Raw genomic sequence first — 124,510 nt, 5'->3', positions numbered from 1 at the left:
CTCCCCTCATACGGCACGGAAAGGGGAAAAACACCTCATTTTTTACATTTGAGTCTTTTTTGTAAAAAAAAAAATCAATAAAAAAATCAATAACTCAAAAATAAAATAAAAGAATCATCAAAATTGGCAGGCGTATAAAAATGCGGACAGTCCAAGGGTAGTGATAAGGACAAAGAAAACTGATAATGCTCAAGCTGTAGGTGAGGCGCAATACAAGTTTTTTCCCACATCGCACCCCTTGGGCCACTTGCCTTGGGCAGTCCGCTTATCTGGTATTGACCTGGCATCAAAACAGATAATCGGACCGGTTACTTTCAATAATTTGGATTTCTTAACATTGTCTTCTGATCAATGTTGAAGCAATGGAATGTTAGTATTACTGATTTGCAATTACATCAAATACTCACGCATCCTTAATATTTTAAAAAGGGGGTTTCGTATGTCTTCTTATTTCCGTCTCTCCTTGAGGAGAATCGGGTCGTTAGGGTTTCGATGTACAAATTCATAAATTGGGTCCAGGTTATCATTAATTTTGCTGTCGGAGAGTTCTTTGTGATGTCATCACTTACATGTGATTTGGTTTCGGTTGGCAAAAAATCTATTGAGTGGCATGGGGCATCAACTTTAAATCATCATAACGTTTTCATTTTTAAAGATAATTGAAAAATTCTTTTGGTTCCTAACATTGCGAATGAAATTCTTTTTATCCATGGAATTTTGAAATAAATATTCAGTAATTAGACTATATGTACACAAGATTTTACTTATAATTTTATACAAATATAGAGGTTTACATATAAATATCACTTCAAATTTATTTTTGAAGTAAAAGAGTTACAAATTCACGTACATAATATGAATTATTTTATCTAAATGAAACATTTTACGGAACCAAAATTGGATATAAAATAAAAAAAGTTGTAAAGTTTTGAAAATTGGGATTCTAATCATGAAATTGTCAATTGTTTATATAGTTGTTTATTTGCCAACCAAATTGACACTTAATGATATGCAAATTAGTGAATATAACATCACTAATGAGTTTGGCGAACTCGCCTATATGTCTAAGACAGAGTGGGAGAATGTTCTCTATGCTATAGCGTTATCGCCAAGTCTCTAGACTGACATGTACTCTAACAGAGTTCTTCGGTCAGATATTACGAATGCTGGACTCCGCCACCAACAAATGTTTCAGGTAAAGTAAAATTTAAGAAATTCAACATTAATCTACTGTACAGTAACGATTATGTGAAAGCAGAATACGAACTATTGTTGTGAACACAATTTTTGCTATTAACTGTTTTTATAGTTCTTTTCATTCTTTTGTATTCTGAAGTCAATTTTAGAGATCGTTTCCTTGTATTGGTCCATGATAAGTGCTTTGAATTTGTCCGGAAACAAATTCGTACCTTGATTAATATAGAAACAAGCCGAACGTAGATATGCATTTTCTTCTGGATAAGGATACAACAAAAAGAAACTTGGGAAAACGATGCAGAACATAACAAGAAAATAAAATCAAATAAAGGGTCTAAATAAGGTTAACATGAAAAAAAAATACAATAGAAATTTCTCATAACAGATACCATCATCGGAAATAAAATGAATTATAGGGTATTTTTTATCCGAAGTAACTACATGTATTGTGTATGCTGTAGTGAAAACTGACATAGAGAATAGAACGGTACCTCGAAAAGCAGAACGACACTGTCATTAGCCGAAAGACACGTGAAAAAAGCAGAAATACACCTAATATTGGACTGTTTTTGCATTTTTTGCCAATATTTAGGAAATGTATTACATTTTACAATGTTTTACTAATTGTACAAGCTACTGAACACAAAATAAATTGTGTATAGTCAACAAAGAGATTGGTTATGCTAATACCCTGATTGATGCTCTAGATTTGTTTTCAAAAGAAAATTATTTTAATTACTAAATCAAAGAAATTCTTTAAAAAATATTAAAAATGATTAATAATAGGCTATTATTCATTACAAATTTTTAGGCAAATCAAATAAAATTTTAATAATGCAATAATAGGTTCTTCAAAGCAATGTAATTAATCAAACCACTATTTGTTTTCTTAAGAATGCTAATTAAAATGTTTTAATGTAATTATATTATATCTTAATATTGGCCATTTATAATTATTTTCTTGGTCTAAATACCACAATTAAAAAAAATTGAGTGTCTTTCGGCTGATGACTTTCTGCTTTTCGAGGTACCCAGAATAGAACAAAATGTTATGTAGATTATTTGAGCCATTTACTGATTACACTACATCTACTGCCCATTATGAAGCAGTCAGGAGAGGACAAAAGGATCATTCTTGTCAGTAGTGTTGCACATAACTATCTTATATCTCCATTCAATCTGGAACAAATTACAACACAGTTGACAAACGATGCCTTTCAAAGGTTTCATTGCTATGGTAACTCAGAAATTTATCAGACATTTAAAAGCATTGTTTTCCATCCCTCTAGTTATTGCTATAACTTGGTGTCCTCTTTTCAGGTGTTTGAAATTCCAGTAATTCTACAAAATTGAAAAACAAAACAAAAAATCTTTGCCAAGTATAGCATGATACGACCACAGCCAGTTAAATTGATACAAGTGTGGACACAATATTAGTTTTTGACTCACTAAACAAAGGAACTTAAGAATTCATTATGAACACAACCCATTTGAACACAATATTGCACAAAATTTTGAAATACAATTTAAGTATTTATAGACCACTTTATACCTCATTATCTCAAAAACAGTAAATGACAGGGTTAATTTGGTAAGCATACTTCTTAAAGCACTTGTATTTAGGCTGGGAATTTCATATGGAATCCAATAAAAATAAATGTCAAAATTTAAAAAAAGCCATTTTTGGGGGGAGGGCATGGTTCCCTTTGGCCTTTTATAACACAAAAACTGTTGGAGATATCTGAAATCTGAAAATCACTTGAATAACTCAGGAGTAGCAAGTATTAGATTTTAATGTGTAAAACCATAGTTAGGTTATCTCTCCTTAGAGTCCTCTGACAAAAATTGAATTCCATCATCCACATCTACATATGATATGCAATTTTATCAAAATTCCTTCAGCAGTTAAGGAGAATTTATGCATTTAAGAAATGTGAACAGACAATCAAACCATTGAACAGAGGCAGATTGATTCCTGTATACCCTTAAACTTTGTTGGAGTTTCTTTCTACTACAAAAAAAAAGTTTAAAAAACTAATCAAAACCTTAATTTTTTTTCTTGAGTTATTGTAAGACATATGGACAGTTAATATTTTGACATGGAGATGGTATTCAGATAATGGTAAGCTTTTAGTTTGCATTATTCTTTTACATTTCACACCCTTTTAATAAGTAATCATTAATAAAAGTAATGAAATTTTCTAATGAACATGAAACATTTAGTTTGTTAAATGCACAAGTAAGACTGCAATTGCAATCTGTGACCATGTAGATGATTATGAAATAGATACAAGTATCATCCCCTCAACTTCTTTGATTGGTTTCAATGAATGAAAAGGAAACATTCATCTAAAAATATGTCACCATATGTGTAATTTTCATTATGTATTATCATTTCATACAACATACCAATCATGACGTATCACCGACTTATTGATGTATGCATATCACTGACATTACACACTTGGAGCGAAATTAATTATGGGCACCTAGACATAGCTTGACTGGGCATTTCATATTTCATTAACTGCCAGATAGCCTAGCTTAGTGGACGCTCTAATGCCGAAGAAATATATTTACAGGTATAGTGAATTCACATTTTTTTTATGAAGTTTACTGAAAGTTTCATTTATAATTTGGCTTTTTGGTTTAGGATTAGATAGTCGTTTATTTTGTGATACATTTTACTGTTTGTCTATAATTTAGCTATTATTCTGATATTTGCTGAAATTTGTGATAGAAATCTTTTTTTTTTAAGTTTTTTTTTTTTTTATAAATTGTGAAAGTACTTAGCAAGTTTGTCAGTTGTAGGGTCATTTTATTGTGTTTTCAGGTTGTGTATAATTGTGTTATTGAATGTTTTTCGAAAGATGTAGTTTCTTAATAAATATATTTACAGTTTATTAAGATTTTGGCTCTTAATGGTTAGTGAAACTTGTCCTGGCAATGTTCTGATGGAAATATAGTGTAAGTCCATATGCCCTGTGACATATATGTAATACATTGTATCAACACAATTTTCTAAAAATGTACACAAGGTTAGTCCAGATATAGAATTTTTCCCACTGTAGATTATGCAGATGTATTATATCAATAGACATTTAAAGGACAGTTGTGTCACAGTTCTCTCCCTTCAACCTGGTGTTGTAGACACCGACATTTACAAAGGCTATCAGGATCTAGCATGGGGGCAATGGATATGGAAAATTGTGAAACATAAGAATCAAAATATGAAGGTGGCATTTTTCAGAAACATAATCTAAAATAGTTCTTATTCATTATCAATAATTAACACTAGATTTTTATTATAAATCCACAACTTTATAAGAACAAATTTCAGTTATCACTTACAAATACATGTATTGCCTAGGATGAATATTAAGTGCAAGGCAACCACACATTGTCTTCATTACAGAATAAAATAAATTATCAAAGTAGAAGGGTTGTATCTTATTCTTTATAAGAATACACCAGTATACAAATTAAAGTTGAAAGGAAATGTCAAAAAGTTTTTCAAAATTGTCTTTAAACAAATTCAGATTCTGCATAAAAAAATCAAATATTTCACTGTGGAAATTTATTAAATGATGAAATTTTTTTGGAAGGAGACATTTCAGCGGATCATATTTTACGATTACATGTATAAAGTAATCATATAAATTAAACTTCTTTAGTGTTTATCAACTATGTATACACAATAAAATCACATTTCCTTTCATTGTTTTTGAAGTATAACTTTAGCATCAGAAATATATTGTAGATAATGCATGTATTTGGACATATATTCATCATAAATATTTGTTATAAATATTCTTTCAGCTTTTATCACAAAGCTGATTTCATTATTCAAATATCATCTCTAACCTAGAATCATAGAACACCAAGAAAAAAATGTTGGAATATTCTTTGACATGCTTCCAAGATTATCTAACAGAGGACATTTTATATGAATGGAAATATTCTGATCGATTAAAGTAATATAAAAACAAATTTTGGGTAACAAAAATATTTGTATTTTTGAACTCTATTCTTTATATTCCAGTATACATTAAAACTAAGCCTCCAAGCTATCTGAAGTAGAGAATGTTGAACAGTAGCTTAATAACAGCACTTTGAACATTTGCAGATTTACCTAAAAATAGCCAATTTGCATTTTTTTATTGAAAACTAGAAAAATTATGAGCAAAGCTCACGAAAAAAAAACCACTCCATACGGTCAAAATATAAACAAAGTTGTGTAACAGAAGTTTGAGGATGTTCCAGTCTGAAACCAGATTCCATAATTTGGCATACAAAGAACTCTTGCTAAAACCGCAAGAGGCTGTATTAAGAAGTTGCAGAGAAAACTGTAAGGAAAAAGTTTTGGATTGAATGAACAGACAGACACCATGATCACTACCAGTATATACCTCCCCTTAAGCAGGGGGTATAACAAAAGTGGGAAGTCAGGATAAAGTTGATCAATAACAAATCATGTTAACATATATACCTCATACTGACTAAAATTTGTATTATTGACAAGGCATAATAAATTAACATGAAATCTAATTACACATATATTTCATGCATTAACAAGAATCAGTAAATCTAAGGTTTACAGGAGATATAGTACTAATAGGTGTATGATCTGCCCCATGAAATCTCTCTGTTGTTATTGAACCACAACTATCATCCATTCTCACATCAGCACCCATCTCTTTCTTAGAACGTAATTCCTGAATGTTCCGTAGTATTACTTTAGCCTCTTCTCTTGTCTACAAAAATCAATCAAATGTAAAACAAAATATTGAACTAACACTCAAAGGAATTACTAGGAGTATTAATGGTGAACTAACAGTCAGAGGAATTACTAGGAGTATTAATATTGAACTAACACTCAAAGGAATTACTAGGAGTATTAATGGTGAACTAACAGTCAGAGGAATTACTAGGAGTATTAATGGTGAACTAACACTCGGAGGAATTACTAGGAGTATTAATAGTGAACTAACACTCAAAGGAATTACTAGGAGTATTAATGGTGAACTAACAGTCAGAGGAATTACTAGGAGTATTAATGGTGAACTAACACTCAGAGGAATTACTAGGAGTATTAATATTGAACTAACACTCAAAGGAATTACTAGGAGTATTAACGGTGAACTAACACTCGGAGGAATTACTAGGAGTATTAATGGTGAACTAACAGTCAGAGGAATTACTAGGAGTATTAACGGTGAACTAACACTCAGAGTATTAATGGTGAACTAACACTCGGAGGAATTACTAGGAGTATTAACGGTGAACTAACACTCGGAGGAATTACTAGGAGTATTAACGGTGAACTAACAGTCAGAGGAATTACTAGGAGTATTAATGGTGAACTAACAGTCAGAGGAATTACTAGGAGTATTAATGGTGATATTTTTTTCAAGTAATATTGAAGGATAAATGCATATTTTTATACATAAAAAAACTGATATCAAACAACTTTGACCTGATTAAGATTCTATAATGCCTTTGTGTTTGCTCTTCTTGGATTATGGAATATTTTTAATAAGAATATCAGAAGAAATTCTTTTAAAAATAAACCTGACAATTTGTTTTTTTTTTTTACAAGAAATGAACCTAATATCCAGGGTCATAACAATATTGTATAAAACAAACCTCTTGAAACTCTGTACACTTCTGAGCAGCAGCATAAGCATCATCTAACTGTCCTTGATTAAAATGGTAATTTGCTAGATATTTATATGCTTGGCTTAAATCTTCTGGGTTAGACATCTGAAAGAGTAATCAAGGGAACCAAGGTTATAGTGGTCATCAAAAGAATGTAATCCAGGGACAAAGACCCGACATGGAAAACAGACATACACAACAAAGAACATACAGTAACTAAAATCATACATACAAAGTAACAAAAGCAAATGAGCAACTCGGACTCCACTAAAAACTGGGAGCATGGACGAGGTGCAAGGGTAAGCGTCCTCTGCTTTTCTAGAAAATAATGAAGTTTTAACTCTTACTAATATCACATAGACAGTGTTCTTTCATTCTCCAGAGCTTTTTTCAAAGTTCCTGTTGAAATAATATCTGAAAAATGATGTACCAAGTAGCTAAAAATTGCATCAATATTTCAAAAAATAGATGATGACTGGTTCTATTTTTATATATTTTTTTAACAGCATAAATATGCTTAATTCAACAATTTTACCTCAAGTCTGCTAAAAAGAACAGACTATCAGTACCACATAATTAGAACTAGTAAGCACTGTTTAAGTACACTAAAACATTTTCTCTCTTTTCCACAAAGTCATAAGCATTATGTGCTAGTCAATAGCAGGAAAAATTAATTACTTTAAATCGAAAAAAAAAAAAAAAAAAAAAACTATAAACTTATATCACAGAGATGTTTCCCCTGTCACATATGGATGTTGTTATTCGAGACTTGATTGGTGGTAACAGTGTTACTAATTTCATATGTAATGGACAAAATATGATATCAATTCAACCTTTTGACACCACCTAAAAGGACAGATTCCTTGGGTATAGTTTGTTTGCATATTGACCTGTGTTAAAGTGATAATCTCAAACCATGACTGCAGAAGCATATGCACAAAACTGATACAGATATGTGATAGAATGATGCTAATGCAATTGCATTTCAAATAGGATTGACCTAACATAAGTGGTTCATGTCAAACTGACCTAATCAGAAATCTTAACATGAAAAACTTAATGTGAAATTCAAATTTTAAAGTCAAGAGACTGTGACTGCATGGGCATATGCATGAAATGGATACAGATTTGTAGTAGAGTGATGCTGATGCATTTGCATACCAAATATTATTGACCTAGCGTTAGTGGTTCATATCAAAGTGACCTCATCAGAAAACATAACATGAAAATCTTAATGTGGATGCGGGAAACACAATTCCTTAGTCTCACCTTTTGATGTCACAGGTGAGACAAAAAAAGGTCAAAGGTCAAGATCAACGTCTTTAAGTTAAATGATGGTTTCACCTGTACGTCAGAAAATGTCGTTTGTGCTGTTTGCAAACACTGTAAAATGGTTAAGACCTATCAGAGGTTGTGTGATCATTTTGTAGAACACAAACTAAGTGCCACCAATTGAAAGGATTGTCCAGGTGATTATTTTTGAGAGGCAAACCACAGTGTTGACAAAATGAAAGTAACTGTCCATTTGGAAACATTCTCAGGCAAAAAAACAACAAAAGTTCATAGATGATTGTCACAACCCACATTATTTAGTCACAATAACCAATTTTTTAATTGCTTTTCATCAGCTCACTTACAATTTTATAATTTTTCATCTTAAACCTGATGTATCTTCACAATGAACAAGATTAATTTTGAAGGGCACCTTGTCTCTGTGGTGTTGGTCGTCAGATGTTTTCATTTCAATACTTTTTGCCCATGAAGGCCTTAAGCTGAAAATTTGGACCCATATTTCTTACCTTTTTTATTTTTTACATTTTATATATATTTTATTTGTATGTAGTTCCTTTTTTCTTTTTAAATGTGGCTACCATTCACTTATTCATTATTCCAATAAAAGTTATGGCCTGGACAAACTTTTGTACGAAATCAACAAGAATATCGAGAGAAAATGAAAAGAAAAATGTACACTTAAACAGCTGGTGTTTCTCCTTTGAATGAGACCTGAATATTTACCCCTTGCCTGTTGGCTTCATTAACATATTCTGTGTATGCTGCAGCTGCATGTGGCTCCTCTCCCAGTCTCTCATGTAGTCTACAAGAGATATAGTGATAGATGCAAGACATAAAACAAGAAGTGTAACATGACACAATGGAGTAGAAATGTGAATATAACTAAGCTTAACCAAAATAAAATGATTGCAATCTTTCAATAGACCACCTTTATAATTTCATTGATGTTGAATTCTTCGAAGTTGCTTAGCCAAATAAAAATGGAAAAGTTGACTTGAACCTTTATACATGTACTTAGCTAATTTTATAGAAGGCATTCCTTTTAGAGGTAGTATGCAGAACTTTCATTTTTTGGCCAATATTATAATAGACATTCCCTTTACAGGAAGTATACAAAACTTACTTGGCTAACTTTATGATCGCCATTCCTTCTACATCACCAATACTGTGTGCTTTCCTAAAACATTTTTTGGCCTCCTGTAATCTCTCCAACTTTTCATATGACTCTCCTAAGGCTACTACCATTCTGGAATCATTAGGCCTGGAAATATACACATGTTTACAATATAATACTTGATGCTAGATGTAGTAGTGACATGTTAACTTATTTTATAAAATGATATTTTATGTGCTTTGAAATGTTCTGACACTTGAACATAGGTATGTATGGAAGAAATAATATTTTATAACAAAACACTGATGCAACATCAAAATAATGTGGCTTTAGTTATGAATTATGCATTCTTGTTAAAAAAAATTCAGAACAACAATAAACGTTTTTGACTTAGGTAGAAACATTCAGGGCTTTGATAGAAATGACAAATGTTAGTCTACCTTAGTTGTTGTGCTTGTCTGTAGTAATATAAACAGTAGTGATACATCTTCAATATTTCATAAGTTTGTCCTAACCCATACCATGCTCTATAGTCTCTCCTGTTAACCTCTGAAATTATCATATTTTTATGGGTTATCAAAGGAATGACTGATTTTTTTTTCTGTCTACAAAGAACAAACCTTAATTCAATCAATGGTACACAATAAATAACCAACCATGAATGTTACTTCTGAAAATAAATTATCAGTTAATTAAGACATGAATTTATTTATAAGGATTTTGTCATTTTAAGTGTTATGAGTATGTGAAACATATCCTGAAATCTTTACACGATTCTATGCAAGAGGGAAACAACATAACTTACGACTGAACAATACTTTGCTCTGTCTAATGACTAGTTTCCAAACAACTTGTGATGAATAGAACAAACCTATAGCCTGTCTATAAGCCTGTAATGCAGCAGATGTATTCTTCAGTTCCATAAACTCATGACCCATCAGCGTCCAAGCAGATAAATAATGAGGATTAAGTTTTAATGCACGCTGAAAATACATCACAGCCTTCTCATGTTGTTGTCGTAGTGAGTAGTAGTTGCCTGAAACATAAACATAACAGTGATCACAAATACTACAAAATAGTGTTTTACAAATAATCAGCTGTACAAATACAGTAGAAAATGATTGTTTGATTGATTGATTGTTGGGGTTTAATGTCTGAGCATTTATACAGTAGAAAAAAAGACTACCAGTAATAGGAAATTCTAATTTAAAAAAAGCAAAATTCTGCTTAAACAGAACAAAATCAGGTCTGTAACAAGCAAAATACTGATGTGTAAAATGCTTACAAGTTCAATATTTTTCCTTGCAAGCATGAGCCAATATATTTATTCATCTTGTTAGGTACATATGCATCCAACACATAGCATCTGTGTGCAAGTTCAAGTGAATTCTATCAAAACAAAAAGTTTATAGTGCTGAAACCTACTGCATATACTCCAGTATAAGTCTATCCGCCTACAAGTCAGACCCTACCATTTTAGTAAAAAATTTCTGGAATCTAGCCTTAACCCGCTCATAAGTCAGTCTAATTTTTGACAGCTGCATTGCTATCATTTCTTAATGAGTAAACCGGTTTGTTTTGATAACTTCAATAAATGATCAAATAAATAATTACATGCCAGAGTGTTATAATAGTGAATAATAAAATGTCATTTTTTTTCAATATAGCCATTTTTAATTTCAGTCTAATTTGGTACAACCAATAACCTGAACTGAAATCTTTACAAGCTAGAACAAACAATATCTGGACTGCAGCTGCAGCTTTATAGTTACTGAGGAAAATGGGACGAAAAGGTGCTTCAAAGGATATGATTTCCATAAACAAGAGGCTCCCAGCAGCCTAAATCGCTCACCTGGCTGAATTTCGCCTTTCAAGGGCAATAAATTTAACAAGAAGTTGTCCATCAATTTTGACTAAAGAAAAATGGTAGGATTTATCATATGGATCATTTCAGCAATTGAAAGTTTCTTTCTATCATAGTTTTCAAGATAATGGCTGAAACCTCCCAAAAAATGTCATTTTCCGCTTTCGAGGGCAATAACTCTTACAAGGAGTCGTCTGACAACTTTTATCCATGAAGCTTTTTTTTTGTCCTAATAATACAAATCATTTCAGCAATTGAAAGAATTTAGCTGAATCTAACAGTTTGAGATATATTCGAAAAACTACTCTCTAACTCCTATGTTCTATTTTTAGTAACGGCAGCCATGTTACTTCAACAGATCAAAAATCCTCACATCAGTTCTATGCAGGATACCACTAGGAACATTCATACCAAGTTTGGTTTCAGTTGGTCAAGTAGTGTCAGAGGAGAAGATTTTTGAAAGAAATAACTTTAAAAATAGCAAAAAACGTCAAAAAAGGGCAATAACTCCAACATGGCTTAACGGATTAAAACCAATATTTGACCACAGATAAATCTCATCATGTTTAATGGTTTTACCTTGTAAGAATTTAGCTAAACCTAACAGTTTTGGAGATATATGCAAAAAACTACTGCATTCTATTTTTAGTATGGTGGCCATGTTTTTCGACAGATCAAAAATCCCCACATCATTTCTTTGCAAGATACCCCAAGGAACATTCATACCAAGTTTGGTTCAAATTGGTCAAGTAGTGTCAGAGGAGAAGAGTTTTTAAAAATTATTAACAACGACGACGGATAACAAATGATGCCAAGTGATGGCAATAGCTCACACAGCCTTCGGCCAGGTAAGCTAAAAAGAGACAATCAAAATTTCTTTACCATGTAAACAACAAAATATAGTGTTCTTGCTACATACCAAGTTTTATGAAATTCTGTTTGGAAGTTTTTAGAGGAGTTGTTATGACAAACTGATACATGATGATTTATGGTAAATTAAGTTCAAAAGGGCATTACTCTCATAAAATTTAAAGAATCAATATCTCAAGATTATGCACAACTACATATGGTGTTCTTGCTACATATTAAGTTTAAATTTATGTTGAGTAGTTTCAGAGGAGTTGCAATGAAAAGCCGAAGTTTTACAAACTTACAGATGGAGTGACCCAACTCCTAAACCTGCTTCCGCCTTTGGCGATGCACATAAAAATAGGGAACAACAAAGAATAAAACAGAAAGTTAATGATACTCTAACAACTCATTTTTGAAGATATTCAGTAGGCTAAGAGGTTTTATCTTAAGAAAAAGAAATTCCTAAAAAGAATTGTCGTAAACAGCTAAAATATTGATTACTTTTGTCATGAATTATGGCATGTTATTGGGTCTTTTTTCTATTACACCTTTTGAGTTTTTGGCTATATAAATGTACACAGGTAAAAATCAATACACAAAATGGATGAGTGGAAAATACAAATAAAATAATAAAAGGTCAGTATTGTGGCAAAATAAAGACTAAACAGCAGATATTCTTTTACTGCATCATATTTTAGCATTAAACAGTACAAGAACACAGACTTTCTAAAACTGACGATTTTAGAAAACTACAATTAAACATTAGGGTAAGCAGCAACGGTCTGGCTGTTCAATGTAGAAGACAGTCTTTATTAAACTGACCTTTACAATTAAACATTAGGGTATGCAGCGATGGTCTGGCTGTTCACTGTAGGTGCCACATTCATGTCAATTATCAAGCTTTTGACTTTTTTAAGCTGAAAATTTTAGTTCACAAGATAGATCTTGTCTAAAATTTGAAACCCTTCCCAGTAGTAAAGAATGTAGTCCCTAAAATCTGACTTACAGGCGAGTATATATGGTATAAACTTTTTTTTACTCTGAATATCACTACTTGTAATATATGTGCAGTTGACAATTCTTATCCCTAAAATAGGCCAGTCTTTATAGTGTAGAGCTTTACAAAGAAAACGATGATGATATTCATTTTAACCACTACTGTGTGTCTTGGTGTAACAATGCTTGAAAACCATATCAGACTAAAATCAATCTGGAAATTGCATATTTGTTCCAAGTTGGAAGAGAACCTGAAAATTAACTTCTCCTTATATGAATTAGTAGATTTTGAGAATGCAACAAAATATTCTATAAACTGAGTATACTACAACCTTAAACTGATCTCAATTACCATATCTCTTGATCAATCAAATGAGTGCATTAAACATCGATGTTGCCTAAGAGCTACCATAATCTTTACACCACACTAAAAACTTACCTATAACACAACATGTTTCTACTCTATATTTATCAATATCACAACAGCGATGGGCTAAATGAGCAAGATCAGCTCTCATCTCCTGAAAAAATAAAACACCATAAAATAAACTTAATTAAGAAATCATTGCTCGCATTTATTATTGTTATACAGTAAATTAGTCCAAAATGAGATTTTAAATATTAAGGAAAATTTTACTTCACTACTTTTCTCTTAGTTTCCTAATATAGCTTGAATTATTGTTTTGTGTATTTAATGAAATAATTTACAAATTCACAGTATTGTCAGTATACCATTACAATTTCAACACATGTGTATAAAGACCGACAATATTTAACATATCATATCAGCCTGATTTTATCAGGATATGTAAATGTGTTTAGAGTCACAACTTGTGTCTATTTGAATGTTGATAATGATTATTGTATACTGTAATGAACTTCATTACAAAACTTTTAATTTCATTGTTTTTATGAAGCTATAAAATAAAAATATATATTTCCACATTTTTTTGGTAAACAGTTCATTTCATATAACAAAATGGCAAAGAATACAGCATATTAGGATATTTTATTTTAAAATAAGTCTACTCTTTACCTTGATATAAAGTAAATTTGAGTATGTATCCATGTTTTCTAATCTGTAAGGATCTAGTTCTTGAAGCTCAGCAAATGCAGGTACAGCCATGTCTATCTCTATGAACAAGTAACTGATTACTTTCTCTATGAACAAGTAACTGATTACTATCTCTCTGAACAAGTAACTGATTACTATCTCTATGAACAAGTAACTGATTACTTTCTCTATGAACAAGTTACTGATTACTTGAGTTTTAAAATTAATTAAAAGCTTCCACTTACTTTGATTGTAGAATTTCATGAAAATTTATTACCCTACCATCTCTCTGAACTAAAAGCAAAGTCTATATCATACAAGTGGAAACTCTAAACTCACTGAGATAAAAAGGTAAAAAACAATAATAATGAAAACAGGACAATAAAGGCATTACCTAAGGCAGAAACAAAAAAAAACTGTGTTTCCAGTAACATGTTCTCAAAAACTAGGGTTAGTAGATAGGTAAAACTTTTAAAATTTTTTTTTAAAAAAGTTTTTGACTGGTTATTTCTGTAGACACATTCAGACTTTTCACTTGTCGAAAAAGGGGTGAAATTTTAGGGTAAGCACAAAAAATTAGGATCGGTAGGGGAAACACTCTTTCAGATAAAAAAAAAACCAAAACAGGTGAACAATAGTATTACCTTCATAGGAAAAAATGTGACATGTGTTTTTCATATGTATTGAAAAAACACCAGAAAAACATATGTTTATCATATGTTTTTTTATATGTTTAGGACCTCCATGAAAAACATATTTCTGACTAACAATTCATTCATAAAAAATAATTAACTGAAAATCATATGGTATTTATATGTTTTCAATAGGATTTCATATAGGGAAATGGTATTGTATCAGATACTGCCATGGACGATGAAAAGGTCAATAGTTCATACAAGAACAAATTTCCTTCTCACCTCTCATGTTGTGATACACCACAGCCATCTGTGACACTATGTAGGTACTTTTAGAAAACCCACAATCCACCAGGGTTTGATAAATCTTCAATGCCTCTTCATTCAGTTGTAGTTCAAGATACATATGACCAAGGAACAGATTTTTTATCCAATGGTTTGGCAAGGAAAGTGACTGTAACTACAACAATATATTTGGTACTGAATATTGTTGAAAATCAAATATTTCATTTGAATGTGACTGTAATGTATTTGTCCAATCAAAGGTCAATTAATTCATCTTTAGATTAACATGGTACATGTATATGGTTTGTTGTAAGTGAGATTAAGAACAAAGTATTGAAAAAAATTCAACATTTTACACATTGAGTTACTTAAAATATGCAGTTGTAAAATTATAAACCTACAGTTTCTTTGTCAGGTATAAGAACTGCAAGCTCCAACCAGGCTCCCCAGTGTAACGGTTCATAATTAACTGCTTCCACCAACATCTCTAAAGCTTCTTTCAACAAGTCTAACTTCTTCAAAACAACACCATACCTTAAACAATGGAGATAAAATATTATTTTATCATTTATGAATATGTCACACATCAGTTATCAGTAATTGCTGTATGTGACACATAATTTCAGTTGCATACCAAATATCAAGTGGCTGTGTCGTAGCAATACAAAATAGGATAAAAAGATTTATTTTGAGTAGTTGGATGGACATAAAGAGGTAAATCAAAGTCTTCAAAATCGCTAATCGTCAAATATTCTATGCTACTGATTTTGTTTTGCTTTCAACATCCCAGCAAATCCAACAATCTACTAAACTTAACTCCCAATCAGTCTGTTTTTTTTTATATTTTCACCATAAATCCTGGCATAGATATATGTATAGACTTGGTTCAGAATTTAAAAAATCATAGATTTAAGGAAGACTATGCTGGGATGATGATTGATAAGATACGGTCATGTTATTTTCCATTTCACATCATTTGACATCATACATTTGTACATTACTAGCAAAATAAGTGTATTCCTTTTTTGAAAATATACCACACATTTTAGAACTATATTGTGTCAGCTTTTTTGAAGTTCATTAGAGGTTGTGTGGTAATGTTTTATATCATATATGTACTGAATATGAACTTTGTTGTATAACACAACAGTTTGTAAATCGGCTAAGAATGGCAAATTTCAAGTGGGCCAAAATGGGTATAAACTCAAGCAAAGTTGGGATATGCTCTTAAATTAACTTTGTAACCATGACGACCCAAATGTTTCTCAATCAAAACAACTCGAAAACTAGGCATTTCTCAGCTATATTACAGAAAATTCAACGCTAACTGATCATTTCATCTTTTATTGTAAACTTCCCGCTCTCATACAAATAAAATACACATGCAGAACATATGTGTATGGTACTTATGAGGTACATTTTGACTTCGTATGAAACTAGAAAAGACATTTGTATGGCACCCATCTGCAGCATAAGGTGGTCTAGTATTACCAGTATATAATTATGCAAATCAAATACAAATGTACAGTACTGAAATTTCAAGTGCAGGAAGTCACTATCAAATATTAGCAACTTAAAGAGTATACCCGATCTCCTTTGGAACTGGGTAATAGTTACGTAGTGTAACAATAAATGAACTAAGTACAGGATCAAAGGTGTTATAAGGATGTGTTGAAAACTGTAACATGTCCCTTTCAATGTACTGTGAAGGATCTAATAATTGTGGAGTACCAATTTTTGTGGATTTCATGGTTGACCTAAATTCCTTATGAAATACATATTTTCATTTTATTTGTATTGTGAGGAATGTCAAACCTGGAATTTAAGAATCCACGAAACCATTGCTTTGTCTGCAATCCATGAAAATTGATTTCCACCAATAAAATTACATGTACTTTCACAGTACTCAGTTGCTATTATTCAGTAAAATGAAATATTAATGTATATTAGTCTTTTCATTGATAATTTATATCACATTAAAATTTATATGTGAATTGAGCACAAAATGGAAGAATACTGCAAACATTTTTACCGTATTCTTCCGTGTATACTGCACACTTTTTTTCAAATTTTTCCTTGCTCCAGAAGAGGGATGCGCGGTATACACCAAAACAATGAATTACTAGATTTTTTTTCTAGAGACATAATTTTCAGGTCCATAATTTTCGGGAATCAGAACCACAGTCCTCAACTAAAAACAACATCGAGCCATTGTATTTTTGAGAAGAGTTTTATGTGAAATAAACAATTAAAGGTTTACTGCTATTTGATAGTTGTTTTATCCATCAATGCCGTTTCCTTGCATTTCACAGTTTGTACAAAAAACCATAACTAGCTTCTTATTTTTCTCTCAAATCAAGTCGTCTAATTATAACTTCTTCACCTGTGTGCGGTGGAGCGTTAAATACACAATACCGGGAGTGCCAACCTGTCCTCGGGCCCATTTTCATTTAATTATCAAATAACAAAAGATCAATTTAAAAGGTGAAACAATTATTACTAATCCTTCAATCCGCTTGATAAACTGTTTCCAGATGTCAGATATCAATACACAACTTGGAAAATTAAAACATCTTTTTATAAACGGTTGGACTTGACACCATTGTTTTAGTGAATTACCTGATTTGTATTCGAACAGGAAATGTTAACATTTCAGCCGACTCAGATCCAATACATCACTATTTATTCCCTACTTGCGGAGCTCGGGATGCAGCCATATTTTATTCTGGTCTCACTAACCACTTCTAACGTTTCCATTACTTTACATGTTAAAAATGTAATTTTCAAAGTCTCACAGTGAATTCCCAGGACAAATGATATCTTAAAGTTGCATACCGTTGTGAAGCTTGGAAAGTAAGGCTTCCAAAATCATTGTGCTAATGGTACGATGATTGTAGAAATTTTTCACAAAATTTACTTGAATAAATAATACTGAAAATCCACATTTTTACCTGTTCTGCTAACTGACAGCATGGAGGCAAATTACTCACACATGTAAACAATATTCATACACTTTTGTAGTTAATTACATATATGATTTTAAAGTACACATTCTCAGCTTTATTTTGACCACTTTTAATCATAATACACACAAATAATGCACTTACAATGCATATGTCTAGGTTCAGTTTTTGGTACTACATAGGGGGGTAGGCCATTTGACCCGGAAGTGGTTAGTGAGACCTCTGTTTTTGCAGAATTACCTCCCGTAAGAGCAGGTATAATTTCGAAGTCTCTCTAATTGATGTTTGGATTCAGGTGCAGAAAAAAAAAGGTAACTCGAATGAAAATGGAATCCCCAGCAGACAAACACAACAGTGTTTCTAAAATTTACAGGGTGTTTCATTTTGTTAAAGAAAATTTATGGCAGGGTCAGTAGAATGAGGAATTCCCTTTGGACTTTCGAGATTTTCTAAAGTATCATCGATATCGCATGGAAAACCTTACGTGTTTCGAATAGACACCTGCTCCAAAGGGAGATAAATGTTGACAAAATGTTGGTCCACAGTCGGGAATAAACTATTTTAATTAATAAATGGCTTGCAAATGCTGGGTAACATAGAAAATACTTTTATTTAAAAGATAATGACGGAAAGATATGCATTTCAGGGAATTTACCGGAATCCTTTCATCTCGATGTGGTCTTCTGCTAGTGATTTTTCCTCGCTTCCCAGTGCGTGTTTTACAAGGAAACTAACTTTTTTTGCCGATCTCCCTTGCCAAGAAGGGGGTGCGCGAAATACACAGATGTGTGTAATACACAGAAGAATATGGTATATAATAATCCATCACTGACAACCACATACCACACATTTAACAGTTGTTCTCAATTATTGTTTCAAATAGCATTATCAATTTACAAAGTGATCACATATAAGTTAAGTTGTCTGTTTTAACACCTATCCTGGATAAAACAGGAATTCTTTACACTGCTAAAACCAGGAGGTTTATCCATCTCTAAAGTAAGAAATGTATCATTTTCATACTTACAGATATAAACAAAATCCATCTAATTCCTTCATAATATATCTCTTGCTTAGCTCAATCTTCAGTGATTTAAGATGTTCGTTTTCCAAGTGGTCAGGAGGTCCTTTGAATCAGAAAAAAAACACACATTGTATTTATCTATCATCTGTAACTAACATAAACTTAAAACTTAAATCTCAAAGCAAGTTCTTATGTGCAACGGTTTACAAATCAACTCCTATTTGATCTTAAAATGCTTAACAGGGTGCAATTTTATAAGACCATGTTACATGCAATGATTTTGTATGTACATGCATGTAAACAGCAGACTGTAAAATTATTGTGGTTTTGGTTATGTAAAAATCTGTCTTTAACACACTGTCAGCTCATTGTTATGATCAGATCAGATCTATGCAAAATACCTTGAGGAACATTCAGAAAAAATTTGATTCCAATTGGTCAAGTAATGTCAAAGGAGTAGATTTTTTAAAGAAAAGACATCAGAAAGATAAAAAAAAATATCAAAAATGGGCAATAACTCCTAAATGGATTAACAGATTATTATTAGTATCAGCGGCCATGTTTTTTCGGGGGATAAAAAAATCCCCACATCAGTTCTATGCAGAATACTTTAAGGAACATTCATACCAAATTTGGTACTTGGTCAAGTAGTTTCAGAGAAGAAGAGTTTTGAAAAATTGTAAATGAAGACAGACGACAACAAGGACAAACGGCGAACACAAAATGATGGCAATATCTCACATGGCCTTTGGCCAGATGAGCTTAAAAGGGACAAAATGATGATTCACATCTAGCTCATATAGACACTTTAAATAAATACAGGAACACAGTATTAGTTAAATTTGAACAGGAAGAAATGACAAATGCATCATTGTTTGTGGTTTTCCATTGGAAAATAAGATAAAACATTCAACCTGGATATTGCAACCATTTATGAAAAATAAAATTCTTTTTAACAAAATAATCATTCTTTGAAATTTCAATTAAGAATGTTTACAACATGTGGTGCTACTCAATACAACTTTTATTAGTATGTATATTATTGTTCAGACCAAATCTATATTCAACAAGCATTCTGAGAGTATTGCAAAACAATACATAGTCCCTTACCAGCTGTTCATATCACTGACCCAAATACTACCTTGGATCATCAAGTATAAATGACAAACTGAGGAAATAACCTTGATTTTTAACGGAAGAAGGGATATGGACGAAGACAAGAAAGATATTCAAATCCATTTAGCAGATGCAGACAATTGGACAGATTAGGTTTCAAATTCCATAACAATCTAAATGAATAGAATAACCTGATCTTCTGTTATATTAACATATTGTCACATTGAGATAATGTAAGCAGATTTTCTGTAGAAAAAAGTGTGTAAAACTGAAAGTTGGTAACTTTGGAAAAAGTCAGCAAAGAGGAACGAAATGTAAACTTGATCTGAAACTCATCAAGGTCGACTCACATACCAAAAATCAGCTCCATATCTGCAAGTGTTTCAAAAAAAGTGCGGAAAACTTAAATTTTGGTAAATTCAAGGGCCATAACTCAGACAAAAATCAGTTAAGTGGAATGAAACCTTAACTTGATCTGTTACTCATAAGGGTAAAATCACATACCAAAAATCAGATCAAAATCACTTACCAAAAATCAGATCAAAATCTGCAAGCGTTTAGAAAAAAAGTGGGTGAAGTCCCCTTTGGCTAAAGCCAGTAGGAAACTAATAAGTGACAACTACCAGTACTTACCTATAGAGTCAGATGCATTATCAACTTTTCTCTTTTCATCTGCTAAATATCTCCCATAAATTTGGAGGAAATAGTTTTTGGGACTTGTACAGTCTTGTAGAAAGTGAACTGCTCTGTCATATTCCTTCAGATCAAAATAACTTGTTGCCAATGCAAATTTATCATACTCCTCGAAGAAGTTCTTTAAAACAGACAACATCAATTATATGTTTCATGTATAAAAAATAAATGAGTGACACAAAATTGACCAATTATAAATAAAACAAGCCAGCATATTACATATTTCAAGGTCCTCTGTACAAATATGCTACAAAATAAGCAAAATGGTATAGTCCAAAAACAAGTCAAATGAAGTTATCTACAGGTACCAAGATGGTATAGTCCAAAAACAGGTCAAATAAAGTTATCTACAGGTACCAAAAATTTTGGAAAATGCAAGAAAAGGTGCCTCTGACATGTTATTTATCTAATTCACATGCACCCTTTGAGCTGGGTTCTACTCCAAATTGATATGTATGAAAATCTGAAAATGAGGGTACACAATGGTAATATGACAACATGTAAATTACGATATGTAAATTCAATGAAAGTTTCATTAAATTCCATTTTGTGGTATAGAAGGAGTAACAGGTAAGAGATGGGTCCTTTCTGTGTAATGGAATGAAGGAAGTAGGGACAGACACCCTTATTACTGTACTACAAAGTGGGAGGTAAAAAAATGATGTGTTACACCACTAGTAACCACATACTGCTAAAAACCACTAATTCCACTTCCCATAGGCTTCTATGCTAATTTCACAATTTTCAATGGCTTCTCTGGACTTTACCTTAACTTTAACCTGCAGAGGACTATATATCAGCATGATTCTACATAGGTCAACTCACAATCCTCAGAATGGCATGTGGGGTTAGCAGACTTGCAGTGCACTACTGGTCACCGGAAGTGAAGGGTCTATAAATAGCATGGGAAATCCCAGTGTTTTCACAAGATAGGGATATATTTAGAAATCATTATGGAGATAAGGCTTCACATCACAAGAAGCAAAATGCACCTATAAAATGTACAGAAATGTTTTTCCTTTCAGAAACTGTGTATATTTTTAAAATAAAATGAGACCTTTTTTCACAGCACTATGAGGAACAGGGGTAATTTCTGTGTAGGACTATTTTTGCGTACGTTCCAAATGCTCATTGGTTGAATTGGTGGTCTGTAACCTACAACATACTTGTAAATACAGCATCAACATAAATATTCAAAATACTAAGGATATAAATAAAAATAGAATATGAGTCAATACAACACTTATATACATGTATGTAAACCTTATAAAATTTGAATCCTCAGAATATGTATTTAGAATAGTACCTTGGTTTCTTGAACTATCTGTTGATAATCTATTTGAGCATCTACTGCTGAGGACAATTCTGCTGCCCTGTGAAAAAAAAAGAAAATATGGTGATTGATGATTCAATGCTGAGTACTATTGGGTGTACCATCTTGATCTACATTTCTGCAAAAAATTGAGTCCTCTAAAATTCAAAGTTTACAGTCCTGTTTTTTTGTTGTTTATTTTGAAATTTATTTTTCTATACACATGTAGTAACTGTCACTTTCTTTACTGGTTTTAAGTCCTATTGCAGACACAATATATGGGTTTCTTCTTCTAGAATTGACAAAATGTTCTGGAGTTTGTCATACCAAAAGTTACTTAAAACATTTTGAAAATTTCAGCAGGACCAAAAGTATTTATGTTTGACTTATCATATAATCCTGCAAGTTTGTCGTAACCATTCCTCTTAGCATCATAGACAAGGACTAAATGCATTTCTCGAATATTCCTGTACCATAGAGAATGTGGCAGAAAAATCCTGTCAGTGCACTTCATCAATAGTCATATTACCATGTAGAATAGTACACATACAATGTATAAATATAATTTGCTTACATAATTATTCAAATTGTTAAGAAAATTATGAGAACATGCATCAATTTAAGCATGTTACTTACATCATGTTTTTATATCCATCTTTTTTTGTTAATTTTAGGTTTCTACCTTTTTTGTACCAACATGTTGGTTATTTTATTACAGTTTTTATAAAGTATTGGCTAATAAGAGCATAAAAAGTTGACATTCCCATGGAAATTCTCTGAGAAAAAGCTCAGACCACCTTCAATCATAAGACTATGTTGTATAAATTACAGCCTAATTGTGTACCACTCTCCTTCCAGTGTAAATAAAACAATGAACATGTCCTGCACTGTAACCATATAAATAAAAATGATTAAAAATAATGTGTTTTACTTTGCCATAAGCTCTAGGATCTACAACTGCAGCCCTCAGCTCTCACCAAAAATTTAAAGAACAGTGTCCTACATCCCCTGTTCCAACTCGTCCAAGAGATCAATCATTAAAACATTTTGTAATATGATTTTGGGCCTTGCCTATTATGGATGGTGCTATTTGTATTTTTACTCAAATAACATTTGACTAGGTAATGCTTTTTTTCTCTCTGATATATTTATATATATAGGCCAGATTTCCTATAACACACACTGTGTGACTGCACAAAAAGGTTAAAACAATCACTCAGAGCTCCAGATAAGGGAAGTAAATACAAAAAGTACCAATCATAAATATTCTAAATTTTGATATACAAGAGTAGGTGAGGAGGTTATAAAACTTAATTACTATGATAGATAATTTAAAAAGAAAAAAAAATGGTATTAATGTTATAATTACTGCAATAGAAGAAAAAAGGGCAAATATTTATCTACAAATAATTCATGTAAACATAAACAGCAATGTACAAATGTACATTTTTAATACACTGATCAATTTTTATATAATACATTAAATACAAAGTGGCACGTTTCGAAACGAGACATATAAACGTCGTGTCACATGCACTGAATACAGCACTATCTGAAAATCCTGGGGAGAACAATGCTATCAAACAGGGATTGGGTAATCATAATGGATTACACTTTCATAAGTAATCATTGTAATTTATGATTACAAGTAATCATATGTAATCTATTACTGGGTAAAAAATTGGTGTAATCATGTTTACTTTTTGATTATATTACACAAAAAATTGTTCTGTAAAAAATAGATTGTTAAGGATCAGTATTTTCCCTTTTTACATTATTTATCAAATTTCACATTTTAGTTGATTTTAACGAATGAAATCCTGCTGTCAGCATTTTAAAATTGAATTTATTTTTTTCTTGCAATGGAGTAAAATTCACTACAGTTGTCACCCTTTGCCTACGATTAACAAAAACCTCTACCATGATTCTGATCTTGATCCCAAAAAAAGGCATTTGGCATCATGTTGTATGGACTGAAAAGGGCATAGCATCAGCAAGGAGGGGGCTACTAGTGGCCAAAATAAGGGCAGGGTGTCTCACCCTGCTAAATTTATTAAGATAATGCACTAGGAACCTTAGCGTGAATTCAATTCTTGTTGAGCTGAATTGGAGTGAATACCTCTTAAAGGTAAAATTCTAATTTCTTGCATTAAAAATTTAGAACACATATTAAGTCTAGATGGTCAAAGACATACATACAAATAAAAATATTTCAAATCCATGGGTTACAAAACCTTACGTTTCTTATATTCAGTCAAAATGCTAATGGCATAAAACATTATATAATGCAACTAACTTTAAGGATTGTTGACCAATGCATTCAAAATCAAAATGCCAAAATAAATGAGTCACCTAAATAGGATTTTTTTTAGAAGCATCTACATTGCTGGTTATAGACCAGCTTACGTTGATGCCATTAAAAAAATTTTTAATTAGAGCAGCAATAAGTAAAAGTCCACATAATTTGATGATTAAAAATGGCAGACATCTGAATATTGATAAGTCAGAAAAAAATGTTAAATTTGTAAAGAAGCAGAATTTGAAAATGAAGAGCATTTTTTATTAAGGCATATTAAACCAAATGTTTAACACTGTTTCAAAATATAAATTACCTTAATATGTTTCAGAACTTTCAAACAAATTTAAAATATAATGTTTCACAATAATACAATAAAACTGGTTATATAACTGATTGCCTTGATATAACAAATAATATGTTATAATGTAAAAATGTGTTATTATCATAATATATATGCTACATGCTTCAACATGTTAGTATAACAAATATGTTTTTATTATCATTGCCATTGGACCATAACCATGTATTGTATTATAAGTTTGTGTCAATAAAGAATTTGTAATTTTTTTGAAACAACTTTGGTCAGTTTACGCTACAATAAATAATAGTGAGCACAGCTCAAGATGTGCAAGTATTGCCGCAGCGAGAGTGAAGAGCTCTACAGCAACTAGCAAGTACAAGTTAGTGGGGTACAGAATAAAAAAAAAAACAAAAAAATCATCATCCAGGAGTGTCATCAAATGTCACGGTGTTGATGCAAAAATTACAAAAAGTGTCCCCAATAAAAATTTTAAAAACTTTTAAAAACAAAGTGTTGAACATCTAAAAATATAACTTAAATAGTAAAATGTACAATGTTTACTTTATGAGAGCAATCAATGTTATCCGTTTCACTTTTGCCCCAAACTCAGTTCCAAATACAAAAAATATGAAAATGCCAGAATTTTAGGTAAGAGAACAAATGCATTTATGGTTCAAAACACATAAATATTTTACTATTTTTAAAATAATTTATTTATCTTACTTTATTTCAATTATATATGACAGTCTTCCCAAAATGTGCTGGACCACTGGAGTAGTCAGGTTAATTTTTTTTGGACAGGACAGTATTATTGTTGTGCCAAACTGATGGACTGGCAGTGAAAAGTTGTTGAATTACTCCTTTTATGCATGTTCTGCATAAATGTGCAATATATAGAGAAACCTAAAACTTGTAAATAAGAAATGATGTGTTCACATTTAGGCAATGCCTATTCCATACTTGTTGAAACCTGTAGTGAATTATACATTATTGTAAAGGTATCATTATTTATACCTTTATGCCACTGTCTTTGGATCGGAAAATAAGCACTAAATCTTCTGTAGACCCCTCATCATCTTTTGTGCTAGATTTTCTCTCGCAAAATAAAAACTTAAAGCGAGCACTACAAAGCGGTGTGAGCTTTACGGCTATTACATGTACATCTAAATTTCACCAATATACTATCAAAAAGAAAGTCATGTCCAAGAAGTAACAAAGAGTGACTGTCCTTATAGAGAAAATTCATCGCTTCCTTAAAATAAATCAAATAAATAAAAATATGTACAGTAGGTTAAGATTAGGTTTCAGTAAAAATAAATTCAGCCCTTCTGATAGTTTTCAAGTATTTTTCGAATTTTTTACTTATCAAATGAAGACCAGTGAATATGAAGTTTTTAAAAAGTTTGTAAAATGTGGATGTACATATGTGTATCTCCGCTGTTCCACAGTTCTGTTGCCAAGAACCTAACCTGCCTTGGAAAAAATATAACTCTGATTGTATTATTCAAGTTGAAGCATAGCTTTTCTAAGATAGGAAAGGTAATGATTTTCTTGTTTGGAATTTGCAGCTGTCAGTTGAATTTTGTTTACATACAATGGTATGTGTAAAATATTCCCACCATCTGTGGAGAACTGTAATATTTTCGGTGTCTGTACAAATTGATCTGACCAGCTAAAACTGAAAAGGATGTTGCTAGAGATGCCTGTAAGGGTTAAAAATTATAAATATGGCAAAGCGCTATAAAGTAATCGACCATTTTGAAAGCGAGGGGAAAGGGGGATGGGGTTGGGATTTTGGAAAAACATTATTTTTTCATCCATTGAAAAAAAAAATTCCCATTATTTAACAAGGCAGATTTTCAAATGAAAATATTGATGTTGCTTGCAGCTGATATATAATAAAAATATTGCACTTGCAAAACAAAATTTTCATCCATCCCCTTTTTTGTAATGACCTTTAATACTTTTACGAGTCTCGCACAGACAGTACATGTATGTAAGAGTAATCAAAGGAACCAAGGTTAAAGCAGTAATCAAAAGAATGTAATCCGGGACAAAAACCAGACATGGAAAACAGACAATATACAACAAAGAACATAAAGTAACTAAAATCATACATACAAAGTAACAAAAGTAAATGAGCAACTCTTGACTCCACTAAAAACTGGGAGCATGGACCAGGTACACTGGTAGAGTAAGCGTCCTCTGCTTTACTAGAAACACCCACCGACTTGCATATAAAAAGTCAAGTCTGGGGTAGACAAAAGAGGAAAGGAAAACTATGACAAGTTGAACAAATCAGTTTTCATGGCGCAGATGGATACACCGTAACAACCCACGAGTTCATAATGACAACCATAAAACTTTTGTAGTGATGACTTCAATGTTGTAGCAACATAACCCTGCTACAGAAGCCTATTTGCTAGAATTCTACCTCGCGAATTTAGGCAATGCTTATTCCATATTGAACTAGATGCATAGACTTATGTGTGGGTTTGTGTAAAAATACATATGCAATATAAGTTATACATGCAGCAAAATTAACATGAACAGGTAAATTTATATATCTATATAATATGGTGTAGGCGAGCACCGTGAGCTTTACCATACATGTACCGTCTGTACGAGACTAAAATAATAAAGGACATTACAAAGAGGGGGGTCAACCCGAATGACAAGTGCAATATTTTTATTTATATTTAAGCAGCAAGAAAAATCAATATTTCTATTAGAAAATCTGTCTTGTTAACTAATGGGGGAGTTTTGTTTTCAATAAATGAACATTCTCCCTCCCCCCCAAAAAAGAAATTTCCATCCCCATACCCCTCGCTCTCAAAATGGTCAATAACTTTACAGCACTTCAGTTCACAATACTTTACATTTTTTATCCCTTAAGGGCATCTCTAGCAACATCCACTTCAGTTTCAATCTGTGCAGATACCGGAACTATTACATTTCTCCACGGATGGTGGGAATATTTTACATGTGACGTAAACAAAATTCGGACGACAGCTGCAAATTCCAAACAAGACAATGATTGCCTTTCCTATCTTAGAAAAGCTATGCTGCAATTTTGATAATATAATCAGAGTTATACTTTTTCCGAGGCGGGTTAGGTTCTTGACAACAGCAACAGTGGAACAGCGGAGATACACGTACATACATCCACATGTTTCCCAAAGTTTTTAAAAACATTGTATTCACTTCTTTAAGTAAGTAAAACAAATTAGAAAAAGACTTGAAAACTATCAGAAAAGATGAATATATTTTTACTGAAATGTAATCTTAACCTATATTTTTTTTATTTGTTTGATTGAAGGAAATGATGAAATTTCTCCGTAAGGACAGTTACTTTTTGTTACTTCCATGACATGAATTTTTTTCGTTAGTATACTGGGAAACCTTAAGGGAAATTTAGAAAGTACACATAATAACCAGCTTGTTACTATAGTGAGCTATATGTCTTTGGCTCAGCATATTCAGATATTGGCCCTCGGCATTAACCAAATTGAAAAGCCTTGGACCTGTAACTCAACCAATATGAAAATCACAACGTAAATTCAAGTATCATAGATCTAGTATGATTAGCTGTTGACAGCCCCGTGCAGGTTCGAGTGTCAAAAGAATAGGCCTGCAGCAGTGCTAAGCTTGTCGTAAAAGTAGTGCTCAGAACTCTAGCTGGGGGCTAGATTGCTCTGCCCACGGAGCAACTGGGTTGTGTGCCCCTGGTGGTGGAATGGGGGTACCCCTGGCGCGTTATATGCTGGGGTTATCAGGCTATAATACAGAAAACCTTACCGCAATACATAGTAGTGCACCGTGTTGGGAAAGATGCTATGTTCCTCATATGTTAAAGAACCCTTCTGTAGTATTCTCCCAGAGTATGAACCATAGGGCTCATCCACAGGAGGCTTAATTGCCTAACCCTACCCACCTCTCCCTATTTCCAGTGGCAATCAAAATTTATCGACCCCATCATCCTTATGTCCCATCCCATTTTTCATTTCATCATTTCATGTTCATTTTATCATCCACTTCATGTTCATCGCCTGAATAATGCTGAAATATTGCCGCTCGGGTGTTAAACCCCAACAACCAATCAATTAATCATTAGCTGTTGACGTATTGTCGCATTCGATTCATTTTGTTTTGAGCAAATAAAATACAGAAATATGGTTCACACTAGAAATGATGAGAGAGAGAAAGAAGAGACCACTAACCACTTTGCACTGTTAAGAAGTTTACGTTGCGAGCATTCTCTATGCGCCTTTATTAGGTCTGTTTTTATTTGAACTAAATTAGGAAGGTCTGAAATTTGCACAGTCGAAAAATCCGCCATGTCGATATGTGCATTTGTAAATCAAGTAACGGAAGCCAGAAAATTGGAACGAAACGAAACTAATGTAAATCACATGACATGACAACATGAATTCACGAGAATTCATTTCTTTGATTAAAAGCAGTAAAAAATTGGTATAAATGTATTTTGGCTTCCTCAGATCAATACCACAAGCCTACCACCCCCGAAAAGTGACAGTGTCAAGTGAAGTAAGGGTTTTCTAATATATACATTCCCTGGGCGAAGATACTTTTTTTCAATGTCATATAGCAGGCGCGTAGCTGAGGCCAAATTGAAGTGTAGGCAAAATTACGGCAGGGGGTCTGGGTCCTCCCCCCCGAAGCTCCGCGGAGATAGCGTTTTAGAGCATCATTTATGCCTCTCCTGGATGTATTTAAAAAAAAAATGGCAAAATTAAGTGCAGGCAAAAGCTTTTTTGCCTAACGGCAGCTACGCGCCTGTATTGAATGACAGATTTGAAACCTTAGTGTAAATTAAGTTTGTTGAGTTATTCTGTTCAGTCCATTCCATTCACTTCTAAGGCTAGTTTGCCTGTTTCACTTATTTATATTCCTTTCTTATAATGTTTTTCCTTTGATTTCCATTGTAATTTCGTTACTTTCGGAGCACCCGATGTAATTCCCGGTTTTTGGTGGTTAGCTCATATTGTTAGTGCTTTAGTTTTTTTGTTGTGTCTTGTTTTCTTTATCCCCAGCTTTATACCATTCTGTGTAAGATGCAGACAATAGATGACACATCATTTTTCTCCATTTGGTCTTTACATTCTATACATCTAGAAAACAACTGGAAAGCTATTAAAATTTATCCTGCAGCATCTATGACACAGATATTTTGACTTCTTATGAAGGGAAAAAAACTGGAGGTTTCTTGATGTTTTGAGGATAGAGACTTGGATAATACTATAAAATCTCAGTGATTTTTTTTCTTCATGTGCCACACTTATACATATTTTGCCCGAAGTTTAAACAATTTTATTCGCTACATTTATTATTAAAAAAATCATTTCCTTATATTGAAAAAATGATTTTCTAATATTAAAAAAAAAATTTTTTTTAATATTAGAAATTGAATATTGAATTTTTGATATTAAAAATAGTTTTTTTAATATTAAAAACGATTGTAGAATTTTTTTTTATTTTCTAATATTAGAAATTGATTTTTAAATATTATAAATTGATTTCTTAATGTTTGAAAATGGTTTTTTTTTAATATTTAAAAATCATTTTCTTACATTAAAAATCAATTCCTAATATTTAAAAATCGTTCTTTTATTTTTTTATATTAAAAATTAAATTTCTAATATTAGAAATTATTTATATTATTAGAAATTTATTTTTTTTATATTAGAAAACCATTTTTATTATAAAAAAATAGGGCCACTTTGGCTTGCCATATTTGAATTTTCCCGTTGTTCACGGTTCGGTATTTTTTGCCGATATTCAGTTTTTTTCTTTTCGTTTCACATTGCTCTTTCGTTTCTTGTTTAACAGGTACTCTTTTCGATACATTTCGGGTCTTTGTAAAAAAATTCGAGACTTTCCTAACTTTATAACGACAAAACTGTTTACGGTGTAAATTATATTCCGGTTATTTTCCTGTACAAGATAATTGGATGAACTAAATAAACTTTTAAAATATCAGATAATTGTTTTGACTTAATGTACTTTTTGTTGAAAAGTATATAATACTTTTTGATACCTTTTAAAAACCTTTTAGCTCGAAAGAGAAAATTAAAATTAATAACATATAAACTCCTTGGTCACATTTCAAATGATGATTAATAAGGCACCGATCCTTCAAACTCAGTTTCGGCTATATAGATGACGTATTATCTTTAAACAATCCTAATTTCGGGGATTTGATACATCGCATCTACCCAAAAGAACTTGAGATAAAGGATACTACAAACACTGTGAAGTCAGCCTCATATCTTGACCTACACTTAGAAATCGATGGTAAAGGAAAACTATTGACCAAACTTTACGACAAACGTGATGACTTTTCATTCAGAATTGTCAACTTCCCATTCATCTGTGGCAACATCCCTTCGGCTCCTGCGTATGGAGTGTTCATATCACAACTCAAACGTTATGCCAGAGCTTGCCAAAACTATGCAGACTTTTTGAATCGCGCTAGAACTCTAACAAATAGGCTTCTGGAACAGGGTTATGTTGCTACAAGATTGAAGTCATCACTACAGAAGTTTTATGGTCGTTATCATGAACTCGTGGATCGTTATGGTGTATCCATCAGCACCATGAAAACTGATTTATTCAACGGGTCATAGTTTTCCTTCCCTCGTTCGTCTACCCCGGACTTGACTTTTTATGAGCAACTCGGCGGGTGTTTCTAGAAAATCAGAGGACGCTTACCCTACCGGTGCACCTGGTCCATGCTCCCAGTTTTTAGTGGAGTCCGGGTTGCTCATTTACTTTTGTTACTTTGTATGTATGATTTTAGTTACTTTATGTTCTTTGTTGTATATGTCTGTTTTCCATGTCTGGTCTTTGTCCCTGGATTACATTCTTTTGATTACCGCTATAAACTTGGTTCCCTTGATTACTCTTTCAAATTAACAAATATATTCAAAAATATTTGCCTTGTGATGCTGAATATTTTTCATATATGTAATTGACCATACTGTCAAACCTATATACATGTATCTATATGAATCAGAGATATTTACATGGTGTGTTTAAAGAGGTACGTAGACCTAGGGTAAGGGACACAACTCTTGAAATCAGTTATATGTTTGTATCATATTCAATTTCACCAGGGCCTATCAAGCTATCATTTGAAACACAATGAAATTAATCCAAGTTACTTTGATGCCTACACGAGTTTGATGTCAAATTGTGAATCCAAACGTTCCAATGATTTTTAAGAGTTGTGTCCCTTACCCTTGGTCTACCTCCTTACACCCACATCCAATGATAAACTATTTGATAAAGGCTTATAAACAATTTTTATAAAAATTTTGTAATTTTGTAAAAATTCGACTTTGACATAAAAATAATAAAACTTGCGTTAATCTTTTATCCCATGCAAAATATTGACTTTGGTTGGAAATAGTCAAAACTGCTGGTCAAGTTCAATTCAAAACATTCTTAAGAAATTAATCTACATGCTTTTAAATTCTAATAATCAAGAATCAAATAAATATAATATAAAAAAATGTGACAGTCAAAAGACGACAAAATCATGAAAAGTGATTTTGAAACAAATTTACAACAACTTCAAACAGTGAGAAATTGAGAACATGTAGAACATACAAAATACTTTCAAATTTGAAAATTATCTCAGTGTAATTTATGATGAAACTGATAAATGCAATATGAGTAGTTATTACCCAACTACACAAAATACGTTAAAATATGTCAAAAAATAACCAATTTGTATGAATTCAAACTGGGCATCTATACGGGGCCAATATGGATCTAATCAGGGCCAATACGGCATCATAACTTCCGGTCGTTTGACACCGCCATTTTGAGTTAGAGTTGGATTTCATGAACTTTGATCACCAAGACTAATAGCTGCAGAAACACACAAAAAAATCTTTCATTTTATACAAAAAGGATTTTCAAGACTGATTAATGCAAATAAACCTACATGTAAAACACAAAAACAACTGTTCTACAAATCATCTAGTTGAGTTGGTTAATAAAATTTTCAATAAACATGTAATTTCATATTGGCCCTGTTATAGGTTTCGGTCAATCATATTGGCCTCGACAGTCGTATTGGCCCTCGGCGATGCCTCGGGATCAATACGACCGCCTCGACCAATATGACAGACCTCAAACCTACAACAGAAGAAATATGAAACTACATATTTATTAACATATAATACAGAAACAGAGAACATGGGCTGCAAATTGGATTGGGTAGATATATACAATGCCAAAAACACTTGTTAATGACAGAACATGCAAGAATATGCACCTCTGGTGAAATTGGGGATGAGAAACACATTTGAATGACTTGTGAAAAATATGTAGCTACAAGAGATATCTATATTGATAGCTGCTATGATAAGAATATTTTAATTACTACTTAATATTGATAGTAACTTATTCTGAGCATAGTATAAACAGCAATAAAAAGCAAGCAGACATTTCTGAGAACACACATAATAACTTAAATATGGAAACAAAATGATTTAATAATATTTTTGTGATAAAAAAATCTTGGGCCTGTTACCAAGTATATTTAACAAAAGCGATAACTTGCATTGGGTTGTATCCCATTTTTGTCAACCCTTTATACCACTACTATGCCCAGTTGAAGCATTATACATCGTTGTTACTTTAATGAAAGATGAAACACCTTAATCTTAAAAAAGAAAATGTATTACTCAGTAGAGAATCCCGATATATTGTAAAAAACCTTCCAAATCGTCTCCCAAATATACCGGAGATGTCAAAATGCTGGATTTTTTTCTTAACAATAACATAATTGATGGTGGACGTATTTTTCAACAGACTATTACGTATACAATGTTAATTATGTTGTCTACTTAGAATGTATCACTGTAGTTCAGAATTATTAAAAGAAGCATTCATATATTATAAGAATATACATGAAAGTAATGTCCAAACTTGGTACTCCTCTGTAATTTTTAATTAGAGAAAATAGTGCTATCAGAATCTTATTTCAAAGACTTTTCAATTTATAAACTAAAAGGACTGATAATGCAAAAGCTGAAGTCACTCTTCAATGTAACATGGTGTAATAAAAAGAACAATAGAACTTGGAAATTAGATACTTATTCCTCATTCAAAAGTAATTTCCAAAGAGAAAAAAACTTAAATTTAGAAAATTTTCAGCTGAGAAAGATGATCTGTAAATTTCGTATCAGCTCACACAATCTAAGAGTGGAAACAAAAAGGCATAAAAAGAAACCTTATACAGGAATTTGAGAATATAAAATTTTCTGTACACAAAATGACATTGAAAAAGAAGTTCATTTATTAACCAAATGTACTTTTAACAAGAATATACGTGCTGATTTATATTCATTGATTGATTGTCATTGTCAAAATTTTAAGAATATTCTAATAACTTATCAGAATTGTTTTTTTTTATGCATGAATAGTCATTTCAAGGCTTGTTGGGAAAGAGTCAAACAAACGCATATTTAGATAAAACAAAAACTAATTGACAAATTATATACATTCTTACAAACAGTTTATTATATTAAGCAGCGACGATCACTCGGAATATATAAAAGATATCAACTACTTTTTTTATACTACATTCCCACTTGTTTTGAGGATTATTCATGAATATATTGTATATTTGCACATTTTTCTAAAATCATTGTAATCATTGTATAAAATTTTTCTACCCGTGTTTAAACATTTATTCACAAAGAAGACATTTAGTATATACATATATCAAAAACTGTCTTATCCTATCTTATACAGTCAAATTTTGAGCTGTCTGTGCGCCACTTATTGTCGATTCTATTCTTTGGTGCTATGAATCAGTATATTTAAGTGTAAAATTAGCAAAAATCCATTGAAATAAAATTTGACAAAAAAATTAATAATCTTTCTTTCAATAACGATGACTTCGCTACACTAAAGAAATGAGTAAAACGTTTATATCTGTCAAAATTCTCAAATTGAAAAACCCTAATACTACATATTGACAATCACTACTGTTCCTGATATTGAGATCTCATCTCCTTCACAAGAAACTAAATACTAAATACATTTGATGATAGTGATTATTTTACATTTCATAGTTATTTATCCGGGTGGTTTTTTTTTTTTGGTTTTTTTTTGTTTTGTTTTTTGTTTTTGTTTTTTGTTTGTTTTTTTGGGGTGTGGTTGGGTTTTTTTTTTTCACGGTAAAGTACCAACACAGCTTCTTTGATTCTGTATAAATTGCTAAACGAAGAGCTTCGCCGTGCGCAGCATGAAACCCGGAACGGTCCGGGCAAGTGCGACTACAACATTAGTTTTTAACAAACTTAAGCATATACAGACTTAAAATTCATTATGGACATTACAACTGGTTTGGACACATTATAACACAACATTTGAAATTCAATAAAAAGTTTCGAAATTAGACCAAATATTAAAATGTCGATTTTTTTTCGGATGTGGCCCCTTTGACCCATAATAATAAAAAACCATAAGAGAAATCTGAAATCTGATTGACAATTGCAGGCAAGGATTTTCATGAGGAATCCAATAAAAAAAAAAATCGAAATCGGACCAAAATAAAAAAAAAGATGATTTTTGGGACTGTGGACCCTTTGACCCCTTATAACTCGAAAACCTTAAGATATATATAAATCTGTAAAGTGCAGGCAGAGGTTTTCATAAGGAATATAATAAAAAAATTCTCAAAATTGGACAAAAAAAAACAACAATTTTTTGTCTTGACATCAGGGGAATGCATATTTCTGTCCCCCCCTTTTTGGCCACTAATTTCTGAAGTCGTTACCCCCAAAATCAAAGTCTGACTATTGTGGAATAAAATATTGTGAACCAATATTATTGACAATCCTATGCTTTTACTGGAGTTTTATTGTAGAATTCTATGATATGCTTGTTTTAGTCCCCTTTTTGGCCCCTTATTATAAAGCAGTTGTGGCTATGACCCCCAAAATCAATAACAACCATCCTTTTGTGTTTGATACCTTGCTACAAAATTATATAAATATTAATTAACTAATACTCAAGTGATTTAAAGAAAACCAAGTGCCTACGGAAACGACGACGCCGACATCACGAACGACGACGACAATACCATAACCAAAATACGACTGCATTTTTTGCAGTCAAATAAAAACTATTACATCATGGTTTTCGATATCATAAACCTGCCGAAAGTTTTACAAAATTCACCGGCATGAAAACATCATTTATAAATATAATCTACTAAAGCTAGTATTTGCAGACATTTAATACATTCAAAAAATTTATGGTAATAGTCTTTACAAAGCACAAACATGGAAATACTCAACGCGTAAGCTAATTAAACCTATCCGTATGCCGAAATTTTCATAAAGACCTGTTAAGTATAAGTAAGTAATTTTCATTTTGAGTCACCATAAAACATATACAATATTTAACATATGGTAACATGAGCTCTGTAGAACGAGCTTTTTAGCCGACATTTTTCATCCCGGTGGGGTTGTTGTCTCTTTGACGTATTCACCATATCCATTCTCGTTATATGTATTTTTAGACAAAAATATGCAGGGCATACACAATACAAGCATAAAAGCGCATCAAGCACAAACAATTATATAAAAGCAGCACATAAATTAAAGCGATAATAGATAAAAGCAACAGGTCTATGTTAAAAGGCAGTGAAACATAGTGGATTGAGAGAAAAGCCACATGACAGCAAGCACAAAGAATATCCGCATGCACTTGCAAGAGCACCTTTCCGTTGGGCCAACGTTGGCTTTTCCTTGGCAAGACAACATTGGCCAACTGTAGCAGTGAGTGGTTATGGAAATATTTCTTCTTGATTTAGTTTTACCAAAATTGTTTCTACTAGACAAGTTCATGGTTAAACATGTTCGGACGTATGAAAGCAAATTTTGTGTTGCTTCTAAACTTCGATACTAAGTTGGTCCAACGTTGAAACACACACACAAAAAAAAAAAAAAAAAAAAAAATACATGTATTAATATAATTTTACTTCTGTTAACTGCATGCTTAATATTTATGTAACAAGTATTTGCGTTTAATATTTAGAACTTAATAACACAAAAAACTTATTATGATTGATCAAATTTAAACTGTGATAACAAAAATGTACGTGATTATATCCCCCTTACGCTGTTTTGTGATTTAGAGCATAATACACTTTTTTTTTTTCAAAACAAAAGTTGTCTTTCACTTTGAACAAATGTACACACTTTCAATATAAATTCTTCCTAAACACAAAACAGTGACAGGCATTATTTTTCTATTAAATGCAAAAAATTTACACATTTTCAATATTTAATATACCAATGCTTGTAATATTTTTATGATGGAGTTTCTTGTTTTAATCTTGTAAATTGAATTCAGCTTATGTTCAAACTGGAAAGAATTCATATGACAAACTGAGAGGAAATTTGGGTGCTTACTCTGAAAGAGTGCATAGCATCAACATTCTGCGACATAACTAGGAAACAAGCATAAAATTCTGTTCTAATGTCCTAAGAAATAGCATCGTCGAACCACATAGCTCGGTTAGTGTTGGGCTTATATTGGATCAACATTGGGCATTCGTTGGGTCAATGTTGACATTACGTTGAGCCAACGTTGGCTGTCATTGCACTTACAATGTTGGGCCAACTTTGGGTACACTACGTTGGTCCAACAAAGGATGCTGTTTGGTAGACATAAAATTTTTAATTTGTCCGGACCTTGCCTCGTTTGGCAAGGAGTTCCAGATTCTTTATTACAATAATTCTTACTTCAGCACCCTTTGTACCTAAAATCATGGACTTTAATATAGAAATCTGTTTAATTTTATGTCTCTGCTAAAATTATAGGAATTACTTTTAAAATTAACCAAATCATGTTGAAATTTTGGACCATTTCAAAAGTCCTTTTGCCATGGTTCCCATTCTACGTATTCTTAGCGATGGTAGTTGTAGACATGTGTATGAGCTGTTATACAGTCATCATATATTTAAAACTCTGATCTGAGTGCACGTTAAATCCCGTATTTATTTCAATTTAGTTGGTATCGTGATGCCGTCCTATTATAGGGGACAGTATAGCTGAGAACGAGTGACAAATTACAAGGAGTTGAATATATTAAATGCATTCATATTGATTTATATAAGTTATTATTAAATTATAAAGCAAGCTTTGTCAGCTCTATATTGCTTCAGTTTTTTTGTAAAGAATCTATGTATGGGCTGTGTCCGAGGATAACCTCCCCTTGTCCTTATACGGAAAAGACGAAATGCATTGTGGGATAGTTGCCCGATATTCGCCATGTTGAATTTGATAGACGGACACCCGTCAAAATACTTTCACATGTTTTGCTAGTCTGATTACAGAAAACACATTTTAAGGCTACTTCACTGTAGTTAGATACCCGAAAGTACTATAAAAATGAGTGCTGCCGATGATAAGAAAGCGAAGCGGCGAAAAATCAAGAAAAGTCCTGTTGCCAAGAATCCCCTACGGTCGTCGACTTGTCAAAATGGAACGGAAGCGAAGCTGTCAAATTCTCCTACAGATATTCTCTCACCAGCTATAGACAGTGAGGTAGTTATACTCAAGTCGTTTGATGCATTTAGCGAATACTCAGTGTCGATCATATATAACTTTGAAAAGTACTGTCTGGTGTCAAAATATTTGTGGAATGTCTCTGGTGGTTGCCAATGAAAATGCAGAATCTGGACATACACTATTTTACATTTTTGTTTTTGGCCTTGTGTACAACAAGAATGGTTGTTTCTACCCATATGAAATATACAATTGAATTTTCAAGGAGCTTTGATATCAGACCATGTACCAGTGACCTAAGTTATTTCCAATATTTTACCTCTCTAAATTTGTTGTTCACAGGCACTTAATTATTACACTATATGTATATATTTATTTATGTTAAAAATGTATACCATGCCTTGAAACTTTTGATAAATCAAGTTGAAATGAAGCAAGTTCAGGATTACAAAAAGTTCTGTTTTTTTACTTGATTATTCACATATAAAGTGTACATTGTACAGTTGTCTAATACCCCTACTTTTACTGCAGGCCATGCTTATCGACCAATGTCCTGCTTCAAATTTTCCCCATTAAGTACCAAAACCACATATCGACATCTGTCAACAAAAGTCTGGGATTAATCCATTTAACCCCAGGTAACATTGCTTAGTTGCATGTGATCTACATATACATGTGCAGGGTTTGAAATTAGCAAGGGCCCATTAGCCAATGGCCTCTGGAACTTGGTGTGTGCTATTGACTTTTCTACAGTGATTGTTAAGAACTGTACTTAGTGGCTACCAAAATTGTAGGTTAAAACCCTGATGTTTACATGCTTAACCTTTTGATCAATAGCATCATGGTAACTGATTTCACACTAATGAGCTAAATAGGATGACTTGTTTTTACAATTTTAGTTGTATTTTCAACAAAACTGGTCAGTCATTAAAATATCACTGAATATAAATTGCACATTTGAGATGATCACAATTTTATTTTTATGTAGTTACACAACTTCGTATCATTACTAATATCGACAGGAGCCTCATAAATGATGAATAATTTTTACAATGAATTGATACAACTATTTCATAGTTAGTTGACAAAGATCTTTCAAGTTCAAATCTGTGGCAGATATACATTTCCTCTCTTACCTCTCTTACCTATAAACACACCACAAAATCACTGAACAATGTAGAATCTCCCACATTAAAATGTCAATATTTTAAGTGAAAATTACTATACTTTCTGTGAAAAAATACTAAATAATAGAATTTTGACATAAAAAGTTTACTTTTACCTCCCATATGAGACAGTATCTTTGGTGGAGAATCTCCCACATCAGATGTTCTTTTAGGACATTTTTAAACAAATTTGACAGATTTGGAATGTTTCACTAGGAAAGACAGCATTAATTTTGAGAACTGAGAGGTAAACTAAGGCATACAATTTTTAATTAACAAAATATAAAACACTGATTCTTCGGTGAATCCACTTGTCTCACAGGAAACACTGAGTTGAGTCCTGTAAACTTCAATATTTATAGTTCAGTAATCTCCTCAGGGTCATATAGCATCACATTGCCCTGATGCTTTATTTTGTGCAAGGATGCTATACAAAAAGAACTTTCCATAGGGTCCGATACAAATGTGATGCTATATTGAAATTCAGGGGTTACCAGGATGCTTTCTGTAATTCTTAGGGAGAACACTGTTGTTCAGGTAACTTTCAGCAATCATTGAAGTAACATTACTGAAAGTAATGTACAACATGTGAAGAGAAAAGAGTTTAAGAACATAACCCATGTTACCTAAATCCTGTTTTGTATTATTATTGCCACCTTATGAAACCCCTGCTTTAATGAAATTGAACATACATAATGTAGATGTACATTGTACTTCAGAAAATGTTAGATGTTATGTACGAAGGTACAACAAGATGTTCACAAACGTGGTTGTGAAACTCCATTTTTGTAAAGTTACCCTATAATTGATATATTTACTACATGTGCCTATAAAAAAGAAACAAAAAGGCATCTGAAAGCTGAACATTCATCTCATAACCTATGTTACATATAATTTGTGTCTATGGATATACTCCGATTACTAGTCATAGGAGAAGTCTTGCGGATACTTGGACATGTTTCTTACATGTACAGTTGTGTGTTTAAAACAAATTATAGACTTAGTAATCAAAAAGTAATTTTGGTTCTTTTTTTTTTTCAAAATTTAGACCTTGAAAAGACTTGAAAAGTTGATGGATGCAAGTGATGATGCTGAATCTCTTGAACTGCTTTCCTTGTCAAGGGGACCTAATCCATATCTGGACAAAGAGAGATGCCTTCTTTGTGGCTGTGAAAGACAGGATCCACCAGAAGCTGCAGCATTGAAAATAGGTAAGTGTAACATACTGTTAATGCTTTTAATATTCAAGTCTACATAAAGGACAATTTAATTTTTTGAATTGACAAAAGCACCCGGCTAGTGCATTTTTAAATGCATTGACCTTTCCCTGAAATCTCATCTCTGATATTTACTAATTTCTTGATGTATTAGTTGTATATCCTACATAAATTGAATTAATGAAAAAACTATTAGAATAAGTTGATTTTTGATATTCCAGCTGACATGTTTAAAATCTGTTAGAAGTCAATTATACCATCTTGATTCTTAATTTTGTTGTTATTAGAAGCATGTGATTGTTTATGGCTATTTCTTTATATGAAATATCTTGATAGGCACCTACATGTACTCCCATCTACTTGCAATCCTTGCCAAAGTTGATGTTTTTATTACAATTTTTTACAGACAATGATAATGAAAAGAAGTCTACAGAAACTAATATTTTAACTCAGGTATCTATCTTGTATAAATTTTTCTATAGCATCTGTGGGTCACTAGGTCTTAAAATTAAGCAGGATTCTCCATGAGCTGTTTTAGCATGGCTGACTGCCATGGTTAAATGTTGTCCACCATGATTAACTCTTACCATCATCGATCAGCCTGAAATTATTTTATGTCTGAAACCTATCAATTACAGACTCAGATCATATAAATCAATTAATCATGACAAGCCTCGTGCAGGTCCGGGTGTCAAAAGAATAGGCCTGTAGCAGCGCTAAGTTTGTTGTAAAAGGCAACTGAATAGTGCTCAGAACCCTAGCTGGGGTCTAGGACGCTCTGCCCACAGAGCAAATGGGGTGTGTGCCCCAGGTGGTGGAATGGGGTACCCCTGGCGTGTTACATGCTGGGGTTGTCAGGCTATAATACGGAAAACCTGGCCGCAAACCATAGTGGTGCACCACGTTGGGAAAGATGTTACGTTCCTTGCATGTTAAAGAACCCTACTGTGGTTATCCCGGAGTAGGAACCATAGGAGTTCGCCACAGGAGGCTAAATTGCCCAACCCTACCCACCTCTCCCTATTTTCCAGTGGTAATCAAAATTTGTCCACCCCATTATCCTTGTGTCCCATCCCATTTTGCATTTCATCATCATTTCATGTTCATTTTATCATCCACTTCATGTTCATCGCCTGAATATAGCTGACATATTGCTGCTCGGGCGTTAAACCCCAACAATCAATCAGAATCATTAATCATGACAAATTAAGGGCTGAAGCCAATTTGAAGATAATTATGACATTGCCAATAAGATTCTTAATTAGTTAACCCAACAAATTAATTTTAAGGGAAGTGTCAATAAGATGAATATATTTAAAGTGAGCCAATCAAAACTGACTATTGTCAAAGGTAACTCAACCTTCGCCAAATGTGTGTGACTATTTTTAAATGGAAAGTTGAATGAAGGTTGAATATTAAAGCAGTTTTTAAATAAAGAAACTGATTTACCTATCAAGGAACATATAAAACCCACAAAACAATGTTTATTCCATATGATACTTGCTAAAACACTTTGAATTGTTTACACTGCCATGCTCTTCCCTTGATGGGTATCTTCCTCCAATTTCAGTGTTCATTCCAGAAAATTGCAACAGGGGGCCAGAGGCGGCCCCCTTGATAGCAAAACAGGGGGTCAATGTGGCAGTATTTTAAGGGGTCATTTTTGAACAGGAAAGATTCAACCAACAAATAAGTTAACCTCAAGTTTGTATACACTTTATAGTTTCATTTTAGGTGAAATCAATGAAAAGAAATACTATGCACACCACCTGCAGTTTCATTAAATCGTTTTTGAACTTTTGTTTTTCATATTTTCTTTGAAACAGTCAAGGCCATTGGCGCTTTTAAATGACGGACACGGAACTGAAAAAAAATCTGGAAATTCAGAGATCAATCTACGGAATATTGTGTGCCCGCTGGCCCCACATGCCTCGCTTGTTGTGCGCCATGCATAAAATATCTGTGCCAATGGGGTAAGGGTGCTGTCTGGAATGAACACTGAAAATTCCCAAAGTCGAATACAGTAAAGAAAAGTAGGATAAAGAAAAATGAGTCCTGATTTCATGACTAGATGAGGTTTCTGTCATGAATGAACTTCTTATTAATAACCCTTCCCATGTCAACTTCTTTGCGTAATGCAAATGTATGTTTGTTTAACACTTACATGTATATGTTGGTTTCATTGTAATTTGCAATTGACACTATTTGTGGGAACATATTTTTTTTTAGCCTGAGTTATTTATGTACATGATATTTTTTAATGCTGAAAATTGAAAGTTACAATGACTTGAAAAAAGAATTCATTTATGAAATAAATATCATATTCTAACAAAATTCAAAAATAATAAAATGGAAATTGTTTTATCTTGAATGCATCCGCATCAGCTATTATTGTGCCATAAAATTTTCATCCATGAAGAACTCCAGGTATCAGAATGAACACATGGCTCACTCTCTGGTTGGAGAAATTTTCATAGAGGTGCGTGTCCTTTCACTTAGAAAATAAGTTGCTGAAGAATGTATGATAAGGTTGAATGAGACAATGGTAAATCTTTCTGTCTGTACTATCTAACTTAATTATACCAAGGTAAAGTTTTTTCTTCCTTAGGCCTGATCATAGGTCCACAGCTCTAGAGAAATTAAAATCACTGGTACATGTAGGTGTGGTCATTGTGTTGATATCATTAAAAAGTTATTTATAATTTATTCACAAGAACTTACACAGTCCGATGTCGTTTTTTTGTGTCATTAAACAATATTTTAGAGCTTTTGTTAGTTGATCCATCACCCTTTCAAAAAAGTTAAGCAAATTGGATTTCTCTTCTGTGTCAGATAAATGCAGAGATTGTGAAGACATTGTTGTATAAATTCAAGATTGTCTTCCCCCCTCTCCAATCTTTCTCAAATTTCATTCATTAAAAAACCAGTAGAAATCATTCAGCTTATTTGATTCCTATTGATTTTGCTGAGGGTGATAATCACAAATTTGACCAATCAGAAATTTGTTTACCCACGCGTTTCACTCCCTGACACATTAACCCCCTGGAAATTACCAGTCAAAACATTGTTTTACCATTAGAAAAAACACAAGCGCCAATCATATTGATTTATGACAGGTATAGGTGATTAATAAGCAAGAGTAATTGGGAAATACATCGCTGATTTGCAATGTGTGATGCAAGTGTATACACATGGCGCTCATATTGAATTTATAGAGCAAGGAAAGTAACATGGAGAACCCTGGATGTTCAAACAAAACTTTGCTATTAGTGACTGGATTGCTTTGAAATTGTGTAACAAGGTATCATACCATTAAAGGAAGAATGGGAAGATTTTGGGGGTAAATACTTTGAACTGTTTCGGAATAAGGGGCCTAAAAGGGGCATGAAACAAGCATTTTTCTTATGTTTGGACAGTAACCTAAATAAAAATGGATGGATCTCATATAAATTTTACTACAAGGTGCCATACCACCAAAGGAAGACTGGGATTGATATTTTTTTTTTTTATTTTATTTCTGGATAATTTTTTTTAGTAAAAGGGAGTGCATTGCTTTGAAATTGTACCAAAATTGCCATTCTCCAAAAGAGAGGATTTGACTTTTTAGGAGTAAGCCAAGGGGCCAAAAAAATGACTGTTTCAATTCTAATCAAAATTCAAAGCTGTACCAAGTAAGAAAGGTTTGTCCATACTTGCCCCAACTGTTCAGGGTTTGACCACTGCTGTCATATTAATCAGCACCCTTCAAAGTATTTTAAAATATTTCATAGTAAATTTATATTATGTAGTAATACTGTAGCAGGTAAAAAATTCTGCCTAGAGCCAATGCTGTTGGGTATTCATGTGATCTTTGAATTTATTGTGATATAACTGCCTTTAGTAAGATTCTGTATTGGTACCTGTATCTTCTTGCAGCTTCCATTATGGGTTTGTCCTGAGTGTAGAAAGTCAACGGATCAAGAGATGGATTTGAAGAAGATGAATCCAAATGTTTCAGGATTTATGGTATGCAGGGTGCAGCAGGAAATTTATTAACTTTTCTGCATATTTTTCAAACTCTTGTGCACTGTAGATTAAGATTTTGTAACATCTTTCACTGAAGTTAGTCATTTGTTTTGACAAATCAGTGGACTGCAGATTGGATTGGAGTTATAAATGAATTTGACATTACGAGACAAAAACTTTTGATCAGAGGAATAAACCATGCTTTTATTCTAAATAGGATTTTTTTCCTTGTTTCATTACATTAGAATCAACTGTCAACCAGCAAACATGTCCCTTTTATTGAGTAGGTACAATAACCCGACACCTTTTCCATCAGACAATACCAATTTAAAAGGCACTTATTTGAATTTATTTTGTGTAATGGGTTTGGAAAAAATATGTGAGACTACAAAAAATTGCAGTCAGATTATGTTATGATGTTGTTGTGGTCATTTTTGTTAATTTTTTTGCTTCCTTTTGATCACTTAAGACATAGTGAACCAAAGGTCATAAAGTGGCAAGATATTATCTCATACCTTCCGAAACTGTATTTAAAAAAATCCATCTGATTTTAATGATTTTTATCATTAATTTCCTCTTTACATGGGCTTTTAGAAGTATGATAGCAAATTTAGTCTTTCATTAGCTGTTTTTGAGATATTAGGGTACAATGTTAATCATGAAAGCACATAAAGAGCAGAACTTTTTACTTCATTTCATTTACAAATTATTATACAATATTGTATTCAAACCAGTTGTTGTACCTCTAATGAACTGTAAGCCCCATGTTAAAGTTTGTCAAAAACTAATATTGTGTCCACACTTGCCTCAAGTGAACTGAGTTGGACTGGCTGTGGTCAAATCATGCTGGGCTCAGCGAAAGCGTTTTATATACAGGTATTTTTTAACTGAAATGACATTTCAAATTTCCTTTGAAGTTATAGGAAGTGAATAACAAGAGTCATTCATCACTTTTTGAAACTTTTATGATGAAATACTTATTTTAGGACCCAGATTTACCACCAGAGCCTTCATCTCCACCATTCTTACCTGATGCTGCTTTACGTTTAGGGACACCTCCAAATACCACAAATGGTGGAATGTGTTCCTGTGACGCCTGTGTTGAAATGAGGTACTAGTTCAAGGAACTTTTGTTTTCATTTATTGCTGATACCTTCATATATCTTGAATAGTGGTGTAAATATTAGTTTTGAATTGATATAAATTAATCATATTTGTCTAATGTTAATTGCTGATTAATTGTAAGGTATTGGGATATGACCTTCCAAAATGAATACAATAAATGTACCAAGAAAAAAATGTTCCTTAAATCCTAACGATAATCTGTTAAGTCAGATGAATTGACTTCAATGAGTCAACCTGGAATCATATGATGTGTTATGGTGGCAGAAATCATATCCAGAAATTTCCAGCCTTTCATTCTCTTAATTTAATTGTAAAAAGTTAATGAGTGTTAGATAGCCATGGAGTTACCTGATTTATGTAATGGCAATTTCTACCAGAAATAGATTTTAAGAATGAAGTTAGTCATTTTGGATTTTTTAATTACAATTTTTTATTGTTCAAGTTTTTTTGTAAACACATACATGTGTATCAGTAAAGAAAACTAATATAATTTATTAACTGAAATGTCCTCTGAAAATTGGCTTCAACTTGGCAATGATGATACCAGAAATAGGAACAAGTCCCTCAGTTACTTTACAAATGACCACAAAATTAAACACCAACGAAAACGTATTTTGCTTTAAACTAAAAAATAAATAACACCCCAGTGAATTGATGTTTTAGTTGTTAATTACTGTTCACAGAGAAATAGAGGCACAGCATGATTTGGAAACACAGGAGTTACAGAACTGTTGGACAGAATTAAGGAAATTAGTTCGAGTGATGTATGGTCGTCGAGAGGAAGATATTACTCCTGAAAATGATGTCCCAACAGAAGAAGAAGCAAGAGATTTAGTTGACAGGTAGTGATTGCATCCAGGGTGATTTTCAACTTTCTAATTATGCACAGACAATTGCATGAACAAGATATGTAATGGCAAGGAAAAGTGAAATAGATCAGTGTTTATTTTAGCCCTGGAACATATTTTCCTGATGTTGCATACTGAAGAAATGTCTGGAAACCTAGATTTCAAGATCTTGATATGAAAATCAAGTTTTTTCTTTAGTTTTCTGAAAGAACTGGCTATGTAAATAAAAAATGTTGGTGGTTGCAAAACAAGAAAGATTTCAAATGTAATGGATAGATGTTTATCTGTAGTAAATGTATAATGATGATAAAATATTTAAAAAGTAGGTCTAAAAGCTAGAAAGTGCAATTCTCTGTATATAGAACAAGTGAAACAACATATCATTGGAAATACAAGTTTAAATGATGAAATATAATCATCAAATTACCTCCTTATTCATTTTTCATTTCGATGTATATCTGTACATGATGTGGTATAGGGCATGCTATGTTAGTATTGGTAAATTTTGATAATCCTTGTTTTCAGTAAATGACCCCTTGATACATGTATGTATCCAAAGGGACCTTTAGGGTTCTAATGCAAATTTCTGGAATTAACACTTAAGGCTTGAAATAGTATAGTTAACTTTATGAATAACTTTATTAATACTTCTATGAAAAGTGTCAGCTGTACACTAAAATGGAAAAGAAAATCTTTAAGATAAAAAGTGCAAATAATTTATATTTTACATCTGTAGGTGATGTATTTAATTCATTAAAACCTGGCATAATAGTTGTATCTCCTTTGTGGTTAAAAATATTGTTGAGCTAGTAAAGTACGCCTGTTTAAAAAAAGTGTATTTTATTGCAGGCTATGCACAAGGGATCCACATCAGTTGTTTTTGAGATTAGAGTCCCAAGTTAGAGAGTTTGTTATTGAGATGAAGGTGAAACTATTGAAGCAATTAAATTCTGGTTACAAAACTCCTCCAGAAGCTAAAGCTTTTATATCTCTGTTGTTAGATGAGTATTTCCATCTGTGTAATGTTTCCAGAAAGATGTCAGAAATATTGACCAAACTGGTAAGTTAAATACTGAATAAGTGAAGCAAAACTGATATTTTTTTGCCTCAGGAATTGGGAGTATATAGGATTCTCATGTCTATTTATCCATCACACTTCCAGGTGATAATTAAATGGTCCACTCACTTAAATCTATGATATATTGACTGTAAGTTATATGTAGCACTCATTACAAGTTTGAATAGTAGTATTATTACTGTCTGAGAGTTATTCCCTGTTATGACTGAAGGGATACTGATTATTTTTCTGAATGTTTCTAGTTAAGGAGATGATTTATAGTATGCTAGTGTGTGATGAGTTACAGATCAAGTTAGGTTGAATTTAGCATCAGTGATTGTAAATGAGGTGATATTCCTTTTATTCAGTAAACTTCATGTGATTAACATGTAATAGTCAATTTTTTCTGAATGCTTGTAGTTATTGAGATGGTTTTTGGTATATGATTATATCATTTAAACTAAAAAGAGTTTTGGTCCACTTCAAATAATTTTTGGTGATCTTAGAAATTTGGGAAGTTCAGCTGCTACTTTGCATGTCTTATTTTTAAATTATAAGCCTTTAACTTTTAAAATTATTTTAAAATAATTTTTTTTCTATCTTTTTACTGATTTTTTTTTTATCAGGTTATTTTTTCCACAGTCAAATTAATTCTGGTTTGATGGTTTTGAAAACAGTTTTGGTTGTTTTAGTTCCAATTTAGTGCTGGTGAGGCACTGTTGATTGCTGTTTGCAATACATTTATAATCTTGTTCATTAAACTAATAAGTTCCTGCTTGGTCTTCTACACATTTAAATATGAATTACAAACATGTTTAAGTTTTGCAATTTTCAGAAAACAGAACACCTTGCTAAGTTTAATGTGACATGGGAGTTACACAACAAACATTTATTCCAGTCCATAGCTTATACTGAACCTTCCATACAAAGCAGTCTTCATCTTATTATCACACAACTAAGGTAAACATATTTCAATTTTTCTATTTTAGCATTAGTGAATTAACTGTCTCTAACCAGATGCTGTTAATTATTATATTAGTGATCAGTGAATGAGCAGGTTCCCTGTTCAGTAATATGTAAAAAAATTCTCACTATTTTTAATAAAAATACATAAATTGTATGTATGAATTATCCTATGCTACATGGACCTTTGCAAATGACAAAAATGTATTGAAGCAAATTGAACTGCAATTTTGCTTCATATTTTAAACACAGATGCTTCTTTGTTAATAGATCAGTAAAATCTTTAATATCTTTCATATATCTGTTAGCTTTTTATGAATACCAAATATTTATGTAGTCGACACAAAACATTAGCTTTTGTTATACAACTGCAAAAAATTTTGGCAATATACTGGTATGGCGCTGTTGTCGTTCTTAGATACTTTCTGACCACTAAAAGAAAAGTTGGTATTGATACTGACAAATGGTTTTGGATTAAGTGACCTTAAATACAACCAGTAACAAGCATTTCATAGTAGAATTCGTCAAAAGCATATGTTTGTCCATGTCTCAACAAGAACTTTTTAGTATATGGATCTCTTTTAAATTATATCACAGGGTGCCATACGTATGGATTGGTTTTGGAGGTTACAGTTAGAACCAATTATAAATTAAGGGTCAAAAGGGTGCCACTTCGATTCTGATCAAGTTCTTATCCTTTGTGAAAAGTCAAATTGCAATCAACATTCAAAGCTTGTATCAAGCTTAAACGGTACATCCTTACTAGACCCAAATGTTCAGGGTTTGACCTCTGCAGTCCTATCAAGCTGTGTCTTGTGAAGCATTTTATTGCCAATTGAGTATTTGTATTTTGATAACTATAATCTCTTTCAGAATGGGTGCTGCATCTAAAGAATCATACAATGAAGACACATACCCAAATCTGTTACATCGATATTTGAAGTTTGATGATGAAATGTCTGTTGTTTCTGTTGTTTGGAGAGATAGTCAACAGTTAATTGAACAGTATAATGAGGAACAGGTAAAATGATCACAGCTTATTTCTTCTCATTTTTTTAAGTTGTTGATGATCTGTCTACTTAACAGTTGAAGGTACATCAGTAATTAACTCCCTTAATATTGTAAAAGTTGAAAAAATGTTACTTGCTGAACAAAAGTGTTCTGTCTATATTTTCAGATAATGTGCACTGTACAATTGGGTCATAATCATGGATAAAAAAGCTGTATTTCTTCAATTTTACATAAACCTGGAAGTAAATTACCAATTTGAAATGAAATAAAAGAGTCTGCAAATACATGTGTATGTAGACCCAAGTAATATAATGATATTCCATTTCCTTAGCAGTTGTGTTTATTTTTGCATAATTTAAGATAATTTATGGGTCTGCGTTAGTGCAGGCATGGCAAAATAAAAACAATGATCTAATTTCTTGTTTAACATTTGAGTTTTCTAACTACAGTCATTACTCAACAAGAACTTACTAAAATACGTAATATGGTAGTGTCGATATACTACTTTAAATCCTTGACAGATATGCAGATTTATAACCTCTATTGCCATGTTCAGAAATTCTGATTAAATGAGCAAAAAATACTTGTGAGTGTACATTTTCCTTGACATAATAGTGAATACAAAATTAATGTACATTGTACCAGTATTATTTCTGTCTTAATTGAGATGTAAGTTGTCAATGTTGATTTAATAAACAAACTTGTTGTCTTGGCAGCATTTTAAACAGGGAAACTTTTTTTAGGCTGCCTTAAAATTAAAACAAAAAATGTTGAAAGAAGATTGGGAGTTCTTCAAAGCTCAGAGAACAATTTTAGAACAGCAAGTGGCCAAGAATAATGAACCTTTACCTACACATAAGTAAGTATAACATTTCAGTATGATACTTTGTAGTCCAACTTCTGTCCTCCAACTTGATAGACCATTAACATTTTGCTCATTTGACTGATTTTAATCTTGACAGGAATGATATGCAAAATATCCCCTGAAACCACAATCACCATTTGTTTGTAACATTTATAGGGAACAATAACAGTTACTGATTGAGTCTTAATTTTTGTTTAATTAGATAATTGTGTCTCCCCTACTTTGGTGGAGACACATTTTTTTTGTCCTGTCCATTTGTCTGTCAGTCACACTTTTGTAAGCATTAAATTTTCATGAAACTTTGTAGGTAGTAAGGACATAATATGTGCATATTACCAGGAATTAATGATTCACTTAATTTTGTGTGAGTTTGAACTTTGGAACAGGGGAGACATGATTTTGAAGGCATTAACAAACTTTAATTCTGAATTATTAACCTTTCAGTTTAAATTTTCCAGCCAGTAAGAGAAATATATTGCTTAGTCAACTGTATTGTATTTGATCTGAAATGATTACCATAGGTCAAAATGAACGAGCTGTAAGTTGTTTTATTCCAAGTAGATCATGTTTATCACATACTAAAATGCCAGTGCTTCATTTTGATTATTTTAGTTTTGAACAGCAGTTCACAGAAACAATGAGGATGATGTTGCAAGGTACCAAACCAAGTCAAGAGGAATGTCACTGTCCTCGGTGTAATCGTAAAAGGTATTTGAAGTTAGAAATAGTTTTCGCTTCTTGATAAGAGAAGAAGTAAAACAATTCATAGTTATTAGAAAAATAAAGGAAGAAACAATTTAGATGCAGTAACTGCTGTAGATCAAGTCAAATGTTCATGTTAAGTACAAAGTTAAAATAATTATCTTACATTTGACATCTTGTAAAGTAAAGCTTTGTAGTAAATTGTTTATTCTAAGGATCTGATTATCTCAGATTTTGTTCACTCTTCGTTTATCCCAATAAGTAGTTAATTGTCTTCTGATGTATTAAAAATATTGCTTCTTACATGGTAACAAAGGGAGTATCAGGGTTATACAACAAAGAGATTTTAAAGACAGGATTTTGACATTAGAACTATTTTTTTCCAATACATGAGGTTTTTTCTGTGACATATTCACCATATCCATTCTTGTTGTTTTTCGTGATCATGACTTTTCAGCAACCTTTGAAGTATAATGTTTCTTCACCTGTACCATATTGTTACTGAAAACCGAGTCATATTCAGAAACCTATGATCTATTCATTGAAACTACTCCTACATAATAGAAACTACACTTTCTAAGACTTTAACAGCAGGCTGAATGAAGTCTGTATTTAGAACATATATTTGTAATTACTGTAATTTTGTAGATGTCCATGTGATGAGTGTACTATAACACATATGATAACCTGTGGTATTATTAACCCTGAAGCCTTAGAAGCCACAGAAAATTCCAGTCACATAAACTTTCTCCATGACCCTAATCGATACAGAATAGATGTCAGTCCTCCTTCCATGTCTAGTACCACATCCAGTAGTGGGTCTTCTAGTCCTATTATGGTTGACCATGAACGCCTTACATTACCTTTTGATGAAACAGGAGACAGGTTTGTATATTTCATAAATTTCCATTTTCAATTCATTTTTCTGTGGTCTTCATTTAGTCATTATTATACAGCCAGCATTGAACATTTTGTTAGAACCAAAACATCAAGATTGGTAATTTGATCAAATGTCAAAAGTCAGAATATGCAGATTAACTAATACCATAACATACTCAAACAATTAATTGGAATAAAACAGACAAGATTGATAGTAAATGATACAAATTAGACCCAATAAAGGTTTTCTTAGACACCTGTAAAGTTATTTATTGTATTAATGGTAGAATGTCATGAATGTTTTTCTTCTTCAATGTCTGTTAAATGATTTTTAGTTGTCCCATTTAAATGGAACTATTTTCTCATCCTTTTAGAATAGATTCTGTTGACAAAATGGTTCTGTAGAAGTAAACTTATCTTGTAGGAATGTTGAAGAAATTCCTGAAGAAATTGAAGGAAATAGTCAGTCAGATGTAGATGACGATGATGACGACGAAGATGATGATTATGATGATGACGATGATGATGATGATGATGATGATGATGAAGATGATGGTGACAATGAAGAGGAGGATATTGATCCAGAAGAAAGAGTAAATGATAATGATAAACCTAATGAAACTCAGATTCTTGATTTGACGTCATCATGGCTCAATGATGATGAGGGTGCAGATGAGCTCATCAGTTCAGAGAAATGTGATTGTTATCACTGTGTTTCTCAAGCCAAAGCTGAACAAATGGTAAAATATTAAAATAAACCTGTTAGCCCCTATGATTTTGGTGTAGATTATACAAATGTTTACCCCTTTTTTATTAATTTGGTATCATTCCTACATTTTGTGTTGAAAAATTAAAAAAAAATCAGGAGTAATAACTTTCACCAGCTTTGTTTTTTTATTGTTATAATTGGGTATAGAAAGTATTTATCAATCAGATCAGCCAGAAAAGATACTGTATTTGTACAATTATGAAGATGTCTAGAACATGATTAAGGCATGTCAAACCATTTCATAATAATAAATGTTTCTTCAAGATCCACAAAGTATCAAATACATGTTGCCTGTTGTGAATTCTAGATAAATCAGATGAATTCTATTACGATAAACAGAAGTAGATGTACTGGGATTTCAGCATGGGTTTCCTTTCATCTATATAACAGAGCTTTAGTTTTAAGTTCTCTATCTTGAATTCAGAAAACAGTTCAACCACTTATCTTCTTTCTGTCTTTTTTTACTGAATATTTTACTATCGTGTATTTAAGAGGGGTATCTTAATAAGTTAGCAATACCTCACAATTCTTTTCTTCCGTTCTTCAGATTAAAGTGGAGGAGAACCAGTGTCAGTGCTACGTATGTTTACGTCAGCAAGGAAAAGCTGTCTCTACATCTTTACCTCAGCAAGTTACACCAACATCTCAACCTGGAGAACTCCATTTGTATCCTCACATACATGGTTCTGCTGGACTGCATGGCTTCCCAAACCGTTCACATGTCAGACCACTATTACAACCACAACTTTATGACCTTCACATGCCACTCAGGCAGCCTAAACCTCTTATTCAGTCCTCTAAAGTTCCACTGAAACTAGACTTTGATTCACCTGATGGAATTCATGAACATATTTACCATGCCTATGGTGACTGGGATAATACATATGATTCACGGATGATGTTGTCCAATTTACCCAAGTATGGTCATGGTCTTGGAAGTGAGTTGCTTCCAGCAGCTCCCCTAACTACCAATTATACCACTAATTTTCTGACTGAACCATTTTCTGTGTCCACTCAAACAGGAATGGATACAGTATTGACATCAACTTCACCTACCATTAGTTCTTTCAGAACGTCTACCAGCGTTCATACATCTTTAGCCACAACTCAAGCCATTAGTGACCACACAGCCAGTATTAATAACAATCACATTGCTACTTCAAGTGTGCCAAGTAATACACAGGCAATTACAAGCACAAGTTGTAGCAAGAGTAGCATTACTCCTCCATGTACTAGGCCAGTACCCCTTGGTGGGAACATTCCCCAACAAAAACCTGCAGTTCTTTCTGATAAACTTGCTGCTCAAGCAACTCAGCCTAGAAAGCGGCACAATAATGGAAGTACAGCAAATAAAAACAATACAGTTAATCATTCCAATGGTGGAATATCAGACAAGGTAACTCAGGACTTCATACAGACTGCAGCCAGAAACATCCGTGAAGGTGCCAAAGAAGGAATGCAGATGATAAGACAGTTTGCGAACAGTCTAAATGCCAATGTTAGCACTCACACATGTAGTCATAATTGTAGGAACGCTCAAAATGTTCAGCCATCAAATGAGGCTCCTACTGGTTGTCGTAATGCTCCACCTCCTGTAAACAATGTAAGTGTAGGAACATCTACAGGATGTATGGAGCCAGACTGTGAAGGTCATTGTGATGAAAATGGAGATGGAATTGATGATAGCTGCTCAGAGCAAAGCTCAACTAACTCAAGTCAGAAAGATGGCAAATACTGTGATTGTTGCTATTGTGAATTCTTTGGACATGGCAATGTAAGTTTTTAATTCAACTATTTAATTTTTTTATGGCCATCAAAAAGGGTCATATAAGGGTTTACAAATATTCATGTTGCCCTATGGAACTTAATTTAAAAAAAAAAAACAGGAATGGTCAAGATTAAACATTCAATGCCATATTTTGAAGAAAGAATTACTTCAGACTTCACTTGCATGTTATAACTGTTTGAAGGCCTCTACATTTTATGTTGAAATATCTATTTTCTTTCTGTGTTATTGTTATTGCATGGTCACTCTAAAAAGAGGTGGTTTTTACTAATTTTCTTTTCATAGTCATTGCACATTTCTTTAAAATAATGGGGTGGTTTTTTTTCACATCTACAGTATGCTTGACTTTCTCTGAACTTAAATGATCTTCCAGGTGGTGATAATTCGACTTCCTTTCTAAGGCACTGAATTTTAACTCTAAAAAAAGGTGTTTTTTTTTGTTTGTTTGTTTTTTTTTTGTGTTGCATCATATGATATTTCCTTATTTTAATTGCTTCAAACTCTACAAGAGTTGTCTTAAGATCTATTTATTTTTTAGTGAAAATGCTAAATTGTACACATTTATTTTAAGGTTAATATATTTTTTGCATTCATTGTATTCAAGTTGGTTCTTTTGTTCTTTTTGTTGTGAAAACTGGTCATTTTAAATTACATGAATTCATGACTCCTCGAAAAATTGCGTTTTGACAACGTAACTGATTCTTTCATGTATTCTGTGAAGGTGTACGAACGACTTAGCTGGACAGACGTTGCAATGTCTAGATCACAAAATGCCAGATGTCCACCATATCAGAAAGCTGAATCTTACTTGTTACCTGGCACAGGACTGTCCCTGACATTACGTGAAAAGAACATGAAATTAACCAAAATAACAGTACAAAAAGACAAAAGTAAATGAGCAACTAGGACTCCACTAAAAACTGAGAACATGGACCAGTAATTGGCTCTTGTCCTGATCTTTTATGATAAATTAATTCTGAGCAAAAAGAAGAGTAAAATACAAACGTTGAAACATTCAATTTGATGGTCCTTACTTTCCATAAACAACACAGGGACTTCAAAGACTAGAAACATCAAAACGGCCCACCCAATTTTCACGAAACTGTTGTTAGATGGTATACCAATAAGTAATAAAGGGCGTTTGTACTTACATATTAAAACTTCATATTTCCAATCAATTTCATCTCTGTTGAAGGTGAAAGACATCCAACTACACGCTTCTCTGAACTTTTTGACAAGCACTTTGTTATTCCTGGCTTCATTTGGAGATATTCTGACAGGCTTACCTAACAATGATATATAGTACTAAGTTTTTTTTCAATGAGTTGTAGCAGTTGTTTGCTCCCAGATGGGTAAGGATGTATCATGCACTCATGATGCAGCTGTTTATGGATATGTTAAATTTCACATTGTGTTAGTTTTAAGTGCTTTCTTTTTGGGAATGGGGCTGAAATTCTGACCCAAAATAAGGGTTGCAAAATCACTGTCTTAATGTTTTCTTAATGATTTACGTATAACACTTTCAATCTTTTTGTTGTAGCCTCCTCAGACTCCCACTAGTAAGAACTATGCTGAGATGAGGGACAGATTAAGACTACGACTGAAAAAGAAAGTAAGTACATACAGGAGAGCGTTTGGTTCATATGGAACAGCCTTGAAAGTGAAGTATATCAAATCAATATGGATATAGCATTTTATTTGGTAAAATGTATGCATACTTAGGTAAAAAAACCTTTATAGCAGTTCCATGAGTTCAAATTAGTGACAGACTGAGGCCTTGGACCTTTCATACTTAGGGCTATTCCATATAAAAGTGTGTCCTAGGGCAAAATACACATGATATTAAGGGGTACCACCAACACATTAAAATTAAATGCAATACATTTATCAGAAAAATTCTACTTTTGCCCTTTTTTCTGGTGAAAAAAAAACTGCTATAAATGAAATAACAGTTCATATAATTTCACATGTCTAAATAACAAGGTTATTAAATGGTAGAAAGAAATATATCCTTTTGTTTGTAAAATGTAATGAAGGTATCATTACCATTGTAGGTTGATATTTGGTTGATATATAGTGATAAAAGTGTTAACATTCAAACTGTGCTGCCATTCCAATAATCCATGTACATGTAAATGTGTATCATGTGGAATATTGGACTTATCTTTGAGACAGAAAGCATAGGACTGTATGGTTATTTTGTTGTGTATTCACTGAAAAAAAAAAAGATTTGAAACACACTGCAACTTTCTGTACAAAGTGAATACAGTACATTCCAACCGCCCCATACATTTTATACCCCCACTCAACCAGTTGGTGGTATATTGGAATCACCTTGTTGGTCTATCATTCCACCTTTCAAAATTTCATCACAATAATCTTGGTACCCAATGGATTGAATGATTTCAATTATCAGCTTTCCATTTTTCACTATGTGTAATAATGAAAAATTTCATTTTATAAATCTTTCGTCCCAATTGATGAGTTGATTTCAAATTTGGTGTGTGGCTTTATATAGATGGTGCAGAAGACAATAAGTTGTAAGCAATTTTGGGTGCTGTCCAATATCAACTTCTGTATGAGTGGGGGTATACCTTGCACAACAACATGTGCAAATTGATGTTTTCCTTGAACATCTTTGGATGTTGTAATAAGTTTCAAGTGTTGTTATTTTGGTAACTCAGAGCAATTTTTTCTCAACTTCAACGAAGCTTTGAAGAACAAAAGAGAGCTATATTTTTAAGTTGAATGTCAATCTCACATACTAATGACTTCTAGAATGATACACTTCTAAATCTACAAACATTCATTCAAATTCATTACTACTTATGTATTGAAAGTAATTGATGTATTTAATTTTTGACAGATGTCATTGTCTGATTATTGATATTTAAATGATTAATTAAATCAGTGATGGATATTCCTCTTTTAATTACCAGTTTACCTGTTGATTAAAGGTCACTGCCAAACACAACTCGAACTGAGCACTAGTTAATTGTCAAGGTTAATAGAAGATAAAATGTTTGTTAGGGCTGATCCAGTGTTATTAGACCAGGAAGATTCATTATGTTAGGACAGATCACAATGTCAATAATACCCCACCTAAAAATGGTGATGCCCAAGGATTTCAAGCTGACACTCTGGAGATGGCATCTTCAAAATAATTATACATTGAACTTTCATATGGTAGAGGTATATATGTATTGATTTACTTTCTGTTTATAAGTGTATACTTGCAGTATAGTTTAAGTTGACACATTTATGACTAAATAATCTCAATGTCCTTTTTTGTTGTTCAGTCATTCCTCTATTCATAATTTTAAACTTTTTTAATTTATTAAAATAGAGTGAGACGAAGCACAAAGAGACCTGTTCTCTGTCCAGCAACCATAAAGTGAAGGAGCCAGTAGAAGAAAAACAGGAACTAGATGAACTATTGCATTTTATCAATGGAACTGATACTAGAAAAGAAGAAGAGAAAGTACTCAGTGCTAAAGCTGCTAAACGTGCTAGACAGAAACAAAGGAAGGTATGTCGATTTTAAAAGCTCCCAGGATCTTGTGATGTATTGTTTCAAAATATCAATGTTAAAGCTTTTGTATTTGTATGTATTTGTATTGTTACACTGCTCCTAGAGTTATCTCCTCATTCTGTAAACTCACAACAGACCAGAGAAAGTTGTAAGATAAAAATTTCATTTTTATGGCTTTTGTAATACTGTGAAAGTACTTCAATTCATGGATACTAATTTTCGTGGATTAGGGAAGTAACACAAGTTCGTGGATTCTTTACTTCACGGTTTTTGAGGTTTTCAGTATACACATCAATGGACATCTCCTTTTCATTGGAAACCAAATTTTGTGGTTTGGCTTACCCACAAAAACCATGAAAATTGGTACTCCACAAAAATAGTACTTTCATAGTATTTGATGAAGGGACAGCTGTATCTTTATATAAATTTTATTTCTTAACTGTGTTTCCGAATTTGGAAATTAAGGGTAATAGCAAAGTCATTTTTCAAGTTATTCTTGAAAATGAATAGTAAATTCAGATAAACATTAAACGAGCCAAAACTATAAAGCAAGATGGTTTTGGGTATCCCAATGCATAAGTGTGTAAACTGAAATGAACATATTACTAGTTATTTTTATGTTTGGTTAATTACTTGTGAACTTAGACTTTTTAGGTTATGAACAAAAAATGTTGAAGTGTTCTAGCTAAAGTTGTAATTACTGGTTCATGATATGGGTTTATTTGTAGGCAGAAGAGAAAGCTCGAATAGAAGCTGAAAGATTGGAGCAAGAGAGACTGGAAAGAGAGAAGGAACTTGCCAAAAACTTAATAAATGCTGCAAAAAAAGAGGAAAGCAAAAATGAAAAAAGAAAGAGAAAGAAAAAGAAGCAACAAAGTGAAGATATGAAGCAGGAGGAGATGAAGAATAGCTGTGATAAAAAAGAAGATCCAAACTTAGTCCGAGTACCTCCACAAGGAAGGGAAGATGTGGACAATAGTCATAAAAACAATATTAAACTTCAGGTGAAATTGTCTGAAGCTCCCCTCAAATCATCCTCAAAAACAACTGCTGAGGTGCAGAGAACAGTCAACATTGTTCGAACAGAGACTGTGAAACCTGGAAAGGTAATTGTTGATACCCAACAGAAAACTGGAAAAATTGTTGTTGAACCACGACAAACAGTCAAAACTGGTAAAGTTATTGTTGAGACTCAACAAAATGCAAAAGCTGGAAAAGTGATTATTGATTCCCATCCAACTGTAAGAACTGGGAAAATAATAGTTGAACCTATACATACAAATGGTAAAGTCAATCTAAAAGATATAAAGAAACCTGACATTTTGAAGTCTGTCCCAGTCAGTTCTCGACAAGTTGTAGATGTTAGTAATCCATCAGCTAATTGTGGTGCCAAACATGTTCAAGAACAAATTCATCAGCCTAAAACTGCTGGCAAAAGAAAAGATCTTAAGAACGAGAAAGACATTGAAACATCAGAAAAGGGAATTGAAAATGGTGACTTGAAGCAGAGAAAGGGAAAGCCAGTTCAAAACAACAATGATATAGTCCTAAACAAGAATATTATCCAGTTAAATGGGAACAATAACAGTAAAACATCAAAAAAAATTTGTACTCCATCACAGCCTGTCAAATCTAGTCAGCCAATATCTCCTGCTACCTTGCCACCTCCGTCTCCAAAGAAAACAGACACACAGAAAATTTCTGCAAAGGGTAGTAACTCACCACCACAAGACCAGGTTTGTTATTGTTCTAGCATTCATGATATCTGTGTTGCTTCAACTTAAGCTAATTGCTCTTGAAGTAAATACAATAAAAGTAAAGTTGACAAATAGCACATCAGTATAAGAATGATTTTATATATACAATGTTTATACAAATTTACATACTGCATGCATTGTTGATTTCAAACAAATGTTTTTAATATAAAAAAGAAAGATTAGATTTCTTGAAAGAGCTTGTTCTTACAAACAAAATGTAGCTGGTAAATAATAAGAATAAATAAAAAAAAAACAAAACTGAAGAGGTTGTCATTTTATAGATAAGAAGTATTTTATTTCAATTTAAACCAAGGCATTATACCTTTGTGGTCCTATAAAACTGTGCAATGTGAAACATTTTATTTAATCAAGTTAAACTAACTATAATGTCTATCATAATCAACTTTGTTTAGCAAACTAAGGGAGGGAAGAAAGGGAAGAACAAGAAGAAGAACAGAAACAGTGAAGATCTCAGTGTTATTGGTAGGTTTCTTATGACAAAGAGCTTGTTATGAAAGGTGGTGGTCATCATATAAATATAAAATGTAACAAATAGTGCTGTGTTATGCATAATTTGATGAGAAAAATATTTTGGCAAGTATATAATGGTGATGCAAGTCCAGACATGTTATGGATGCTTTTTGTATTCTACCATGAATGTATAATTTGAGGCAAAATGGAGTACCAAAAATTAAATCAGCCTCGCTGCTGAAATTAATATTTTCGTAAGCCTTAATCATACTTGTATTTATATATATATGAAAATTTTGCTCATTATATATTTTATTATAGTGTATTAACATCTTCATCGGTATCGTTGTACAATCCTTTAGACTTATACAAGTTTTTTGTTTGTGCTGCATCGTCATGACTCGACGATCAGATACCCATTAAGTTTGCTGGTTTGCAGATTCCTTTAGACTTTTTATATATGCATTGTAATTTCAGATGAGATCTTCTTGCCAAAGTCTGAATCAGACCTTGAAAATGGAGAGTTAGATGAAACAGAAAAAGAACTTGAAGCCTTCAAAAGGTAATGTATCAGATATTAAATCATTAATTATTTGGTAATGTTTGGTGTGAAAATTCATCCGTTTCATAGGTCTAAAAAAAAAAAATCTGGTTGAATAAATTCATTTCCATACCTACATTCAACTATACAAATTGATTGGAAAAGATGAAATCAGAAGTATTTGTACGTCATTAAATTTCCCATAAACAAGAGTATTCATGTAGATCTTATATGCAACAAGAGTAGCTTTTTATGAATTTTGAAATAATTTAAAGAAATTTTACTTTGTTAAAACTGGTTTAAATCTCTAAACAAAAACATTCTTTTAGGTTGTTGGATTAATTAGAAGATCATATTCCTGTGAAATCAGCATACTGTGATTTGCCTTCAATAATTCAAACATGATGTATTGCAGTATATGTAAGAATGGAAAAAAAAACAATAGTAATATTTTGAAATAAAGTATAATTAGTTTTGTTTTTTCAGATTTTGTTTGGATTATACACCAGTCACCCGAGAGAAGTTACAAGTCAATATGAACATCAAAGATATCTTTGTCAAGAAGAAGTCTGGACTTAGTTGTTCTTAGTTTCTCTTAGTTTTATTATTTTACTCTGTGTCTTCTCAGCACTTTGTCCTGGTTTTGCCTTTTTTTATGGTCAGTGCATTGTTCATCAGTGTAACAAAGTTTTTATAAGGAATTCTCATTATCAAGAGAAATGAAGAAATCCAAAAAATAACTTTACCTGAAGTATTAAGATAAATATTTTTACATACAATCTTTTTATAAAAAGAAGGATGGATTTCAAAAATCTGGTTCTGTGACTGTCAGGTTCTACTATGCACTGGGTATTTATCTTACAGACATCTACCTGAGGGTCAAAGTGCTGAGAGGGCTTTACTTTTAACTTAAATATTTTGGATAGCAATATAAAAATATACTTGGTTATGTGGTTCCAAAGTCTTTAACCCAAATTTTTATGCAGAATATTAGTTTTAACAGATCTGTAAACATCAGATATAAGTTTGACTTTGTTTTCTCTGTTAGATTTATCTGTGACATATGAGCACACCTATCTGCTGCTTTCTATGCAAATTTCTGGTATACTTGTTGCTGATATTGATTAGTGCATGTAATGTTTGCCAGCAGTGTAGCTTTGCTTCAATCTACCAAAACTTAATACACTTGTCTGTTTGATACTTTACATTAAAAAATCATCCCTTGATTATACTAGTATTGCATATCTAACATTGTTATTGCAATAGAATTATTTAAGTTACATGCAGATCTGTTGCCATCAGAAATACCTTAAAAGATCACTTGCATGTGAAATGGTAGAAGTATAATGGTAAAGCATTGTATTGTTAACAATATCTGAGTGTGTAATAGAGTGGTCCTTCCTTGTTTGTTTGGTGAGTTAACATTTTCATCATTTTGATTATTACAAAGAGTTGTTACTAATATATTGTTACATGTGTTATTTTATATCTTTTATTTATTCTTTTTTCCAAAGTGAACGAACTTATGATGAAAATGTGATTCACCAATGTTGGTTCTGAGCATGTTATTTAGTAACAGTTATGTAAGGTAGAAATATATACATGTAGTCTCCTATTTAAACCTCTATGCAAATTGTTCACTGCAACTGCTTGTTAATGTTTTAATGTCTGCTAATTTAATATGTACTGTGCTTATTTTAATTTATTTTCTGATGTTCAGGAACATTTTAAGAGGCCAAATAATGCATGGGCATTATGGTGTAAAATTGACTTGTATTCTGAAGGCTGATTCAGAAGTTCATACAATCTTTATACTGCAATGAACTTCTGTCTCCTCCTCAGACAATGACTTGAGGAGGAGGTGACGTTCAGTTTGTTATAATATGTAGTGAATGAAGCTTTTATTGAATGTGATGAAATCTTCCCCTGTTATCACTGCTGTGTCACTGAGTCTTTTATGTGTGTCTGTTTTAACTTTGTGGACAAATGATAGTTTGTTTGGAAAAGTGTTGGAATGTGTTTGATGTTTAACATGTCGGTGTTAAATTGAATAAATGAAATATCACACTGAAAAACTTCTTGCATTCTGACAAGCCCACCTACTTACATCACTGCTATGGCTTGGCTAAAAGCAGGAAAACCATAAAACAAATTCAAGCTGCAGATGGTGTTAAGTCCTTGTTATTGTCTTTGTACTGCAATATAGGGTAAATATTATGTTTTTAAACCACTGAACAGCTATTTAAACGGATGGATGCATTATCCTGGAGTCTTAAAAAATGTAATGCTAATAAGATGTCACAATAAAAAAAAATGAACCTAAACACTGATATAACCATGATTTTTTCAAGTCAGTGCACATTCATTGTTTTGATTTTTAGTATAAACAAGAAAAAGAATGATGATCTGAGGCAGGGAATACCTTGGACAGTATTTGAAATCATAAAAAAAAATGTCCAATTTTGTAGATTAGCCAGTAGACATTTCAAGAGGACATGCTTTTAAAATAACAGTATGAACAAAATCTACACATTAAGAGCTATTTGTCATTATTACTAAAACGATTACTGTCAGACCCTCAAGCGAAATAAGTAAAAGTCAATATTGTATGTCAAAAATTGCAGCTGGATAGTGCTGGATGATATTGAGAATTGTGAATCAATATTTATTTTTTTACAAAGCAAAAAAGCGTTCGTATTGTGGTATAAGTGTATAGATCTTAATGAAATTATACCACTAAAGGAAGGCTTATTTTGTGGGTTGTGGCTTGAACCGTCTATGAATTTGAGACTGAAAAGAAGCGTATTCCGGATTATAACGATTATAAATAGATCTCCTTGATAATGTACTACAAGTTGCCATACCACAAAAGTCTGGGTTTTTACTTGAACCGTATATGAATTAGGTGTCAGAAATGGGTCACTTGATTCTTTCTAAATTCTTATCCTGTATCAAATTCTAATCGCAATTAAAGTTCAGATCTGTACAAAATGTATCAGTCTGGAATGGGTATCCATACTTGCCCCAACTGTTCAGGGTAGGACCCCTGCGGTCGTATTAAGCAGCACCTTGCGACGAATTCAATCCATTTTATGACATCCATTTAAAGATGAGAAAAAAAATGTCATTTTTACTATTAGGTAAGACTTATGCCTGATCCGCTTTTCAAAGATCTGTATTGGATGTTTTATTAAAATGTTGAAAAAAATGATTCAAATTGCAATAAATATTAAGCAGAATGAATCATAATTCTTCTTTTTGGATTGGATCTGATTTCCCGTACTCTTCTTCAATTGCTCGTAAAATATCCTTTATACTTATACTAAAATGTTTCCTTAACATGTCAATAACTTTGTTTGCATCTCTACCAAACTTTTCATCTTTGATCGCCTTTTCGTAGAATATTATAGTCTGATCAGCGGCTTCATAAAATGATGTAGAATTCCAGCCAAGAATGTTCCTTGCCTTCTGTGTATCGACTGGACCCACTGTAACAGAAGGATAGAAGTAACTATAGTCAGATCTTTCGTCCAGCATGACATTGATGTAGTCCTTTCCAAGTCGTCCTCTGATGTGGGATAAAACTTGGTAAAGAGTTTTGACCTCTGGGAAAGCAAGGTTATAAGCCGCACTGTACACATTTTCTGGTAAATATAAGGCTTTCGTGATAATGTTAGCTACGTCTTTGACATATACAAAACTAAGCGGTTTATAAAATAATCTTTTGGGAATAGTGATCTGAGATGGTAAATGGTTCGAGAGTTTGATCCAGAGCTGATAAAACCACCACCTAAACGTGCTGTCTCTAGGCCCAATCACGTCTGGTAGTCGTAAAATTAAATAAGGAATACCAGAATGCATCAATACTTCCTCCCCCTCCAACTTATCATTTCCATAACCATCTTTCTGGCTATATTCTCTACGTTTTTGTGGGTCAACAGGACGTACAGCATCACTCTCTAATGAAAACCCCGTGTGATTTTTCTCAGTGCACACGTCATACACAGAATCTGTACTTATGTAAATATATTTACCAAACTGTTTGTGAAATGTTCTAAGGGCATCTATTATCTGGTGTGCATAATACGCACTAAAGTCTATTATGAAATTAAAATAGAGACTACCGTCTTCCTGGTCCATTAGCGATCGTATACCTTTACATTTCTTTAACGTCTCCATTCTGTCACAACTAATATGACGAACGGATGGTTTCACTCTTTCTTCAGAATCCCAACGCCAGTTGCCACGATTTATTATTGTCACCTCATGGTTCTCTGACAGGAGTTTTTCTACAGTTTCAGCTCCTATAAATCCGTTACCACCGAAAACTAAAACATTTAAACTATCTCCTGTTATTAGTTGGATGTTTAACAATAATATTGCCATGGATGCAGTTACCACATCCATTGTTTTTATTCGTCTGCAGGTGTATGAGTTATACACGAGTTACCAAAGCTGCACACGTATACACAGTTGTAGCATGCTTTGATTAGGAGCAGAAGATGTTATAAATAGACACTTATTGTTGTTTTTTTGTTTTTGTTTTTATAAAAAGAGTCTTGAATAGCTCAATACGTCTTTTATTTCCATATGTTGACCTTTGGTGAACAGAATTCGAAGATTCTGGGAGAATACTAATTTGCACTGATTCCTTCCCAATCACTCTATTGTTTGAACAACGTTTCATAGTTTTTCTTTCCTCTTTCGTCTACCCCGGACTTTGCTGCTTGTGAGCAGCTCGGCGGGTGTTTCTAGAAGAAAAAAAAACAGAAGGTGCACCTGGTCCATGCTCCCAGTTTTTAATGGAGCCCGAGCTGTTCATTTACTTTTGTTGCTTTGTACGTATTAGTTTGGTTATTTCATGTTCATTATTGTGTGTCTGTTTTCCATGTCTGCTCTTTTTTCCTGGATTACATTCTTATGATTTCCTCTAGAATCTTAGTCCCCTTAAGTGCTCTTTTCTGAAAAAGAAACATGAGCAACTCGGAAATGTCTGGGAGAAACATAAGAGCGTTAGTGAAACATGTAGCAATAATCATATTCGAATGGTGAAGATGAGACTCGGAGGTCATTATATGTCATGTAACGATGTTCTTGAAGTCATTATACATAGAGACCGCGTTTTTTTCTCTCTAAATATTCCATCGACTTTCATCTCACCTATACAAATGGAAAGGTGTAGTTATTTTAGAGTTTCGTGTTCAACTAGTAAAGCGTGTAAAATTTGTTTCCTCAATTGGATTTTATTTTACACATTCAATAATATTAATGTAATTTATAACCAAATAACAATAATTTGCACAAGTCTACTGTATTAAAATTACGATTGTTTCGTATGCTTAATCAAACAAATACGACATATTTAAGTCAGATGTAAATGTAGAAGTCTTATCACATTTTTTAAAAATCTAGCTATCACCAATTACCACTCCCAGATCAGATAAACACATGTCACCACCAATTATGTATAAAAACACAAGTTTATATTTGCCGATATTTTCCGGTAGAAAATCCAGCGACAAGACAGACGACAGTGATGATAACCTGAATGAAACCACAGGCTTCATCCTTTTACTGAGCGTGTTAGAGAAGCCAGTAAAAACCATCCCCTGAAGGAACGCCACATAACTTTCATTAGATTTTCTCTAATAGGTTTACCAAGACTCTTATAATAAAGCGCTTCCCTTTTCGAAGGCTTTACTCTATTGATTTGACTCTTAAGCTTTGGACATTTTATTTCCAGCACCGTTTCCTCTCCGACTGTTTCCTAATTAGCAGGCATAGCTGACAACAGGCTTGCTCGAGGATAAAGGTAAGTCAGTCCCTTAGTCATATTTTCCAATGCAAGAAGAAATGCAACTTATCTTTTTTCTTAGAGGTTTCGAATATCATAATCATAAGAAAAATATATGATCGTTTGCAAGATATATATACTGTATATCATGGCGCTTTTTTGATTTAGTCATTAGAGAATATAAATATTGGCAGTTGAACATTTTCACATTCAATATTGACTTTTTTTCTCGATTTTATTTGCTATCAAAAGCAATTAAACAAATCATCTCTGTCAAAAAAACATGTTATGTACAAGCAAATTATTTGAAAATTGTGGTTCTGTGTTTCCAATTATATGGAAATTGGATATAAAGTTGAAAAGTTCACCCGTTCATTAATTGGTAATTTCATATTTTAGCTGTCAAATCATTTTAAAATTACTTCAAAACGTTGAAGATAAATCGAAGAGTGGTATAAGTAGCAACTGATTTGTTTTATTGATTCAGATATTTTTTTTCCATTCTGCTGTGTTTAATGGAAAGAGAATATAAGACACTGTAATGCCAAAAAGAATTTTCTCCCCTTTTACGTGAATAGGTTTTACATAATGCTGTTGATAATACACGAGTAACATATTGCAGACATTTGCGGCATAGTGGTTCCACTTTTTACTCGACAAACATTGACTACAGTTTAATAATCTGAACGAAAAGTTGGTTTGTTTCTTATATTTATTCTGAAAATCCAGACTACCAGAATTCATTCTTATAGTGATAAAGTGCATGGTACTATTCATGCATCAAGGGTATTTCAGTCGGAATCAAGCAGGATGTCCTCAATATCAGCTAAATATAATTTTGTTGAAATTTAATATTCTGTTGGCGTAGTTAATGTTTTGATTTGATATGTATGCACCAATGAAGACCATTTGTTATTCGTGTCATATTTATCTAAAATACACAAAAAGTGAAAATTACGAAAGCTGTCCAAGTAATATATTTCGTCTCTGACCGTCATTGTTTAAATGTTATTCTAAAAGTACTGTTTAGGCATGGGTGTACAATTAAGGTACTTAACCAAATTTTGTATCCCCGCGCATTTTCGCCGAAGAATCCTTTAGACATACTATACCCAAGTTTATACTACACAGCATATTGAATTATTTTGTTTGTTAAAGAAAATCTACGGTAAAGCCTAAAGGTTAAACTTGAGGAGCTTCTGTTTATTACCGTATCATCGATCGATGAAAAGTTTTCTTCTCTATACCTATTTACAGTCCTTTTGATCTTTCCCTGGGTGGTTGTCTCATGTACGCTTTTACTTAAATACTTTCTTCACTATTGTAATAACATTAAATTTTACAGTCACTTGTTGATATTGCAGGCAATCGGTCTGGTTACCATTCAACATACTACCATCAAATCTTACATTAAATCTCTTAGTCCAGTCACTCAATAAATTTTATAATTAAGTCAAATTATTCAGTCTAACAACCACTTGTTCGCACCAATATCAAGTCATACAATCTCTAGTTCATATTATTAGTCATATCGACTTTAAGTCACTCTGTCATTTTTCCATGACTTTCAATCCCTAGAGTACCTCAGCTATATTTTCATAAGTCTTCAAATCCTTGGTCATAATACTAAGTCATTTGATCTTTCAATCACTCCGTAATAATACCATAGGTCTTACAAACACTTGGCCATATTAACATAAATCTTATAACCACTCGGCCATAATACCATAATTGTTACAACCACTCGGTCATTATACCATCAATCTTACGACCATTTGGCCATAATATCGTGTCTGACAACCACTCGGTCGTAATACCAACAGTCACACAACCACTCGGTCATGATACCATCAATCTTACGACCACTTGGCCATAATTCTATAAGTCTGACAACCACTCCGTCATAATACCAACAGTCTCACAGCCACTCTGTCATAATACCAACAGTCTTACGACTATTTGGCCATAATACCAACAGTCCCACAACCACGTGGCCATATAACCAACAGTCTTACAACCACTGGGTCATAATACCAACAGTCTTACGACCACTCGGTCATAATACCGTAACTCTTACAACCACTCTGCCATAATACCATAAGTCTTACAACCAGTCGGTCATAGTACCAACAGTCTTACAACCATTCGGCCTTATAACTAACAGTCTTACAATCACTCTGCCATAATACCGTAAGTCCTACAACCACTCGGTCATGATACAATAATTCATACAACCACTCGATCATAATACCAACAACCTTACGACCATTTGGCCTTAAGGCTAAAAACCACTAATTCCACTTCCCATAGGCTTCTATGCTAATTTCACAATATTCAATGGCTTCTCTGGACTTTACCTTAACTTTAACCTGCAGAGGACTATATATCAGCTTGATTCTACATATGTCAGCTCACAATCCTCAGAATGGCATGTGGGGTTAGCAGACTTGCAGTGCAGTACTGGTCACCGGAAGTGAAGGGTCTATAAATAGCATGGGAAATCCCAGTGTTTTCACAAGATAGGGGTATATTTAAAAATCATTATGGAGATTAGGCTTCACATCACAAGAAGCAAAATGCACCTATAAAATGTACAGAAATGTTTTTCCTTTCAGAAACTGTTTAAATTTTTTAAATAAGATAAGAACTTTTTTCACAGTACTATGAGGAACAGGGGTAATTTCTGCGTAGGACTATTTTTGCGTACGTTCCAAATGCTCATTGGTTGAATTGGTGGTCTGTAACCTAAACAGTCACTTTTTGTCTTAGAAAAAATAAATAACTATACAGGTATCTTCCTACACACATACTGAATGCATTTGCAAAGTTTCAGTGAAATGTGACAAGCACTTTTTAAAATATTTGATTTTTAAATATAGGGTAACCAAGTTGTGCGAGCAAAAAAGTGACAATATTCTACCATACTTAAATGCATTAAATATTTGCAAAGAACTTTTTCTGACTTTTCAAATAAAAAATATCAATCACAACTTGTTTTTTAACAATATTAATGAAGAAATAGTTTTAAAAGTAATCATTTTCTGAGAAATTGGTCTATTTTTAAAAATTTATTTCTGACATGCCTCCCCCTTTTTCTTGATCACATGTCAAAAATCCTAAATCTTTAAATTTTCACAAAAGGTGATATATTTGGCTTTAAATTTGTAAATACAGTGTTTTCACATTAAAACATGACCAGTAAAGGGCACCTAAAGCAAAAAAAGTACTCAATAATGGATTTTCCATGTTGCCATAGGGGAATGCTTATATGGCCTTAACCGCAGTAATGAAAGTGAGTTTTTCCTCATTTCTAACCTAATTTTTGCTCAAATCTACACAAAACTTGATTTCAAGTGCTTATTACCACCATATTTAGGTAAATATAGCCCTCAAAGTTTAATATTTGATATTTTTACTAAATTTTCTACACTTATTACAAGATAGGACATAAAAATCAGCCAAAAAGACCAATTTTCCATAATTTGGACCTATAACTTAAAAAAATGCATATTTTGAAGGATTTTTGTAGTGTATTCCTCTCATGGCAAAGTTAACAAGATCTTCAAGTAGTTTAAAGCTATTTCAAAAAACTTTTCATTTTGCCATGGCTTCATCTTAAGGCTAAAAACCACTAATTCCACTTCCCATAGGCTTCTATGCTAATTTCACAATATTTAATGGCTTCTCTGGACTTTACCTTAACTTTAACCTGCAGAGAACTATATATCAGCTTGATTCTACATATGTCAGCTCACAATCCTCAGAATGGCATGTGGGGTTAGCAGACTTGCAGTGCAGTACTGGTCACCGGAAGTGAAGGGTCTATAAATAGCATGGGAAATCCCAGTGTTTTCACAAGATAGGGGTATATTTAAAAATCATTATGGAGATTAGGCTTCACATCACAAGAAGCAAAATGCACCTATAAAATGTACAGAAATGTTTTTCCTTTCAGAAACTGTTTAAATTTTTTAAATAAGATAAGAACTTTTTTCACAGCACTATGAGGAACAGGGGTAATTTCTGCGTAGGACTATTTTTGCGTACGTTCCAAATGCTCATTGGTTGAATTGGTGGTCTGTAACCATAATACCATAAGTCTGACGACCACTCGGCCTTATAACCAACAGTCTTACGACCACTCAGTCATAATACCATAAATCTTACAACCACTCGGTCATAATACCATAATTCCTACAACCATTCGGCCATAATACCATAAGTCTTTCAGCCACTCTGTCATAATATCAACAATCTTAGAACCACTCGACCATATTACAAAGTCTTACAAACACTCAGTCATATTACCATAAGTCTAACAACCAATTGGCTATAATAAAATTACATGCATCTATTTTTAAGAGGCATCTTTCAAGGGAAGATAATTTACAGGAAAATGTACTTTAGTAATATATGGGAACTGCAGCTATCAAATAACACTATAACAATAAAGTTGAAAATGATAGCACTTTCCGAATATCCGTGACATCCTTCATTTCTTGCATTATAAAGCTATAACATCGTTGCTTCCAGGAGATAATTCGCGACTGTCTTTGTAGATACAAACCACTAAAATCCCCAAAATATCTTTCGTAACACAGTGTTAACAAGATTTCAAGATTTCAAAATCTTAATAAGATAACTCAGACATAATGAATATGTAACATGAGAGTATTGTCATCTATACACATAAAATAATACATTCAACGTAATAAAATAATAATATAGTATTCACAATAACAATAGACAATATAATTATGCATGGTTTCAAAATAATGCAGCTATTCTTTTTATAAAAATACAAAGTCGTTTGTAAACCTCAACGTTACAAATTAATAGCAAACCTTCCATTTTAACTAAACTTGGATATTTGATATAGTAATCTGGTAAAAATCTATTTCTCAAATTGACAACTACTTCACTTTGACATATAAATAACAGATGAAGGTCATCACCAATACCATTTTCACATAGAGTACAAAACCTTCATGTTTAGGAACATTTTGACCTTTGTTGTGTATGTCTGTTTTCCATGTCTGGTCTTTGTCCCTGGATTACATTTTTTATTACCGCTATAACCTTGGTTCCCTTGTTTACCCTTCCACCTTCCTGTTTCTACAGGAATTCTATAATTAGAAACTCTAAATTTTGCATTCAACTGAATTAAATATTTCTCTAAACCATTTTTTTTTAAAAAGATCCATAAAACTGTCCCCTAGAAGATGTTGAAATTTCATTATTCCATCTAGCAATAAAATGATCTGATAAGATCTGTGTTAGCCAAACATTTGCACGATATAAGTGACGCTAACAATCAGCTGACTGTTCCTGTACTTGGTTTAATTTTTGTTTTCGTACTAACATATATACTCAATACTGATAGACACGGTTTGCACTCGTATGTGTAATACATGACAGATTGAGGTGTTCCTTAACGCCCTTGGATATCTTTTGGGGTCTCTCACGGACGGTGTAAAGCATTAAAGCGTTTACACAGTCCCCGGGCATAATCAAACCCGTAAATGTGGGACATTGAGTATTCGGGAAAATTAGTTGTCATGTGATCACGCTCATTCATTAAATTCATGAAAATCAATGCATTATCACGTGATTTAATTTCGATCGGTGACCTAGTGATTCAATTTGCAATATGCACGCTTTGCATATGTTCATTGTTGTGTTTTTCTATTTTCTATGTCTGGTCTTTGTCCTTTGATTACATTCCTTTGATTTCCGCTAGAATCTTGGTTCCATTGGTTACTCTTTCAAGACAAAACGTATGTACGTTCAAATTTGCTCATTGGGCAATACCAGTCTGCGTACATACTTGCCCCACGGGCAATATTAGTCTGTGTCCACACTTTTTTTTAAGAAAAAATTTCGGTGGCCTCCATTCGACTGTCAGAATTTATAAGTTTTCAACATAAAATCTATAAAGAAATTTTATGCACCACTGGTTTAATAATTTGGGATATCGTCAAAATTCGCTTCAAAATCTGTATAAAATGATGTAAAAAGTCGCCTTAATTCGAAATTAAGTTCGTGACCCAAGATTTTAAATTAGAGTTTTACATTATGTTCACTGTAGGTCACTTTGAAAAATATAAGAAAAATCTAGAGACAAAAATATTGGTGTGATTTACTTTAAGACTTTTACTTACTCGGTCATGTTAACATAAAGTCTTTTTTATAATAACTCGGTCGTTTTAATATTTAGTCTTATTATAATTATCCGGTCGTGTTGTCATTAAGCCTTATAATTACTTGGTAATATCAACATAAAGACTTTTTTATAAACACTAGGTCGTATGAAAATAAAGTCTATTTATAATCACTCGTTCGAATTAACATTAGCTCTTTTTCTATGATTACTCGGTCGTATTGACATATAGTCTTTTCATAATCACTCGGTCGTATTGACATATAGTCTTTTCATAATCACTCGGTCGTATTGACATATAGTCTTTTCATAATCACTCGGTCGTATGAACATTTAGTCTTTGTCGAATTAACATGAAGTCTTATAATCACTTGGTGGTATTAACATTACGTCTTATTATAACAACTCATTCTTATTAACATTTAGTAGTAATTATCCGGTCGTGTCTCATAATCACTTGGTCATATTAACATAAAGTCTTTTTAGAACACTTGGTCATATTAACATTAATTTTTGTTTATAATCGCTCAGTCGAATCAAATTTAATATCATAATAACTTGGTCTTTATTAACATGAAGTCTTATAATCACTCGGTTGAATAAACATTAACTCTTTTTATGATTATCAGGTCGTATTGACATAAATTCTTTTTATAATCACTCAGTGGTTCTAACATTACGTCTCACCATAATTACTCAGTCTTTAGTCTTTTTATAATTATCCTGTCGTGTTAACATTTAGTCTTTTTATAATTATCCTGTCGTGTTAGCATTTAGTCTTTTTATAATTATCCTGTCGTGTTAACATTTAGTCTTTTAATCACTTGGCCATAACAACATAACAACATAAGGTGTTTTGAAAACACTCGGTCGTGTCAACATTTAGTCTTTTAATAATCACTCAGTCGAAATAAGTTTAAGTATTATAATCACTTGGTCGTATTTACATTAAGTCTCATCATAATCACTTGGTCGAATTAATATTAGGTCTTTTATTACAATCACTTGTTTGTATTTGCACAAGGTCTAGTAATCACTTGGTCATACCTTTATGTCCCACATTAAACTTCGAAGTTATATCATTATACATTTAGATATTCGCATAAAATAAACATGATCATATTCCATTTAAGCACTGAAATAAGTCTAATAATCACTCGGAGATATTTACATATAGGTCTGACAATGATGATGATGTTTGGGTTTTTTTACGGTCTTGACTATCCTCACGGAGCGCGCGACCGTCCCTTACGGGGATTCTGTAAATAAATGTCTGTTAGTAGTTGGAGGTAGCGGAGCCCAGCTTTCGGGATACCCGACCGAAGAACTCAGTCATAGTATGTCCTACTAGCGGCTGGGCTGCTCTGTTGACGCTCTGGCCTACTCCCAGACCCCACGTGGGTCCGAGAGCGTTTCCCCACTCTAACTGTTAGGGAGTACGTCAACACGAAGAGTGGTTTGACAATGAATCACTTGGTCATATTATATATTGATCCAACATGACATCACATGACCATCATATCTTGAATATTGCAAGAGCATTTGGTCATATTACCATTAATATTCACGAGACATTACTTGGTCATATTACACTTAGATTCAACATGACATCACTTGACCATACCTTGAATATTGTAAGAGCATTTGGTCATATTGCCATTAATATACACGTGACATTACTTTCAAAATTCACATGACATCGCGGTCATATAAACATTAATACTAGCATAGATCATATTACCGCTAATATTCAAGTGTCATCACTTGATTATATTACTTTAAATATTCTAATTAGATATTGCAATTAATATTCACTGGCCAACATTTGGTCTTATAATAAACATATTTAAGTAAAGTATAAGAAGATTCATTGTGATATTCTAATTAAACTGAAACATTTTGGCATTTATTTATTTATTTTTTTGCCATTTAACAACTCTTGATATTTATTTCCGGAGAAAAAAAACATGTCAAATAATTACAAACCTATTTAAACCGCATCCACTACCAAACAAATCTTAATTTTGATTTGTGTGATTTCTAATGGAAATCTAAAAACAACAACAACAACAAAAAAAAAAAAAAACAAAAACAAAATAAATCAAAATTAAAAAAAACCAATGTACTATAGATTACAAACCTTGTAAGCCAAAAAGAATATATTTAAAAGTTACATGTAAACATAACATACTTTCAGCGTCTGCATTTTATAAATTTGTCTGCGTTTGAGGGGGGAGGGGAAGGGGGGGGGTCATTTCAAGTTTCGCTAATTGTTGTTGTTTTGCTTTTTACTATTGTGTAAAAGTCTTTATGTTTGATTGGTACAACCACTTTCTATTTTAAAAAAAAAACTTACGCTCACGGCAAAAATATTCCGCATTTGAATTGGACAAAGTAGGTTGTATGTATGTTTCTTCACTTGATAAAAATAAGGTGTGCAAGTGTCAGTCAATACAGAGTTTCTTCCGATTGATAGAAACTCAGAAGACGATCGGTGAGTTATAACACTTCAATTTATAGTTTGGGGATATTGTGGGATACTGTTAAATAGAATGGTTTGTTACTACCACACGTGTATAATACGTCTTATTGTAGTTATTAGTAGTTGATCTATCTCACTCTATGTTCGTTTCATATGTACAATATCATTATGAGTATCACACATTTATTTCTGACGGATTACCACTCGTTAACTCGAACTTAAAACTACAAAATAAAATATTTCATTAAAATATTTCATAAAAATATTTCATAATGAAACCAAATTTTTGGAATATTTAACACTTCGCACTCAACATACTTATTCTTTTTTAGATAATTAATAACAATACAAAAAAACGCAATTAATGAAAACAATAAGTTTTCACTATATACAATTGCTTAAGTAACTTAAAAAAAAAACGTGAGGTTGTTTATCAACTAGAAAATGTCACCTTCTTTAATTCTCTCTTTATTGTTAAAGTATATCCTTAACGTTTGTCTTGTCGTCGTGATGCAAGACCCTGAGGAAAATTATTTACTTGAGGTGAAAAGAAGACAAATCGAAATGTGCGGTGATGTTTCGTCTATGAAGGTGACAATTAAGCCATAATTTTATTATTGGCGACTGATGTTTCTAGCTTGAACAGAAAGAACAACTTAAATTATGTGATTTTCAAGACAAAAAGGAAATTACAAGATTTCAAGGTGTTCTATGTGAGAAATATGCTATGAACAATTTTAAATCAAATGTATTTTTTTTTCACTGAAAGACTTGAATCTGAATGACGACATTACAGAAATACAAGTTTAGGAATTACCCCAATTAATTCGAAAAACAATATCCCATTAAGTAAATGAGGTCAATGCCTCATTGGAAAGGAAAGAATATAATGACTTTGAATATTGAATGCTTTCTGTCATAGTGTCTCCCATGACCAATATAACTTCCATTCTATTCGTTGTCTACATTAATTGAGAGAAGTATAGTTACACGTTATACTGTTACGCTTCATGTCGACATAGAGAAAGTGGAGCGATGATATGGTTCCTATGTTCTAGAAGCGATAAAATGGTTCACTAGATTATAGAAGCGATAAAATGGTTCACTAGGTAATAGAAACGATAAAATGGTACACTAGGTAATAGAAACGATAAAATGGTACACTAGGTTATAGAAACGATAAAACGACACACTAGGTTATAGAAGCCTAGATCTCTTACCTAGTGATATAACACGGTCATATCCTAAAAATTCTCGAAGCAAACTATGGTTCGACAACAAGTGGTAGAAATGGTACGTATACCATTAACGTCTTGAGAAAAATAGAAACAGACAACTGTTAATTATAGATTGTAACAAACCGGAAGAATTTAGCAGGAAATCTCCTGCAACTTATTTGCTTGTATTTTATGAAGATAATGAGATATGGTCTATTCGCTGCGTCAATCGTCTAGATTCAATTAGCTTTCTTTTCACACCATCTAACTCAATAATAATAAAATGTTGGTTGTTATTTGCTGTAATTATCGTCACTCTAACAACTCACTGTTGACACCACACTCAATACAGATCAAGCTCATGTGATCTCGTCTTTCATTTAGCTAACTTGTGATTTTTTCCTTTGATATTCTCACGTAGAAAATTAACACAACTATTTAATACTTATGATATAATGATGTCATGAAATCCGCCATTTTTTGTCTCACCATATTTCAGTCACTGCGCTTTCGTCATTTTTTTTTCAAGTAGGATATGTAAGCATATTGTACATTGTGTACTTTGTTTTATGACAAAGCCCGAATCAATTAGTATCGTCTTGACTGAATTTACTATGTGCACAGTGTTATTGCTTCTTGGCTTGAACAGTTTTCACAATCAATTTGTTTTGTAACGAAACCGAAGAAAAAACGGAACGATTACAATGTATCATGTGGATTGACAATAACAATCTAGGTATTATACAGAACACACACTAAAATACATCATTGTGTTACTGTTTAATTCATTATTTGTTTACTGTAAAACCTTTACAAATAAAGAAAATGTCGAGAATTATTACAGATAAATATATTACGAAAATTAATATGCGCACAGACAATATCGCATAAAGCAATTTACCATTATGGGGAACGAGAAACTTATCTTTTGGGAACTACATACTTTCTATGGGGAACAACATAATATTTTTTTCATGGCCGCATTCTGCGACCGTACCAATATGCATGCAATAATCCTTATTTTAAATATCAAAGATAAAACTTTATTTGTTATCATTGATGCTATAGTTTATTGCAAGTTTGACTATAGTTGCTTTCTATGGTGATTATCATGTCGAAAAACAATAAATAGATATATCAAAAAAAGGATCAATCGTTGTAACAATACCAAGAAGTGCTATTTATTTTATCTTTACGATATTTGTAGTTAAAATATTTTTAACTATATTTTTCCTCGTAATTGGAGTATTGACCTTCATGAATATTTAGTCTGTATACGAAATACATCTGAGATAATTCATAGGATTTATTGCTATGGTGAGAAACAAATACGTCTTAGATAATCCTATATGGATTCGTTGTAATTATCTTTTTTTTCTCCCTCTCATATAAACAAGACGCTTCTTGGTTGTTTTTTGCTGTTCCCTTCCAAGGACAAGTGATCGTAAATTAAAGTTGTTGTACCAAAACATTTGCTTCTGTAATTTCATTTACTTAGCGGCGAAAACTAAAATAATTGATTAGAAAAAAAACCCTTATAGTCAATTGGAAATGTTAATGGAGACAGAAATGTTAAGAGCATTTTGTATTATTTGCATTTTCTTTCTAATACAGTTTAACTTTACGTTGTAGTTACAAACAGAAGCAAGAAGGGCCAAGCCAATCGTTGTAATATTTTTTTCCTTACAAAAGAATCAAAATAATTTAAGAAAACTGACAAATAAGATTGTTACAAGAATTTACAAAAAGAAATTGAAGGAGAAGACCATGTTATTGTGCGAGTCATAAATATCGAAAGTAGTCTTTACATGTTCATTAAAATTAAATTGAAACAAAATTATTTCCTTTTTTTAATTAATTAATCGCGATTTAAAATTAGGCAATTTGAATTTCCCCCGTCTATGGACGCCACCATGATCAGTTGAGTTGTGACGCCACGAAGACGGTCTGTAAAGTGATTGATTACGATGTCTGAAGAAATCTCAGATTTGTGACTTTCACCTTATAATTTCAACCCAAAATAAATAGAAGAAGAGATTGAGGCACAACATGTAAGTAAATGTCAGACAACATTGACGAAAAACGGAATTTGCTGTCAGAAGACTAGTATGTCATAGGAAAATCTACTTCCAAAGAATGTTTGTGTTGCCATCAAAAACTTTTAGAATATGCTCTTTTATAATTCCTGCATTCGTAATGTTGACAAGACAACATGTTTTGGTGATAAGATAAACAGGATCGTAGAAATATTTACGGAAAATTCTTTGTTTACATATTATTTGCAGTACTTGTATCAGTACCAAACCGACTTAGTGACGTCACAAGCCAATCGGAAGCTTTCGGTTAAATATCAATAAAGTCTGTTATGATCTTCCTTCGGAAAGGAGAGCTCTGCAAGATGGCTATTTACATATATATATTTCAAAGATTTCGAACTTTGCATAGCCTTGAGCATTTTATACAGCGTATTTTGCGTTAAAGGTTATTTATTTTTGTTAACGTGTATGATTTATCGTAAGAGCCGAACTTAATACAAAGGTGGCCTTTACCTTCAAGGGACACGCATCACTTGATGAATTTAAGTAGGCATGTATATTCTAAAAGTATAGGCGTGCTTTTATCAATGAAAATATTATAAAAAGTTAATAAAAGAACTTTTGTCTTTAACAAAAAACTTCTAAAGATTTTTCTTTTTCCGTGATTAGTAGAAAGCAATTTGACCATTGAAGTTGGCGCGATATGTTTTTGACAGGCTGACAGCCGAAGTGGTTGTACTTCTCTAATTCATAGTTTAAGGCATCCATACTCTTCACTACCCTTTATTGTTGTCGAGGTCATAATATAGTATTTATATGACTGACAACTGTTAGACATTTATTTGTCTGATTTCCTAATGCTTAGATGATGTGGAAGCAAAAACATAATGAAATCTACGGTAATTGTCATCCAACAGTGTAATTGTTGTCCCAATGGGACGTCGCAGGAAGGTCAGATACGGTCCATTGCATGGAACTTGCTCGTTACTCATCTTCATATAACATAATGAATGTGCTTTGTCTCGAGGTATTAATAAACGTCTCCTTTTTTATATTTGTTCACCCAACCATTGTCTTTATTGAACATTATAAACAATGAGTGGAATTCCCAGTTGGAATCTCCATATACATAATCAATTGTTTTACATTTCTTTTCAAAAGTTGTTGCCATACTCTCAGTTATTTGCCCTAAACAATTCTATTAACACAGGTGAACGACCCGGAGGCATCAAGTCTACCTGATTGGACTGGCATGCATCTGCTCGTATGTGAATTATCTTATTAGTTATTTCAATATTGTTAGAGCATTATTTTTTTTTCATTTGAGTTTGAATTTTCTTTTAATGTTGTTTGAATGTTGATTATAACAAAATAACTCATTTTTGTTACTTATTTGTTATTGTTACAAAATAACTCATTCTTGTCATTTACCTTTGTTACTTTGTATGTATGATTTTAGTTACTTTATGTTCTTTGTTGTGTATGTCTGTTTTCCATGCCTGGTCTTTGTCCCTGGATTACATTCTTTTGATTACCACTATAACCTTGGTTCCCTTGATTACTCTGCAACATAAATTGTGTAATGCTTATGAAAAAATTACCATGATGGAATTAAAGTGAAATCACTTATGTGGAAAAAGTGCCATTTAATCTTTAAAACTCGATAAATTGATATTATTTCTCAAGATTCTATTCATATATGTATTAATTGAAGAAGGCGGTAAACAGTGTGTATTTGTTAACAAAAAAAAAAGAAAGTTTCATGTAAAATTAATTGACTGCCAAGTGACACACGTAGTTCTTACTTCAATTCCCTATGCTATCATGTGACAGGTTATAATACTTATAATAATGCTGTAATCAAGGAAATTAAAAACATTGCACTCATTGTTCGCTCTGCTATAGAATGTTTGATACTAGAAAACACTCTGAGTTCATCATATCTTGTATACAGAGTGCATCTAAATATTCACGTGGTGCTAGTAACAATATCAACAGAATAGACACTCGTCTGACACGAACTGGTTCACCAAATGGTAGGCAAGGTGCCGTATGACGTCTTTTTGAAGAAAAAAAAACGTCACGACCGCGATATAGTCTTTTACGGTTGCGCATGCGGAAATTACCACCCGAGAAATACCTGATCGTCATCAGAATTTTGGATCACATGCAAGATTCCGCAAACTGAAATTCAGGATAATAATTTTGATCCCTTCCGTATTTGGTCTAGACATTGTCATAGACTTATTTTTTGTTTGTTACAGTACATTTTATCTACTTAGCAATGATTTCTACAAAATAGTTATAATAATGATATTGTTAACTCAATATCTGGTTGTTCAGATTTAGTTAAGAGACTATCCATGTACAGGCAGGTCCTGTGATATGAGCGACACAGGGTTAATTTTATCCTATCATTTTTTGTTTGGGCATGTGCCACCCACTTCCTGGGTCTTTCATGGATACCACCTTCATTGGTAACATATACATTTGATTGTACTGATGTCTTTCACATAATGAATACTTTAGTTAGTAGATCAATATCGGAGAAATATTTTTTGCTATGAACGCAGGATTCCATGGAAAGAAAATGGAGATCACATCATTATTATACATAATATGCCTAAATTAAATATTTTATTTATTTATTATTTATACAGATAAGTTCGCGAGATAAAACTTGACTATTTCGAAAATTCATATCAACCATGTTCACATGACTCAAGCTACAAATACCTGTATTCAGTTTCATAGCTCTTCAAACAAGAAGTGCATATTTTTAGGTAATAATTTTACTTTTATATATTTTTGTGGTTTTTTTTGTTCTTTGTTTTTTGTTTTGTTTTTGTTTTTTTGCACATGGAGATTGCAGTAGGAAACAGATCTAATTATTCAGAATAAAAGAAATATAACTTTGTAACTGAATTATTGCAAAAAATGCTACAAAAATGCATGGACGAAATGAATTTTGGAACAAGTTAAGTTTATCGATAAATAAACTTACTAAATTAATTTATTTCTGTATTTTCTCTCCGTTTACCCCAAATTTAAGAAATTAAGGCGCGGCGCGTTCAGCTGGTTGTAGCACTGTGGGTATGCGTTTACACACTGTCTATATTCAGAATGAATATACAGTACCCAAATATGAATGTGACTATATATTTGATGCTTCATTTATATGCACGGTTTGATGTTCTCCTGTCCTTTCGACTTTGTTTCACTTTTCTCTAATACAATTACTGCATATGAAAAGTATTTGCCAAAAAATACGAACTTACGGAAGACCATTAGCGCCATGTTTTCACTTATTTTTAAGTCGTTATAACGACTTAGTATCTCGTTTAAACGACTTCGCTAACTCGTTTAAACGACTTAGTATCTAGTCTTAACAATATAGCTAACTTGTTTAAACGACTTAGCAGCTCGTTTAAACCACTTACTATCTCGTTATAACGACATAACTAACTCGTTTAAACGACTTCGTATCTCGTTTAAACGACATTGCTAACTCGTTTAAACGACTTATCATCTTGTTTAAACGACTTGGTATCTCGTTTTAACAATATAGCTAACTCGTCTAAACGACTTAGCATCTCGCTCGTTTAAACGACTTAGTATCTCGTTATGGCGACATAGTAAACTCGTTTAAACGAGATACTAAATCGTAATAACGACTTGAAAGTAAGTGAACACCTGGCACTAATGGACTTTCGTACGAACTTGAAATTTAACGGAACATTTTGTGCTTAAAACAAAAGTGTGTCACACAGCTGCTCTGTCTTGAATGAACTGACAATTTTATATCTTCACTAGCGATAATTTTTAATTTTCGAATCCCAACGCATTTAAACGTAACTTAATTCGTATTGATTTCATTTAAAGCCAGGAAAAATTCCGATCCTTAGTGATTTATAATTGAAGCTAATTCTGATTTACATACAAACACATTTAAGTCAGTAGTTAATCAAATTCAAGAAAGTATCAGCTGAATATTGTTTGATAAATCTTGTGGTAGACATTAACTTTTAACAGCTTAGATGTTGGTATAGGGATTGAGTTAAATAAACAATTAGCCGTTTTTTATCGTCCATTTAAGCGATTTTAGCAGGCAATACATAAACAATACCACGAACGTGGATGATTTATGAATACATTTACCATCAAGCAATCTAGAACTTACATATACATGTACCTACGTATAATTCGACCTTTATATGTATGACATTAAGCTTATATACATGTATAGATACATTTTCAAAGAAGTTTTCTAATGCATTAGAAATTATATTGGTTAAAAGTTTAATGCAAAGAAATATTTAGAAATTGAAATTAAAGAACAGAAGAGATAATGGGTAAAGGCTGGCTAGAAGAAGGGTGGCGCATCCGAATTGAGATGGTGAAGGAACAGAAGAAAGAAGAAAAAGCATTTTAAGAAAGACTGCTTGAGATAAACATGTGTGTTGGGTACTTATGTAGAACCAGGAGAAAATTTTTAAAAGTGGAATAGGCAATGAAAGCGAAGCAGTAGAATAAAACATTTTATACAAGTACAACAATGTGCCAGAAGGTCAAACGAAGAAGTAATCAAGAGATGAACAAAGACTCGAGTGATAATCAAAAGAATTTGTCCAAGGATAAAGAACAGGAACAACAAAAACAAAAATAACACATATAAACACAACAGGAAATGAGCAATCCGGAATCCACTAAAAACTGGTAACATGGACCAGGTGCACGGGTAGGGTAAGCGTCATCTGTTTTTTCTAGAAACATTCGCGGAGTAGCTCACAAAATGTAACATCCAAGGTAGACGAAAGGGGGAAAGGAAAACTATGACACGACACGATGAACAAATAGGTTTTCTATCAGTGGCCGTTCATGTCAAAATAGGGATATTTCTATCGGCTTACTTTCAACAAGTACCGGCTTACTTTTCAAAAGTATCGGCTTACTTGTCAAAAGTATCGGCATACTTTTCAAAAGTAAGCCGATACAAAAACTTTATGCATAGTGAAAAAAGTAACGGCATACTTTTCAAAAAAAGTAAGCCGATACAAAAACTTTATGCATAGTGAAAAAAGTAACGGCATACTTTTCAAAAGTATCGGCTTACTTTTCAAAAGTATGCCGATACTTTTGACAGAGTTTACAGAGATGTGTAGCCAATCAAATCGTTCGTATCAAAGGTGTAAACCATAATTAAACGCGCGCTTTCTTCTATGCGAGAGTTAAGATTAAACAAACCTCATGGCGGACACGTTAAAGATGACCGATACAAGACATTCTGTATACACTTTTGGCTTATTACTCAAGCTCAAAACTGCATTGCACATCACAGCTTTGAACACCATTAAAACACACACATTCTGTCATTGAAACTGCATACACATATTAAGCAAACTTTAAAATTACAAGCAGTGCATTACCTATGGACTTTTAATTTTTCGTTCCACAAACCTCCTGGTCATATACTTCGGTTTTATTTTTTTTCATTCCATATCAATAACGCGCATCTACAGTTTATTTTTTTCTTTCCCAAAACGACCCCCTATCAACCTTTGGCGTATTTTTTTTTATTTCCAAATTTCTCACTTGGTTTACTGCACCTGGTCTTGCTTTTCCTCGTACGTTAAACATTTATTTTTCTTTAACATTTTTATGATTTTTGTATATTTTGTATTATCACTTAGTTCGTTATAGTTTCATTAGTATACATATTTTTTTCTTTCTTTATTTTGTTAGGTTATCAATTTCAATCTTCTAAATTATATAATATATTTAAACTATAAATTACAATATTAAAGCGAGATAAAGGGTCGACCATACAGAGTCACTGGGGTATATACAGGTCTTTAAACTCCTATCGTCGTCATCTCTGCTACTTGAATTTGAACGAAAGCCTTACATAGATCATGTGTGTTGGTTTTCAGAGAAAGAAGAAATTTGCGGTGACTATGTTAAGACTTTTGGATAAGGATATAAACAGGATAATGGATTAAATAAAGGAGACAACATTTTATACCATTATGGTTAATTGAATTAATGCAATACATCATACATGTAGGCACCAATTATTATAGCCCTTATTGCTACTAATAAAATGAGTTAATTATTACATGTCAGCCTTACTTGACTGATTCATAATTATACAATTAATTGTTTATTGTTTGCTATTGCTTCTTTAATTTGATCTTTTTAATTATTTATAGCTGAATTTTTAACTGTCACATGCCCAAAGTGGGCAAGCGATTTTATATACAATATATAGAGAGATTGTTTATTTAATAAAAGGAAACGCTACTAATTTTAAAGTCTTCACTAAGCATCATTAATGACCTCCTGATGGGACAGACATAGTTTATAGGCAGATCCCTGGCGTTCAAGCTATCGCGTGGTTTAGGTGAGAAAATGCTCAGATGTAACGGAACATTAGATTAGTTAATATCTAAAACAAAATGTAAGCCGTTACTTTTGAAAAGTAAGCCGATACTTTTGAAAAGTATGCCGATACTTTTTTCACTATGCATAAAGTTTTTGTATCGGCTTACTTTTGAAAAGTATGCCGATACTTTTGATAAGTATGTCGATACTTTTGAAAAGTAAGCCGGTACTTGTTAAAAGTAAGCCGGTACTTGTTAAAAGTAAGCCGATAGAAATATCCCTATTTTGACATGAACGGCCACTGATAGTTTTCATGGTGCAGATGGATACACCATTACGATCCACGAGTTCACGATGACGTGAAACCTTTGTAGTGATGATTTAAACTTGTAGCAACATAACCTTGGTACAAAATGAATTGAATGAGAGTAAACCTGTTCTGGGAGTATCGACAGGTTATCCAGGAGAGTAAGCCTGTCTTGGGAGTAGCGACAGGTTATCCAGGAGAGTAAGCCTGTCCTGGGAGGTTATTCAGGAGAGTAAGCCTCTTCTGGGAGGTTATCCAGGAGAGTAGGCCTGTCCTGGGAGTAGCGACACGTTATCCAGGAGAGTAAGCCTGTCCTGGAAGTAGCGACAGGTTACCCAGGAGAGAAAGCATGCATGTTTTGCTCGATAAACTTCATATTGCAGGTGAGTAAAACCGGTATGTGCCAAGTATGATGATTATAGACGTAAATCATAAATAGATAACTTTCCTCATCTGTGAGATAGAAACTTGATATCGGTCAATCAAATTACGATGATGACCATAAAACGTCTGTAGAAACGATATCAACAAAGGCTGAAAATAGCCATGTCTTACAAGCTAAAGAAGAACTACATGCATTAAGAACAAATCTCTCTTTATATTGAAAACATATTGTATAAATTAAATCATACGAATCAACTGTAAATGTATACACATTACGCTGGAGATGGTGGTATAATGTTATTAAAAAAAAAATAAAAGTCATCACATTTGCCATAAAGTTTTAATTTCAAAAATCCTTGTAATCTATGGATCGGTTATGGTCTAGGTATGAAACAGGAGATATTAGTCATCTGATTTGGGTAGAATAAATATAAGTCATCCTTGAAATTTAGAGTAATTAAGAGATGCATTATCTCCGGGATGATATATATAACGGAAAAGGCAGCTTCTCCTTTTTTCCGTTGCAGACCTGATAGCATAGCTGCATACGATAATAAAAACAAATCGGCAGAGTCACGCACAATTTGTTTCGAAAGGTATTCCAGTGGTGTGTAGGAACACATCTCCAAATTCAATGAAAATATTGTCGACCAGAAACTAAACGTTTCAGCAAATTTTAAATAAAAAAAATCTTTCCATTGTATCACTGTATCTAAAATATTTTTTGAAACAATTTCTATAAACGCATGGGCGATGCTAGGGAATATGGACAGAGTTTAAACACAGTTTTCAGTAGATCCTGGTATTTTTCAAACATTGATATCAATTACATCTTCAATCAATATGAAAGTAATTCTCCATCATAAATTAGAAAGAAATGCGAGAATGCGCTTATTTCCCTGTTCTTTTGAAACACTAAAGAATATGTTATCTGAACATGTCCATCAAATATTATAAATGTGCTTCGGTCGATTTTCCTGTTCTTCCAATGCCTTGAAACAGTTGGACCCGAGATCTTTGATATCATAGGTACACAGAGAAGAAGGAAGTAGGTCGGTAAAGAAAAAAGGCATTGTAGAAGAAGTTAGTGAGAATTAAATATTATTCGAAATTCAAATAAAAAGCGTGACATTGTTCTATATGAATGAACAGAGACAGACAGTGGCTTGGCTGAGATAGAAGGAAGAGGACAGTCTAAAAAATGTATGCATGAGAAGTCAGTAGAAAAAATGTGCATTTTTGGGAAACTTTCAGAAGTTCAAGAAAAACAAGGGACACCCTTGAATTCAACGGTTTAAAGTAGTAGAAAGTCACTTTATGTATGTTTCGCGTGCGTTTCAGATTTAGGATGTTTTATTTATACGAATGAACCTGTTATTTACTTGAACAGTAAGCCGTACAAGCTGTCGGAAATAGAATCTATATGGATGGTATATCAACCCTTCAAAATAAAGTCGAATCACCTATTGTCGCATTATGTCCTTTTTGAAGCGACGCAGAGGTTGCAATGTGAGATCGTACCTCGCGTACTTGAGATGAATGCTAGATACAAATGACAGTGTTAGTGCTCAATAATCCAAGATAAAATGTCGGAGGAGAGCCGATTATTGACCTTACTAAACCGAACATATCTAATATAAAAAAATCTATTAACGCATTTTGTTGCTTTGGTAGACGAACTGCGGTGAAATGTCTTGTATTCCTACACCTTTACACTACAGTGTTTTGTCATACGACCTAACAAACTAAATATAATCACGTAGTATTGATGAAATAAATAGAATCATCTTCTCAAAAGCATCCAAAAGAACTTATGTAATTGATGAAATTTCTAGACTTCTAACAATATCAGACTCTCCCTTGGACATTTCACCGTCTTCGGTTTTATTAATTGTTGTCTAGATATAATGATGTTAGTGATATATATATGATATATGATATATATATAAAGTCCAAAAAGAACAACAAAATAATGCAGAAACTTGTTGCGAACACATGGGATGACCTGATCTCATAATAACACTTTCCAAGTTGGGTACGGCAACTTGGATAGTGATTTTATGAGACATGCCCATTGCAAACTATTGATAAAAAAGAAATTAATCTTTCCTTATTTTCCAAATATATATTGGTTGATACAGGTTTATATAAATGCGTATGTATCATATTTCATATTTTCATAGTGTCTGTGCACATAGTTCGTGCTATTATTTTGTGTGTATTTTTTTTCGTCAAAGAATCTCACTGGTGGTCTTCAGTATTAACACTGTTCTCTTCTGAAATATTAATCAAAATTTGAAGAAATGTTGTTCATCTGTATGAAAATACAAATCTTATGTAAATATATGCAATGTCAATTTCGATATGCTGTTCCGTGTTTCAGAATGTAACCTCTCGTCACCAGCATTAGAACCAAATACTTAGGAAGATAATTTCTTATGGACCATTTCATTGAAAATAATTAGAAACAGAACAAAGGACTGAATTGAAAGGGGTATATATTGAACCCCCTTAATGCAGAGCTGTTAAATATAGCTCACAATCAATTAGTGGTGTTCGTACGCATGCTTGATTTTGATAACAGCGTCGTTTTCGCCACTGTTCATGAGTGTACGTACTAACAAGTCTTAAAGCAGTCACCCTAAAATTAATATGGGCCTAATCAGCATTTAGAGAAGTGATAAGAGTTAACATAAAGCAACCGAAAGGTATATATAAATATAATTATAAAATCAAAATATGAGAATACCCTTAACTGCTTCAACAACTGCAGAGCAGAAGATTTTGGGAGTATATTTTTAGGCCGTTTTATATACCAAGTTCAAGTGGGATTAATTTTTGTATTTCAAACAAATTTTTCTTATGTTTTAAGTAGACATAATACACCGATCCCCGACTGACATCATGCTTTTAACTAAATATTTTCTGCCAGTGAAATCGAATACAACCTTTTCACCGATTTTATATATATATATCACCCTTGGGGTGATATAGGTGCAGGGTTGATACAGCATGTGATACAGATTTTAACATGTCATGTTCATTATATCATATATTTTAACTTTACTTCAAGTATGGTATGTGGAGGGGTGCGATATAAGGTATGTGATGTAGGTCTAGAGGTGTGATATAGGGTATGCGATATAGTGTAGACGATACAGGGTTTGTAAATGCATATACAAAAAAGTTATATTTTAATCTGAATATATGATATAAGATTATAAGGCCCTTCTATAATAGGAAAGAATTGAATGTTCCGACATTAATACTCGTCGATGTGCTTTTTTGTTGTAATAATGAACAATTGTATTAAATGTTGTACAATTTCGACGAATTTAGTAGGGATTGTTTGTTGCCTAGGAAAATCCTTTGATTTTTTCGGACGTTTGCACCACAGATCTTTGAAGATATTACCGTTCAACAATTGGAAGGGATTGTTATGAAATGCATTGTCCAATCACATAAATTCATTTTAGGTATTTTTAGGGTCAACCAATGCGATGAATGGAATGGTAGTATTGATGAAATGAATTTTTAGTATCTCGTGTAGATGAGTAGATATTTGGATATACACACAAAAAAAGTATTCAAAAAAAGTATTAGTCTTTCAAGTATAACTACTTAATGACCCTTTAACTAACTTTCTTATTTAGTACTTAAATGGTATCAACAACAATGATCTTCGTTTGATCATCAATTAGAGATAAGTTAATCGTTTTGTTCTTTTAAGTTCCCCTTTGTAGTTATTTCTTGTAGAAACATTCTCGACATCTTTTTTACTTCTATCGTAAAGTGAGAGCAGTGATTTTCCAGAGCATTTAGAATTGCTTTTTAGTAATAAGTGTGTCATACCATAACTGACATAAAATGATAATAAATAGAACTGATACCGCTGTATCTATATTATATGTAGGCGTTACTGACTATTGTTGAAGGAAGTAATGATAAACCTTGCAACCAGTGCAATTGTTCTTATAGGTTGTTAGTGAGTTAATGTGACGTGGTCTTATTTTTACCGACTAATCATATGCCAGCAGAAAATGTGAACTTTTCTGGAATGAAATTTTTACAAAATCTGTGATTCTACGATATACAAAGACTGCATTTACATATATAACGTCTTATTACAAATGTATGGCAGTATAACTGTATCAAAAATAAAGGTTTGTATTTCATTTTTCTGTGTTCCATGATAATTGTCAAATTCCTTTTTTGTTAAAAATTCGTAAGCTAAAAGGACAGACCAACTACCGTATTAAGCATTTATCAACAGCTTCAAAAACTATATAATAAGAAAATATTAATCGTTCATCCCTGTTAAGATCGTATTGTGAAAATTGATTAAGCACTTCTGATAAGATCGTATGGTAAAAAAAGGTCAAACGACTCTGGTAAAATCGTGTGGTAAAAATTGATTAACACCTTGAAAGATGGAGACAATCGAACAAACACCTCTGATACGATTGTATAATAAAATATACCTAATACGTGTGATACGATCGTGGTAAAATTGATCAAAAACTTTTTGATAAGATCGTATGGAAAAACATCAGTTAAGTAACTCGGATAAATCGTATGGTAAAAATTGATCAGGCATCTCTGATAAGATTTCATGGTAAAATTGTTCAATTGGTCAAACACCTGTGATACGATGTAAGAAGATCAAACGGTAAAAATAGCTCAGCTAAATAAGTCCGAAAAAATGTATTGTAAAAAATGATTTACACCTTAGAAAGATCGTATGGTAAAATTGGTAAAAAACCTCTGATACAGTCGTATATTAAAGGTGCTTAAATATCTCTGATAAGATTGCACAGTAAAAAATGGTTAAACACTTCTGAAACGATTGTACGATAAAATTGATAAAGAATCTGTGATACGTTTTTAAAATATTGATAAATGATCTATGATACGTTTTTTCATAGTTAAAATTGATCAAGCATCCCTGATGAGATCGTATGGTGAAAATTGATCAAAAACCTCTGATGCAATCGTATAGTAGAATTGCTCTAACATCTCTTACAAGATTGATCATGCACCTCTAATACGATCGTACAATAGAACTGCTCAGGCATCTGTGAAACGTTCTTATGGTAAAAGTGATCAAGAGTATTGTAAAAATTGATCAAAAACCTCTCATACGATCGTATGGTAAAACTACTCGAACACCTGTTGTAAGATTGTAAAATAAAAATTGATCAACCACCGTTAAAACGATCGTACGATGATCAAGCATCTATGATAAGATCGTATGGTAAAACTGGTCGAACACCTCAGACACGACAAGGCCTGGGGTCAATTACAATATCATTACCATTGTTTTATCAATATGTGCATCACCATTACCATAACTCTCGACTCGAAAAAAAAATGGAATGCAAGAGTGTAAAACCCAATGGAAGCGTCGAAATCATTAAATTTAAATTTCAATATAGCAAGTTTTCGAACAGCCTCTGTAAGAATCAGGTAGTGGGTGAAACATGTAATCCCATCATTTTGAAAGTTTCAATTTGACTATTTGCACCATTAGAATCAAGGAAAAGACACTATTTTCCATATCTTGTTGGTCATTGAGATAATTTCATTGAAATACACTAAAAACGACCATTTCAAGGGCAGATAACTCAAAAACCTCATTTTCCAATATTTAACGCAAAAACTTCTGAGCAAAACCAGTGGAGCAGAGATTAAATATGGTCTTTTACAATAAAGAACAAATCGTTGAGTGATATTACATTGTCAGATCGGTGGGTTTTTGACATGCGCGTTTCTGATTTTTCCCATTTTGCCTAATTCTTACAAACACTTACACTTTAAATCTTCGTTGTCATTGATAGATATATTTGCTGTTCGTTAAAATACTTCCGATGAAATCTATAAAAAAAAACAGAAAATACCCAGAAATGTTTAGTTGTTCATAGGACATGCACGCATATTTATAAATGTTATTTTTTTTTTAAATGAACAGGATTAATTTACTATTTTTTAGAGATATTATGAATCTGACACCTGTACGAGTGCAAGAGTGTGAAATTTCAGACACCCGAAGGTAATATTTAATCTTTCTGTAACGAGGCTCCGCCAAGTTAGAGAACTTTTACATCTTACCCAAGGGTGTCTGAGATACGAGTTATTCTCGATAAAATTATTAATTAAAAAGAATTTTCAAACACATATTCGATACTCATTCGTTTACTCTTTATTCAATTGTACCATTTTTTTTACAGGAAAGCGCACGTGTTTTCTCTTAACCTATGGTTGAGAGTAAGAAATCTAGGACAGCAAAAACCTAGGAATTTCCTTGCCGAAAGTATCATAAGTGGTGCGAAAACTGTAAACTATAGGCTTAATACAGAAATTTTTAGTTTTGAAGAATATTTTAAAACTCTCGATGAGAAAAACTAACATTTTTTAAATCTAGAACAGTTAACCATAGATTACCAATAGAAACAGATCGTTTAGCAAAATATCAGTAGAGAAAATCGTTTTTGTAATCTATGTAACTTAGAAATAGGGGACGAATACCATTTTATTATGAAATGTCCAAATAGCAAGCGGACATGTCAGAGAACACACATAATAACCGAAATCTGGAAACAATTGATCTAATGATATTTTTTAGATAAAAAAAAAAAATTCTGGTCCCAAGGCTCGAGGATCGACACTAATACATAATGTTTTCATATATATTTACTCCTATTATGTAAAACAACGATTCAACCCTTGTCCTGTTGAAATTTTACAAAGGTATTTGTTATATCCAGTTTACCGTATTACTTTGTGATATTAAACTGTTTATGTACAAGTATTCCGATATGTACAAGTATTCCAATATGTACAAGTATTCCGTTTATGTACAGGTATTCCGATATGTACGGGTATTACGTTTATGTATAAGTATTCCGTTTATGTACAAGTATTCGTTTATGGGTATAATAATGTTTCATTTTTGACATGTTTTATTGATTTTTTTCCACCAGGGTTTTTTATTGTACAGGTACTTGTTTCCATACATGTTCGTTTGATTAGCGCTTGATCCCAAAGGTATTTTTATTGTGTTTATAATCATTTTTCATAATATGTTCTTTTGATTCTCTTTTTCGTTGTATTACCCCTGAAGCACATATAACTTCAAACAATAATTACTATAAGAGTAATGATAACTTTTAAAGTCGTATAATGTCCTAACACATTCCTCGCTTTCTCAAAGACTAACATTTATTTATCAAGAATGTCTAACCACCGGCCCATCACAGATTTTTGTTCCCAGAGCTCCCGATGTGAATCCGCTAGTCGCACAGAAATCACTGAGAAGAAACACGTTTCAAGTTAAATTCGACTTTTAAGTTCAATTTAGTCGTTTTCATTTATTTGTGGCTATTTCATGCAAATCACGGCAAAAAATGCGAATTAAAGCCCTTGCATGTATGTTTCTTTAACTTCAATCAACTGTTCAAAATATACACAAAGCTTTACTTCATGTTTGTGCTCTAGTGATAAAACTCTTTGGTGGCATCTTGAGTACGCCTAATATTGTAGCACTTAGTTCAAGCCACCTCCCATACCGTAACACCAAGTTCACGTCGCCCATCCTGCTGTAGCACTTAGTTCATATCGCCTACCCCCTACTACAGCACCCAGTTAATACCACCGACCATTCACTAGCACCCAGTTCATGCCGCATAGCCTACTGTAGCACCCAGTTCATGCCGCATATTCTTCTGTACCTACCGTTCGTATCGCCTGATGTATTGTAGCACAGATTCATCCAATTTCTCGGTTGGAGCATTCAGTACACCCAGCCATATTTCCATTACTTTGTGTTTTGATGCATTTCTTTAATCGTTATGGATAAAGTAGTTATATAAACGCTGCTGAAATGGCAGCATACAACTAAATTCACTAATTCTTACCCGACACGTATTTAAAATCTTCACAAGTTACAATTTTAATTCGTGGTTTCGTTTCATGAACTTAGTTTATCATTTCCGACACTATTTTGGAGACGTCGATAGCTTTTTGTGTCTTTCATCATACTATCAAATTTTAGGTCTTTATTATATGAAATTATATTGATACTTGGTGGAGGTGTCATGTTGTAATTAAAAGAAATTGATCAAACGAAAGTTGACATTAATTTGTAAAGCATATATTTAAGTAGATGACTTTCTTTTTTCCGTTGAAGGACTTTCATGGTGATTTAAGCAAAAGGGTATCTAGAAATAACTTCCTCCATGAATTTCTTTTTCTTTCTTGTCGCGCATTTATTTCATAACACTTTAAATGAAGTTACCAAGGCGCTTTCTTGTGGCATCTTTTTTTGAAGTCACAACAACAGAAATTCCTCGCCAATGCGTGCAGATCATAGTGATAATAGTTTTTAAAGCTCACACATTAACATTCATTTTCACAAATGATTTTTCATAGCATCTTCTTAACAGGTTCTGACTTCATCATCAGTGGTAATTTACTGATTCTAGTTAACTGAGCTACAGAAAAAAAATAATATTAGCATTGATTTCAACCAGGAAAATAGGTTTGCGGCTCAATCAGAGCTTAGGTACTAATTTAAATGATTTGATGGAAATATGTTGTGGGGATGGGAAGGATGATAATTAGAGGTTACTAATCTTTTTAACATAATAAGTGATATATCTCCATGACAAATTTCAAGACAATTCTTTGACATAATGGAGGTGACATTCAGTTATAGGTCGATGTCAAATGTGTAAAATCCCTCTTCTATAACTTCACTTTAAATGCAAATTTGACATCTGGAGGGATTTATAACATAAAAATCAATGCTTGGTTCTTATTAAATACTACTAGCGATGAGCCAATCTGTCATTGATAAAATTCACGCTGATCATTACCTTAAGATTCATGTTTCTTAAGGAAATTAAAATTTGGGGATCATCATTTAAAAAGTTACAGGCTACTAGCATGTGCAAATGAAAATGCCCTTTTGATTCTATAATTCAAATAGTCTAAACCTTTATGGTTAGGATAAAATTTTTTATTATACCTCATATATATTGGCAAGTTATTAAAATATGTAAATACCTACACAGGGAAACTGCCCCCGTCGCATACTATCATCTTTTTTTTAAGTGATGTAGAATCTGTGTATCAATTTCAGTACAAAGTCTATGCTATTATAAAATATTATTTGTTCAAATTAAGCAGACCAAAATGTCGAGAGAGGAATGCGTTTACATAGTCGACGTTAAGGGTGCACTATACAGTTACATTAAGGCGCACTGTTTCGCACATCAAGTTACCCTGGTCAAATTTTGTAAAAATTAAAATTAAAAGTTGAAATTTGGTGGATATATTGATTAAATGTAGATAGGCATTTATACATAGACAGATGTAATATATGTTATGGTAAACAGGTGTAATTTAAATGCAAAATGGTATCCGGAATGTTTCAGTCCCCTGCTGTATTAGGTTCTCTCCTCATCATCAGATGGCTGATTTTCAAAATACCTAATTTCGCACGAAGTTTTGGGACTAAAATTGTGAGAGAATGAATCGAAAAGGGTCTTATTATTTTTACCTTTTTTCCTACTCCGAGCACGCTTTTATCCTGTGGTAGTGTCTAAGTGCCTTATATTTTATAAAACATAGTATTTGGCTGTTAGTTTTGGAAAGGCACCCTTGATTTGTACTAAAACTCAGTAATAATTTTTCAGTATGTTACCATGACTACTGGATTTTATAAGAATAATCATTAAATTACTGATAAATGACTTGAACCTCCACGAACCAAGGATTTAGAAAATATGCACATTTTTATGACTAGAAATTTCTATGTGGACTGCCTCAAAACAGCTTTATTTCAACAAAATGAGACAAAATTTTCAGAAATGACATAACTGTATTGTACTACCTAAGCACTGTTTACATTCATAAGATGAGGAACCTTATAGGGAAATATGTTACGGACAGCGTGAAATATCAGAACGGTTTTGGAGCCGCGCTACTGGTCTGTAAAAATGTAATAAAATATTACAATAATATCAATCTAATTAAAATCATATTTTTAATTACGCTTCCCTCCATGACGGCACATATCAGATCGTGTATTTTAATCAGATTTCAATAATACTTTTTACATTGTTTTAGATGTGACAAATCAAAGTTGACCGGAATCACAAATAATTTTGTCAACAACTTCAACAATAACACATTTTAATCAGAAACTTTATGGACCACCATCGTATTACAGAAAAAAAATCGAACAATTTAAAAACTGACATAAATCGATTGTTTTGTATTTGTCTTTCAGAATGTTTGTTTATATGATTATATGATTATCTGTTTCTGTTTATTCATTTATCTTATAACCAGCGTTAAAAGAAACTGATTGAAACACATACCATTGATTTTGGCTTCAGTCATTCTCTGCATGTTCGACCGTAAGTTTGGAATATGGCTACGGAGACTTACGTTTTTCTAATGACTTCTTATGAGTATTGTCGGAAAACAAGAAACGCCTACCTATGAATGAACTAGGTAGAATAGGAAGAAAATGTCAATTTGTCTTTTGTATCATATATGTCATGAAGATACAATCACCTTTCTTATCTGATATTAATAAGCAGCTTTTCCCAGAACTACTAAAGTAACATTTAATACCGACTTGTCGAATATAATACAATAATTGAGCAATTATGAGAGCGTAATGATTGATCATAGGTTGAAAATGACAGTAAAACTTCCATTCATTAGTCTAAGAAAATAATTGTTGATGTGAAAGCATTACTTCATTTGTAATATGTGTTATTTTGTTTGGCAAATGTCTTCTGTCAGGAATGAAATGGAAATAGAGGACTGATATCGTACCGGAGTCTGAAGAGAATCTGTCACTGAAGTTATAAAGTGATTAAACCTTACTAGAAATATGAACTAAGCAAAAATCTGTAATCAGCCGGGACATTCGAAAGACTCAATTTAGAGTCCAATGTAGTACTCATGTACTTAATATACTGTACATCAGATGAAAAGAATAATGATATTTTGGTAAATTGGCGAACAAGTCATCTTGATAATTCAATACATCAATCAAAGACTCAACCATATGGAGAAAGAGTTTGTCACAAGTTTGTTTCAATTATATTGTTATTCAGAAAGATCTCTGTTTTTCATCGTGTCAGATAAAAAGAAATGTCGCACTATAATTCCAAATTATTAATTTCTGACTGAAAATTCTTTGCTATGACAAAAATGTAATAAAAAACTAGAGGAACATACTTTAACAATTACACGTGTTGGTTATAGCAGAAAGCTGGTGTAACTGTCCTGGTGCGACAGTGGATAAAGTGAAAGTTAATACCCGTTGGCATGTTAATAAAAGTAAAATCAATGTCAAACGTGCAATGTTTAAACAATGTTTAAAGTCAGTAGACAAAAAGAGAAACAAACAACACACAATAACCGGGAGAATTTTTAGGCTCTTCAACTCCTTTGTGAGAAGACGGTGTGATAGAAGACGGTGAATATGACAGAAGACGGTGAATGTGATTGGCAAAAACATAATAAGAAGTAATTGGTTTCCTTAAAAAAAGATGCTGTGATATTCTTCATTTGTAAATAAATATAGTCTAAGCCTTTATCAGTTAAAGGGGTAGGAAGGAGGGTATGTACATGTTATAATATTAGTTAGAAAAGTCTAGTTATTAGTCTATATGTTGAGAATGGGTATCTCATCTTATAAAGCAAATGAACATATGAGAGGCAGATATGTGCTTTCCTTTTTGCTGATACCAAAAATATGATCGGAGTACCCCATTCGTTTGGTACTGATGAGGTATGACTTAGAAACACTGTTACAGGGGGTGTCGACATACATGTTCAGAGGCGGTATGACATAGAAACACAGGAGGTATCAACATACAGGTTCTGAGGAGTTATGACAGAAACACTGTTACATGAGGTATCGATCTACATATACGGAGGTGTTACAGGAGGTATCAAACTACAGATGAGGTTTGAATTCAAGCAATGTTATAGTTTCAGATTACTAGTTATCATTCACAACACTGTATTCTCACAACATGAAATGAAACAAGCGATGTACATGAAACCAGACTAATGTGGAATATCAGGAAGTTCAGTTTGTAACACTTCTTAGTTTTCTAGTGACCTCTAACAGTATAATATCCGTAATAAACAGAAACCTAATAAACCCTATATACAATAAAAAACACAGGTGAAGTGGAAGAAGTGACCACGTTACCTGAGGAGATACTGTAGACATTTTATTGGAAATATTAAAAAAAAACTAAGCCTCTTTATATAACACCTATCAACTCTTAAATTACAATGGCAGGTTATGAAATTAAAATACTAGCAAAGGAAAACACTTTATTTTAAGCAAGTTCGTAATTGATTAAAATATATACTTGGAGTAGAAACAGTTATAGATCTATGAACCTGTAGTATTTCAGATTATATTGGTATAATTTGTTTTCTGATATCTGACTGGTGGTTTTCACCTTCGATATACTCAGGCAGCATCCAATTGATTCTCGGGGGGGGGGATGGGGCTATAATTTTTTTGTCCCTTCAGCAATCTTTTTGTCATCTCACTACAGCACCTTTCACTTAGACAGCATGACCCGTGCAGGTCCGGGTGTCAAAAGAATAGACCTGCAGCAGCGCTAATCTTGTCGTAAAAGGCGACTAAACAGTGCTCAAAACCCTAGCCGGGGGCTAGGGCGCTTTGCCCACAGAGCAACTGGGTTGTGTGCCCCAGGTGGTGAAATGGGGTACCCCTGGCTTGTCACATGCTGGGGTTGTCAGGCTATAATACGGAAAACCTGGCCGCAAACCATAGTGGTGCACCGTGTTGGGAAAGATGCCACGTTCCTCGTACGTTAAAGAACTCTACTGTGGTATTCTCCCGGAGTAGGAACCATAGGGCTCCGCCACAAGAGGCTAAATTGCCCGACCCTACCCACCTCTCCCTATTTCCAGTGGCAATCAAAATTTCTCGACCCCATTGTCCTTGTGTCCCGTCCCATTTTTCATTTCATCATCATTTCATGTTCATTGCCTGAATATAGCTGAAATATTGCTGCTCGGGCGTTAAACCCCAACAAACAAACAAACAAACATAGACAGCATTATTTGTATTTTTTTTTAAACAAACTTTTCTCATCAGTGATTAGTCAAATTATTTTTCCACATTTTCCAGAAACAAACTTTAAAAATAAAATCCACAGCCCTCTCCTCCCCCCGAAAAACAAATGGTTGCTGCCTTACACAAAGTTATACGGTAGAGACATTGTCGATAAATATGTTGCTTATCGTAAGTTGGGTGTCGTCCCCGATCCTGGTAGACTTGGGTCGACATGTGGGTCGATATGTCGCGTATTTTTAACTTCAGTATTTGCATAGCAGATCACTAACTTCATTAAGTCAGACGGTGATTCTAAGGTCATAGGTTAATATCGTATAAACTACTATCCTCTGTAAACGAAGAAAGAAAACTTGTCCTGCTGTATTTTGAACTTGGACTGTCTTAATCTTATTTTCTATAATTTCTGCTTCCTTTTTGTGTAGGATGTCTAAATAGAGAGTTTTAAAATTGTCTCTTTTATGAGAGTCACGCGACTCCTTAATTCGTCACAGCGATATATATATATATATATATTTTTAATTTTTACGTTCCCTCTGGGCTTCCGTATACTTAGGATCTAAAATCACCCTTATGTGAATTATCATCGTCCACATAGAGTATCTGTTTAATTCTCCCGAAAACGAAATATATAGATAATAACAACGATGATTAAGTATGTAATTTGCACGGAAGGCGACATGATATTTTATCCTAATGATTAGCGGCCATAATGTAATATTATTGCCATCACCAAGAAGCTTTCTCTGAAATAAATGGCGGTCGCGCTTAGAATATGCTTTTGTCCGTCTTCCGTTCTTAATGCTGTTGCGTTAAAATTCAAGCACTAGAACGCATCCCTTTTATGACAGCGAGAAAACTCACTCCTACTTACCTAGTTTAATTTAATTAAAACACTTTCTCAGTGCCATTTTAAGAAAAAATATGCAACAAAGACGAAAGAAATCTACTTCATCTTTTTTGGCATCTTTCATTCTAACATTAAATTATTGCTTTACATTAATGTAGTCGAAAACGCATTTACGAAAATGAGCTCAGTGGGCTGTCGTATTTTGCACTGTAACCATTTATTTCAAAATGACAACAAATAAGAAATTAACAGCAACAAAAACAACGAAACAGAACAAACAGACATACCATTAAGACACTTACTTGTTCATTCCAGTATTTATTTGAACATTTATAAAATTTCAAAACTGAAGCTTTGTATTTGACCATTTTACTGTACATGGTATTCAATTATTACAATTTTGACTCATCCATTTTATGGCATTCAGTGTAGATGTTGATATGATATTGATATACTACTTCAATCTTAACGGAATTCGAAACCTATACATCACTATTTCTTCACACCAGTTGAAATGTAAAATTTCATCTACCACAAGTCTATAATATACATAGCTTAGTACTGTTCGTTTTTTTTTTTTCTTTGTGTTGTACGATTCGTTCTTCGTCTGTTGTTCATTTATTTACTTCCGGTCTTGTTCTTCATTACACATATTGAATTAAAATTATCTGTATCAGAAAAGCATGATAGTGCTACAATCTTTTTGTCATTCACTCAAAGGATATTGCAATGTTGACAATCGCTTAGAGCAGAAGATTTTTGGAAAAGCTATTTTATTAATTTACGATGCAATAAATAATTGGGATAATCAATTATGACACGAGTCAAGGAAAGGTAACGGTTCCTCCCACACAGAAACCATTTCTATAAGTACACTCAGCTGAAGGACATATTATGCTTAAGCTTCATTTTTCTCGATTAACATTATTAAAACACATTTTTCAATAAGCATCGTTCGAAGTGATTCGGCCATGAAATTGATTATTTTTGTAGCACTTCAGACGTACATTGAACTTTTTATATTAGATTTATGTATTTTTTGGCATTCACAAAGTATCTTAATTCTTACATAAATATTTTATTTGCTGCTTTCCATAGTACAATAATTATTTTGGTTACTGACTGATCGTTCTTCTAACATGTTCGCAGAAGAGCAAAAAAATCTATAGAATCACGTCCAGTATTCAAGCATCACTCAATTAATGAAAACATTGTTTGACATCGTTTCGCACAAAATTTCAAAATAATTTGTGGCTGGTATTTCAATAATTTATCTTTTTTTCGAAAATGTATATTATTTTCCCCCTTATCTTGTTTTTTTTTTTTGGTTTGTTTTTGTTTCATTTCTCTTTCACCATTTAATTATTTTTTCTTTTAAATTTCACATATTCTGTGTCAAAGTTATATCTGATCGTTTTCTTTCTGTTGTGAATCTGTCCCATAATAAGTGTTGTTTGTGATTTAGACAATTTTTGTTGTTGTTGTTGCATTCAAGTTCATCCTAGCGTTTATTTAGTCCTTAAATAGTCAAGAACTCTGGTGAACTACAGTTCCCTTACCAAGACGCTGCCACATGCACGGTATTCATACATCATCCTTATAAACTTGTGTAAGCTATGCTGATCCTATGTATTGCTAAGCATGGAATTTTAATACCAAAATCAATAGTATGAGATTTTCTAAGAAAAATCACGTTTTTTTGCTGATTTTATTTTCCAATTAAATAAGACTTATCTATGTGGAGGATGATTTTCTGGTCGTTGTATGGTATATGTATTTCTTCTGATTACTTGTTTATTGTGCTTATGAAATACTAGAATAAATTGATGTGATTGGGATAAACACATGATTTTATAGAGGAATCACAGAAGCAAACAGTGTGTATAAAACAATCGCTAATACAGCCCCGTCAACTACTCATCGATTGAGAGACGTCACTGCCAGTAATATTCAGCGAGCATAAAACAAGTTTCATACGTGTTTTTTCAACACTTGGTTCTTTTTCTTTTTATAGAGTTGACGCTGCCATCGGCTTCGAATTCATTAATGTTGGGGTGACTTGACGGTCACGGTTAAATTATACCTCCCATAGTGCATGTTTAATGGCAATAGAGTGGCGAGTTTTGTTGGCAACAATTAGATTGACAGTCGATCAAAACAAATTAGTTTATTTACTTGAAGTGATAGATTTCATTAAGAAGCATTTATATAAGACACATTAAAATGGAAGCAAGCATTGCCTGGCAATTGTCTAAGGAGGCTTATGGGAATGGTTCGTGTATGGGAAACAAAATCTAATTTGTAAGTAAAATTACTTTGTTTGAGAAAAAGTAATTTCACGATAGTTACCACGTTTGTCTTGTCACTTTTTATATCGTTAACAGTGTCATGCACACATTTAAAGCATCTTCAATGTATATACTTCAACTTATGTGATAACAAGTATATATAAATGTGTTATAATGTTATAGTATTGTTCTATGCAGCAACCCGGGAAAAATTCTGAAAAGTATTCTTATTTGGTAAAAAGTTATTTTAATATTATCATACTATTGTCATGTAATATGTGGGTATTGGAACATTTTAGTTCAGTTGCTACAGTTGTTTCTGAAAGCATATTTGCAAACTAAAATCATAAAAGTAGGTTGTACTTGCTTGTTTCACTACATGTACTTAGTTGAGATTATTTCATGTTTATATACACTATAATGACACGGTTTCCACTTCTTAAAGGGTCTTATTACAATCGTTAGTCGGTCATTATTTCGAGAAATTTTCATACAGGTGTTTGAATTTAAACTATATGAATATAATGCGTTTGCTAACATTTAATCATATCGACACATTATATTATCGTAGTTGAGTAGACCTCTATCGACAATTCCAAGTGAAAAACGAACCAGCTAACACACTTGCATATTCAAAGAAGAGACGACACAGTTTCTTAATATTATTCATGTGAATAACAAATTTCAATCTTTGGTAAATAAATGAAGCAGAAGGTCAGCCATTCAGTTATCATGTCAGGAATTTAGAATTGAGATTCTTGGACATAAAAAAGTAATGGTTTTCGAAGCACATGGAAACGAAGTCAGTGTGATTGCTCAACAATTTGGATAAATTTAGGCCAAAGTTAAAACGACTTTATTTTAATTATTTAGTGTTGTCCGGTCTTGAGCTATTTCGCTTGTGACAACCAAAAGGCAACTAGCACACGTTCTTCTTGAAGTATTTAAATACGTAATCCACTGTTACGCTTTAACCAACTTCTACATTCTGACCGGAAGCAGCATGTTTATATCAAAAACTTTTAGTTAAATCGAAAATAAAAAAAAAACAAAAACGAAAACAAAATTAGAACTGTAGTGTTTTAATGAATATTTAAATCAATTAACAAATCAATATTTTCGTTAAATATAACCTATAAAATAATACGAGACCGGTGTAACCTGAATGAGGACGAAGTGGAATAAGTAAAGTATAAAAAATCTTTTTGTGGCTATTTTTTCACCTCTTGTCGCTTTTTCTGGACATCTTGATGGTTTTGTCACTTCTTTACGCTTCTTGTAGCTAATTATTGAGGCTGTAATTAATTTATGACTACAGCCAGACAGGCCTGTTCTTATGGCATCTTGGAAACAAAAAAAAAGTATCTGAATTTAAATAATTGTTGAAGACCATCGAGAATTGGTAATAATGGTCTTTATGTAGTAAATAGTTAACTATAAAATCATCCTTTTCACCTTAAAAAAAACTTAAGTATTTCTATAGTTTTACTAAACGTATGATAAATAAAGAGAGTGTGTATGGTACTGATAACTCTTGATCGAAAGACAGTTAAATAATTAATAATATATTGTTCGATATTTCATTAGCAGACACCCCAGAAAAAGATTAATACAGCAAAAATGAATTCTCAAGAAAAAAAAACGCAATAATTTTGAATGCAGACAATCGTCTGCTTAAATTTCGCGGCATTTGAATGAGATTTTCAAGCATTTTATTTGTAAATGATTGTAACGAAATGAAAAGGTTGAATTGTGAACAAACTATTTCAATCTATATTTCAGAATTCTGAAAAAATCTTACTTAATTCCATTAAAAAATGAGTTTTTTCCCTGAAACTGGAAAATGACAAAAAGAATGAATTTGTATATATATATTTCTTTGAATAAATTTAATTTGAATTATTTTTGATAAACTGAAGCAGCGTATCGTTTCTTTTGTCCATGAATTTAGAAAATTCCAGAGAAGGGAAGATGTATTATTAAGAACAACAGAATAGAAAAGCCTCATCATGCAGATCATTATTTCTGTATTAGTTATCTAAGCATGATATACACTTAGAATCCGCCTTTCTTGGACCCGTGGCCTTATCCTTGAAACCGTGGCCTTATCTAATACTTCTTTCTTGGATCCGTGGCCTTATCCAACACTTCCTTTCTTGGACCCGTGGCCTTACCCCACACTTCTTTTAGAACATTCCAATTTTGGTGCACTTTGAAACGCAATAAAACTGAAGCAATAAAGAACAAAAACAAACCAAAAAAATGGTCGACAGATTTTTACTTATGACAAATTCTTTAAGTTTTTCACCAAAAAGTTTTTTTCTGTTTTTTTTTCTGATTACAACAACTGATGAGCAAAATAAGTAAATGTATGTGAACCGACAGATGTATTTTTCTTTCTAAAAGTTTTGAACTTGTGTAATAAGATATTCTTTCTGTGGACAGAATGCCAACTTATTGTTATTTTCATAAACACAAGTCATGTACAATAAAGTTACACGAGAAATCTATTCAAGCTCAACGTAAATCAATTCCCCATCTAAGACAGATTGTCCAGATAGAATTAAACTTCTAGTATCACAATTTTTCGTGATTTTAATTTAAATTTTTGGCTAAGAACATGCGTATATGGAACGAGATCTGATAAAAATAACGGTATTGAAAAGTTCAAAATCTGATAAAATGTGACAACGCAACAAACCTCCTTTCTGGCTGCAATTTTTATCAAATTTTAAACGTTGAGGTTAGGTATATGTTTATTCAGTGATTTTTTTTTTATTAAATATCAATAAGTTTGATTAATTTTTTAATAACCAACATCGATCGGTTCGAACTATTTTTAAAAACTAACATCGATAAGTTCGAATCATTTTTGTCAAAGAAGACTGTCAAGTCAGAAATTGACTGAGAGATCGTCGGAATATGCCAATATATTTCTAACTAACATCGATAAGTATAATATTAATTTTAGCCTATCGATATTGCTGTACCACGAATACAGGACATATATATTTTAAGAACATTTTACTTCATAAAGAATAGACTAGAACTCAAAATAGTGTTTTAAAAATGCAAATCCACCACATCGATACAAGAGCAAAGTCGTTTATCATACTGAAGAAAAGTATATGTTAAATGTACACGAAAAAAAAAGACACTATCTCTCATTACAAAACCATGTATGATTAAGTAATTGTGAATCTTGTATATCTCTTGATTAATTCAAATACTTTGTAACAATGTTTTCCATCTGTTCACATATGAAGTCAATATTTCCGCTTGTAAGTGTCCCAGTTTTTGTTATTCAAGAGGTCAGCTCTGTAGTCTGTATCTAGGGGACATTCAATAATATGTCATACTTTCATACTTTAAAAAGTTGTGTTGCGCGATCGTAACATTTAACTCGAGTTTCGTATGAAATGTAAAAACAAATTCATTTCGTGTACTGTTTAGTTTTTGATGTTGCGTTTTAAGACCTCAACAAGCAATTTCCGATCCGCTTTGTCGAGTTTCTAGGCAACAACCCGTTATTTTTAACTAGTAAAACAGAAATAACACACAAAGACATGGCACATATACGCTTCCGTATATGTCGTACCATGCATCAAGACATTATGTCGTTCACTCAACAGAATATGTCGTTTACTCATTATAATATGTCGTACCATGCATCAAAATATTATGTCGTTCACTCAATATAATATGTCTTACCATCAAGATATATGTCGTTCACTCAGCATAATATTTCTTACCATCCAGGCAATATGATATGTCGTATAATCAAAACATTATGTTGTTCACTCATTATAATATGTCGTGCCATCAAGACATTATGTCGTTCCCTCAGATTGGTATGTTGGTGCCATTAGATACTGTGTCGTACAGCACGAATTACCGTTCAATAATTACTAGGGAAGTGGGTTCTGCTACCCCTGATAACTCCCGATCATAGGGAAGTGGGTTCTGCTACCCCTGACAACTCCCGATCACTTGCTATAACAAGAAACTCCCAGTAGCCTGAATTTTCAAGGGCAGTAAATTAAAGAAGTTGTCTAACAATTTGGACTCAAGAAAACTTATCATAAGGATCATTTCAGCAAATAAAAGTTTCTATCTATCATAGTTTTCAAGACACTGGCTGAAAACTGTAAAACAAACCTGTCATTTTCCCCTTTCGTGGGCAATAACTCTTATAAGGAGTCGTCTGATAACTTTTATGCCTGAAGACTTTTGTAGTCCCAAAAATAAGGATCATTTCAGCTATTGAAAGAATTTGGCTAAACCTAACGGTTTTGGAGATATATTCGAAAAACTACTGTCTGATCCCTATGTTCTATTTTTAGTAACGGCGGCCATGTTTTTCGACGGATCAAAAATCCGGCCTTCGGCCAGGTGAGCTAAAAAGTTGATCTTTATAATAGAGTCGATTTTAGTCCATGTTCTGTCTTCACTATTCACGCGAAATTTCAATTCTCAGAGCTTATTTCCAATCTGGTATATATAATGGCTGATAAGGGAATAAAAAAGGTAGTGAACAATTTTAAAAAAATGTTATATATTTTGTAGTCATAACCTCAAATTCCTAACACATCTAGAATTAATGGCATGTACTATCTAGTTAGTATTTTGAGCACTACAATCCCCTTTTCGGTATACATGTATAAAATAGTTTGAGGGAAACGCATACTGTCATGAGGAAACAATGTGAAAAAACTTGGCTTACTCGTAATATTGGCTTAGATATCTCGTTTAAAATAACTTGGTTGCTATAACATGGTTTCAAAGACTATAATAAATCTCTACCCTACGATATCCGGCTTACATATAAAAGGGTTAATATTTAAGTTGAACGACTGTTAAACAGTTTCGGCCTTACAAGGGGAGAGAAGACTGCAAATGTATTTTAAAGCAGACACCATGTATTGCAAAAAAGGTGGATATTGTTCCTGGTTATTAGGAAATGTCTAAAGATAAACTTAGCACTAAATGGATCATGCAAACGAATTTAATATAGTTTGATTGTTGTTGCAAAATTACTCACGGAATGCGCTAAACGGTAATGAAACAGAATTGTTTTTGTCGATAAATATTCACAAGGGATGCTAAAGTGGCATCCTCGATATCGTGATGAACTCCAGGGTTTTATTCAATTCAGACAACAGCAGCAACCTAACATTATTTATCCCCAATTAAACTCGCGTGATTAGGGAGAAAATTTTTCAAGTGGACAATTTCAAATGAACATGTATTGACAAGTCAATTTCTTTCCGAAGTGATGAAACTGGTCATCAGTCAAGATTTAATTACAATTCTCCTTATAGAACAGTGAAATAACCTCGACAAAAATATGGCCATCTGAGACCTTGTTCTGATGCTAAGAACCAATTTTGAGTCGTAAAGGAAAAGCAAGCCTTGTAATTTTTAGAAGAATGGATGTAATTAAAGATAGAATCCTATCTTTAGACGTCACGATCATGAAAGACCTTGCTTAGATTGTTTGTTAATTGATTTTAGGTTCAGTATTTCTCACTTTTTCAGATAATTCCATAGAACAATTATTGTCTTCCGGGGAAGAGTATGGCTGCATAATTAAGAGCAGAGAGGACTTGTGGGTACAGTCATGGAGGATAACCGTACTAATGATACTTATAACATGACACATTTGACAGGAACTGACCGAATGATCGAAGTTTACATCGTTACTATACTGCTGTCTCTTGTTATAACTGCCACACTTATTGGAAACACCTTCGTTATTCTAGCCATATTTTTATACAAACCATTACGAATCGTTCAGAATTTTCTAGTAATATCTTTAGCGCTTGCAGATATGGCCGTTGCTACAATTGTGATGCCGTTTCACATATCCAACACTATAGCTGGTTATTGGTTATATGGTTCAGATTTCTGTGACATGTGGCTAACATCGGATATACTACTATGTACAGCGTCAATATTTAACATCTGCGGTATTGCTTTAGACCGATACTTTGCAATTCACGACCCTATAAATTATCAAAGCAAGCGAACGATAAAACTGGTATTGATAATGGTGACAGCAATCTGGGCACTTTCGGCGGTGATATCGGTGCCACCTTTACTTGGATGGACCGAGTCAGAAAGTCTATATGACAAAGAGAAAAAAATTTGTCATTTAACAGATGAGCTTGGCTTCGTGGTGTATTCGGCATCTGGGTCTTTCTTTATTCCTTTAGGCATACTTTCATTTGTATATCTAAAGATTTTCTTAGCTACCAGAGAAAGGTTGAGAAAACGTGCAAAAGCAAGTGCAGCATCAAAGATGATTTTAGTCGCAAACGGTAAACCAAACACACCGGATGTACAAATCGATTTAGTTTCCACGGAAAGTAACAACGACACAACAGAAACTAGACCGCCAAGTATAAACCCATCTCCTTTGTTACCAAGGCATAAATCTCCGAATGATGCTGGACCTGCGATGAAAATGAAACAATTCTTCGATGAGCGACAGAAAATATCCCTTACTAAGGAAAAGAAAGCAGCCAGAACACTTGGAATGATTATGGGTGCGTTTGTTTTCTGCTGGCTGCCATTCTTTCTTGTATATACCATCAACCCATTCTGTAAAGCTTGTCATCTTAGGGGATCATATTTAGAACTAGCATTGGTTATTCTCGGGTATGTGAATTCATGTTTAAACCCAATCATTTACACAATCTTCAATGTTGAATTTAGAAATGCGTTTCGGTTTATGTTTGTGAAGTTCTGCTGCGGTAGACACGATACTCGGAGATCAAGGACTCCCCAACGTACACTTTTATGACATCACAATATCATTAAAATTCTTAGTGTTTCACTACAAATGTTTGCTGCACTAACTTTGCATCTTCACTATTAAGCCTTCCACTAACTTAAAAATGTGCACAGAGGTAGTTACTGCTTTTAATATCATAATTGTTTTATATCATGTCAGTAAAATAGCGATGTTAACTAAATGTTAAATGTTATTAATGCTGTAGATTTTACCTGAATGACTACCAATTAACCTCGATCCTGTAATAGTTTCTTAATTTACTTCACTACTTCAAGCAGATATTAGTCAAAACATCGCACTACTTTTATTTGTAATCTGTGCCCGGGGGATGTGCTAGGATTTGATGCCCGTTAGAATTTTTTTTTCACGCAAGTGCAAAGTTTTTATTTATATTTCAGCAGCATACCGAAATCAATATTTTTATTTGAAAATCTGCCTTCTTCAGTAATGGGAAGAATATAGAAATCTTATTTTTATTTTTTTTTCAATGGATGATCCCAGCCCCTCTCCCGCCTAGAAATGATATAACATGGATTTGTTACTTCATTTTATGATATAAATAGCAATAGAATTAGTTACCATTCACTTCTTTCATAAAAAGTGTGTGTCCCCTCATTTATTGGACTTTTCTTTATTCGTAAAATATAAAAAAAAGTGTTCAAGAGAGGGTATTACATAGTTACTCTACCGACTTCTCAAATGATTGTGAAGTCTGAAATAATTAATACAGTTAGTCGCAGATTCTAGAACTTTGAGACTAGCAGTGATCCAGTTGGTAGACAAGCCATAAACTTGGAGTATGTATAAAAAGTGCTTATATGATCGACTAAACAGGATATTGCGTTGTATAAACCGGACAACCTACTATAATCTTTATACTCAGGCTAAGCGTATGGAATTTCACACAATGAAAGATGTATTGATTGAAGAAAAACTCTGACATTATACTGGCTTCGATTCTCAAAGTAGTGTTTTTTATTCCTAATTGGGTTATATTACTAATAATTTGATTTGATGCTTAAAGCAAAAGCACGGATCCTTTTTTGTCAATTTGCATTTTTTTCTTTCATAACATAAAAAGACACGAGACCCAAATTTCTTTCGAAAGTTAGATACGTTCACTTCATAACTTATGAGTCGAGATGCACATCGATGGTTCAGTAAATGTATATTGGTTTAGATATGGTTCTTACAAACATCATTATGATGTGGGAGGGGTTGTTGCAGTGGAGTTTACAATGCTTGGTCCCGCCAGGCACTTGTGCCACACACATTACCGCTGTCGTAGTTGATGGTTGATCTGTCTTCTTAATCCAATAAAGTATTTCAACACAAATGAAATTTAAATTCATGACCAAACTATGATCATTATATCCATACCTTTCTCATCGCGGTTGACAGAATGACCCAATTCTAGAGTAAATCTGAACGTAAAAAAATAGTTTTTTTTTCTGAAGTCGTTCTTTAACTACTAGAAGGTAAATAATTACAAAACTATGTCGACATGTATTTTTATTAACCTTAACGCCTCTGGGAAATGGAACCGTTTCTTCCGAATTGTATCGTCTGCGAAAAGTAATGGACAACCGTCTAGGGTAGAGTTGAAATTGACGATAAAACTCAGCAGATAACAGATGTGAAGCTTGCCTCTTTGTGTTTATTAGAATAGCTCTATCTAAATTATAAAATTTAAATAGAGCCTTCGCTCATTTCTTAGAAGTTACCACTAGAACTCAGTGTTCAGGAAATGCATGTTTTGTACGACCTTAACCAAATCATTACAAGATTCTATAAGTATTGCTGTTAGGCACGGATAATTAAATTATCCGGGGAAATATTTTAGAGAAAAAATCGCCCGCCATGATTATAAGAAAAAAAATTAAAAATGGTCAGCTGTGTTGACAATCTGGTCTACTTTCACTCTTAGACCAACTTTGGTCTGGGGGCATTTCCCGACCCTATAAGCCTTTAAGGTATACCAACTGAATACAAATTAAAATTATGGTATTTTATATACCTCCTTCAATAGCACAATTAGAATCAAATACATAGGAAGGTCTATGTACTTAAAATAAATACAGTGTACTAAAAACGTCAAGATAGGAAGCCAAATCCTGCACAATGAAGTTCTACAAAGTGTAATACAAGGAACGAAGTCTCAAGTAGGGCTCTTGACACGTAATTGATCTATGCTTTAAGTCTAATAAGGTGAATAATCTCGTTGACTTTCGGTCCACCAACTGTGACAAGTGGTTGTATACACATGCATATGTTTTAAGAAGTGGTATCTCAACGGCAGCACTAGACTCGAATACATAGGGAATCTAAATACCCCCCCCCCAAAAAAAAAAAAAATGAATAGTTTACGAAGAGCTTAAACTAAAAAAAAGCAAGGAAGCCGAATCTACCACCGATAAGTCCTACTAAGTGCAGTACAAGGAATGAAGCCCATGTGATTTGGAGCTTAGGAGATCGGGTGAAAGTGGTCGCCACTGTATCAAATTCGGACAGTTATCCTAACAAATGGTCGTCTCAATAAATCACAAATTAAACACAGACCATGTTATTCTTTTATTATACCAACAAACGAAACCAATCTCCTGCCAGAGGGTTTATTTGCTATTCCAAAGCTCCATAAGCTAGAGTGGTGATACGTAGTAAATCAGGTTTGTGGAGGAGATCGAAACGAAACGAGACTTTTCCTACTTTGTTCTTTTTATCTTATTTTAGTTAAAACAAACATACGACTTGGGGAGGGGTAATCATGATTTGACTGGGTGTGTCGTAGATATACGACTTGGGGCGGGGGTAATCATCATTTGACTTGGTGTGTCGTAGACATATACATGTAGTTCATTTATGTACCTTACATGTAGAACTTATGCTTGCTACCGATATAAAAGAAAAAAAATCAAATAATTTCTTGAACCACTAGAGAGATGACGCAGCGCTCTGTCGAAGCTGTCATTTTAACCGTGCTTTGGTAGGATAATATCAATTTTCGTCGATTGGCACATATTGGTGTCATTGTTGTCAAATGTATTCAGTGCTAGATGAAAATTATGTCGAGGTCACACACACACACACACACACACACACACATATATATATATATAAACGTCTCAGAATGAGACGACTCTATTCGCTACACTGCTCCATCGGATAAAATTGATACCAGGAAGATAATGTAAACGTATAGAAAGGTCTGAAAAATTCCAAACGATGTTAGAACTGTCAAATTTGCGATGCAAATTTTTGGTCATTTCCTCCGGGATTCGAACTCGAACCGCTGTGACATCTATGGCAACATCGCCTGCACAAAGTCCAGCGCCCTAGACCACTCGGCCAGCTAGGTCGAACTCGTACCGCTGTGACATCTATGGCAACACCTCCAGCACAAAGTCCAGCGCCCTAGACCACTCGGCCATGAAAATGGAACAAAACACGGTCTGGAGCGATATGCAGAGAGTGAAGCGGGAGGGATTTTGGATAAAAGAACTCCGTGTTTTACTCCCACACGGAATTAACCAAAAAAAAAAAAAAAAAACCCCATTAAGTTCTTCCTATTTTGTATAGTTTCTTATTACAGTGTTTGTAAATATTTTTAATTTGATAGTTCAGTGTTCAAGATCAGCACACAACGTGTGTCTATAACAACACAATGTTAAAAATCTTTGTTAACTGTCAATAAAATTTTATACGTCACAGGTACTCACCTGATTAGGTAGTGAGTTGTGTTCACAGGCCATTTACTTTCATACACACTCAGTTTGAAAAAGTCTCACACCTGTAAATCGTGTACTCTTACATATCAAGAAACGGTCATTTATGGTCAATTAGAAATTCAAATTTTAACATTGTACACATGTTAAATGGGAAGGTGGGCGTTACCAATTTAAATTTCGTTGTTATAGACCCTTTTGTGCTAACGCTGGGATAGCCGATGAGCATGCATAGAGCATGCTCAATATACACTTCCGCGAGGAAAATTCTTTTGTTCTACCCAAGCCCTACCTCGCGGAAGTATACATTGAGCATGCTCATCAACTTACCACAAAAGGGTCTATTATCTTAAAATCATAAATAGTATAATATTAAAGATAATTTTGAAAACATAACATTTCCCTTTTCACAAAAATCATGGGTGTTAAAAGAATAGGCCTGCAGCAGCGCTAAGCTTGTCGTAAAAGGCGACTAAATAGTGCTCAGAACCCTAGCCGGGGGCTAGGGCGCTCTGCCCACAGAGCAACTGGGATGTGTGCCCCAGGTGGTGGAATGGGGTACCCCTGCCGGCCCTGGCGTGTTACCTGCTGGGGTTGTCAGGCTATAATACAGAAAACCTGACCGCAAACCATAGTGGTGCACCGTGTTGGGAAAGATGCCACGTTCCTCGCACATTAAAGAGCCCTACTGTGGTATTCTCCCAGAGTAGGAACCATAGGGCTCCGCCACAGGAGGCTAAATTGCCCGACCGTACACACCTCTCCCTATTTCCAGTGGCAATCAAAATTTGTCGACCCCATTGTCCTTGTGTCCCATCCCTTTTTCATTTCATCATCATTTCATGTTCATTTTATCATCAATTTCATGTTCATCGTCTGCATATAGCTGAAATATTGCTGCTCGGACGTTAAACCCCAACAAACAAACAAACACAAAAATCATCACATTTTATTTGCTCACGTGGACCAAGAGTGAATTCGAGAAAGAGCGGAAATGCCAAAGTGTCAATAAATAGATGTGGATAACAAATAGAAAAAAATCAATGTGCAAAAATATGTTCGAAAAGACACAATAAAGGCACAATATCACAACACATACAGGGACTAACAGCACTAACCTTACAAAATATCAATGATGAACTATAGTATGTCATCCCTTTGCGTCTGTCGTTGTCGTTAACATTTCTAGAATTATTCTTTTCTGAAATCACTTAACAGATTTTGATTCTACTTAACAATTTGTGTCGTTTATAACCATCGACCAAAAAACATGGTCGCCATTGATACTTTTTTCTCAAGTACATAGGGGCAGAGATACATGTACCTATTTACATATTATATCACAATAATTTAATTTAATTTATTTATAAGCCTTTGGATTTGTTATTTATCTTAATCATTTCTGCACATAAAAATTGCGCACGATTTTGAGAGTTTAATTCCGAGTTTAGAGTGCGTGTGTCCTTCTATTTCTCTGTACAATTTAGCAATTCCTTTTGCATGTTTGAAATCCTAGTGCGGAATAAAAATTTTGAGCGTACATTATCCTTTGACAAGAACGATGTACTATACTTAAATTGCGAGAAAAGGATTCAAAGGGGTGTTTTTATTATTACCTATTTCCCGACTCCTCAATGCATTCTTTCCTCCTGTGATAGTTTCTAAATGCCTGATATTTTATAAAACATAGTTTATACAACTCAGTAAATGTTTTAGTATATAATATTGACTACTGGATTTTATTACAATATTCACTAATGCACTTATAGATACTCACAAATAAACCTCCACATAACAAGGATATGAAATATGGGTACTTTTTATGAAAAAAAATCAATTGAGATTTCTGTTTTTACTGCCTCAAAACAGCTTTATTTCATCAAAATGTATAATACTATCTAATGCTTTCATGAAGGAACAAATCTTTAATTTTTATTGGAATCGATTAGAAAATAAATTATACAAATTGTTTAAATTTTTGACTAAGTTATGCTTGCATAACGAACTATGAGACAGCTGACATCTTTTCGCAGTTTATCGTACATTTAGACTTTATATTAGTTATTGCCCTTGGGAGATAAAAATGACGGTTTATTATTTTTTTTAGATAGATTGAAACTTAAACCTCATCGACTTATTCAAAGTGTGACGATTCCTTATAATTATTTGAGTTATTGTCATTGCAAATGGGATTATTATAAATTACTTGTTAGCAGATTTTGACCAATATCAGGAAAATCATAATTGGTAGAAATGTAATCATTCAACCAAACGTTTCTTTCAATATTAAAAAAAACTTCAATGAAAACCTCAGTAGTAAATAAAAATGGTGTGTGAATCTTACTGACGAAAAAGTTTTCGTATGTTCTCTTTTTACACCGTCATGGTCTTCACTCTATTTTGCCATTGTACACCACTGTCAGTGTATTCCTTTCAGAAAGTTGGTATTATGCGTTAATGTATATGTGCAGATGTCATGTTTTACCCGCGAAACAAGGCTGTACAATATAATTCAACTTAAATGCAAGAAATGGGTATATATATATATATAAAGGTCTGAAAAATTCCCAACGATGTTAGAACTGTCAAATTTGCGATGAAAATTGTTGGTCGTTCTCTTCCCGGGACTCGAACTCGTACCGCTGTGACATCCATGGCAACACCGCCTGCACAAAGTCAAGCGCCCTAGAACACTCTGCCAGCTAGGCTATATAAAAATATAGCTTTCGCTGGCCGGGTCATTCCTCCTCGTAGGATTAATCTAGGGCTGTAACTTAGTACACGATGTATGGTAGTATGGGACAGCTCATTTAGATGTTGTTATGTAGGATAGATTGGTCTAGGACGCTGGGTGTTGCCATAAATGTCATAGCGATACGACTTCGAGTTCCGCGGAGGTAACGACCAAAAATTTGCATCGCAAATTTGACAGTTCTAACATCGTTCGGAATTTTTCAGACCCTTCTATGCGTTTAACTATCTTCCCTGTATCAATTTGATCTGATGGAGCAGTGTTGCGAATAGAGTCGTCACATTCTGAGACGTTTGTATAATATTGATTTGTTGTGACATGCATGATTAATTTGATCCTCTATCCTTCATAATATGCCCCGTACTACCATACATCGTGTCATAAGTTACAGCCCTAGATTAATCCTACGAGGAGGAATGACCCGGCCAGCGAAAGCTATATTTTTATATGGCCGAGTGGTCTAGGGCTCTGGACTTTGTACAGGCGGTGTTGCCATAGATGTCACAGTGGTACGAGTTCGAGTCCCGCGGAGAGAACGACCAAAAGTTTGTATAGCAAATTTGACAGTTCTAACATCGTTGGGAATTTTTCAGACCCTTCTATACGTTTAAATTCCGATGGAGCAGTGTAGCGAATAGAGTCGTCACATTCTGAGATGTTTGTATATACACATGTCTTGCATTTAAGTTGAATTATATTGTAAAGCTTCGTCACGCGGGTAAAACATGACAACTGCAAACACACACACATACACATATATAAATATATTATGGTTGAGTTTTGTACTATCATGTCAAACTCATATTCGTGCTTAGCATTTAGTTTTTTATGTGGTAATTGTCATGCGAAAATGCATGTACCATCTTTTTTGGAAAAACAGAGATGTATAATGTTTTCAAGTCGGGATTTCAATTTAGTATGGGTAATAGAAGTATACAGTGTTGAAAAATCATAGGCTAAAGTTTTCTCGCCATTCCGATTTTAGTAATGACGACCTCCACCGATGACCCCTGTTTTATCTCCACTCAAAAGCCTTTCGCTTGTTACCAAATTTATTTTTGCAAGGTAAATTTTAAGCTGTCACAAGCAATTTAATGTTTGACAAAATCTTTTTTTTTTACATGTTGGAAGGCATATTTTCAGTGAAAACGACCTTGCATCAATTCCAGAATTGAAGTTTAATTAAAATCAACCAAGGAACTAAAAGTTATTTGGGCGCAAAATCCCAAGAACATATGCTTTATGCAAAGGGAAGTTTCAAGTTAAAGCTATATTCTGAATTGGTGAAGATTTAATTTGGAGATTGACCGGTTTTTGCAAATCGTGTTGAACTGCACCGACTCAGAAGTTAAAATTTCTGTAAGATATTCTGTATAATTAAAGTCCTGAAAAAAATTGGAAGAACCGACAAAATTTATAATTGAAAGCTAAAATAATGACATAACTTTTGTTTCAATATCAATGTATATTATTGATACATTTGATTGAAGATCATAATAAAATTCAACACTGTCAAGTTAAAAGGGTATATACGATTAAAATAGTTTTGCTTGTGCAATGCAGACATTTTATTTTTTTAAAACGTTGTTCCTTTTTGTTTTAGCTCATGCTAACCTAAGTTAAGTTTCACAGAGGTCATATTACAAGAAATGGAACAGTCCAAGTTGAGATTCAAAACCGGGCGATTTCAGATGTATACGCAAATTAATATACATGTATTGTGAATAATTTTCGTCATTTTTATATGTATAAGTATTTTCCTAGATTAGAGATCCGCTTTGTAAGCTAATAAACACGACGTTTGATCAATTGTACATTTTACTTTACACATTCAGTCTTAATATTAATTTAGATCCAAGATCAGAATTGATATAGCAGTCGACAGAGCCTTCAGGTTTGTAAAGCCTGTTAGCACCTGGAATTATCCGACGGAGCAGTGTAGCGAATAGAGTCGTCACATTCTGAGACGTTTAGACACATAATTAAGCTAGAAATAAAAATAACGGGGATTACTGAGTACCAATTGGAAGAGGGTATTCAAATATTTCATGCAGACCCTAGGGAATCCAAATATTTACAAAAAGGGGACTAGAAACTTATATAAAGGGGTTCCATTGCTATTATTTACCGCTCATTTGTTTGGCAATTTTTTTTATCAAAAGTGTAGCATAATCCCGATCTCGATGTATTACTCACTGTATTGTGTATTTTTATAACGGTAACCGCCTCGTGACATCGGAAGCATGAAGATGACAAATAAAAATGAAACTTTGATTACACGAAGGTATAGGAACTTCGATGTTTCGCGTGAATGGTGCCAGTCTGTGTCCTGGTGATATTGCTTTTTGTTATAATTGTGGAAAGATGATAGAACTGCATGGCCTTAAAAGTGCATAGCTAGTGTTTTCTGCACCGGACACAATTGTTGAAATTGTATCTAGGTAAGTATTTGGCGTTTATGTTACTATAAACGTGTGTCTGGAACTTAATGCCCAAGAAACTGAGCGCTTTAAATGACACATAGGTGTCTATGCGATAATTGTAGCATTTTTGGTATAAAGCTTATCAATTGAGGAATTTAGCTAGTTAAGAGGGGCATGCATATATCTAAGAATATGATTCATTTCAATGATTTTGGCTTAAGTTCGAATGATTTGACAGACAGTTTCGATCTGGAGCTCGATAAATTGAATTTCGACTTGAAAATTTAGAAACTGGGAAAGGCCAGCAAGTAGTTCGTGGTGTGTCGGAGAGTTTTGTACTTTTATTAATTTCAAGAAGGCTTCTGATCCTGTATCAAGATCTTGTCTTTAAGAAAAGCTTCAAAAATGTGACATTAAATGAAAATGCTTCAAAGTTATATATAATTTGTACCAAGATATAAATCATGCGTAAGAAATAATGGTGGTGCATCTGATTTTTTCCATGTTCAATAGGGGTGGGACCATATCGAAAATCTGTCATCTTTTCTTTTTACAATATTTTGAATGATTTGGAGAACTTTTTCACAAATTTAGATGAGAAATGTTTAGAGACGATCACGATATTTATTTTGAGTTATTTGTTTTGTTATTTGCTGACGACACTCTCATTATATCAGAGTCTAAAAATCATTTGGATATTTTTCAGTCATATTGTGATCAATCGAGGTTAACAGTCAACGTGGAAAAAAGGTCATGATATTTAGTTAGAGAAAAGGTAAAGACAACTTTGTTTTCATGATAGAAGGTAAAATATTGGATATTGTTGATTCATTTTCATACTTCAAATACAATGGTTCATCTGTTGATACACGAAAAAAAAAATCAGGCACAAAAATTGTTGCATTTCATTTATAAATTTATAAGACATGGGTGTAAAGTATGGGGATATGAAAATTTAAAATCAATTGAAAAAGTTCACTTGAGATTTTGTAAGAGAATATTGAATGTAAGGAGTACCACACCTAATTTTGCTGTTTATGGGGAGCTTAGTAGATTTCCTCTCTCGAAATTAGAGTGAAAATGTTAATGATGTCATATTGGAATAGACTCTTTAATAATGATACAAAACTCACTATCATATCGTATAGATTTATGTTAAGTGATCGACTCAAGTTTAAATGGCTCAACAGTATTAAATCTTTATTGAACAATACTGGTCTTGGGTACATATTTTTTAACCAAACAGATATAATTCATAAGGAAGTGTATTTGAAACGAATTCTATCTGATCAATTCGTTTCAAATTGGAACAGCTCTATATATGATTCCTCTAGGGGACAATTTTATGGAACATTCAAAAGGGAATTCAGTATGGAAATATATTTACTCCGATTAAATTTTAAAATTTTAATAATAGGATATGGTTAACCAAATTTAGAGCTGCCAATTTACGTATTCCTATAGAAAATATGAATATGGAAAAAAATATATAAAAAAATTTAGTTTGTCCCTTTTGTGGAAACGGTATTAGTGACGAATTTTATTTGCTATTTGTTTGTCAGCATGAAGTTATCGTAAATTATCGAAATAAGCTATTTCCAAATTATTATATAAAAAATCAAAGTTTGTTTAAAATGAAACTTCTCTTGACAATTTGCAATGTGAAGGTTTATAAAAGACTTGCAATTTTTATTAAGGAAGTTGCTTTAATGTTTTGATTACTGCTATGTATATAAATATTTAAATGTATTGATATCATTTTTTATCACCATTTTCTTTTCTTTTATGATTCCAATATGTTATTATTGTATCTAATATGCTCATGTTACACACATATATATATAATATATCTGAGTTAACTTAAATAAATCTTGAAATCTTGTTGATTCATCTTGGTGTTCTATCTAACCCGACATTGAATCCGAATATTACGCAGACTGGCGCACTGCTGCGATGTGTTTTTGTAATGTCCTTCTTAATCGGAATGGTCGATTAAAAAAATTAAGAGTTCAAAATTTACAACAATAAGCTTGTGTTTAGATACGTTTGGATTTGATCTTGTGTCTATCTTTTTACCCTCTATTTTTTACAATTTGATGATTATTTGAGGCGTAAAAATTCAAACGATCGATATAAATTGATTCAGTACATGAGTACTTTGATATTTAATAATCAGAACTTCAGAATACGTACGTACGTTCTAATGTATTGGAGTAGATAAATGTTCCAAAACATAAACATGAATGCGATCGATGTATTATAGTCAGCCAATGACAAACATAACCATACATAGGACCTCTTTGAAGCTATTTCACAGAGGTTTCATTATTATGGCACGATAGTCGGATATGGTTTGAAAGGCAGTTTGTTTTGTTGCTTACATTAGTTAATTGTGCCTTGCATTTATCATATCAAACTTAGAATATAAAGGCTTCAGACTATGTATAATCAGAACGACCTATCCACTATGACACGGTTTGGACTAACCAAGAGACTTATGAAGAGTGTTGCAAATCAGCCGAAGTAATTCGTCCTTAAGCCCTCTAGTATACTGTATCATCGAAGAGGCAACCAGTCGGAATATTCTCTAATTAGAAAAGGGTGAAAAGGCTACGAAATGAATAGTGTTCTCCACAAGGACAAATCAAACTGAGGAAAATTCAGGAAAACATGTAATTAAATACGTAGAATTTATTGAAGACCGAGAATAGACTATAAATAAATGAGAATGTTTCATTTCCCTGACAGTTGTGATTTTCTGTCTAGAATTTTAACATTCGACAAAATTTAATGGCTGAATTTGTTTACAGAACTATACGATGATAAACCGAAAGCTGATTTCATGGGTCTCCAAGGAGGAGCTAGTAAATGACTATCTGATATTATCGGCTACTCACTAAAAATCAGATTTTTTGTAAAGGTTCGAGATACTAGTAGTATCTTAAAAATTCAAGATAATAAGTTGACTTCAAGATAGTCTCTAAAAAAAAAAACAAGTTGAAAATTCAAGACAACTTATTATCTTTCATTTTCAAGTTATCGTTTTGAATCTTGAATTTTTGACATTTTTGACATTTATGTAATAAATTTTCAAGATATTATCTTGAATCTTAAAGAAACTACCTAAACAAAATAAAAACCTGATATATCGGCTTCCCGATGCTGATCTGAATGATAGTATTTTTTAATAACTGATCTTACTGTCTGACCATTTGATAAAGCAAAGACCATTTTTTTCTTCAGGGAGGGCCTGTGATTTTTCGTTTTTAAAAATATTTATTTGAAAATCTACGTAAAACCCTATTAGCTCATTTTCGAAGACTAAAAAAACCAACATATTTTTTTCGCGTTATAAAGCGAAACTTTTGCATAATAACGGTATAAAGCGAAAAATATTTTTAGTCTATGGAAATGAGCTCAATCTCAATGGGCTTTCGTATAAAGTATGGGAGAAAAGTGAATCATATTTTATTTTTGTCCATGGCTGAGTATTTTTTTGCTCTAATTTGGAATAAATTTTATTATTTTCTAAATAATCCCAGTCCCTTCCTTTAGTACATATATGGTCGGTGCCTACGAGATTTTTAGATGAGCGTTATTTGTTACTCTTGTGTGTTTTACAATATAATAAACTGATCCCCACAAAGCTGAGGAACTTCGGTTGAAAAAAAATTAGATGTACAACATCTGATACGTCAAGTGGGTATAAACACTTCCATGATATATCAGCACGTACCTGATAAGTTGAGTAAGAGGGGAACACTCCATTTGTAATTACGGATGGAAAATTTATCACATATAAATAAAAAAAAGTATAAACGATACATATCAAAATCCTCGAATTTGTCTAAGAGTAATGTCATTCAAATTTTTCTCTTCCGAATACAAAAAAACAAGTTATCGAAATGTTGGGAAATTAGGAAGTTTTGTCACAAAAAGGAATAGGGATCATATTCTCAAATAGTGAAGCATTCCATTTTTTATTATCTTATCCAAAACCTCTCTAGTATTTCTCGTTGTTTGGTGGTCCACTAGGTGTTTTTTAGGGAGCACGAAGTGCTGTCTAATCGGGAAAATGGCCTCGAGGAATTGGATTGGGAGACCCCGTATTAGTTTAAACATATTTTATTCAGAAATAGTTTGATTACAATAAATTACAAAACATAATAGTAATTAGACAAGGATTCGGAAACAAGCATAGCTTATACAAAGTCCGTCTCCTTATAAGAATGACAATTTGGTCAGCACATATGTTCTATTGCATACGCACATGTTGAAGAATATAATATGTGGCGAGAAGCAAATGAAGTATTTAGGAAAAAAGGATGAAAAGCATTAATAGGTAACTGATTATAGTTAGGTGTTCACAAACCGTTTACTGTCTACTATATACTTTTGCACATTTGTAAAAATTTTGATCTAAAGTTAGAGCATGTGATCCATGAAGCAAAATTTTTGGAGTTAACGGGATTGGTAAATCTAACGACAATATGTGTGTCTGGCGAATGGCAGCATACTTGTTACAGTGGAGAAGATAATGGGCTGACGTTTCAGATTGACCGCATGTACAATGTGGGTTATCGACAAGGTTTCGCGCAAATAAAATGAGCATTCAAATCGTGCATGAAGCACCTGACCGATTCTACTGCCGATATAGAAGTATGTTGGGCATTTTACGTTCTGAACTTTCAAATAGTTCTCGAACGTTTCTAACGACGACGCCTTACGAATGTCGACAGGCAAGTTGTTCCATAATTTGACACTTGAAGGTAAAAAGTAACCAGAATAGATATTGGTTCTCGTTCGTATTTCGGCCACGTTGTTGGAATGTCGAGTAAAATGATGATGCAGGTCCGAAACCTGTGTTTGGTATCAAATTACAAAGATAGTCAGGAGCTTTCTTATGCACCATTTTATGAATCATAGTAAGTTTATGAATCTTTCTACGATCAGCGAGCTTTTCCCACCCTGTCTCCACGTATAATTTTCTATAGAAGTTAGTTTAGTCCCACCCGTTACAATTCGCATGGCCTCGATTTGCACACTCTAGACTTTTTCAGACAAATATTTTATATTGTTGTCCCAAATGACGTCACCATATTCCATTAGTGGTCTAACGTACGAGAAATACATTTTTTTCGAGTGTAAATCTATCAAGAACTAATTTCAAGCGACGAAGTGCATTTTACACAGGTATACGCTTTTTTGACAATATTGTCGATGTGATAATACCACGATCCGTTATCTGAAAATGTTATACCCAAATGCTTATGGCTTGTCACTTCTTGTATGTCATGATCATTCATCTTTAATACCGGATGTACCACTCGTGTAGACCTGCGCGAAATAAGCATCGTCTCGCTTTTACCAGCCCACTGGTGAATTTTCGCGAGGTCATTATTTAAGATATTCGCGGCAATAGCAGGCAAATCGATGGTTACAAAGAGGCTAGTATCGTCAGCAAATAGCTTAATAGTCGCATCTATGGCTACAACGATGTCGTGTATAAATATAATAAATAAAAGAGGTCCTAAAATCGAACATTGCGATACGCCGGCATTTATGGGTGTCCATTCGGAGAGACCCCCCATTCAAACAAACGCGTTGAGTTCTACCTCTCAAATAACTCTTAAACCAATCCAACAGTTTTCCCGAAATACCGTGGTTCGTTAGTTTAAATAAAAGACCAGTGTGCCATACGCCATCGAATGCTTTGCTTATATCACAAAATATATTACTCCGACTTCCTTCCCACTAACCAAAGCCTTACCAAAAGTATTCGATATATCATCTAGCTGGTTTATAGCCGTAAAGACCCCGTATTGATGACGTTGGTACATGTTGTTGGCATAAGAAATGAATTTGTCAAGTTATTCGTCACCGTGGCATGCCACGATATTCGTTCCCATTATAAGTGAAGACAACCAGCTAGCAAATTGCACATTAACGTATTTTTATTTTCTTTTGTATGTACAACCCGTTACCATAAATAATGAAGTGCCAGAAAGGAGGTAGGCATAAGGAAATAAAATTTATGTAGAATCGGATACTATATATACAGATGAACAAAGCAACATGATCTCTAAAGAGCTCTTCAACTGACTATAGATAACAGAACATCAAGAACATCACATTGACATGAACAAGCAGAACAGCATGTATAAAGATCATCACATTCGTATAACATTATGTAATCCTATGGAACGCCTAAACTGTCTGACGAGATACACATTTGTTTATGTGTTGTCAATTTTATATTACTTGCTGTGGTTTTATGTTTTATAATTTCATGTTGTCATTTTGTATTAACGTTATGTAGGAACATCTTTACATTATGTCGTTTTATGATTATACTCGGCGTCACATAAATAACATACTGTTAAAATTTGAATAAAAATATTTTCTACGACTTTATTGACACCTACCGACGTTTAAATTGTCTTAAATGACTTGCTCATTCGTTTAGCCAAACGTCTGCTCCCTAAACATAGAATCGTTAAATTCCGGCCAGATTTTAATTCTCGGTGCCAATATTTACATTGTAAAAAGTCGGCCATGTTTACAGTGATCGGGTTGCTAGGAGATATTGTTTACGTTTAAATGGTTTGTCCAAAAACCGAAGAACCCAGAATGCATTTCGGCGTTATTTCGGATATCTCGGATTTATTTTACGCGAACAACGTACAATACCGAGAAGTTGATCAAGCAGACGATTGTCACCGGAGTTCGACGGGAACTTACGAACTTTGTTTGTAAACAAATCGTCCCGTAGAAACCAACATGGTGGATATTAGTATGGGATTTTCCCGTAAGGATTTGTTACGCATGATTTAAGCTAATAAGCGACTTGTTTAGGGAGAAGCC

The 124,510-nt window shown here is 33.0% G+C and overlaps 4 protein-coding genes across 7 annotated transcripts; 2 read left to right on the top strand and 2 right to left on the bottom strand.

Moving 5' to 3' along the window:
• Positions 1-4,485: 4,485 nt before the first annotated feature.
• On the bottom strand, positions 4,486-29,031 carry LOC148622767 (cell division cycle protein 23 homolog). 4 transcript variants are annotated; one of them, XM_088572944.1, is made up of 14 exons: positions 28,877-29,031; positions 22,051-22,117; positions 20,685-20,865; positions 18,939-19,038; positions 15,350-15,482; positions 14,946-15,123; positions 14,011-14,135; positions 13,414-13,495; positions 10,134-10,298; positions 9,703-9,811; positions 9,272-9,409; positions 8,872-8,950; positions 6,844-6,960; positions 4,486-5,951 (listed from the first exon to the last, which is right to left on the bottom strand). In XM_088572944.1, the coding sequence occupies exons 1-14, from the start codon at positions 28,993-28,995 to the stop codon at positions 5,766-5,768; spliced, it is 1,779 nt and encodes a 592-aa protein (XP_088429070.1). In that variant the 5' UTR covers positions 28,996-29,031; the 3' UTR covers positions 4,486-5,765. The 4 variants fall into 4 exon arrangements, with proteins under 4 accessions (XP_088429070.1, XP_088429071.1, XP_088429068.1 ...); XM_088572945.1 differs by having other exon boundaries at positions 14,011-14,108; XM_088572942.1 differs by having other exon boundaries at positions 5,741-5,951; positions 10,068-10,298.
• An 8,920-nt stretch (positions 29,032-37,951) lies between these two features.
• LOC148622766 (protein FAM193A-like) lies at positions 37,952-62,985 on the top strand. Its single transcript, XM_088572939.1, has 20 exons — positions 37,952-38,255; positions 40,431-40,593; positions 41,006-41,052; positions 44,515-44,604; positions 45,591-45,715; positions 46,413-46,571; positions 47,427-47,637; positions 48,470-48,594; positions 49,471-49,618; positions 50,352-50,467; positions 51,086-51,181; positions 51,824-52,060; positions 52,479-52,794; positions 53,371-54,597; positions 56,150-56,221; positions 57,956-58,138; positions 58,870-59,877; positions 60,312-60,381; positions 60,847-60,931; positions 61,397-62,985. The coding sequence occupies exons 1-20, from the start codon at positions 38,100-38,102 to the stop codon at positions 61,497-61,499; spliced, it is 4,737 nt and encodes a 1,578-aa protein (XP_088429065.1). The 5' UTR covers positions 37,952-38,099; the 3' UTR covers positions 61,500-62,985.
• LOC148622765 (uncharacterized) lies at positions 62,401-65,366 on the bottom strand. The gene has a single exon (XM_088572941.1). It carries the CDS (start codon positions 65,315-65,317, stop codon positions 64,154-64,156), a length of 1,164 nt encoding a protein of 387 aa, XP_088429067.1. The 5' UTR covers positions 65,318-65,366; the 3' UTR covers positions 62,401-64,153.
• Positions 65,367-107,573: 42,207 nt separating this feature from the next.
• On the top strand, positions 107,574-109,019 carry LOC148622764 (putative G protein-coupled receptor No18). Its single transcript, XM_088574061.1, has one exon. The coding sequence runs from the start codon at positions 107,574-107,576 to the stop codon at positions 108,756-108,758; it is 1,185 nt and encodes a 394-aa protein (XP_088430187.1). The 3' UTR covers positions 108,759-109,019.
• The last annotated feature ends 15,491 nt before the right edge of the window (positions 109,020-124,510 follow it).

The sequence above is a fragment of the Perna viridis genome, chromosome 3, assembly GCF_037379345.1.
Source record: "Perna viridis isolate PV_CMFRI_1.1 ecotype Kerala chromosome 3, ASM3737934v1, whole genome shotgun sequence".
Lineage (NCBI taxonomy): Eukaryota > Metazoa > Mollusca > Bivalvia > Mytilida > Mytilidae > Perna > Perna viridis.
The sequence above is the reverse complement of the archived record's forward strand: the minus strand, read 5'-3'. Positions and strand labels throughout refer to the sequence as shown.

Excerpts from the sequence above, each read along its gene's own strand:
- LOC148622767 (XM_088572942.1), bottom strand. The coding sequence starts at position 28,995 with ATGGCGGATTTTTCGACTGTGCAAATTTCAGACCTTCCTAATTTAGTT. Across the intron at positions 15,124-15,349 it reads TTATACCTGACAAAGAAACT|TTACAGTCACTTTCCTTGCC; the intron begins GTAGGTTTATAA and ends ATATTGTTGTAG. Across the intron at positions 9,812-10,067 it reads GAGCAAAGTATTGTTCAGTC|AGGTTAACAGGAGAGACTAT; the intron begins GTAAGTTATGTT and ends TGATAATTTCAG.
- LOC148622764 (XM_088574061.1), top strand. The coding sequence starts at position 107,574 with ATGGAGGATAACCGTACTAATGATACTTATAACATGACACATTTGACA.
- LOC148622766 (XM_088572939.1), top strand. The coding sequence starts at position 38,100 with ATGAGTGCTGCCGATGATAAGAAAGCGAAGCGGCGAAAAATCAAGAAA. Across the intron at positions 40,594-41,005 it reads AGCTGCAGCATTGAAAATAG|ACAATGATAATGAAAAGAAG; the intron begins GTAAGTGTAACA and ends AATTTTTTACAG. Across the intron at positions 41,053-44,514 it reads AAACTAATATTTTAACTCAG|CTTCCATTATGGGTTTGTCC; the intron begins GTATCTATCTTG and ends ATCTTCTTGCAG.
- LOC148622765 (XM_088572941.1), bottom strand. The coding sequence starts at position 65,317 with ATGGATGTGGTAACTGCATCCATGGCAATATTATTGTTAAACATCCAA.